The sequence below is a fragment of the Pseudorasbora parva genome, chromosome 7 (assembly GCF_024679245.1).
Source record: "Pseudorasbora parva isolate DD20220531a chromosome 7, ASM2467924v1, whole genome shotgun sequence".
Taxonomy (NCBI): domain Eukaryota; kingdom Metazoa; phylum Chordata; class Actinopteri; order Cypriniformes; family Gobionidae; genus Pseudorasbora; species Pseudorasbora parva.
This window is the reverse complement of record NC_090178.1, coordinates 6,022,961-6,136,093: the sequence shown is the minus strand read 5'-3', so window position 1 is coordinate 6,136,093 and position 113,133 is coordinate 6,022,961. Positions and strand designations below refer to the sequence as shown.

General features: G+C 38.1%; 3 protein-coding genes across 8 annotated transcripts; 1 reads left to right on the top strand and 2 right to left on the bottom strand.

The window, feature by feature from the left end:
* The first annotated feature begins 417 nt into the window (after positions 1 to 417).
* On the top strand, positions 418 to 80,407 carry ubr5 (ubiquitin protein ligase E3 component n-recognin 5). Of its 5 annotated transcripts, none has more exons than XM_067447857.1 (58): positions 418 to 645; positions 12,241 to 12,285; positions 12,400 to 12,481; positions 12,838 to 12,914; positions 14,026 to 14,145; positions 14,927 to 15,197; positions 16,205 to 16,364; positions 16,466 to 16,615; positions 17,603 to 17,796; positions 20,668 to 20,787; positions 21,025 to 21,135; positions 21,817 to 21,971; positions 22,998 to 23,115; positions 26,350 to 26,534; positions 26,628 to 26,737; positions 27,615 to 27,727; positions 27,984 to 28,127; positions 28,916 to 29,027; positions 29,114 to 29,268; positions 29,360 to 29,557; positions 34,765 to 34,975; positions 36,515 to 36,641; positions 39,208 to 39,359; positions 39,445 to 39,540; positions 41,622 to 41,745; positions 41,829 to 41,926; positions 42,011 to 42,165; positions 43,189 to 43,280; positions 43,619 to 43,765; positions 43,933 to 44,051; positions 48,636 to 48,762; positions 48,859 to 48,988; positions 49,824 to 49,984; positions 50,847 to 51,086; positions 51,671 to 51,794; positions 52,008 to 52,119; positions 52,510 to 52,641; positions 54,727 to 54,984; positions 56,024 to 56,292; positions 56,372 to 56,583; positions 57,245 to 57,478; positions 58,303 to 58,376; positions 58,509 to 58,681; positions 59,558 to 59,671; positions 60,537 to 60,754; positions 60,831 to 60,951; positions 61,093 to 61,438; positions 61,577 to 61,664; positions 63,383 to 63,527; positions 63,617 to 63,747; positions 66,914 to 66,974; positions 67,158 to 67,336; positions 67,425 to 67,509; positions 68,717 to 68,872; positions 68,954 to 69,067; positions 71,089 to 71,233; positions 79,521 to 79,606; positions 79,696 to 80,407. In XM_067447857.1, the coding sequence occupies exons 1-58, from the start codon at positions 584 to 586 to the stop codon at positions 79,906 to 79,908; spliced, it is 8,451 nt and encodes a 2,816-aa protein (XP_067303958.1). In that variant the 5' UTR covers positions 418 to 583; the 3' UTR covers positions 79,909 to 80,407. The 5 variants fall into 5 exon arrangements, with proteins under 5 accessions (XP_067303958.1, XP_067303956.1, XP_067303957.1 ...); XM_067447855.1 differs by having other exon boundaries at positions 17,585 to 17,796; positions 36,518 to 36,641; XM_067447856.1 differs by having other exon boundaries at positions 17,585 to 17,796; positions 60,552 to 60,754.
* A 1,838-nt stretch (positions 80,408 to 82,245) lies between these two features.
* On the bottom strand, positions 82,246 to 91,900 carry srsf10a (serine and arginine rich splicing factor 10a). Of its 2 annotated transcripts, none has more exons than XM_067447852.1 (6): positions 91,726 to 91,900; positions 89,703 to 89,807; positions 87,325 to 87,428; positions 86,228 to 86,399; positions 84,249 to 84,299; positions 82,246 to 82,978 (listed from the first exon to the last, which is right to left on the bottom strand). In XM_067447852.1, the coding sequence occupies exons 1-6, from the start codon at positions 91,788 to 91,790 to the stop codon at positions 82,732 to 82,734; spliced, it is 744 nt and encodes a 247-aa protein (XP_067303953.1). In that variant the 5' UTR covers positions 91,791 to 91,900; the 3' UTR covers positions 82,246 to 82,731. The 2 variants fall into 2 exon arrangements, with proteins under 2 accessions (XP_067303953.1, XP_067303954.1); XM_067447853.1 differs by lacking the exon at positions 89,703 to 89,807 and adding an exon at positions 88,004 to 88,270 and having other exon boundaries at positions 87,325 to 87,469; positions 91,726 to 91,883.
* A 1,220-nt stretch (positions 91,901 to 93,120) lies between these two features.
* On the bottom strand, positions 93,121 to 98,518 carry fabp10a (fatty acid binding protein 10a, liver basic). The gene is made up of 4 exons (XM_067447851.1): positions 98,361 to 98,518; positions 96,169 to 96,341; positions 93,346 to 93,435; positions 93,121 to 93,224 (listed from the first exon to the last, which is right to left on the bottom strand). Exons 1-4 carry the CDS (start codon positions 98,425 to 98,427, stop codon positions 93,174 to 93,176), a joined length of 381 nt encoding a protein of 126 aa, XP_067303952.1. The 5' UTR covers positions 98,428 to 98,518; the 3' UTR covers positions 93,121 to 93,173.
* Positions 98,519 to 113,133: the final 14,615 nt, after the last annotated feature.

Sequence of the window (113,133 nt, the reverse complement as noted above, 5' to 3'; positions counted from 1 at the left end):
CACACACACACACACACACACACACACACACACAAACACTTTTAAGTAATAATTTCTACATTTATGTAATAAGTATGTCTTTTGTGTCATAATTTCAACTTTTAAACTCATAACTGTGACTTAGTATAGCATAATATGGATTTTATTTATGATTTACTTAATTATGATTTACAAAAGAATGATGTTGTTGCCTATGTGACTGAAACCTCGATAGATAACGGCAATAACCGTGAATTTACTACAGTGACTCAGATCCTATATGCTCCACTCGACGCCAACACAATGACAACACATGGGAAATAAACCCTTCACACCGCCCCTCTTCCCTGTCTTTATCCCTCCCAGCCAATCCGCTTCCCCAACACATGCTTTCTCTCAACCAATCAGCGTCGCCGTTACACGCGCATCCTTTCCTACAGACCCAAAGAAGCTTAAACAGAGTTAAGATGGCGGCATGTGGATGAGGAGGTTGTATATTTCAGCTCTTCGGTTGCTTTTGGCGAAGAAAACACATTCTCAAACCTAACCCGTAAAGGAAAGAAAAAAATCCCCCCCATAAAATAATTTACCCGGGACCGAGCCCATGACGTCCATTCACTTCGTGGTTCACCCGTTACCCGGGACCGAAGACCAGCTTAATGACAGGTATTTATAAGAAAGAAGCGGTTTACATTCAGTACTTACCCCTGAATGAGGTGAAAGTTCTTTCAAAAAGTGTTAATAAAATATATAGAGCATTTTAGGGCTGTTGTAAACGCTCAAGGTTGGGCATTTGGGTCTAAAAATAACGAGGCCCGGCTGACTGAAGACACAATGCGGGTTGGGGGATGGGGAGGTGAAAAGAGAGGGAACTGCGATAAATTCACACTTTTACACACCAAATAGAGAGTTTTATTTCAAACGTACGCTTTATTTAGGAAGTTTAACTTGAGTTTTTTTTGCTACGCCGAATGAATGTGAGCAGAATTGGCAAATAAAATCCTCTCGTGTTAGCCGGTTAGCCGTTAGCACTGCGCGAGCTCATCCGTTTAATTAATTTATCCTCATAAATTTGGTGCAAATTATATCACAATCGCAGTTTTGACGGTCTCCCTCCTGGTTTGTGTCATATCAACGGTTGGATCGCTGATCAGTGCGTTATGACAGTTGTGTACAAACGCGTATCTTTTTGGCTAAAGATGGTCTAGATAAAGAATTGCAATGTTTTGTGTTCTGTTTTCATAGATCTTGAGCAGTGTTTATTTCTTTGTTATGACACGTGCCATGTAAAAGCCCTATTCCAAAAGCTTTATTTGTAACGTCACTGATATACAATGGTAATTTTACATTTGAAATGATATAAACGAACTAAATTTAGGCAACTTGACTAGTCAGAATTATTCCATGCAGTTGGTCATGGAGGTGATTGGTATGGCTGATGACAGCTGCATTGGGAATCCATGTGTTCAGCTCATGGCCAGTAACACTGAAAGCATCTTTGGACAAAATGGGTGTTGGGATTCTCTTTGGCCTTTTTTTCCTGGTGTTTAATGATGTTTCTTGGGGTTTTCCCAATGCAGGTCTCCAATCATTCCACTTTAGTTTGATACTAGACCACCAAAGATCCCTTTAAAATGTCCATTTTGTTCTCAGTTTTGGAAATGTATAGCCTAATGAGAGCCATCTCTAATCAGGCCGTACCATCAAAGAAAGGGTGCTACAGATAATTTTACCTTTTGACACTATATTAAAACACAAGACAACATACACATGTGCATTATGAATATTTGATTTAATATTATAATAATTTTTGTTGTAATTACTTTAAAGAGCTTATTGTTTCTTAAATGAATACAGATGCTAGCTAACTGCATGATTTGTATTATCTTAGAACTGTACATTACGGTCATCTCTGATAACAGATCACTCTAAATTGTAATGTAGACACATGTATTCTGTAAATGTGTCTTGTGAAAAGTGCTATATAAATACATTTGAATTGCAATATTATCCTTATAAGCACAATATGTAAGATTTTTGGATTTTAAATATCCAAAAACCACTAGACTAATGTTATGTATTTTGTTGACTTGTGTACTTAAATTATCCAAGAATGTTTAAATTCTGAAAAATAAGCCATTTTAACCAGGACACGGACTGTGTCTGTGCGTCCCCTATCAATGACATACCTACGTTGCTCTCAATTTCCGGTTTTATTTTGTTGAATCCATGGAAACACCAAAGATATTTTAATATATAATTTGTTTTATTAGACAGGTGAGCAACTGTTTGGAGGCCTTTATGGACAGAAAACTAATCATTGTTCTAAAGCTCAAAACAGTTAGTCTTATTTTTTAAATCTGGTTTTCTTGATTTACCGCGAGTACCATTTTTTACCATGCCTAATATTGATCTAGCTCGCTGCAGTGTGAAGAAGTGTCTCGTAGCGGCTCAGCAAACGCACAGAGTAGCATTATAACTTTCAACACGCTCAAATATTGTGTGAAATATGATTAAAAGCGCTGAGTTTCCCCATGTACACATGAGTTGAAAAAGCAGACGCGGTCATCTGCGACATAATAAAAGCTCTGCAAAATCCAGGCATCATCAAGCTACATCTTTGTTTTGAATAAGCAACCTCTAGCGGTGACAAATTACATATTGTAGCTTTAAGACAGGAATATATTACTACGGTAAATAATACAGCAGGGCTGCAAAATAAATGTAAGTGAATACATATTTCGTAAGTATAAATAGTAAAATAGCAATACAAAAAAAAAGAGTTAATTTCTTATAGATAGCATACACAATAATTTGCATCTTTGTATTGGGCTGTGTATAAAGTTTATAAAATCCTATGCGTTAGCTACTCATGCAAGGGTGATTGGCTTTTGAGTAATTGAGTAGGCCTATACTAATTATATTTTGGCGTGTTGTCTTTTTTTAATACGGTCAATGGTGTTATTTAGGCAATTGTAAGCCATTTTGTTTTGTTGTGCATGGAAATATGCCACATTTCAAATGTTGTGAACACCGTTTCATGCTGACTTTGTGCAGCAACAAATGATAATCATTTCCAACAAAGGGAAAACATGTACTGCATCAAGACTAAATGCAATTTTGATCCTTTTTGTTAGTAAACTTAGCACTCTGCTACATATTGCCATCTTGCATTTCTCATCACTGTGTAGATTGATGTGCTCTTTACTATCTGTGATCCCCAGACCGGATGTATACTTGCACTAGTCATTAACGTTTCAGCTTGTATGCGGAGACTTTCATTCTTCACTGATATGTCCTGCAATAATGAACCGTGACTTGAAGGCTTTTCTGCCGCTCAGCACTGACAGGAAACGAGGGACCTTTCTGCACACGTGTCCCCTTCAAGCTAGATTCAGCATGATCTCTGTGGCTGCTGCGCAAGAATATTTTGTGTGCACATTGTGGTATGTGTATTGGTCTATGTTGGTCTATGCTGATGTTGGCCTTTTTAGTCTGTCTAAGAAAGTACATGCATTGAAAAGCTTGCAAGCGGTGGCGGCTGAGTATGCATGTTTTGTTGCTTTGGCAATCGTGCCAATAAATTGCTTTTAGCCCCACTTTCTTCAGAGTATTTCCCTTACAGCATAATAGGGTGTACCATACATTATGATATTGTGGAAAAAGAGTTTTTGGCTTCTTTCCGTTTTTTTTCTTCTTCTCAGCAAAGCTGTTAAGTGCATTTAAGGACTACTCTTGTTTTCATATTGAATTGATCTGCAGAGGTCATTTGAAAAGAGGATCTGATCAGTGGTTCATACTGTTTTAAAATGAGATGATCTGGAGACATTACCAATTAGTTTATTTAGATGATTAGTATAAGGGATGGCCATTTTCCCAAAATATTGTAGTCGAATATTTGGGCTCAATGTTTTTTTATTTATTATTATTATTATTATTTTTAAATAAATATTTGTTTATTTAAATTATTATTTTGAGAAAATGAGTAGTAATTTTTTTTCCTTCAAGATTTTGTCACCATTTCTGAATCTGAACAAACTTATGATTAGGCAATATACACAAGAATTTTACAATGTATCTTGAGTTTTCTTTCAGTTCAAAACATAAAACAAAAAATACAGGCCTAAGGAAAACATAAGCTCGAGCAGCGTGAGCGAAAAAAGCGATAATAAAGCAGACCGCGCCAGTTATGCAGAATGTACATATGCTTGAGTCAGAATATGGTTATCGTGTTTATATTTCCAGGATTTTCATGTTGACAAAAATGATAATATTGTGTGGATGATATTATTCTCTGGTGAGAGAACGCACTCCGCTGACAGACATTGCAGAGACAAAAAGATAACGGTGTTATGTGTAAACCCTCGACAAAAATTAAAGGAAGCATTTGTCTCGAGATCATTTTACTATCATATAAGTTATTTCACGCTCGCTCTGGGTAAAGCTATGCTAACGTGCACTCGTGATTGCAGTGATGGACAGCTGTCTTCTCATTCGCCTGGTGTTTGGATGATATTGTGATAACTGCATGATATTATGATAACTCAGTTTCATTAATTAGTTTAATCAAACGTAACTATATTTTGTAAGATCATTTTCAATTTTCATTTAAGTAGTTTCAATCATTGCGAGGCAGACAGCGACATTGTGATCAAATACAATCAACTTATTAACGTGCTCCATAGCGCTAGGCCTGTCACGATAACAAATTTTGCTGGACGATAAATTGGCCAAGCAATTATTGCGATAAACGGTACTATTGTCGTTCTGATACCATTTTCATCTAAAATAATGATAATGGCATAAAAATGCAGGTACACCTTTTCAAAGATCAATAAACTTTAACTTCTAAAGACTATTTAACACTAAAAATGGAAAACATTTGAAATAACCACAATAAATGAACAAAAACAATAAAGCATGGACTCTCAGTCTGTTTAAAAAAATGCATTTAAATAAGTACATAAACAATTAATAAAATGGATGAAAGCTGCAACGGAGGATTGTGTTTTAGGAGCATATTAGTGGCGGCACGGTTCACAAAACCCACGGCAACCGGAGATACATGAGGTCCAGACCAATCTGCTGGCCGAGAATGACGTCCCATCACGCCGCACCCGGTCTGCGTTTCAAGTATAAACACCTCCCCAAATGGACGAGACGCACGCAGTCAACGAGAGAGACGAGGAAAACAAAAAAGCATGCAAAAGGCAATTATTGCGGCCGGAAAAATTATCCAGCAATTTTTATCGTGCGATTAATTGATTTATCGACTATCGCGACAGGCCTACATAGCGCCACCCAGTGGATTCAGTTATACTTTGAGTTTAGTGGGATTTATCATGGATTCACTGTATTTACGGCCAGCAAAGCAAAATGTTTTGTATTTTTATTTTATTCGACTATTCGTGCATACCCCAAATTAGTATGTAATAATTTTACTGCAAACTAAGCTTTTTATTTTTTCATTATTTAAAAACACCATGTCTTTAAGTTCAATGGATATGTTATAAATATGTTCAGAGGTATCTAGTACTGTCACGATTCCTCAAATAAATTTAAGTATTCAATAAAAAAAAAAAATCATCAATTGCAATTTGCCTGTGTCCACAGACGAGAATCCTTGAACCGCATTATTAGAATGTTTTCTAAGCCTGCACAATGTATTAACTAGGGATGCACCGAATATTCGGCAACCGAAATTATTCGGCCGAAAATAGCCAAAAAAAGCACTTTCGGCATTCGGCCGAATAAGTAAAAAGGCCGAATAATTTTGGCCGAACAATGACGTTTTTAATGACGCGATCAAAAAGTAACCCACGTAGAGTGAGAGCTGCGTGCTTTATGCAGCAAACATGTCAGCAGTGTGGAAGCACTGTTTAGTGCTGAAATTTAGTGCTCATGTCATCGATGAGAAGAGGAACCGACTTTCATGTGAGAAAGCAGAGAAGCTACTTTTCATAAAGAAGAACCTGCCACTTTTCCTGAAGAAGTAGGCTAAGTAGGCTTATGTCTAAGACAGTTATTTATTTGTTGTGGGTTCATCCACATTTTTTGCACTATTCAATGCACATTAGTTGTTGTAGACATACAGAGTTACATTCTTTCAGCAGTCAGTTATAGGCCTAACATAAGCTATTCAAGAAGGGGGGCTTCTAAGATGGCCAAATAAAAATATATTTTTTTATTTTACTAATTATTTATTTTAAGTTATGTTGTGCTTAGTTTGTATAATATCTGCTGGAATGTTAAAAAAAATTCAGTGTTAAATAAATATTTTGAAATTGTATTTTTGTTATTTGATTTATTTCTCTGAAAAGCAACACAAAATAGTAAAAAGCAAATTTTTACTATTTAATTATTGTAATGGTAAAAAAAAAAAGCCAAATAAATGGAAAAAATGCGAAACACCGCGTTCGGTATTCGGCCTTCGGTCTTCGGCCAAGCATTTCATTATTATTCGGTTTCGGCTTCGGCCAAGAATTTCATTTCGGTGCATCCCTAGTATTAACCATTTAAAAAAAATCAACATAGCACAATAACATAGCACAGTGCTATTGTGATTCACAAAGACTGAAATTAAATTAAACGTGTGCTGGGTTTAATAGCCTATATATGCATTTGAATACAGCAAGTCTGTCTCAGTGGCTTCATTCACACAGTAAATGCTTCTCCGCACGAAATCAGTGTCTATAGTACTGGGATTTTTCGGCTTTCCAAAAATGTGCGTGTGGTAAAACATATAAAGTCTGACAACGAGCTTTTCGTTTCATAACATCTCGTGTTGCACTGTCTGCTGTCATGTACATGCATGGAGTGCATATTATCATCTCTGCATTTGCTGTAAATTCGGATTGCTTTTAACGTTTGGCAATACACAATGCAATCTGCGTCATTTCATCAGATTTGTAAGGTAAATAATTTATAAACCTACACCAAATCTAGAGAATACATCAATATGTTTCTAAATATCTTATAATATGTACAGAAATTTTTAAATAAAAGTTTTAACATGATTTTATGTCCACATGTTCAAGAAATTAAAGTGGCTGTAGCATTTCTGTCGCAAAGTAGTGGCTAAATGTTAGAGATTAAATGGAAATTTGAATGAAATGTTGTTTAAGCGATATTAAACAACGATTTGATCATAAAGTGACTACAACAGTCAGCAGGCTGTTGGTGCTCTCTTCAGGCATTTGTTGTAATACATGATGGACATGGGTTGAGTTGACGTATTTTAGCCTCATTGTTATTATATGCATGTCAGGCTATCGTATGCCTTAGGTCTGTTTTTATTACCACAAAAATGATCAGATTACAAGGATTTATTGGCAAAAATAATAATCAGATTTCTCGGTTACCAATATAGTTGTTAGTGACAGCCCTAGAAGTGTCTCCATCATGTATTGTTTATTGGTTTGTTGCTGTACCAATGTGCTGAGTATGCCAAGCAAGACATTGGATCTGGTCCAAATCCTAGTGAGCTGCCTTGCTGTCTACTGCCTACTAAGGCAGTGTCCCATCTGAAATGAAACCTCATTAGGGATTTATTTGGAATGTACTTCATAGGCAGCATCCCTCCACCATATATATATTTGGTGCTCCCCACACAGTGTATGTTATCCTATGTTGCCTTAAAATGCTGCCTATTTAGTCAGTTCACAAGGCTTTGGTATGCAGTTTTACAGCTGGCTTATGACACACTTTTTGTCTAAGAAGTGCTTGAAGGGCTAAAATTGGCCAATATCTGAGATAAATCTTTTTTCCTCTGCCAATTTGGACCGGGCTGCAAATCTCTTCTTTCTTCATATGTCACTGTCTGCTGTGCATCTGCATTTACTCATTATGTGAAAGCTGCAACATGCGGCGGTTCAAGTGTGCACTTGTACCAAAGGTTTTCTTGCTGAAATGATGTCTGATTGTTTGGAGTGGGCCTAAACATATCATCATTGGTTTTATCTTGTGGCCTGAATTAATGAAATCGGTTTTTGATTGAGAGGTGATTTCTTTTGGAGCCTTTGATCATTTCTTTGGACCCTTTCACTGTTGCGGCTTAATCCACTTATTGTCTTTTATATTTTATTATTACCTGAGTTTTATGTTTGTTGTATCCTCATAAACTTGAGTTTTGGTTTGCTTTCCCTTTTAGGCATGATTATTTATAACGGATGTACTAGTTGCTTGTTTTTGCACAAATATCCTCCGTTTTAAAAGCTTTAAGGGAGCATTTTAAGACTTGATGATGGATTTTGCAAATAATTATGCTGATTAATTCTAAAATCATATAGAGTGTTGTTTATTACAAATTATGAGACAAGTTCTAACTAGGGGTGTCAAAATTGCTAAAAAATGACGTTCGAATATTCGAACATCTGGGTGCACATTTTGTCAATGACGCACACGCTTTACTTCAATAACAGGACAAATTAATACAAAAAGACATAACTACTTGTACCTATACAACTTGTATAGGTAGTCTATTTAAGTTTTTACATATTTGACAACGTACTACTTACACAAAAACAAGTAAATTAACTAATGGCCAAGAGCACAGAGCTCTCTCTCTCTCGCCGCACATAATGGTTTAAATGAACAAACTTTGAGTGCTAAACGAGTTTTGGGCAAGCAATTTAAGGTCGCGAGACTTGCGACTCTTGTCCCAAATATAGCAGGCTTCATTCAGTGATTGAAACAAATGTTATGAATATTAAATGAAGTTTTACAGCATATTGAACGCTCCGAGCGAGCTCGGCTGTGGTAAACATGGGTAAACATTCATTCTTGACATGAAACGGTAAATAATCAAACCAGTGAAAGTAGTGCGTTTACCCATTATTCATGCAATATCTCTTCAGTCAGTACAGTAGCCTACACTTTAGTGTCTCTGTTTAATGTTAAATAAAATTAGGCATGCTATGCTAACTGTATCTTACATAGCTTGCATATAACTTTATCTCTTGGTTCAACACTTTTACCTCCTACTGACCAAAATCCAAAGACTTCCAGACATGGCTTTTTAGATTATGGAGTTAAAATCGCTTTCTCTGCCGCGGTTGAGTTGGGCTCTGCACTTTTTGCCATCTTCTCTGCAAGACGTGTCAACTTTCAGCAGTGACAGTGCGCCTCCTGTCCTGTGACCTGTCCCTGAACCCCCATGCGTGCGCTCACTGCCAAAGCAGACAGCCACGCCTCTACTACCGTGGCAGGGTTTTTCCCCCACTTTTTTTTATTTTTAAATTTGAATATTAATTTTCACCTTCGAAATTCGTTTAAAAAAAAAAAAAACTATTTGAATATTTATTCGAATTTAAAATATTAATTGACAGCCCTAGTTATAACTAAGTAGTAACTTGTTTTTTAACTTTCTGATGGGTCAGAGGTCTACATGGCAAATGAGATTAATTTTTTGATAATGTGCGAGTTTAAATATCACACATTGGGGCGAGTGCATAATGTTCAGGTTGTTTTGGAACCTGGCTGTTGCATGTACTCTGTTAACCCTTTAATGTGTATGATCTAGGGCTGTTTCGAATGCCATTTTTTGAGCTTCGAAGCTTAGGTGGCAATCAATATCGAATATTCGAAGCTTCGGTGGGTGGGGCTAAATATATAATAATAGTGTCGGTTTGCATTTGTATCATCTTTCACGACTTCACGTTTCACTCTTTGGCATCGTAAATGTGTTGCGGCAGACCCAGTGGAGTGCAGTGTTGCATTTTGTGCAATATGATCAGGTGGCACACATTCTTTAAATATTAATAAACATTTAATAATCTTTTAAATAGAACAGTTTCCGGTACGCATTACACGGGCAGGTTTATGCTCCGAAAACAGACAGTGCACAAGTGATACAAAACACAAAGTCTGTTGAGAGCAAGAACTTTAATAAGATATTAATAACGAACCTTTCTTTAAAACAAATGAATCCCAAAACAGAAATTAAATTAGTAACACACAGTGATTTCAACAAACTGTAATAAATAAAGAACACGGTAGCATGCTTATAAACAGTTGAATAAGAATAAATTAATTGTTTTTAAAATGACACAAAAGTTAGTTTTATTCTATATAAGGGATTTATTTTGTCTTATTCTGACTTTTTGTTAATTTAAATCTTTAAAATGCGCAATGCTTTTATTGAAAACATGTTGCGGTGTTATTTTTTATTTATTATTATTATTTCAAGCATGAGTGAGAATGAGTCCGCTACGGAAGTCACGTGTTGGGAAAAAAAAACGAATATTCGAATCTCAAAACTGAAAATCGAATGCCACCTCACCGAACGAATATTCGATTATTCGATTATTCTAGTACAGCCCTAGTATGATCGCGCCGGTGTGATTAAAACATGAACAACTGCTATATTCAAAAGGGAGTTTGCACTTTGACTGGTGCTGAGCCAGAGACGTACATGCTCAAAAGTGCTTTATGAAAACTGTTCAGTGTTTAAACCACATAATGTTTATTTTTGGTTTTAGACATTTAAATACACATAAGTACTTGGAAAACAATACATTTATAGTTTATAAAGTACACACTGATGTCTATGGAAGCGGCAACAATCCATTCAAATATAAGTTGACAGGGTGATATATTCATATCATTCATTGTGTAAGTAACTATAATGTTTACTCTGTTCTTCTCCCAGTTCACCGGCAACTTCTTTTTATGTATTTCGGGAGAAGTGGATGCATTTACTTGTTGTAAATTCTCTGAACTGCGGCACATTATAGATCAACTAACATGATCATCATAATGGTACATTTTTAACAACAAAATATACACTTAAATATATTTAAGAATCGAAATATCAGGTAGGCTACTTGATGACAGTCAACAAGTTTGTGAATGTTTTGAATAAAAAAAATATGATTTCTGCCATACAGCGCTATTGTGGCGGTGGTGTCACATGACAAGCATGTAACCAATACTTCAATAAAATAAAACCCATTGCAATAATACTTCTGAGTAATAATAATATTTTTTAGCAATGAATTCTTTCAGTTTAAGGCTTGTTGGAAACTTAAATGTTTAGAGTTAAAATACTTGCAAAACCAGCATATACAAAGATTGCAACCAAATTGTAAGTCAATGCAACCAACTGAGAAAGTTCATCGCACCAGTGTGACCAGTGGGAAGAATGAGTCTAGAGCCCTGTAGATTCAGTGAAGTATCATTTTTTGAAATTGCTTTTTACAAATGGGTTCTAGGGCTGTCATTTTTGAGAAAAATCTAATTCGAATGGATATCAAATATCAAGCAATGTATTCGAATATCTACGAGTATCTAAACCGCAGCAGGAGTACGGCCTATAGCCTACCCGTATTAATTTCTCTATATTGTCTGCTAAAAAAACGAATCTATCAACTTGATATGGATTAGTTGTGGCTCTCTTTTTATTGAAGATGTTTAGTGGAGAACACTCGTTCGGAGTGCACAGATTTGTTTGATTTGGTCATGGGCCTATGCTACAATAGGTTTAGAGCGCCCTCTATTGGATAAGATGGCAAACAATAAAATAAAAACAAACGGTCTAATCATAAGCTACGATAAGAGGGTCTTTAGTGGAGAAGGCGCACGCTGAATATCACCTCATATAGGGACGCACACTCAAAAGTAATCAGGTCAGGTTGAAATTTTTAGTTTTATCAGTTCATGAAAAGGTTTATCCCACTCCTCTCAAACCGATTACAATTTCATTCGGTTTGGGCATTTTTATTCCGATAGAGGTGTTTATATGGGGCCTTTTCATTCGTATTGGATTCTTGAACCGATTACAGTGCTCCATGTAAATGCATCTGTAGACTGTAAAAAAATGTGCTACATGACACTAAAAACCAAATAATTTATTTATGGTTCAATTGCAGATATTTCATGTCATGTTCGAACGCATAATCGAATATCGACTAAAATTTGACATTCATATGTATATTAAAAAAGGGTTTAAATGTGATGTGCAGAATTCTGGTTTCCCCCTTTTAAAAAAATAATAATTTGCATTGTAAAGTGAAGGATAAAATGACCTACAAAGCCATTTAATTCCTATGACCATGAGCCATAAACTGTTCCTTCTTCTGTCCTACGGTTTTCTATTCAACCGTAACAGTCGTCCTCCAAAGGTTTTGGCCAATTTCAGTTCAGACGTTTTGGCTGTTGTGCATTTGGGTTGAAACATTATTATTTTGGGCATTTACTGTGGATATTGAGTCTGTTTATAATTCCAACAGACTGTCTTTAATCGCATGCATTTGGTTCTTACAGGCTCCGTGAAGTGTCAGAAAAGCTCAACAAATACAACTGTAACAGGTATGTTTTATCAAGTATTTACATTTTAAGGCCAGTGGTCTTAGAATTCTTTCCACATTAAAGTATTGAGTTTTGTAAAAACACTTGGCTAATGTTTCTCTGTCCACACGGCAGTCATCCACACCTAATTCCGTTGGAGCAGGCCAAACTTAAGCAGTGTGTGGTTGGACCAAATCATGCGGGATTTCTCCTTGAGGTAACCTTTTCTATTCAGCTTTGTTATTTTATATCATTCATCGCTTTAGGCTTTTTCCTTATTTTAAAGGAGCAATTTACTCCAAATATGGATGATATACCATTTGCTTGTACTCATGTTGCACCAAATCAGTCTGCTTGGTTGTGCTCTTTTCTTTTCTATAAAATGTATGGTCACAGTGACCATATTTGTCATGCATTTACTGTTTTTTTATTGATTTTTTACTTCTATTGTTCTGCTTTGTTTCATTGAAGAAAAATGTGAATGTTGGAATGATAGGAGGATGAATAAATAATAAATGTTTGTGTCTGATCAACACAGAGTATTGTGGAAAATAATATACTCTCTTGTTTTAGGATGGACGTATCTGCAGGATAAGCTTTGCCGTCCAGCCCGACCGACTGGAGCTCGGCAAGCCCGATGGCAATGATGGGTGAGAGAAGAATACCCGCTAGACACATGAAAAATGCATGTTTGAGCTGGCATGCAAAATAACTCTAGATTAGATCTGTCCCTTTGGTCATGATTGCTCTGGATTTATTTTGACCTACTATATTGTCTTAATTTTTCTTTTAATAAAAGTATGCCTAATTTTCAACCCACCTCATTTGTTTAGATTAAAGGTTGTGTTGTGGGCTTTGGTGTGAAGACAGGAATTTTTATTATTGTGTTAGTCTAACCTGAATGCACTTAAATATAACCACACTATACACAATGCAGTTATTATCCCAGACACAGCCTTTTATAGTTGCATGGAGGAAATGCTTTTGAATTATATTCTTATTGAAAAAAAGTGTGAAATTTGGGGTTTAGATGGAAGCAACTCAGTAAATCTGAATCTACAGGCTTCAGGTGCTTTTGAACATTTTTATTGAGGTTTGGCCACCTTTTGTTGTCTAGTTTTATCAGCGATGTTGTTCTGTTACTGAAACATAGGAAACCAAGAATACATGCTTGTGCTAGCTTATAAATTATTTATTATTTGCTGGTACAGACTTTAAAGAGCTAATATGTGATTTTTTTAAATTTAAAATATTAATTTATTGTTACTCTTAGAATTCAACTCTGAGAAGAGCATTTAAACATTAAATTAAATGGCAAAACAACTTGTTACGAACATTATAGCCGCTTTTCTGTCTGCTGCCCATTGCATTGGTTGGTTTGTGATGTTTTGCTTGAACACAGCAGGTGGGCTAGTGTTCCTCTTTGACTTGTTTCTGTGATTTGAAGCTTTGTCGCACCAGTGCAGACCCCCATTTGTGAACCGCAAGCAATCCAGAGTGTTTGTATGACCAAAATTTTTAGCGGGCTTGATGGCACATGATTTAGGGGAAATTTTTTAGCAGTTCCCTGCCAGCCTTTCCTACAGCTCTTGCCTGAGGAATGAGCTGCAGTCAGTTCTGATTCCCAAGGGTGTTGCCATGTTAGTCGCCCCACAGTACAAAAGGGCAGATTGGCTCGTAGGCCTGGGGTCTCCAGGCTGTGTGATGGTCCCACATGTGGGACTATAAGTTTGTAACTGATCTCCCATCTTTTGTTTCCAGTTCAAAGTTGAGCAGTGTCTCAGGGGCAGGAAGGAGCTCCAGGCCAGGCAGGACTAGTGATCCGCCCTGGTTCCTGTCTGGTTCTGACACACTGGGCAGACTGGCAGGCAACACCCTTGGGTAAGTTGTGGCAGGGCTATCAGAAATGCAGCCATCAGGTAACGTTGGCAGCCACACGAGATGGTGCCTTTGGTAATAAGAAATCTGTTTAAAGATGATTTTGCTGTGTTTTCTTTGCATGCAGTAAAAGTTTCCCCTAAAAAGATTCACACTATGCCCATTTCCAGAAATATTTGTTTTATGTGTGAGACTCTAAATTACTGAGGAAAAAATGAAACTGTGTGTGTTAGTAGAGTTGGACAATATAGCTCAATTATAACACAGTTCAACCTGATATTTTTTAGCTTTTGTTTACTATACATTTCATAATTTACAAATTGATGTGTGTTTGTAATGAAACATTTTTATTTAGTAGTCATTGTTACAAATTAGATTTAAAATATTTAATGCAGTAAAATGTGCAAGTGAACAAATTTGAGCTAATATCAAATACTTAGTTATTAAATTTATATTATATAACTTTATTATATCCATTGTTATATATACTAACATAGATTATTGAAATGTTACATGTTGTTTTACTGAAACTTTAAATCTGAATGAAAAATTTAAATTTGAGGCCTCATGCAAATTAATTTTAAACTGGTAACTTTTTTTTTTACATTGAAGTTTTATTCAGAGACTTAAAGAGACTATATAAAAAAAAAAAAAAACATTAGTCCTGATTCTTTCATATTCATGTAAAACTGGTCCCTAAACATGGTGTGTTGGAGTTCAGTATCACACACAGAGATAATCTTGTTGGCCGTGCACTGATCCTGATTGTTGGTGTGTTTGACAGGAGCCGCTGGAGTTCAGGAGTAAATGGTGGAGGCAGCGGAGGAGGGGGCAGTAGTGGTGGAGCCACAGGAGGAGGCAGCGGGAGTGGAGGGGGCAGTGGAGGCGGTGCTGGAGGAGGAGGATCTTCAGGTCGGTCCTCCACAGCAGCCCGAGATTCACGCAGACAGACCCGCGTGATCCGCACTGGCAGAGATAGAGGCTCCGGCCTTCTGGGCAGCCAGCCACAGCCTGTAATTCCAGCCTCCGTTATCCCAGAGGAGCTCATCTCTCAGGTAAAGTTTTGCTTCAAGGGGCCGGTTCATTATTTCTGACTTATACTGTATAAGCTGGATGTGCTTACAATGGGTCTGTTTAATAACTTAAATGTAATGTTTACATAATGATTTTTTTTTAAAAACTCAACAGCCATTAATTTTGAATTAAGGAAGTTTAGACATGGTTTAAAAAAAGTTTCAAAAATGCTACGTCTATTTAGCAAAACAACCAGGACTGCAACTAAATAATATTATTCTACTTAATTGGATAATAAAGCCCTTTTATTGAAAATATGCTTTTCTTTGCATACAGTAAAAGTTTCCCCTGAAAATATTCACACTATAAGCCCATTTCCAGAAATATTTGTTTTATGTGCAAGACTCTAAATTACTCAGGAAAATAATAAACTGTGTGTGCTATTAGAGCTGGACAATTTAGCTGAATTATAACAGTTCAACTTTATATATATATATATATATATATTTTTTTTTTACTATATATTTTATAATTTACATATAAATGTGTGTGTTTGTAATGAAATGCTAAACATTTTTATAATTTTTTTCAGAATAAATATTTTCAGAATATTTATTTCATAAGTCATTGTTACAAATTATATTTAAAATATTTAATGTAGTAAAATGGGCAAGTGAACAAATGAAAATATGTAATCATTTTTATTTATGAGCTAATATAAAATACATGGTTATAAACTTTTTATATATTTTTGATTCGATAATAAAGCCATTTTATTGAAAATAATTGTAACACAAATGTTTGCTAAACATTCTGTGTAAGGATTTAAAAATATAAATTCTGCAATATAAGTTTCATATAGATTTTCACATTAATAGCATCTTAGAGTAGCATAAATAAAAATAAAAGTATAGTATTTGTTTCAAACGTTTACACAGTTTAGCATACATTGACACACACACACACACACACACACACACACACACACACACACACACACGACCTGCTGTGAAATTTCATAACCGATTGGCTTTGCTTCTCCAACCAGGCCCAGGTGGTTCTTCAGGGAAAATCCAGAAGTGTCATCATTCGAGAGCTGCAGCGCACAAACCTTGATGTCAACTTGGCTGTAAACAACCTACTGAGCAGAGATGATGAGGATGGAGATGATGGAGATGACACTGCCAGCGAGTCCTACTTACCTGGGGGTAAACAGACACAGTATATGAGTCACAGTTTAAACTGACATGTTCACCTCTAACAAACAACAATACCTTTGACATTGACAATATCTTTCATACTTCTACAGAAGACTTGATGTCCCTTCTAGATGCGGATATTCACTCCGCTCACCCCAGCGTGATCATTGATGCAGACGCCATGTTCTCAGAGGACATCAGCTACTTTGGCTACCCCTCTTTCCGACGCTCTTCATTGTCTCGTCTTGGCTCCTCACGAGGTAAAGGCCAAAACGCAGTCATGCTTGCATACACTCAGTGTTATGACTCCATTCAGCAAGATTTGTGGTGCTGCTTGTGCCACAACCACTTTGTTGTTCATTAACAGTGTAGTTTAATATATAAATTCACTACTTGCAACACATTCATTCAGATTTGAAACATAAGAGGAGGGTGAGAATTTTCGTGTTTTAAAATTTTACTTTTGAGTTGAACAAATTATCCATGCAAAATCAGCTTCATATAATGAGACACTTGAATTAAAAACAAAGCACTTAAAACGATAGAAATCATTATAAAACTGATATTTCATTGCGTCAAGTTATTCTTTAATAACTTAATAACACTGCTTAATAAGTTTAGGGCATGTCCCACTTTATTTTTACTTGAATCATGTGCAAATAACACAAGCCGGCTATAATTTAACCAAATTATGTTTAAAAAATGTTTTCATAAACCAGCATTCATGGCTATCAAATACTTCAAGATGCCTTGCTGCATGTTTGTGTTGTGTGTGAGAGTGTCTGTGCTTTGAGAGTGTCCAATTGTCCTGCATGGTTATAGTCGTCGTTTCCCCTAATGAGCCCTCTGCGAAAGGCCCTGCAGTGCAGACAGTTACCAATAAGACCTTGCAGTTTATCTCAGCAAAGTCAGCAAGATCTTTCCGCTGCTAATGCGACCCAGCAGCTGACAAAGCCAATTATTAGCCTGCATAGCGTCTATATGTAGCCCAGTCATTTTTAAGATAGGGGCCATCACCAAAATGGTCATGGATCCTTTTCACCAGCAGTGTCATTTACGGCACAATGGGGAATTGTTTCTGGTGGTTGGTGTCACAGAAGTACAGCAGAATAAATTTTTCTTACATATAATAGTCACTATCTAATTTGTATGAAATCTCACTATTCCAAGGGTCTTTCCCAGAGAGTGGCTTACTGTTATCCCACTGGTGTGACCCTATTGCATACCAGTTCTCCTTCTCCCCTTAGAGCGAGACTCGGAACTGCTCCGCGAGCGGGAGTCGGTCCTGAGGCTGCGTGAGAGGAGGTGGTTGGATGGAGCCTCGTTCGATGCGGAGCGTGGCTCCACCAGCCGCGAGGGAGAACCAAGCCTTGACAAGAAGAGTGTGCCGCTGCAGAGCCCTGTCACTCTGGGGGAAGAGCTCCAGTGGTGGCCTGATAAGGTGGGCCTTTAAGCCTTCACTATTCTAGAATGCCAGACGTCTAATTACTGTGGTGCATTTTAAGGGGTCGTGTTGTTTCAGACCTGTTTGACTTTATTCTGTAGAACATAAAAGCTATTTTGAAGGATGTTGGTAACCGAACAGTTTCGGGTTCCATTGACTTCCATTATTTGGACAAAAGTACAATGAAAGTCAATGCAAACCGAAACTGTTACAAACAGTCTTTTGTCTTCAGCAGAAGAAAGCGCTGCATAAAGGTTTGTAACAACATGAGGCTTGTGTAGACATGTGTAATGCGATATATCACGGTAATGAATATGGACGATATTGTTATTGTGGGCACCTCAAAATACCGTAAATAAAAATGTATGATCAATTATTACTTTTTTTATAATGCACTAAAGAATACTTTGCCCATCAACCGTATAAAATGCACAACAATGCTGTATTCTGCGTCAAAGGGAGATGCGCTGAGATGTAAACAAGTCCAACTTGCATTTGCACATGACTGAACGAGTAAAGGAGAGGAGCTGAATTAATTGCACGTTCACTTTCTGACAGCAGAGGGCGCTGATGCAACTGCAGAATGCAGCGCTTACCTCGGGAACCCCGCAAACAAACCAAACTGCGCCAGTGAAGTTTTTAATTTAAATGCTCAAAACAGCCATTAATTTTTTTTTGTAATCTCAATGTTGCTAATCACAGCACCAAATACTTAATACTTAAAGGCTTATTAGGCTATTTATTTTCAAACTTAAACTTTTTTATTACATGCCCTAATGAATAGAATTTTTTGATTATTTGTTAATGTTCAGTAAAACTGAGACATAGGGCCTAGTTAACAAGTTAATTCATTACCAAACTGACAAAGAAAAATACTTATAAAGAATTCATTATTTTAAGTAATGTTAACTTCTTAGTTACTGTTTAATTACATTACTAAAATCAAAAGTACTTATTTAATGGACCTAAGAAAAAACTAACAATGATCCGTTTTTTTTTTTTAAACAAAACATTAACAAAAACATAATACTTTCTGTAACATATGTAGCTATTGCTCAATCTTAGTTAATGGGTTAGTTCACCCAAAAATGAAATATGTCATTAATGACTCACCCTAATGTTGTTCCACACCCGTAAGACCTCCGTTCATCTTCAGAACACAGTTTAAGATATTTTATATTTTTGTCCCAGAGCATATGCAGTATATGCACACTTTACTGTCCATGTCCAGAAAGCTAATAAAACATCATCAAAGTAGTCCATATGTGACATCAGTTGGTTGATTCGAATCTCTTGAAGCATCGAAAATACATTTTGGTCCAAAAATAACAAAAACTATGACTTTATTCAGCATCAGTCTTCTCTTCCGCATTTGTTTTCAAACCTAAAATAAAGATTAAAGCGGCCATGAATCAGTGAATCGATCAATGATTAGGATGGCCAGTGTCACGTGATTTCAGCAGTTTGGCAAATTTTTTGTTGTTGTTTTTTTGTGGAGTCTATGCTTTTATTATAAGGCTGAAATTCTTGAGGGAGAAATAGTTTGGCATAATATTTTGTTCTATTTTTCAATTTATATTTATTTCTTTAGCAAAACTTCTTGACAGCTTCTTTTAAGGTATTATTATTTTCAAAACTGGTCAGCCTGTGTGTCAGCCACTGTAGTGTTAGCAGGATCCATGAAGTTGTAATGTAGTGGCTATTATTTCAGTTTTACATTTCAAATGGCATATCTTGTTATTTTTTTTATTAAATAATTGAAAAGTGATTAGTCATTTAATTTGAAATTGATTAGTCTATTAATATTTAAAATTTGTTTTATGTTCATAATGTTCATTCATGTATTTTTTGTCAGTTTTAGTTATTTTAGTACTTTAGAAATGTTGTCATGTCAACTAGCTAAGATAAAATGGTTTACGTTTTTTTTTAATTTTAAGTTGTTACACACATGGTTTTCAGTTTTATTTTTAGTTAGCATTCATGACTAATGAATCCATAGTCATGTCCATAACCCTGAATGTTGGAGTCACAACTTTTTAGTGTTTTTCAGAAACTGATAAGATTGCATTTTTAAGAACTTGGCATGAGCCTTTAAAACTAGATTTACTGATAAATTCTTATTTTAATATCTTGCAAATCGTTATTTGACCTTTAAGGGTGTACTCACACTAGGCACGGTTGCCATGAACCGGGCCCGAGTACGATTGCCCCCCTCCCCACTCCCCCTCTGGCCTGCACTCACATAGGGTTTCAGCATTCGTGCCGGATCACGCCTACGTCATTATGGTGCGACGGTTTCGGGATAAACAGTAAGAGCGGTGCTCTCTGAATCTGAACACAATGTCCATTGCTTTGTTTTCTTTGTTGATAATTTTGTGTCGGTCCACGGTGGTCCACAGCCCTCTCACAGCCTGTTGTTAAACAGATGTGTCGCCTTAGTAGCGTGAAAATTTTCACGTAATCGTGCTGCTCGTATGAGGAGGTTTGCAAGGTACCAGCTGAAGTGCAGCAAGGACTTTGCAGCTTTGATTACGGACTCCAGCACGGTTAGCGCTCACACTGCATGCGAACCGCGCCCGAGTCCAACTGAACCGTGCTCTGGACCACCTCTTCCAAGCGGGCCAAGGCCGGCTAATCGAGCCGCGCCCGGGCACGGTTCGGAGCACTCACACTAGTCAAACGAACCGAGCTTTGGTGGTCAAACGCACTCGGGCACGGTTCAAACTGGCTAGTGTGAGTATACCCTAAATTTAATGGCCAGCCTCTTTGGATAACAATTTAGGTTATTAGTCTTCAATTTCCTGTGATTAGTTTAGTTTTATTTGTATAGATGCTGAATTGTATATCCTTGGTTGTGTGATCCTTTAGGACTATGTAACAAAGTTTGTCAGCATTGGGGCTTTGTACTCGGAATTGATTGCCGTCAGTACCAAAGGAGAACTCTACCAGTGGAAGTGGAATGAGCCTGAACCTTACAGAAATACACAAGTAAGATTTGCAATACATTTCAGACATGATTGAACTGACTTCAGCTGAACTATGATGCTATTGTCTTTAAGGCATAATTCTGTTTGCTTCATTGATTTAATACTTTTGTTGTTACTGTAAAGCTGCTTTGAAACAATCTGTTTTGTATTAAGTGCTATATAAATAAAGGTGACCATACACGGAATTTGTGTGTCTACTGAATTGGATCAATCTCATAAATCTTTTGTGCCTTCATAGAATCCTTCTATACATCACCCCCGTGTCCCTTTCCTTGGCTTGACCAATGAAAAAATCACCCACCTGTCTGCCAACAGTATCCGAGCCACTGTGGCTACCGAGAGTAACAAGGTAAGCAGACATTTGAATAACACTTTACCATAAGGTTTCATTTGCTAATATTAGTAAACTACATTAGTTAACATGAACTGAAAATTGCAATTATTGAAATGAAAATTTATTAAGATTAATAAATGTTAATGTCATCATTTAATACATTATTAAAATCAAAAGTATCTCGTAACATTTAGTGAACATGAACTAACAGTGAACAGTTGTATTTTTAGTAACTAATATAACAAAGATAAATACTCTAATGGATCGCTCATTGTTAATGTTAAGTAATGCATTAACATGAAAAAATGTGACCTTATGGTAAAGTGTTACCGACATTTCATGAGAGTGGATGAGAAGAAAATCATATGACATGCTGGTGGATACAATAAGATTGGGTAACAATTTATTTTACAGTGTCTTTGTTACACGTTACTTGTAGCTACTATAGTAATGAGTATGAATTATGCACAATTGCGTGCAACCAACTGTAAACCAAACTTGATCCCAACCCTATAGTAAGCACATGTAGTTAATTAATTACTTCATACTTAAATTAACAATTGTAACAAGGACACATTAAAATAAAGTGTAACCTAATATTGTGCAAGAGCCGGTTGCAAAAGTCACTGATGTACAGTCACGTTCCAGAAATGTCCTCAGACCTCAAATTTCCATTAACCAATCTGTATTGTGTAGGTGGCGACGTGGGTGGATGAAACTCTGAGCACTGTTGCTGCTAAACTAGAACATGGAGCACAAACGTTCCCAGAGCTGCAGGGAGAGCGCATTGTCTCTCTGCACTGCTGTGCCCTGTATACCTGCGCTCAGCTGGAGAGCAGCCTTTACTGGTGGTGAGTTTACAGCAGGGGTGTCCAAACTTTTTTTTAAAGCTACACTGTGTAACTTTTTTAGTTTATTCTAAGCTAAAAACACTTAGTTCTTTCAAAAATATATGTACTCATTAAAGTACATTTACTTCTTTCAAGTAATAAAGTATTCTCGTAAGTTTGTAATATGCCATTGAAAATGCATACGGGTGAGGGGTTCGAATACCGGTCGCCATGTTGCCCCTCTATCTTGAAAGTACATTAGCCAAAGAGGGACATACCCGTAAATTCAAGCTTCGCCTTTCGCGTTTTAACACTCGATGGCACTGTGTCGAATGTGAAGAGGGGGATTGCCATGTTAATCTTGGACTAAATCGGCCACTGTAGGAGTTAAATCGAAATCAGAAATAAAAGGAACAGAAATTAATATTCACCGGATGGTCATATACCTTTACACCGCTAGATGGGGGAAAATATCACACAGTGTAGCTTTTTTTAAAGGGGGCCAGATTCGTTGTTGTGGACACACCTGGGGGCTGGATAATTATTACTAAAAATAAATAAATAGAATAAAATAATATAATATAATTTTTATATTTCACTATATATATAAAAAAAATAGTATTTAAGAAAAATATTATAAATATTATTTAATGTTACAGTTTAATATATTTATATATTACATTACAACTGTAATATTTATTTATTTATGGATTTCTTAATTGCTTCTCATGACAAGTTTGGGTAGATGGATTACACATTAAAGTGACTCAAACTCAGAGCAGATGCAGAGATTAGGTTTGTGTGTAAATTACCATTTTGAGACGCAAACGACGCCGGAAGAGCTACTCGTGTGTGAATGAACAATGCCACACTGAACTCTAAAACACACAGCACGTGTATTTATTTCATTAAAATTTCAGCCTTCTAGATTTGATAATCACACAAACCATATCACGATTTTGTCTTTATTTCAATTTATCATGTAGTACTGGTTTGGAGATTGTGCTTGTGATCTGTGAATAAATTCTCATTTTATGTTTCCTCTAGGGGTGTTGTGCCTTTTAGTCAGAGGAAAAAGATGCTTGAAAAGGCCAGAGCCAAGAACAAGAAGCCAAAGTCCAGTGCTGGCATCTCTTCTATACCCAACATCACAGTAGGAACTCAGGTAAGGAACATGCTGTGTTGGAGGTCAGAAATGTACTTTTACATTAAGGGGCACTATTTGCCTCCTGGGATTGATTTCTAGTAGGGGTGTAACGGTACACAAAACTGACGGTTCGGTACATACGTCGTTTTTGATGTCACAGTTTGGTACAGCAGGGGAGACAATGAAGTATAAAATTGCTTATTTTTTTACTGAAATTTTTTTCCTTAAATTAATTCAATTATAACTAAAAGTTTCTTAAAAATAAAGTTGTCTCTGCTAATGTTGTAAACTATATAGGGAGCACATTGCTATTAAATTAAATGTTACCAACAGAGCCCAAACTATAAGCGTAAATTGCATAACTATGTTATTTTATTTTTAGAAATAATAATCAACACTCAAATAACACAATGTATGCAAACATGGATACTTCACATAAAGCAGTTTTTGCATTAACTTCTAAATCTAATTATAACATTTTTACTCCAATTCGTTGTTGAAATATAATCACTTATACACATTGGCGGTCATTTTCATGGCAGAATTATTTAAACATACATTACATAATCAAGACATCACTAACATGTTAAGTAGAATATGAATACAGGTCCTTCTCAAAAAATTAGCATATTGTGATAAAGTTCATTATTTTCCATAATTTAATGATAAAAATTAAACTTTCATATATTTTAGATTCATTGCACACCAACTGAAATATTTCAGGTCTTTTATTGTTTTAATACTGATGATTTTGGCATACAGCTCATGAAAACCCAAAATTCTGGTCTCAAAAAATTTGCATATTATGAAAAGGTTCTCTAAACGAGCTATTAACCTAATCATCTGAATCAACTAATTAACTCTTAACACCTGCAAAAGATTCCTGAGGCTTTTAAAAACTCCCAGCGTGGTTCATTACTCAAAACCGCAATCATGGGTAAGACTGCCGACCTGGCTGCTGTCCAGAAGGCCATCATTGACACCCTCAAGCGAGAGGGTAAGACACAGAAAGAAATTTCTAAACGAATAGGCTGTTCCCAGACTGCTGTATCAAGGCACCTCAGTGGGAAGTCTGTGGGAAGGAAAAAGTGTGGCAAAAAACGCTGCACAACGAGAAGAGGTGACCGGACCCTGAGGAAGATTGTGGAGAAGGACCGATTCCAGACCTTGGGGGACCTGCGGAAGCAGTGGACTGAGTCTGGAGTAGAAACATCCAGAGCCACAGTGCACAGACGTGTGCAGGAAATGGGCTACAGGTGCCGCATTCCCCAGGTCAAGCCACTTTTGGGCTACAGAGAAGCAGCACTGGACTGTTGCTCAGTGGTCCAAAGTACTTTTTTCGGATGAAAGCAAATTTTGCATGTCATTCTGAAATCAAGGTGCCAAAGTCTGGAGGAAGACTGGGGAGAAGGAAATGCCAAAATGCCTGAAGTCCAGTGTCAAGTACCCGCAGTCAGTGATGATCTGGGGTGCCATGTCAGCTACAGTGTTGGTCCACTGTGTTTTATCAAGGGCAGGGTCAATACAGCTCGCTATCAGGAGATTTTGGAGCACTTCATGCTTCCATCTGCTGAAAAGCTTTATGGAGATGAAGATTTTGTTTTTCAGCCCGACCTGGCACCTGCTCACAGTGTCAAAACCACTGGTAAATGGTTTACTGACCATGGTATTACTGTGCTCAATTGGCCTGCCAACTCTCCTGACCTGAACCCCATAGAGAATCTGTGGGATATTGTGAAGAGAAAGTTAAGAGACGCAAGACCCAACACTCTGGATGAGCTTAAGGCCGCTATCGAAGCATCCTGGGCCTCCAGAACACCTCAGCAGTGCCACAGGCTGATCGCCTCCATGCCACGCTGCATTGAAGCAGTCATTTCTGCAAAAGGATTCCCGACCAAGTATTGAGTGCATAACTGAACATAATTATTTGAATGTTGACTTTTTTTGTATTAAAAACACTTTTCCTTTTATTAATCGGATGAAATATGCTAATTTTTTTAAGACAGGAATTTTGGGTTTTCATGAGCTGTATGCCAAAATCATCAGTATTAAAACAATAAAAGACCTGAAATATTTCAGTTGGTGTGCAATGAATCTAAAATATATGAAAGTTAAATTTTTATCATTACATTATGGAAAATAATGAACTTTATAACATTATGCAAATTTTTTTAGAAGGACCTGTATATAGGCTAATATACTATTATTGAAATCTTTCCACCGTTGAAACACTGAGCGATTACATGACACATGATACGTTTCAGTAAGTTGTAATGTACCCTCAACATACCATCAGATGTTAATTAATGATTCATTCATTTTGGCTAAAAGATGATTGCGTTCACTCGCTACCACTTGATCTGACGCAACACGTCACATTAAAGAGTGTCAAAACGGCATTCATCGTTTGAATTTCATGAAAAAATGGACAGAATACTTTATGTCCCTGTGTGAACTCCGATTTGAAGTATGTTCCATGGTTAAGACCAGCCTACTGTTAAAGATTGCATTCGGTGCACAAGTGCACCGTACCCGAAGTCCTGTACCGAAGCGGTTTGGTATGAATGCATGTACCGTTAAGGCTTGTTCACACCGGACGATTTTTCTGCACGTTTAAAATAACTAAACAAAGGGTGCTAATGTGAGTGTGCACAACGACATACAAAACCGCTGGTGTAAAAGCGTTGAGTTTGGTTTGACGCGTCACGTTAACTGGTTGACCAATTAGATTGGCGCTTTAGTTCACATGCCTGGAGCTGCTGAAGTTACAGTAAAAGACAAGAGTAAAAGACTTGGTGGCACTCAAACACAAAACTGTCTTGCCGAGCACACATTGATACCCAAGATGACAAAGAGGAAGTAGACAAAGATGCAACGAGCCAAGATGAATGTAGAACGGCTGGTTTCTTTGGTTTTTGAACATGCAAAAATCTCAATAAGCGGGAGTTTTAATGGAGAGGAATTGCAAATCAAATAGGATTCGATCCTGAGTTTCCTTTTGAATACGCTATACTGTCAGGGAATGAATTTGCATGTGCACTCTGCAAACTTTATTAAAAGTGTCCATGTCATCATTTATGTTAAATGCTTGTTTATTCAGTCAATCAATCAAGAGAATATAGGCTGTTACTAATAACATTTGATCAACATCAATGAAAGTCATCTTTATACTGCAAAGGTGTCACAGAACCTGCATCTGACATGACATGTTTGCTTTTTGGAAACTCATTTGTGATATCTGTCTTCCCTTAGGTGTGCCTGAGGAATAATCCTCTATATCATGCTGGTGCTGTGGCCTTCTCCGTAAACGCAGGGATCCCTAAAGTGGGTGTCCTGCTGGAGTCCGTGTGGAACATGAACGACAGCTGCCGATTCCAGCTCCGCTCACCTGAGAGCCTAAAAAACATGGAGAAGAACACCAAGACCCAGGAGACCAAGTAAGATGGCTGTTTTTCTATGGCTATACACATGCACAGAGGTATTTTTGCTAAAAATAAGATGCTGATGAGTGTGCTTGTTCTTGTCGTCAGGACTGAGAGCAAGCCAGAGCTGGTGAAGACGGAAATGGGCCCTCCGCCCTCACCAGCGTCCACATGCAGTGACACTTCCTCCATCGCTAGCAGTGCTTCTCTGCCTTATAGTACGTACATTAAAACGCTTAACCCATCTGCTGTTGTACAGGATTCATAATGGCCCAAAAACTACCCTGTGCATTTCTACTGTCATTTTTCTGTACTTTAAATGTTCTAGTCTCAACAATAAGGATGGCCCAGAATCCGTATGTAAATAATATGGTCACCTTACCAATTGGGCGTGTGCTGCATTTTAATTGTTTTGGTTTGTGTGCATGTAAAACATGCTTTACTCATGGCCTTCCTCAATTTTTTTTCTTTTTAAACAAATAGTTTAAGACAGTTTGGCTTTTCAAAATATTTTTTCAGACTAGTAAAAAGAAAACAAGCTTCTTAAATGTATCAAACATAAATAAAAACTCAATTTTGGGCACAGAAGACAACAGGAGCATTTAGAACAAATACACAAAACGAAATATTAAAAGAAAATTGAAGATTGAGTTGGGTCGCCTTACAGTCAAAATTAAAATCTGGTTGTTGAAACCACATATGTAAAAATAAAATAAAAGTATGAGAGCGTGTTATAGGCTAAATGATGTTATAGCAGATATGACACCTCTACTGCAGCAGCTTAACTGCACAGACGTCCTCAGGACACAGAGTATTTCTTCATTAAACTAATGCACAAACTACCGCAAATTAAACCAAAAGTAAAGTCGTAGGTGCTCAACATGCAATCATCTTTATTAAAAGTAAAGAAACTGAATGATCTTTCCAGTGCTGTGGCTGCACTCGCTAGACCTTGCCTAATCCAAGCTTTATTTCAAATTTCTGTTCAGTAAATGTATGCAAATTAGTACATATGTATACTGCATATAATGAACAAATTACACATTTAGTGGCTTTAGTGTTGTCTTTGCTAACCGATTACCTGCTGTGCTACAGAGCGAAGACGCTCAACACCGGCTCCAAAAGAAGAGGAGAAAGTGAATGAGGAGCAGTGGCCTCTACGAGAGGTCGTTTTCGTGGAGGACGTTAAAAACGTCCCAGTAGGAAAGGTGGGTGCAGGCGTGCACGTTGGCCAGCTTGATCCAGTGGAGACCAAGACTACAAGCATATTATTTTTCACCACATGATTTTCTATATGCTTAATTTATCCTCATTTTTGCCTTTTTTATGTAAGAAGAATTTCCAGTTATAATAGATTAAATTTATATAAGCATAGTTTTTTTTTCTTTGACGTGATGTTCTTGTCTGTGTTTTGTGCTTTGCTATTACACCTCATTTGCAACAGTTCTCTCTTTTGAACTCAAGGTGCTAAAAGTCGATGGTGCATATGTTGCTGTGAAATTTCCAGGGACGTCGAGCAGCGTGAGCAGCCAGAGCGCAGCTCCCACTGACTCTGACCCTTCCTCACTGCTGCAAGACTGTCGACTGCTTAGAATAGATGAGCTACAGGTAAACACACACATACAGCTGTAAAAGTGCTCTTTTCCATTTGCAGAAGCTCCGAAACATTGATAGGTAATTCAACATGCCATTTGGATAGATAAATGTAACACACTTGGTGACTAATTGTGAAACAACGTGGTTTCAACTATGAGACTGATTTAAGCCTAACTTGTTGTTAAGGGTAAAAAAAGGTTTTTATTTTAAATTGTTGCAAATGCTACATTTGGCTATATCAAGTGTACCAATTATACATAGCATGGGTTTTAAAAACTTTTTGATGCCTAGGAACCCTAAATTTTATTTTGTGATGGAACACCTTAAAATATAAAGACATCTATATATTTTATTTTATAATAAAAAATATACAGTTTGGGGAAATTTTATATTGTGAAGACAACAAAAGTTGTTTAATTCTATTATTGTACTGAATCAAATTGCTAAAATATTATCTGGAAAATATTTAGTTGACAGTGTGTGAGAGATTAGTACTTTTTTCTTTTCACAAAACTATATGCTAATTTAAGTTAATGTATTTTTTTTTCTTCTTACTTTTAAAAATGAGTTTTGTCAATAGTGTAAAATAATCATGATGTCTTACTTTAGAAATCAGAATGTAATGGTAATATTGGTGAATTAATTGTTAAGTGTGTGTATATTATATAAAATATTAAATCATATATTTTAAGTGCCTCCACCCCAGTTTGAAAATCTTTGGTCTGTAGATATTTGGGAGAAAAAAAATTAAAAAATGCTTGAATTTTTAACTGAGAGACATTATTTTTCCTTTTAAACAGGTTGTTAAAACTGGGGGAACACCAAAAGTTCCAGACTGTTTTCAACGCACACTTAAAAAACTCTGTATCCCAGAAAAGGCTGAAATTTTAGCTGTGAATGTTGACTCCAAAGGTGACTACTGTTATCAGAAAAAAACTACTTTTTGTTGAATCTTGTTGTCCTTCTGCTTTATGGCTCTAATGTGTAACGTCCTGCAGGAGTTCATGCAGTGTTGAAAACAGGCAGCTGGGTACGGTACTGTGTCTTTGACTTGGCCACCGGCAAAGCCGAGCAGGAGAATCACTTCCCTACCAGTAACCTCGCCTTTCTCGGCCAGAGTGAGCGTAATGTGGCCATCTTCACTGCTGGCCAGGTGAGACATCACACAGCCTTGTTTCATAAGCTTGGGGAAACTTTCCATTTCTCTTTTGCCTATTTTAACTGTCATATTTGCATGTCCTCAGGAGAGTCCCATAATCTTGAGGGATGGCAACGGCACCATTTATCCAATGGCTAAAGACTGTATGGGTGGAATACGTGACCCTGATTGGCTAGACTTGCCGCCTATTGCCAGTCTAGGCATGGGAGTTCACTCGCTTGCCAACCTTCCCACTAACTCCACAATCAAAAAGAAGGCAGCAATCATCATCATGGCTGTGGAGGTATACTACACCATTATGCTAAAGAATAGACATTAGTTATTAAGAAAAATGTAAACATTTAGGAGTGCATAAAGATCTTTAGGGGTGCATTGCAAATAATACAAATAATTAGATTTCTATTACAAAGAAGAAACTGAAAAAATATATATTGCTGGGCTTTTAATTGGGAGTAATCCCCAAATACATTTTTCATACATAAATTTACTAGTTCCAGCTGCTTTTACAACCATTTAAAACATATTACAATAATATATTTATTGCATTAAATCTAGGGATGTCCCGATCAGGTTTTTTTTGCCCTCGAGTCTGAATCCGAGTCATTTGATTTTGAGTATCTGCCGATACAGAGTCCCGATCCGATACTTCTATAATACATAAAAAAAGAATAAAGAAGAGCGAAAAAAACAGGATTTCCTTATTTTTTATTTTATTCACCTTATTTTAACATTCAACAACTCTAACAAACAGAGCACTTCTGTGAGGTAGCTTGAACAATCAAGTAATAAATAAACATAAATTCTTCACTTTTGGATTTTAGTGCAAGAGTAAATATAAAAAAGTCCGGGACCGGAGTTGCGCAGAGCAGGAAGTACAACGGCGATATCAAAAGCACACCAATAGGCCTACTCTCACAGATGCAGAGCAATTAATTATGTTGGTGTGAAATAAACAGTTATGGAAATTAAATTAAATAATCTGCTCCCAAAAATCCCGAAAAAAGTCTGTAAGTGCCTCAGTGACAACTTCACTCAGAGAAGACGTCGATCTCAGCTGTAAATCATGACATCACACAGCCGTTTTTATAGCATCAAATAACTAACTAAAACTAAACTTATTTAAAAAACGAACTCTTGAAATTAAATCATCGTGATAATTAACTGCCTACAGTGAAAAAATATTTGAGGTGTAATTTGATTGAAGTGTAATTAACAATGCTTTTCAGGTTTTTATAGGTCTAACATTAGTTTTTAGGTAGAGCAATTAAATAAAGTAGGCTTATCAAATGTAAAATAGCTGCATATTTAACTGTTTAAATTAAAGACTAATCCTTACAAAAGCTATTCAATCAATAGCAGTGAGTGATTCCTTATCTTTTGTTTGACATTAAACACAGCAGTAAAGGCTACTGCCCCTTTAAGACCTAATGGAAGGCTCTGCGTAGTCTTTCTCGACTGTATAAAGTCCTCTTAAGGCATATTCAGAATATGTCTGCTTGGATACTCATCAAGATGGACATGTTGACATACTTCTTGTGTGAGTTGGTCCGTTTAAGCGCAAGACTTGAAAGAGAACTTAATATTTGCGCGCTGTGAGACGAGTGCGTGCTTTCGGATCATTCGCGTCTTCTGGAGAATATACCCGGGGATGACTGTGAAAATGACTGCTCATACTGTAACATACGGCAGCACTCGCATGAATTGAACAAAGTTTACACAGATAGACTGTGCCAACGTTTTTCTTTTGTCAGCGCTGTTGTAATGCATCACTGAGGAGCCAGCACGTGTATCTATTAGGGATGAGTCACGATTTTCGAATATTCGATTAGTTGATTTAACTATAGAATATCGAATAGGCTGTGCGATTGTCGTCTAAAAAAAAATCCAGGTTTGCTGCGCTGATGCGGTGGTGACGTGTTAATGTAACCAGCGGGTGGCGCGCGCTGTCAAAACCGCACGTAAAAGCTGTCAATCAGTTTTCACACAACAAAAAAATAATACATCATCATGCACACTACGTAGAGTCACGATGTCGAATAAGAGTTCTGTGTGGAGTTCTTATAATAAAATTAATGAAAAAGAAGTGCAGTGCAAACTCTGCCATGCGATGCTTGCTTATCATAGGTCAACCACTACAATGCACAGTCATCTGAGAGCAAAATCCGGTCCATCCACAGGTCAGCAGGAATCAGTGGCTAGTTTTATGATCCGATCAACCAAGTCGGATGCTAGACGGGCAGAGCAAACAACGGCCCTCATCACGAAGATGATCGTTAAAGATATGCTTCCGATCAGCTTTGTAGAAGGAGAGGGTTTTAGAAGTCTGATGGAGTTTGTAGAACCCGAGTTTACTGTCCCGTCTAGAAAGACGATCACTGTCAGACTGGAGAAACTTTTTGATGACCGTAAGGGAGCTGCACAGTCAGTTAGGGATAGTTGAAAAAATGGCACTGACGACAGATTCATGGACAGCGCGTTTATCCACATTACAGTGAATTAATTGTTAACTATATAATGAATTAAACAGTCACCATTGGTCTCTCTCCCTCTCTTTCCTCATATATGTAGCCTTTAAACCGTTTTAAATTAATAGCGAATAAAAGCGATAACGTTCCAGTGGACAGATATCTATCATTGATTTTTTTTTTCTTTCTTTTTTTCGAAACATGCAAACATATCACCCAAGCTAGAAAGTCGACAAAGCAATTTCGGTCAGAATTACTGTAGCCTAATCGGTAACAAGCATTGAGAAAAATGTAAAATGCTTATTCCTCGCTTAATTTTTTATATAGGTTGCACGTGAGGTTATTTTAGCCGAACCAGACTCAGCTTTCTACAGCCTGGTTGCACTTGAGGGGAAAAAAGCCTTCTTCCACTTAAGAGTTGTATAGCCTATTTTTAAGCACTTTTTATTTTAATATAGGCCATCTCTTTACATAAATATTATTGTCTATAAAAAAACTGATCTCGTTATTTTTCCAACCCAACTAATGATGCATCTGCGCTTTCTATATTGCGCATGAGGGAAAAAGGTTCCTTCCACTTGAGAATAGTTGTGCACTTTTAAACACTTTTTATTTTACTATATCTCTTTACATAAATATTTTTTATCCTTAAACTGTAATTTCGTTATTTTACTAACCCAACTAATTAGCCTACTCAGTGCTTTAGGTTGCACGTGAGAGAAAAAGCTTCCTTCCATTAAGAGTAGTGTACTTTTAAGCACTTTTTAATTTAATATATTTCTTTACATAAATATTATTTTCTATTAAAAAATATATATAATTTCGTTATTTTTTTAACCCAATTAATGACTCCGCGCTTTCTAAAGGCTATCACGTGAGGGAAAAAAGCTTCCTTCCACGTAAGAAGAGTTTATGCACTTTATATGTCGCTTTACATAATTTTTTTAACTAAGTTTTTTTTAACTATAATTTAGTTATTTTTCTGACCAAACTAATTACTCACCCGTGCTTCCAATAGGTTGCACGCACTTTTCTCGGAGATAGGGCCTATTCATTTTTGATTTTGCCTATTTTTATTAACGGTCGTTCGTGTAGCCTATAGTTCATGACCAATTTACAATATTTCATCAACATAGTTTATTTTGAAGCCTATTCTATTTTGTTTGTTCTGTGTACAAAATAAAATATTTTTTAAGTTAAATGCAGAGGCTATAGCACTATTCGCACGGGATTAGTATTATCTAGGGACCTCTGAAATTAGGCTAATTCCCCACATCTGAGTTTTGCGTAATAAATAAAAAACGAAATTATGTTTATTTATTACTATAAAATAATCAAAACGAAATCGATGCCTGTTTAATGATTTCATACAGCTATATCTATAACGAAGTCTTGACATCATATCCGGGTAATAAGTCAGTAAAATCACAGGCTTATCCCGTGCGAATGCGCGCCACGCAAAACTCAGATGTGGGGGAGTAATTTCTAAATCACAGAGGTCCCTAGATAATACTAATCCCGTGCGAATAGTGTTTAAGACGTATAAAAAAGACGAGAAGATCAATATTTGTGTAGCCTGCCTGACACGGTATTTTCACAGATCTCATCTCTCATCGTTTAACCTATTTAAAATGGCATAAATGCATCAGTTATATTCTCAATTTAATTTACAGAGCCATCCCTACAAAGTTTTTAGGTTAACTATAGAAGAGACTATATAGAATTAGTATGTGTCGCACTCGCAAGAACGGGCGCGTGGCATCAGGATGATTGCGTGATGTTGGTCAGCCTTCACGGCACAACCATACTGTAGCCTACACGATGAACTTGAGTGCCCATTAAATGAAAGGCATTTAGGAGATTATACACACAGTTTCCCCCGGCCTTTATTTGTTTGTGCTGACCACGCCACTATCCGGCGTTTAATTGACCAAAGGCTTTTATTTAACGATATACCTATGCCAGTTTGCGTGCATGCGGGGGAGGGGTGCGATTTTCGAATAATATTCGAATAATTCCCAGCGATCATCGAATATTATTTTTGCTTGAAATGCACATCCCTAGTATCTATCTACAGAAACATACATAAAGCATTATTTTCAAGTTACAACTCATATTATTGATGCGTCATCAGATGTGAGATGAACCATGGTTTAAGTGCGCACCTTTTACATGGCACCCCTGCTCACCTCACCCCAGAATATACATATATACCCGAGTCCTGATCGGGATATAACGTCCGATTCCGATCGAGTCTGAAATCACGTGATCGGTCCTGATTTCCGATCACGTGATCGGATCGGGACATCCCTAATTAAATCATCACCTTTTAAAGTTGAATAATCATATTAAGCCCCACAATTAAGACCAGAGGAGATGAAAGACTTTTTATGACCCTAAAGGGGATATTGCAGATTAGAGACTCCAGTGAGTGAATGTATAGAAAAATAATGTAGGAACTAGATTTTCTTTAAAATATACTTATAAATACACTTATAAGGCTTTTGGGGTCTTTTTTGTGAGAATTTTACTTCCGCATCTAAAAATACCAAAACCGGACGTGACATAACGGGAGGGGGTGCAGTGAATTTCAACCATAGGCAAGTAAAGGATCGCAATGACAGTTTGAATGCTGAGGAAGTTATGAATGTTTATTAATACTCATATGGCAGACTACAGCTGTACAATTATGACACACAATTTGGGACAGGCCATGATTAGACAGAACAACTGTCCGAGGAAACAAATTGAGTTGCTGTGTTAGGAGAACCACTGGAGAAAAAGTTAGTGTTAGCCAATGATACGCTAGCAAATGATATGAACACTGTGCCCAGATTACAATACTGTATAGATTATTATTATGTATCAGGCAATAGCATTGCCTTTTTATTCACACAATTCTAAATGCATTTTACAGACCGCACACATCTATTTTTACTCGCAAATGTGAATGAAACATGAAAATGCGAATGCAAGCGAAGCACATTTTTCCGCTTGATATATTGTTTGCTCTTTTGCATTTTAGAAGCAGACGCTGATGCAGCATGTGCTGCGCTGTGATTACGAGGCGTGCAGACAATACCTGATCAGTCTGGAGCAAGCAATGCTGTTAGAGCAGAACCCTCACGCTCTGGACGTTCTGCTGGGCCACCGCTGTGATGGCAACCGCAACGTCCTCCACGCCTGTGTCTCCGTCTGCTTCCCTGTCAGCAACAAGGAAACTAAGGAGGAGGAAGGTAAGCTTGTTGTTTTTTTTACAGTTTTATTTTAGTGTCATAAATATACTATAGAGCTGCACAACTAATTGTTAAAAGATTGCAATCTCGATTGAATCAACCATGCTATCTTATTCCTAAAGGACAATGATTTGGCTATGTCTATTAAACCTTTGACAAGTACGATCATGGCAAACATTCAGATCTGCATTCATGCTGCCACTGACCCAGAGAGAGCAGCTCTCATATGTGTCATATATGGGTGAAAAATTAAAAATTCAAACAGCCACCCGGTATCATTATTTGTGTTGCAATAATTAAAGCGATCACAGAACTACTGGGATAAAACTTTATAGTTCGGATATAAACGGATATAATAAAAGAGTAAATCAACTTTTAAAAGTAACTTGACACTTCAAATAAAGATGGTATTACATCGTGGCGACAAGAGGCTAATACAAATTACTTACTGAATCATTCATTCAAGAGATTCATTCAAGAGGTCATTTATCCTGTAATAAAAGAACTTAAGTATCTATGAGTGAGTCATTGAATCATTCATTCAAGAGATTCATTCAAGAGGTAATTTACCTTGTAATAAAAGAACTGGAGTATCTATGAGTGAGTCATTGAATCAGTCATTCAAGAGATTTGTTCACAAATGTTGGTTCATCCAGTAATGAAAGGCACTGCCCCAAATGGCACACTTCATGTGCACTTTTGGTCTTGAGGACTTAAAAAAATGATCGCTGCGTGCACATGTCCGTTATGTCCACAAGACTGTAGGTTGTTTAATTCGTCATTTAAGTTTAAAGAAGGGGCTCGTGAGTGGCCACTTTGCGGCTGCTATGCCCCCTTGATGCGAACTTCTGCTGAGCCTACAGGACTGAGCTACACAGAGGTAGGGCCCTATAATTTCCACGATGACGGAATCACGGAATTAGCATATTAATGCGTAATCTGCATATTAACGCAGAATCTAATGTTAACACAGATTTTCCCGGAATTTTACATATTTGTAATGAAATTCTGTTTCGTGTGGAAGGAGAACGTATGTCTGAGTAAAATGCAGACCAGGGGAAGCAAATCTTAGCGACACAACCACTCCCGTCATTTCAGCTTGCCTTCAAAACAATGAAAGTATGGTGAAGTTGGTCTCTACGGTTCTGCTTTCGTCAGCGGAAAAGTTAAGGAACTCGACGCTAACGCCGGTTTCACAATGCACGCGCAGGCAGCGCAGAAGCAATGCGCATGGAGAGCGGGAGCCACGTGCCCGTTGTGCTTTTACGCAAGGCAGTATTGGTCGCGCGCAGCTGAACCGTGGCTCGTGTATTGCAAACACAAACATTGTCCATTCTGTCAGACTTTCTGGTGGTCAATAAAAGTCATAGTGTTTATTTGAATTAATGATGATCACTATAGCGTGCAGCTTTATAGACAATATGTAGTTGTTTTCTGTGATGACAAGCAAGGCAGCACATTAGCTTTTGGAACAAAGCTGATGTTAGATGTTTATCAACCCAGCCTGAGATTACTTCATTGCTGTACAATGTGTTTCAGAAGCAGAGCGGTCTGAAAGGAACACTTTCGCTGAGAGGCTGTCTGCAGTTGAGGCCATTGCCAATGCCATTTCAGTGGTATCCAGCAACAGCTCTGGGAACCGCACAGGGTCATCCAGCAGCCGGGGGTCAGTATTTAGATTCACTGGGATACAGAAAAGCATTTTACCAGTGGAGCATTTTAAAAAAATGTCACCTTTTATTTATATAGCGCTTAATACAATAATACAGATTGTTTCAAATCAGCTTTACAGTTATAACTGGAAAAGTATGCATTTTGACTGTTGTTCAGCTGAAGTTAATTCTGTGTTAATTCAGTTTCAAGTAAAGATTTATTCATTATTAAATTACTTGATTCATCTGTTAAGTAGTTCTGCAAAAAGTCATCATTGCCAGCTAAGTTTTCATACAACAGTGTCAGTACAGTCAGATCAATAATATTGTTGAATGTTAAGTATTAGTATTAATATTCAATTGAACACCGAATCAGAATCACATGGAAATGCAAAAATTACAGCATTGTTACATATTATCTATATTATTTCTATTACGTTTACACTCATGCATTTGGCAGACACTTATAATTATATAAGTCTTAATTATCATTTTAAGAGGTCTTACATTTGGGAATGGAAAAACAGGAATCACGATACAGCCAATTGTGATTATTAATCTTCAAAAGACTAGGATTGAATTAAAATGTGAACACAGCTTGTTCAAGTAAAAATGCTGTGCTATTGCACATTCTACGGAGAAGTTGCTGATAATGAATACTGTGCATTTAAGTTGAGCAAATGCTTATTGATACTAGGGTTGGGCGATGTCACTTAAATCGGCAGCTGACGATATGTACAGTAAAACATCGCGATGGACGATGATATCGTCCGGGGGGGGGGGGGGGGGTTCGTTTTTTCGAACTAGAGCTTAGATCAGTTCAAAAAAAATCAAGACCGACCCTACCCAAGCCAATGCACCCGAGAGACCGGCCCTGCCCAACACATTAACTGTAATTATGAGCCCCATTTAAACCCCACCATTTTTGAATACGTGGGAGTTCTGACGAGAACGAGCCTGTAATGAGCTGAGCGGAGCCGGTGTGATCAGCTCAATAATCCGCAGGCGCGCACTCATGAACCCGCCGGTAAAATGATGTTCGTTCAAATCCAGCTAAGACATGACATAAATCTGTAGCTTACTATACTTGTTGTAGCCATTAAACAATGTTTTTAATTTATGTTTAAATATTGTAGCCTAATATTTTTATTTATTTCATCTGATTATGATAGGCTATAAGTGCAAAGATGCGAGTGGGTCAGAAATGATTTTGGGGGTTATATTTAGTTTAATAGTTTTGTTTTGTAAAAAGCCTTTCTTTCGTTTTGTACAAATTGTATCTTAATTTTAATAAAGGTTTCTTCGGCCAATTGCATGTATTTAATTAATAAGAAGCAAATAAGTGCCTAGACTATGAGGTCGCGGAAGCGATCGCTTTCAATGATCATGAACTAGAGCAATAAAACTGAAACTCAGCAGGCTTGCCTCACAGAGATTGAGAAAAATTTAGCCTAATATGTGTAGAAACGAAAAGATTTAAATAAGCATATAGTGCAGTGTTCAGAACTCTCACGGTAAACAACCAGCCTGATACAGCTGATCACGGCGATGGGCATGAGCGGGATGTTAAAGTTTAAGGGATTTTTTTTTACCTCATACTGAATATGTTCGGGTGAAAGCACATTTTAAACAGGTAGCACTTATTCACACACGAACTAATCGTTCTCTCTAATGTATTCAAAAACATCTTGTAGTGCTTACCTGCATACAGTTATCAGTAGCCAGTAGCCTATACAGTTATTATATTCTATTATATGATTTTGAATAAGCAGACATCTGAATTGATCCGTAGATAAAATAACTGATGAAAACGTTCATCTTTCCAAACTTCCAAACATACAAACAAATTTGCACTGCAAAAAGCATCAATATATTTAACTTTTGATAAAGCCAGGTTGGCATAGTGAACTGCACACAATGTTCCAATAAACCACGTTGAAACTAGGCTCTTAATCTCCTATTATTAATTTTTTATATATTTTTTCAGTTAATGGAGGTTATAAACCGAACTTTATAGTGATATTTCAGAACTTACTAAAATACTTTAGCAGTTATTAGCCGCAAATTTCCTCGGAGCGAAGACGGAGCGGTGTTTCTGATATCAGTGAGCGAGGCGGGTAGAGGGAGATGGTGAACCCGGGGCGGAGCTGGAGCGGAGGGATTCTTGAATGCTTAGAAAGAGCGTGGAGGGTAAATTGCCGCCGTTCCACTCCGCTCACATACTCTGGTGTGTTGACTCGCAAGACTCGCAGCGGGGCGGGGGCGGGGCATCACGATGGTGTTTCTCCATCGTGATGTCGCACAGCCATCACGATGGACGATGATATCGTCCATCGGCACAACCCTAATTGATACTGGTAATGAATTAGGTTTTTTATATTGTAATATGCTGAAGATGGTTGTAAGAGTGCATCTTTTTTTATCTCTCTCATCTCTTTCTAGAAGTAGTAAAGCGTAGACTTTTTAAAATAAGAGTCTTTTTTCCTCCTCAATATTATAGTTTTTTTTGGTTACACAACTGTACAGAACCAAAAATCCATTTGTTATTTCACTTTTTTCTTCTTCTTCTTGTTTCTGTAGCTTGCGTTTGAGAGAGATGATGAGGCGCTCCCTCCGCGCTGCAGGTTTGGGCCGCCACGAATCTGGCCCTTCCTCCAGCGACCACCAAGACCCGGTTTCGCCCCCTATTGCGCCTCCCAGCTGGGTACCAGACCCTCCACCAATGGATCCTGGTGAGTTTGGCAGTTCTTGGGCCGTAACAGATATATTGCATGCATGCAATAGCCTGATGTCTTACAAAACCATCTTCTTTGCTAGATGGTGACATTGATTTCATCTTGGCCCCTGCAGTGGGCTCCCTTACCACTGCTTCCACAGGCACCAACCAGGGACCCAGCACTTCCACCATCCCAGGTACGTGAACCGGCCTCCCAAAGGACTCTACGGCAGTGGTTCTCAACTGGTTTTGCTCCAGGACCCAGATTTTGCATTGGACATCAAGTGGTGACCCAATCATTGTTATGGGCCGTTCACACCAAAAGCGATAACTATATAAGCATCCATAATAACGGACAATGTTGTTCTGCTGACAAGTGCATTTATTGTCTGCCGCTTTAAATGCGGAGTGGCTTTTAGTTATCTTTCATCAGCTGGAACAAATAATTTCGAAAGTGATTCTAACGATATTGTTCCGGTGTCATTTATAGTTATGGTGTATCCTCCCAATAAGAGCTTTTCTGTTAAAAGAACATGTATTATATCCTGTGTTTTAACACACCATTAAACACACCATAAACACAATATTTTCTGCTTATATTAAAGTGTTATTCAGCCGATCTGTATGGAAGTTTTTCCCTAACAAAATTCAAATTCAAATGCTTTAAAAAAATAAATCAGTCTCAAAACAGCTGCTCAATTGATAAATCAAATGCTGAAATTATTAAATAATAAATTAAACTCTCAAAATGGCTGCTCAAATTATAAATCAAATGCAATTTAATTTCCTCATTTGGATAAGCATGAGCTGTTAAATCAAATTCAAACTCATTTGTTTGATTTTTAATTTCCATTTCCTAACCAGTCTAAGCCTGTCTTATTAAATATATAATCCAATGCTCAAATCATAAAAATCAAATGCTCAAACCAACATCGAAAATGGCAAATCAAATGCTCAAATGTAAACCCATAACTGCAAACGGCAAATGATAAATCCAATGCAAATGAGGAGTGTCAATCAAACGTTCTCTTGATAGGTGAAAGTGCAGCAATTCTGATGAAATGTAAAAATGCATTTCTCAAATGACAGCAATCATTGTGATTTATGATTTTGAGCAAAATAATCAGGATTAACAATGCAGCATGATGAAAACTAGACTAAAATGCTCAGACTAAAGTTGACTAAAACTTGACTAAACAAAAGGCTGACTAAATATGATAACTCAAAAGCACATTTGACACAGGACTAAGACTGCGACTAAATAAGAAAATAGCTGACGAAATTAACACTACTGCATAGTATTTATTTACTTGAATTTATTAGTTTCAGTTTAAAAACAGGAAATTTCAGTTAATGTTCATTTTTCTTCAAGTAACAAATGTTTAGTTAAAGGGATAGTTTACACAAAAATTAAAATTAGCCCATGGTTTACTCACCCTAGGTGTATATGACATTCTTCTTTCAGACAAATAAATGTTGATATATATTTAAAAAAAAGTCCTGGCTAATCCAAGCTTTAAAATGGCAGGGATTGTTCATAGTCCATAAAAATGCATCTGTCCGTCAAATAACATGCTCCACACGGCTCTGGGGGGTTAATAAAGGCCTTCTGAAGCAAATTGTTGTGTTTTTGTAAGAAAAATATCCCTTTAAAAGGTTAGTTGACCCAAAAATGAAATAATGTATGTCATTAATGACTCACCCTAATGTCGTTCTACACCCGTAAGACCTCCGTTCATCTTCAGAACACAGTTTAAGATATTCATTGGAGATCCGAATCATGAATCTATCCGCTTATTCAGGGTTTGAAACTTTATTTGAGGTTTGAAAACAAACAAGGAAGAGAAGACAATGCTGTATAAAGTCGTACTTTTTGCTATTTTTGGACCAAAATGTATTTTCGATGCTTCAAGAGATTCTAATTAACCCACTGATGTCACATATGGACTACTTTGGTGATGTTTTTATTCCCTTTCTGGACATGGACAGTAACGTGTGCATTCACTTAGATACGTTCTCGGACTAAATATAAAATATCTTAAACTGTGTTCTGAAGATGAACGGAGGTCTTACGGGTGTGGAACGACATTAGGGTGAGTCATTAATGACATCAATTTCATTTTTGGGTAAAGTAACCCTTTAACAACATTAACCCTGAATCAGAATAGACCTGTAATATTTTTTTGGGACAAGATCCCTCCAGTCGAGAACCACTGCTCTGTGCCATCATTTAAAGCTTTCTTTAGCAAGTTTTCAATCTCTATCATGTCTTCTGAAGGACCTTCATCTGAACCATCAGTAGTAGAGTCTAAAGATCGTAAGGCCAATGCTCACCTGATACTGAAGCTGATGTGTGACAGCGTCGTCCTGCGACCTCACTTAAGAGAGCTGCTCTCTGCCAAGTACGTGGCCCTGCCGCAGCTCTAAAAGATAGCTGTTCTCCTTTTAGCTTTCTTTGAGTGTTTGCATTGCTGTTGTTTGATAGGGATGCTCGTGGAATGACTCCGTTCATGTTGGCAGTGAGTGGGAGAGCTTACCCAGCAGCCATTACCGTTTTAGAAGCAGCACAAAAAATAGCCAAAGGTAAGTACATTGAATGTTTTGAAACATGCATCTAATTTAGTTGAACTTCACCTGAGACCATTAGGATCTTGTGCTCTTGTGTAGGTGAACCGGGTCTTGGAGAGAAAGAGGATGCAGTGTCTGTGTTCATGGAGATGATCTGTCCTTCAGGCACCAATCCAGATGACTCTCCCCTGTACGTCCTGTGCTGTAACGACACCTGCAGCTTCACCTGGACCGGAGCAGAACACATCAACCAGGTACAAATGGACCCTTTACAGAGACTGATTTATGTGTTTTCAGAGTTCAACATCTACCGTATTTTCAGGACCATAAGTTGCACTTTTTTTCATAGTTTGGCTAGTCCTGCGACTTCCTGCGAGTCATGTGCGACTTATTTATCAAACTTAATTCATACTGACTGACAAGAATAAACATTTAGCTACCTCTGCTCCTGTAGCCTACCTCTGAATAAATTTACTGAAAAATCTGTCAACTGAAATATTAACTTAAAGACAACGACTGAGAAAGACTGAACACAAGTAGAATGCCCCCCATAAAGTAAATAATATTCTGCAAATTACAAACTTCAGGTAGTTAAATATGCAGGGAAACCGGTAATTGAGCAGCAGAAATAAAGTTTGGAGTTAGTGAGAAACTTGTGAGGGACTGGTGAAAAGCAGAGGATACTTTAACTTTAATGAAGAAAACGAAGAAAGCTATTCGCGGACTGAAAGCAAGATGGCCAGAGCTGGAGGAACAAGTCCACAGACTTGCTCAGCTGCGCGAGACAAACTCTGCCAGTGTGAATGCACAGCGAGTGGGCGCAGCTCCCGCTCTCCGCACCGCTTCTGCTCTGTCAACACTTGTAAGTGTGGTGTGAAGCTTGCATTATAGTGCAGTATAATGCAACTTATAGTGCATTATATATATTTTTTCCTTTTCATAACGTATTTTTTGACTGGTGCGACTTGGTCCGGAAAAATACGGTATATAATAATAGAGTTTAATAAAGATTTTCATTAAAAAAATGTATAATGCTATACCTTGTGTTATAGTACCTTGGCAGTAAATTACACCAAAATAATTGATACTTAATTGCAACCATTTGAAATTTAAGAAATGTTTAAAAATTATTGTCAGAATTTCTAAGTGTATGGTATAATTCATAAATGTATGTATGCATTTAATTTTTTAATTTTTTTTTAACAATTTGAGAAGCACGGATCTAAATGACTTAATAGAGTGGCACTGTGTGATTAACTCAACTTGTCTGTTTGTAGGATATCTTTGAGTGCAGAACCTGTGGCCTGCTGGAGTCACTGTGCTGCTGCACTGAATGCGCCAGGGTCTGCCACAAGGGTCATGACTGCAAGTGAGTGCAAAATTGACACTAATTTTCACCACATGTATCCTTCTGTATGCAAAAGTAGTAAATTCTTTAATACATTGCAACTAGTGTTGTTGTTATTTCCACTTGGATTTTTTAAAACTGTGGTGGATGTTCCTCTGTCCCTTTTAGAGGGGGTTCATTTGTCCAATTTTTAACCAATCAATATCTTCAGGATCATTAGAAAATCACAAGTGGGTGTGTTTGATCAGGGTCGGAGCTTAACTCTGCAGCTAAAGATTTGGGGAATCCTGCTCAAAAAGGCAGCAAGGTAGTCCACTAGGTTTTAAACAGTAATGCAATGCTCCTTGTTTCTTCCCCAGGCTGAAGAGAACATCTCCTACTGCATACTGTGACTGCTGGGAGAAGTGTAAATGCAAGACACTCATCGCAGGCCAGAAAGCAGCTCGTTTGGATCTGCTCTACAGGTTGCTGACCACCACTAATCTGGTTACCACTCCTAACAGCAGGTATGTTCACTAGCAACTATTGCACCATATGTTGAATAAAAAAGGAAAAAGACCTTTGATAAGATCTGCCCCAATTTTTTGTTGTCATACCATTTTACGGGGTCATTGGAGCAGCATCCAACCTACATTCTGCATCAACTCTTTCTTCCTCTCTGTTTGTCTGACAGGGGAGAGCACATCTTGCTGTTTCTGGTGCAGACTGTTGCGAGGCAGAGTGTTGAACACTGCCAGTATCGACCACCTCGCATTAGAGAGGACAGGAACCGGAAGGCTGCTAGCGCTGAAGGTGTGTCTTTGAGTAGGGAAGTGACCTGGGGCTGGATTCGCTAAAGTCTTGGAAGTCGTCAAGTCAGATTTATTTAGGGTCTTTTTAGACTTCATGTGTTTTTCCTGATCGGATAGCTATAAAATGGCACGAAACGGATATAAATCCGATCTTTAATTCCCACACTATATGCAAAATCACGTCAACAAAACCAATAGATATGATAGATATTAGGGCTGGGTAAAAAAATATTGATTTCTCTCTTTTAATCGGTTCTCATTTTTATTAACTATTATTGCTTCTTAAATCCCAAGAATCGATTAATTATCCTCTTTAAAAATGATGAATGAATGAAACCTCCCATGCGATTGTAGTGCCCCTCCCATCCGATAAATCTCAATAATCTTTGTGCTTTACTATTGATATGAAACAAAATCTCAGATTTCAAATTACGTCCATTTTATTACGAAATTTAAAAACATAAATACAGCTGTGGCGTCAGATTGCTTTGGCTCAGCTCAAGAGAAGCGGCACAACTGATCTTCTCTTTCACCTTAATACCAGTTACAGCGCAAAATAAATAGACATGAATGAACTTCTGAAAGTGTGCTAAAAGGTAGAGTACAGCTTACCGAAAAATTTATTATGTCACATGTAATCGTTCAATCAGTGTTTCAACCGGGTAAAGTCGTCAGAAAAGCAGCTTTTAACCTGTTAAGCTGATTTCTAAATTTTGAAAAAATCCTAAGAAATGTATACTCAGACTAAAACAAATACAGTTTGTGAATCCTTTGCACTAAAAGCATAATTATGGTCTCATTTGAAAGCAGACACCTGGCAGTTTACTGTAAAGTCAAAATGATAATATTTTTTATAATAAAAAAAAGCTATAATAAGCTTCAAAGTTTTGTAAAGTTATTAGAAATGTATTTGTATGACATATCTTTATGAAAATAAAATTGAAGTGGGCCTTGGAGAAATCTAGAAATGCACTACAGCTAAAGCCACAAGTCTGACCATGTTATATTTCAGATCTGAAGATGATCAGTCTAAAACTCTGAATTTTATTAAACGTTTTACAAGATCGTTTCATGTGATTTTATTTTGAGATATCTCTAAAATATCAACTGATGTTTATTGCCATGTCTTCTCAGCTTTCATTCTCTATTTTGCCTCTATTGTTTAGAGGTGCAAACTGCCCCATTCAGTTTGTCTCCCCGGCACAGATTCACACTTCTGCGGACTGGTTATGGCTCCAATTATTATTCTTTTGTCTGCATTATAATTACTAACGATTCTCTATTCAAACTGTTCTATTCAAACCTCATTTCTAAATCAAACCTCTCACTTTACCCTCACTGAGACTCTATTGAATGCATTTCGTCCAAATAAGCATTTCAGTAGTTTTACATTTAGAAAATGTTCATAAAAATAAAGTATTTACTCAGTGGCAGGTGCATCTAGGGCAAGCTAGCATGTTAGCTTAGCACACCAGCAAAACAACAATTTATACGATTAAAATCATGTTTTATTCAAAACTTGCTTCATATCACTTTATAATTTATAAGTCGAGTGTTTTATATAACAATATGTGATCTCATGTAGCTTCGGGTCAAAAAATCTGACAGAAAATATACAATGCTAAAAGCTATGTGGAATAGCATTGCATTATAAATATCATCTATTATGAAACCACCCAACATGGCATAAAGAACACAGACCAACCATATATTGCCGCGATTGTGTGTTTATTGTCTTAAAACGTGTCTATCTGCATAAAATAGCGATATAACGATCTCAGGAAGCTGTTTTGGAAATGTCAGATACTTCCTGAATGTCACATGGTGTGTCTGTTCTTCATGTGTTCCCCATGGGGTGAATTTTCAGTAGTACAGCTTTCCAGCGCCCTCCGGCTGCCAGAATGAATTGAAAACACAGCATATCACTGTCTACTGCTCTCATAATCACACATCCGCGGATTTTGGATAAAGATTGAATAAATAATACTTCTCTGTATAGAAATTTGACTCAAACATGTGAGAATCTATCAATATTTCTCCACATCTGCACACATTTGAAGTAAAAGCCCTGAGGGAAGTTGTTTTGTCGAGTGTCTTCATGACGACCAGAGAAGAGTTTTTTATGAATGGGAGCAAATGACGCGCATATTACAATCAAAAGGTAGCGACGCCCAAGATCATATTCATAACTCCTGGCACATATTAACACATTACGGTCATTATAAGACTTTGAGAATAAAACAGAGGTAACAAAATTAAACTTTAGTCTTAGATCTTTTTAATGATGTATAGTTTGTCAAGGTAATTACTTACATCTGATAGTAATTTTGAGCTAATTTAAGCAAAGAGAGTTTCAGCACGTCCTCGTCATCGTGACGGTTATCAGGTTAAACAAGGTGATGTAACGTCACATTGACCCTCAGAAAAACCATATCCAGTGGCCATAAACTCGGAAATCAATAATTAGTTTTTCTATATTTAATGCATGTTTAAATTAATCTGGCAAGTTTTTATGACAGCCAACATTTAAATGTTTATATTAAAAAAAACAACAAGTTGTAGTAGAAATATGAATATGTAATTGTAAAGTAAACTTTATTATAAAAAAACAAACATTGAGTGTAATTTAAGACTCCCATAGTTTACAGCATTAGTTAAGAGATTTGTTTTTCCTGAGAGAATTTTCTGTGTATTGTACCTGATATATATCCAATAAAATCAGTACTGAATCGAATCAAATTGTGAAATTTATGTCAATACCCAGCCCTAATAGATATGAGCTGCATTTTATTTATCATCAGCTAATTTCAAGATCAAAGACCGCAATAGGAGAAAGAGTGGCATCAGAACTGGTAAGATATCATTTAGTGTCACTACTTTTAATAAAGATGATTGTTTGTTGAGCATCTGCAACTTACTTTCAGGTTCATTGTGGTAGTTTGCTCGTTAGCTTGCTAAGGAGATACTCAGCTACTCAACTGCACGTTTCAATAGTGCTGTCATATCTGTCTATAACGTCGTATAGCCGATAACACGCTCACTCGTTTAATTTTTTGTTACATTTTGGGAGGAGTAAATTTACATATGTGGTTTCAACAACCTGATGCATTTACACTATACGCATTTACACGAATTTCACATTAAAGAACATTCTTGGAACTTATCTTAAGTGCATTTCTTTACAATCTTAATTTCAATATTTCAATATTTTCACTTGTATTTCGTTAAGAAATTGACATGGTTTGGTGTTATCTTAATTGTATGGAGGTCTCTGTCTTTGTGAATGGGTCTTTTGTCTCTCGGTGTGTTACTGGAGTGATTGTGTCCTATGTATCGCGCATCATATGTGCCGAATGCTGCCAAAAATGGTCATAACTATAAAATTATTGTTACTGTATTTTGAATTCAGCGCATAATTGTCATGACCAATAATTTTTATACTATTGATTACTGGTGTCAGTACTCTCTCATTCCTAGCAGTAATACATATGTTCAGGGGTTGGACAATGAAACTGAAACACTAGCAAATACAGTGTTGGAGGTTTCACGCCTAGCTGGCCAGTCTCCGCTGATTTTACGTTCCATCAGTAAGAGAGTGTGAAGTTTGGTTAACTTTGGTTACTTTCTCCCATGGCAAATGTCGATTTCATTGGTGCTAGCAGTGCAAATTTTGGCCTCTGGACGATGTGAAACGCGTATTGTTCTTTGAGTCCACCTTCGCAACTCCCACAGATTTGGGAAATTCCTACTGTGCTTGATGCACATGTCACTGCCCAGGACTATTGAACCATTCTGGAGGACCATGAGCACCTAATGGTTCAAAAATTGGACCCTGAAGGGGGTTCCGTGTATCATCATGATAATGCACCACTACACACAGCAAGACTAGACAGAATGATTTGATGAACATGAAAGTGAAGTTGAACATCTCTCATGGCCTGCACCGTCACCAAATCTAAATATTTTTGAGCCATTTTTGGAGGATCAATCAGAAAACATTTTCTTCCACCAGCATCACATAGTGACCTGGACACTGTTCAGAAGGAGGAATGGCTCAAATTCTTGTATGCATTTTCCCAAGAGGAATTGATGTTGTATTGGCTGCAAAACAAGGCCCTACTTACACATACTATTAAATTATTGTGGTCTAAAAACTTGTTTCAGTTTCATTGTCCAACTCCTGTATATGTAGTCTTATGTTACAATGCTACATTTCACAATTATTTAGAAACAACCAACTAAATTCATTAAACATCTTACCTTTGAGGATTCAAGATGAGGTTATCCTTACTGTAAGAAATTATTTACAATGATTTTTAGGAAGATTCTTTGCAAGAATTAGAATTTGTCCTCTTTTATTCTCAAGTAGTTTTGTCTTAAGAAAAAAACATTCTTAAGAAGTTTTTTTACTCTGGAAAAATAAGGAGGAAATAGCATTTAAAGAAGAATTTATTCAAAAATTTTGCATATAAAAAAAAAAATCTTCACCACTTTTCAAGTATTTCTTAACATGTCTTTTTTTGTGCATGAATCATTAGTGCATTTGAGAAGGTTTTTTTCAAAAAAACATGTCTCTGTCTTTCAGACTCAGATATGCCGGATCATGACCTGGAGCCTCCACGTTTTGCCCAGCTGGCTCTAGAGCGCGTATTGCAGGACTGGAACGCACTGAAGTCCATGATAATGTTTGGCTCTCAGGAAAACAAAGACCCGTAAGTAGAACATTTACCCATCACCACAGGCCAATTTAATTGATCCTATTCAGCTTTCATGACTTTTTTGCTGAGCACTGTGTTGTATCATTCTAGACTAAGCGCCAGCAGCAGAATTGCTCACCTTTTACCGGAGGAGCAGATGTACCTGAACCAGCAGAGCGGCACCATCAGACTGGACTGTTTCACACATTGCCTTATTGTCAAGTGTGCACCGGACATAACTGTGAGTCGATGAAATGGCAGTTGTTTGTAAATGCTTGTAGTTATCCACTGCTCTTGTCAAGTCAGATTTTTATATTTATATAGTGCGTTTTACAATTCAGATTGGTTTCAAAGCAGCCTCACAGAAAATAAACAGATTCTGTTGTAATTATTAAACTCAAGTCAGTTCAGTATTAGCAGGTGACAAAACTGCAGCAAATGCTTTGAAAGAACAGAACACTATTGTCTGCTGGTATGGATGCTAATATAGTTATTGTTGTAGTTATCTTTTTAGTTAATGGTATGAACAGGCCTTCAATCCTTTAATACAGGCCTTTGATATATATTTTAGTTTTTACAAACTGATCTGAAATATTTATTAGAGAAATTGAAAGGTCATTGAAAAATTGTGGGAATATTATGGGAACATTATAGCCTGACGTGGTCATACTTAATTCTAGTCAGAATATGAGTCTGATACTGCTCCATTGGGCTTTGATTATTTGGGCGTGTTTCGAACCAGGAAAGACATCAATTGGATAGAGCTACAACCAATCAGAGCAACGAAGCGACGCATAAAGGTAGTTGTCAAAGGTCAACAGAACTCAAATGTGCTGTGTTGCCAAATCTGCGTTTTTTTCCGCGGGTTGAAGCAACCTCAATTATGTGATATAGGCCCAGGAATGTGAATTTTAGGGGGCAACCTTTCCAAAATATTTTTTTTACTGAGTTTGGCTGACATCCAGGCTAGGAACATTATCTAATGCATACATTTTTGTTTGCTTGGCCTTTTCATTGTTGCATGCCATATGACTTTTTTGTAAAAATTTTGCTAACTGTCTTCTCTTGTTCCCCAGTTTATTGACACACTGTTAGGGACTCTGGTGAAGGAGCTACAGAATAAATACACCCCCGGCCGCAGGGAGGAGGCCATCAATGTCACAAGGAGGTTCTTGCGCTCTGTGGCCCGGGTGTTTGTCATCCTCAGTGTGGAGATGGCATCCTCCAAGAAAAAAAAGTATGACTTATTTACTGAACTTTGCTTTGTACTGTAGTGAGTCACGCTGATGATAATAGACGAGTTTATAAGATAGTGACTTTTAAAATGAATATATAAAATCGAATGCTTTATGCGATAAAAACCATTGTCTAATCTTGAAAGTCAATACCGTTCAAGTTTCATGTTGATTTTTATCCCTATAAAACCTACTGTATTTTATTTGTTACGCACATTTCTAAGGCCTGTAAATGATCAACTGATCACAACTTTGCTGATAAACTGCAGCGCAGCAGGAATATTAGGCTTCTGTCACTTTAAGAGCTGCACGGATCCAATATACTGGTACACAAGCCTTTTATTTCTCAGCTGTTTACGTTCACTTAAGGTATATTCGACTATGTTAACAAAGCATTCTCGCCAAGACGTCCACATGTTAATTAAAAGTGAAAGACAACTCCATTCAGTATTTGCACGCTGTCCGAGACATGGCTTTCCAGGCGCATGCTATGGATGTACAAACTTCTCACACAGCGAACAGAATTGAGTTTTCTTTTGCGTCGCCTTGTGATTTGAATATTAAACTCGCAAGGTATAAAACCACATGCAAAGGCTAAAGTTTTGCAAAGATGCAGCACTAGCCTGATCTGGACAGTGACTGTTGCATAGTTCATTTCTCCCGAGCACGCTGATTTATGCTGATCCTGAGCAGTCCTTATTGTCCTGTCCTGCTGTATTTTTATGCTATAGCTGATGGCTTACAGCCGATGGTTGTAAATTGATAAACAAATTGTCTGATGCGTCGCTGCATCTCTAGATTTTTCTTTGTAATGAAAAAAAAAAAAGCACATTGCTCACATTCTCTCTTGTGTATTTCCTTCAGCAACTTCATCCCTCAGCCTATTGGGAAGTGCAGGCGTGTTTTCCAGGCGCTGTTGCCGTATGCAGTGGAAGAGCTCTGTAATGTGGCGGAGTCTCTTATTGTGCCGGTGCGCATGGGTATTGCTCGCCCTACAGCGCCCTTTACTCTGGCCAGTACCAGCATTGATGCTGTACAGGGCAGTGAGGAGCTCTTCTCTGTGGAGCCTCTGCCACCACGACCCTCCCCGGATCAGTCCAGCAGGTGGGTGATGTTTTAGTCGGTTGCACACAGTTTTTTATTATTATTTACAGAAGCGAGTGTTCATGGATTAAAAGAGTAACTAAAATCATTAGAATTTGAATATATATATTTTTAAATTCTTGAGTTTATCCATACATCATTTTTATATCTGAATATCAAAAATGATACTACATGCTTTTCAGTAATGTTTATTTTATACATCTCTCAATCACCGTTACATTGAATTACATGTTTTGCCCCGCACATTTAACCCAGCAATTAAAATTCTGTCATCATTTACACTCTGTCATTCCAAATATTTATGACTTTCTTCTATGGAACACAAAAAATATATTTTAATTAATTGGTAACTATATACAGTTTAGGTTCCCACAGACTTCCATTGTATGTTTTGTTCATTCAATGCCAGTTAATGGAAACTGAAACTGTTAGGTGATTTAACATTCTTTAAAATATCATATTTTGTTTTCAGCAGAAGTAAGAAATGCATGCAGGTTGGAATGAGGACTTTTTTATACTGATGTTATTGCAAAGTATTCTTATTCATTTTGTCATTAATGCTGATGCTGTCTTGTGCTACTCAGCTCCAGTCAGTCAGCCTCTTCGTACATCATCAGGAACCCCCAACCCCGCCGCAGCAGCCAGTCCCAGGCGGCCCGCGGACGTGACGAGGAGCAGGACGATATTGTTTCTGCTGACGTAGAAGAGGTGCGATGCCCTACACTTGCATGTAGCACAACTAATCCAAATATTTGCCATTTTATTACCCTGGCCAATATATGTTTTGTTATTTTATGAGTTATTTTTATTTGCATTAAAGATTGAGGCACATTTACGGTCATAAAATAAGAATTGTCCTTTTTTATTAAATGGTGACTTTAAGCTCGTTCTGTAAATGTACATTGCTGTTCACCTGTTCAGGTAGAGGTGGTGGAGGGAGTTGCAGGTGAGGAGGATCACCATGATGACCAGGAAGAGCAGGGGGAGGAGAATGCAGAGGCCGAAGGACAACATGATGAGCATGATGAAGATGGTAAATTCAAATCAGAGATATTTTAAATCATACCATATACAAGTTCTGTTCATCATAAAATACTAAATCCAGAAAAAAATAACTTGTGATATTGTGATAAAGTTTATTTTGCAGTGACAACAATGTGGACTGATGGATGTTCATCATCCCGCTTATTACATGGCTACTTGCCACATAAGTAAATAGTTAGACACAAAAATATTGAGTTGAATTAGCCATCTACAAATTCCTAGATGAGCACCATTGTACAGTGTTGCTATCGCCAATGGATACCATCAGGGAAAAATTGACCAGTGTTAGAAACACTGGTGCTGGTTGTTGTCTTTGTCTAGACACCAACAATTTCTTATGTAAATGAGGCTGAATTCACAAACAACCTTTTTCTTGCAGGCAGTGACATGGAGCTGGATTTGTTGGCTGCTGCTGAGACTGAGAGCGACAGTGAGAGTAACCATAGCAACCAGGACAATGCAAGTGGCCGCAGAAGCGTTGTGACTGCTGCCACTGCTGGATCTGAAGCAGGTGCTTCAATTTGACTACAAATTGCTGCAATTATGCCACAAAATGGTCTCCTCTTGGTTCCCTTTCCTGTTTTTTAAGCTCTCAACTAACCTACATGAACTACTGAGCATGCAGTCGGCTGAAATGGCCTCGGATAAGAGCTATAAATGCATTTTGTTTTGAATTTGTCCATTTGGCACCTGTAGAATTACAATTAATGAGTTCGCCAGTCTATTTTTATTTTCCTATCACATCAGATGCTCTTGCTTATCTACTTTGGCAGAAACTACTGACCAACTTAGTAATATATATATATATATATATAAATATATATATTAGGGGTGTAACGGTTCACAAAATTCACGGTTCGGTTCGATATGATACACTGGTGTCACGGTTCGGTTCGGTATGTTTTAGATGCAGCAAAAAGAAAAAATTGGCAGATAAATGACCTTTTTTAATTATTTTTTTTTAATAAAACTAACAAAGTATGGATTTTTTTTTAACATTAAACAATCACGGAGTTATACTTTACCCATCTTCTATGTAGTTACAGGAATAAGACATTAGCTCTTTATATGAGCTCTCTCCACACTTTTTTCAGACACTACTGCTTCTGTCATCCCCCAAATCCTCACTTGTTTGACTCTCAAGGGGGCGTGTCTGAAGAACGTGGCTGTTCAGCTCCCATTCATAATGTAATGTTCGTTACAGTCAGGTAGCTTTGTGTAGCTCTTGACATCCAGCCTGTTTTCAGAGCAACCGCTGTTGCTTTGGCCAATGCGCTTCATGCACACTCTCTTCCGCATTCTCTGTTTGTGCTTTTGTTTTTTGGGACAAAGCAGGAATTACTGGCTGAAATGGGCTCGTGAAGGAACATTGTAACGGGGCTCAATTACTTTAAGCATGTTTTTAAAACTCCGGCTGCAGTGCATAACGTTATGCGGTGCAGGAGCCGCTCGCCCTGTTGTGCTTTCAAATATGCTGCGTTTGCAGTCCGCAACCGTTAACATGGGTACGGAAAAAATACGCACCGCATAGACTACGCACTGCAGACGGAGTTTGTGTGAAAATGGGCGTAAGGTCTCATATCCGCGGCTATAAATGGGCCACTCGCCGCGGTGATGTCTTTTGCCATTTGAATAAGTTGGAAATGTCTGTCTTAATGCTGCGGGGATAGTTTGTGGCTGTTTCTCCTTTTTATCGTCTTGTTGTCGGCGTAAATGAGTTGACATGGCATTAATTATTCCCGCAGCTGTACCATCATGTAGCAAATGCGACATACCGTTGTTTTTTTTTATCCATCACTCTTGCCAACACCATCATAGCTTACAAAGAATCCAAAGTTCACCCAAACACCAGACCCGTTGGTTATTGGAGGATCTTCTATTTCTGGTTTGTTAAACGCAATAGCCATTTTGCCACGAGCATTCAGCGCGTAGCCTACTGAGTAAGCGAGCACCTGACTGAGCAGCCTAAAACATATTTGGTGTTTTTTTTTTCTTCACTTCGGCGGTGTCAGGGGCATTGCCTGTTATGTCGTTTTGGTTATTGTTGAACGCATATTATATTTCACACACTTTTTTATTTTTCCAAATCTAATTAATTAGTCCGAGAACCGTTCGGTACATAATGCGTACCGAACCGAAAGCCTCGTACCGAACGGTTCAATACGAATACGCGTATCGTTACACCCCTAATATATATATATAAATAAATAAAAAAAAATTTAAGGGACAGTGTGCATTAATAATTTTTTTATTTTTATGTACAAGTGTAGCCAAAAGGATGATATTTCTTGGTAGATGCTTTTTCGGATGTTAGGCACAAAAAAACAAATGAAGAAAGGGGAAAAAGTTCTATGCATCTTGTCATTAAACGGAATTGCTAACTTTTTTAAAAACTGTTTTTAATTAATTAAACAAACATGTTGTTCTGCCCAAAACACATGCTATTGTTTTAGCGAATGTAATGTGGAAAATATAACCCTTCACCTTTAAAACATAATGTAAAAAATTAGGCTAGAATAAAGTGTCCATGCATTTCATAATATGTGTGTTGCTGACTTTAGAATAACCTGAAAAATGTTGTGTCTTTTTCCCGAAGGTGCTAGCAGCGTTCCTGCTTTCTTCTCTGAGGATGACTCTCAGTCGAATGACTCCAGTGATTCGGACAGCAGCAGCAGTCAGAGCGATGATGTGGATCAGGAGACTTTCCTTTTGGATGAGCCTCTGGAGAGGACAACGGGCTCAGCACACGCCAACAGTGCGGCCCAGGCACCGCGGTCCATGCAGTGGGCTGTTCGCACTACACCCAGCCAGCGCTCTGCCGGCGGTGCCCCATCCAGCTCATCCACACCTGCTGGTTAGAATCTCCCACCACCTGTCCAAAAAAAGTCATTACAGTTTTTTCCAGAAAATAAGTCTAAATAAGGGAAAAAATAGATTGCAAACAAATTTATTATTATAAAAATTATGTAAAACTTGGTAAATAAAACAATGTTTATATACATTTATCAATGTTTCATTTGTTAACATTAATTACCTATTAGTTAACACAAACTAACCATGAACAATAGTTCTACAGCATATATTTTTCTTAGTAATATCAATTTATTATTCTTAGTTATTAATCTTACTAATGTTAATTTCAACATGTACTAATAAATTGTCAAAAAATAGAGCTATTGATTTTAATAGATAATGCACTGTATTTTCACTTCTTTTTGTTTTTTTACTAAATGATTTTAAAAAAAAAAAACTGTTCATTGTTAGTTTATATTAGCTAATCATTTAACTGTTAACAAATAAGACCTTATCACAAACATTATAAACACCAAGCATGTGTTTGTTACATTTTAGGTTTTCAGAACAGAGCAGGAATAAAATATTTAATTATAGTGGCATACATTTTTTTTTTTTTTTTATAAACCAAGCATTAGCAAAAAATTTACATTTTATACACAAATACACGCTGGAATTTACTATTACACGCAACATGATATTCACCTGGTTTTGAGAAACCACAAGTGACAGAAACATCTTGCAAAGCAAAAAAAACTCATTTTGACCCATTACAGCATTATTCATTTACTGTATGCAATCTAATGAATAATTATATAATATATTATTATACACTGATTTATTGACCAGTTAAAACCTGGAAGTTGAAAATAACAAAAAAGCATCAACTAAACTGGATTTCTCCTACAATTAAATCTAATGGATGGAGACATTGTCTTCCATCATGTTCAACAATGTTAACATCTCAGGAAATGTAGTGTGGGGTTCATGACCATTAAATTGCATTATATAAATCGCTGTCACTTTCAGATGATAAAGCTACTTTTTGTTTTATTTTTTATTTATACTATTAGTGACAGTAATTTTAATGTATCTTCCAGCGAGTTCCACTGGCCTCATCTACATTGACCCTTCAAATCTGCGACGGAGCAGCGCCATCAGCACCAGCGCAGCAGCTGCCGCCGCAGCCCTGGAGGCCAGTAACTCCAGCAGCTACCTGACGTCCGCCAGCAGCCTGGCTCGAGCTTACAGCATCGTTATCCGGCAGATCTCTGACCTCATGAGCCTCATACCCAAATACAACCACCTGGTCTACTCGCAGTACCCCGCTGCTGTCAAACTCACCTATCAGGATGCTGTCAATCTGCAGGTGAGTTGTTCGATCTTTACTCAAAGCAAACTCGGACGGCAATAATGGAAAAGTATAACAGAATCATGTCGTTTTTCAGAACTTTGTGGAGGATAAGTTGATCCCCACCTGGAACTGGATGGTGTCCATCATGGATTCCACTGAAGCGCAGCTGCGGTATGGCTCAGCTCTGTCATCAGCCGGGGATCCTGGTCACCCCAGCCACCCGCTGCACGCTTCACAACACACAGGCCGCAGGGAGCGCATGACTGCACGAGAGGAGGCCAGTCTCCGCACACTTGAAGGTCGAAGGTAAGACCCATGGGCAGTTGAAATGTATTGATTTCTTTCAAGTCGGCATAAAGTGAAAATTCGCCCATCTATTTTCTATTCTTCTTTTGTCAAAAGCCCTGCAGGAAAATAAGCTCTGTGTCCAACATTTATTGTCCATACATGTTCATCATGACCGTCTTTACAAATGTGCACAGCTTTTATGAATTTTGAAGTCTAAATAAATAATCTGTAGAAGTTAAAAGCTAAATGTAGGCTATAAATTGAACTGCATTTGTCACATGACTTCAACATAACCATCAAAGCTTCTGACAACTCATTTAAAATCTGTAGTTTGCAAGAGCATGATTTAAAAGGCTGTAAAAGTGGCTAGTGAGTTTGCACGTTTGGCTTGATGAACGTTAAATGTCCCCAGAAATCGCTGTTGCCCCATTTAGCCACTCGTTTGCAACCACATTTTTCAAGACATTTAAAAGCTTTAAAAATCACAAGGGGGATATTTCTGATGTATTTTATGTTGTAGAATAAAACATGAAAATATATAGAGCTTGTTTATTTTAGGCATTTTATCAAAAAACACATTGACTTTAGTCTTGAAATCCTTAGTTGCTTCTAGGTCTGCAAAAAAAGTGTTATCCCTGCAGCACATTGTCATCGAATAATTTAATACTTTTTGCTTCAGGCGTGCTGCAACACTTTTGACTGCTCGTCAGGGGATGATGTCTGCACGAGGAGACTTCCTGAACTACGCCCTTTCTCTGATGCGTTCCCATAATGACGAGCATTCAGACGTTCTGCCTGTGCTGGATGTGTGTTCGCTCAAACACGTGGCTTACGTCTTCCAGGCTCTCATCTACTGGATTAAAGCCATGAATCTGCAGACGACACTCGACACCACTCAGATTGACAGGAAGAGGTAAACTACCCATATTATCATAGTGACAGTTATATTTAATATTGATGATTATAGCTTAAAGTAATAATATCTTTTTTATGGTATTTGACAGAATTATTTTACTGTTATTTATGTACTATTTGAGGATGCCCGATATTATACTTTTTTCCGATATCCGAAATGCTGATATTTTTCAGCTCATTTTGGGCTATATTCCGATTGTATTACACATCTATTCATGAGAATCGAGTGGGTCACTCCCACCGGTGCGCCTAAATATTTTTTCAGTCGCACGCAGTAATTTTCCCCAGAGTGACCTGCTCGAAATGGGCGCCTAGTAATACTAAAGTTTTCATTAATATTTTGAATTAGCTTGTATTTTCATATTTTATTATTTTAATTTCAGTAATTGGGTCATAGTTTCTGTCGAGGTTTAATTTATTTTTATTTTCGTTTTAGTCATTTTAGTACTTAAAATGTATCTTTTTGTTAAGTAAAATTTAGCTGAAATAAAATAAACTTACAATCAAGTTTGTTTTTCATCTTAAGTTAAGTTATCCATAACACAGATCTATTTCTATTTATAATTTTGCTTTAAACTGGGTTAAAAGTTTTAACTATGGGGTGCGATTGTCCAACAACTGACTAGTGAAATTTAATTTATCTGTAAAAAATCATTTTATGCAATTTTATGTATTTTAAAAAAACAAAAACCACATGTTGGCACACCACCCACTTGTTGATTTAATTTTGTGTTTCCAAGAAATCAGTATTGGAGATATATCCCATCCATAGTGTGAGCTGCTGTTGTTAGATTTCTAAACACTTTTTTCATCCTACTTCAGGAATCGTGAACTGCTTGAACTCGGCCTGGACAATGAGGACTCTGAGCATGAGAATGATGAAGACACCAATCAGAGTGAGTTCAGCATGTACATGCACAGCATTAACAGAAACATTTTCATCATAAACTGAAGCAAAACTTGCAGGTGTTTGCTGCGCTGGTTTCCTGCTGTCCAATCAAACTGCTTTGTTACTCTTGACTGCACAGGCTCCACCCTGCAGGATAAGGATGAGGAGCCGGTACCTGCTGAGACCGGACAGCACCATCCGTTTTTCCGTCGCTCTGACTCCATGACCTTCCTGGGATGCATCCCTCCTAATCCTTTTGAAGTACCTCTAGCTGAGGCCATTCCTTTGGCTGACCAGCCGCATCTCCTGCAGGTCTGTGATGCCCTATAACTGCATGGTCACTACTATTAGAGGTGGTTTGTAAGTCCCTCAAGTTTTTCCCGATTCCACGATTACTGAATACAACGCAAAATCAGCAGAATATCCAACATTTTTACGATCCTGCAAATTTGTCATTTCACCACAAAATGATCACAAAAATGTTTTTTGACTCACAAAAAATCAATATTATCTAATTTAACTCTCTCTAATTTATTTAAAGCTACACTGTGATATTTTCCCCCATCTAGCGGTGAAAAGGTATATGACCATCCAGTGAATATTAGTTTCTGTTCCTCTCAATTTCGTTTTAACTCCTACGGTGGCCGATTAGTCCAAGATTAACATGGCTTCCAGTTCAACCTCATCCATGAGTGCCATCGAGTGATAAAACGCGAAAGGCGAAGCTTGAATTTACGGGTATATCCCTTACGAGGATCGTCCGGTAATAAGAAAGTTATAATTGGAATGCGTGTTATTGATCATAATGTGCCTCTGAATTTTTGACTGTGCTCCTAAATATTTTTTATTAGGAGCACAAGTGCTCCTCAAGAAAAATGTTAGCATAGAGCCCTGTTAAAGCTAGGAAGATACCAAAATAAACAAGATTTGTGCATTTTGTTTGTTCTATTGTTTTGTATGACTATTGTGTATCTAAAATAATACATAATAAGGTAAATGTTGTATCCTAATTATGAAAATTAAAAAAAAAAAAAGTCAAAATTTTTCGCATAATTTTGGAAATTACCACCCCGACATTTTTCATTTTGATTGCAAAAATCACACAAAATCCTTGAAGGACTGCTTTTTTTTTTATGTCAGTGCAGATGGTTGAGTTTAACACTGCTGTTTTTCCTCTTCATCTCACAGCCCAATGCCAGAAAGGAGGACTTGTTTGGAAGACCAAGTCAGGGTCTCTATTCATCCTCGTACATGGCCAGTAAGGGTCTCACGGATCTGACTGTGGACATGAATTGCTTGCAGGTAATATGGTCACATACTTTTCATGATACTGAATTTAAAAAAAGATTTAAAAAAAATTTAAAAACTGATTTTAGATATTTCTGTAAGTTTACTGTCTGTGTTTTTAAACTTGAGAATGGTTTGTGCAATCTCAAGCTAAATTCACCCTGAAACTCCCATATTCATTTATATTTTAATTCTGTTTTAGTTTTGTCTTTTTGGTTTTATTCTGTTATTTACTTTATTCTAATTTTAAATAAATACAGATATTTTAAAAAAATGTTTTTAATTGAAATAAGTAAACACACACACACACACTTTAACTAATTAGTTATAGAAATATAATGTGTTAAAATTATTTAATGCACCCATCCCAGACCTACGTAAACACCTGCTGGCAGTTTTAGTTTTTTATTTAGAGTATAATTTCAGAAAAATGTAAATAAAATGTATATATATATATATTTGGGATAATTTGCCCAAGACGTTAAAATATTTTTATTTAATTTACGTTTGCTCACTTTCATGTCATTTCTTTTAATGGAACATAAAAAATAAAAAATAAATGCTTTTTGTATGTTATAGCCTAAAAGTTTGTGTAATAAATTATTTTAGTAATTTTTATTTGATGCTTTTCTCATTTAACACAATAATGACTATCTTTAGGGGTTAATTTCTCAGCCAAATTTGATATGCAGTTAATTTGCGTTTAATTGGCACCATGCAATTACTTTAAAAAAAGTAAACACTTGACAGCCCCAATTTAAACAAACTGATGTTAACTAATTTCCAAATGCGGTCAAAATGCTTCTCTGATCAGGTCTCAACAATGAGCAATAGAGCAATATTTTTACAATATTTGTATTATGGGTAATTCTCATCCCAGATTCTACCCACAAAGATGTCGTATTCGGCAAACATGAAGAACGTGATGAGTATGGAGTCTCGGCAGAGGGGTAGCGAGGAGCAGGCGACTGCTGAGCAGGATATGGATGCATCTAAACCAGGCCCTTCACCCCATGATCTTGCGGCCCAGTTAAAGAGCAGCCTCCTTGCAGAGATTGGTTTGACAGAGAGCGATGGCCCACCCCTTCCCACATTTATGTAAGTAATAACGTTTATAGATTAATTTAAGAGTTGTGAGTGATGTGACTAATGATGTATTGTTTGTTTCCTCCAGTCCACACTGTAGTTTTATGGGGATGGTGATCTCTCACGACATGCTGCTGGGCCGCTGGCGGCTTTCTTTGGAGCTGTTTGGTCGTGTCTTCATGGAGGATGTGGGTGCAGAACCGGGATCTGTAAGCACAGCTCATTTTTAGCAGATTATTTTGACAGAAAACAATAGATTAATCAGATTAATCGATTATCAAAATAGTTGTTCAATAAACTAGAGAATCAAAAAGTTTTTCTAAACATCTACTTTGCTCTGAACGTTAAAGATCCTGACTGAACTGGGTGGTTTTGAGGTGAAGGAGTCCAAGTTTCGGCGTGAGATGGAAAAGCTGAGGAACCTGCAGTCACGTGATCTGGCCCTGGAGGTGGACCGTGACCGAGAGCAGCTCATTCAGCAGACTATGCGACAACTTAATGCTCACTTTGGCCGTCGCTGCACCACTACGCCCATGGCTGTGCATCGTGTAAAAGTGACTTTCAAGGATGAACCAGGAGAGGGCAGCGGAGTGGCACGTAGCTTTTATACGGCTATTGCACAGGCTTTCCTGTCCAATGACAAGCTGCCCAATTTGGACTGTGTACAGAGTGTCAGCAAGGGAATGCAGGCTAGCAGTATGTATACATTTATTTCTGGTATTTATTTTCTTTGATCCCATTTTATGGAATGGTGAATGTTTTTCGTTAGTACTTTGTGTTTTTTTGGAATTTTTTTCAAGGATAAATACTCAGGTTTTCTGTGTGTGTTCGCAGATCTTATGCAACGGCTGAGGAACCGAGACCGTGAGCGCGAGAGGAGGAGCGGAGGACTGAGAGCTGCATCCAGACGAGACCGTGACAGGTGAATTTAGATATTAGCCATAAATATGAAATATTCTTGATGTATTTTCTTGAAAAATAAGTTAAAGCATTATAATTAATTTAATGGACATCTGTTGTTTGCTTTTGGTATGTTTTATGTAGCATAATTTCATAATTATTTCATAATAATGTAGCAAAATTTTAAATCTAAAACAACTGCCCGTGCTACATGTTTGTAGCATCTTTTTTGGGTCATTATTCTGAAAATGCAGTGGTCTCTTATTTAAGGCCAATTTGGGCTGTTATAGAGCAGATAAACAACAAATCAATTTGCGTAAAGGGGTGGTTCCGTGTTTTTTTTCTAGGCTGGGTTGTTTATAGGGCGCAGTATAACATGTCTTAAAGGTGCACTATGTAGTTTTTTTGCAGTAAAATATCCAAAAACCACTAGGCCGGTGTTATATATTTTGTTCAGTTGAGTACCTACAGTATCCCAGATGTTTCCAACTATTTGTAAATTGTGAGAAAATTGCTATTTTAACTAAGGACAGGGACGTTTCAGCATTGCATTTGAGGGAGTCGCCTGTCAATTGCGTCATATCTGCGCTACCCTCGGTTTCGGCTTTTACTTGGCAGAAGCGCTTTACTCTTAGCAGTGTGAACAAGTGAACGCACGGAGTGACGTCATAACATCGTTTTAAACATACTTAAATGTATCTAATATGATAAACAGAGCTGCATTACCTCTTAATCATAACCGGAAGAGCGGATCTGTGCAGGCGCCCGGCGACTGTGTCCTGTCCCGTCATAATAAAAGTCCCGGTATTCGCGAGGCGGGTATTTGTTTAACAATCGCTCCAGCAGCTGTGCTCAGCTCCCCAACACTCGGTCCTGCGCTGCTTAAGACTACAGTAACGTTAATAACCGCATGCATGAACGTGATTTCTGCCCGAGTCCTATTTTCCACCGGCTGTGATGAGAAGACCACATCTCCCAAGATGCTGCGTTCACACTTTGCGTCATCAAACTACGCATTTGTTTTGAATAGGCCCCCTCCAGTGGACGGAAAGTTGCATAGTGCACCTTTAATACTTCTTTTTTTTAAAGAAATGCCGTATTTTTCTTATATTATACCTTTATTCCACACCGCTGTCTCCTCTGTCCTTTAAACGGCTCGTTTGCTTCCTGCTTCTATGAAGCCCATCCCTCCGAAAAACGCAATGGTCTTAGATGGGTTAGATGGCCAAATGTAGTTTCCTGTATTTTTATTGGCTGAAGTGCCAAGCACATGTTGTCTGGAAACGGCACGCCCCTTCCCATTACAGGCAGAAGTCACATCTGCGGTGACTAGCGAGGGTTTATAATGTCACCAAACCAGGAAGAAGCTTGTTGTAGTCCAAACCGGCTGTTTTTGTAGGCAATAAACTGCTATAAATTTAAAGGACAATAACTCTGCTTGCATTGAACTTTCAGCGCTGTAACTTTGCAGATACTGTTTATGCTCAAGCAGCAACATTACACACTAACTAAAGTTAAAAAAATGAAATCGCATTCAACCACCCCTTTAAAGAAAAAAATCTACAACTAATAGCATAATTGGCCCACTTATTTGTAAAAAATCGACTGTCTGCCATAAAAAGTCATGATTGGCGAATTCCTAAAATAAAAAAAAACTGTTTAATAAGTTAAAATGACATATAAAACATGTTTTGTTTTTTGTTTATTTTTTACGTTAAATTTATATTTATTGGTTTGCAGGGACTCGAGGAGACAGCTGTCAATTGACACACGGCCATTCAGACCCGCATCAGAAGGGAACCCCAGTGATGAACCGGAGCCATTGCCGGCTCACAGACAGGCTCTTGGAGAAAGACTGTATCCGCGAGTGCACGCCATGCAGCCGGTACAAACTAGAACAACGATCAGCAAATGTGCCTTTTAAAAAGATGATTTAGTGTGATGTGCATTCATGTGGTGTGCTTTTCTCTACAGGCATTTGCCAGTAAAATCACTGGGATGCTGTTGGAACTCTCTCCTGCTCAGCTGCTGCTGCTTCTGGCCAGTGAAGACTCACTCAGAGCTCGTGTGGAAGAGGCCATGGAGCTCCTCATAACTCACGGAAGGTGAATAATCTAGCGACTCCTGTCAAGAATGTGTTTGTAGAGATTTAAGAGTATTGTCTCAGGCGTTCACATGACATTGCTATGCTGCATGGTCACAAAAGCTTATCGTTTACAAGAGTTGCAGTTTTGAAACAAGTGATTTTAAACCGCTAAAGCGCAATAAGCACCGAAAGAGAACTAAATTTTAGGGGTGGGAATCTTTTACCATCTCACGATTCAATTTGATTCCGATTATTGAGGCCAGGATTCGATTCAAAATGATTTTTGATTCAAAACGATTCGATTTTATCAATAATGATTTTAACCGGGTTTCTGATCATGATCTACTCTCATCTGCTTTGCTATACAGAATAACAAACGAAGACATTAAAGTGTCTTTTTCACATTTATTAAGTTCAATTCTCAGCAAAGTGCCTTTTATCAAAAACATTGTCTGGTTCTCAATTGCTTCTCATTAGTAGCTAGCTATAAAATAAGTTGGAACAAAAATAAAGGAAAGTTGTATTTCCCAGGAAAGTTGCAGTTTACCACAAATATCATAAGTTATGAAAATAGTGCTTCCTTCAAAATGAAAAATAGTTTTTTAAATAATTTGTTTTGCCCTCTCAGAGTTGGCAGGAAGTTTCGTGAAACTGCAGTGTGCGTTGGTCTGGAGCTGGCGGCTGACTCTGCTCTGTGTCGCTGAGCTCCGGGTGATGCCTAGTAATATGAGCCCGCGCATTTGTTGTGCTGCCGAAGTACTTGGTCTTCATTTTGCAAAGCTTGCACACTGTGTGTGTCATGTCCAGCGCAGTGCTTCCAGGCATTCAGTAAAAACCGAAATGATGCCAAACTTTAGCTTTAAGTGAAGACGGGGCTGGTTGGATCTCCCTCTCATCCATATTTGCTTCCTCTCTGTTTTAGTGATTTGCCGCTCATGTTCAAAAACTGGCTGCGTGGTGACATTCGGACGTCGCATATAAGCTAGTTACAAAATGCAGAACAGCCAGCTGATTTTATGAATTTCACATATAGGGTGCACCGGATTATAAGGTGCATAGAGTAGAAGATACTGTAGTCAAACATTTGACTGGGTTTGCGTTATGCATCCACTAGTATGGAGCTGTGCTAAAGGGAATGTCAACAAAACAGTCAGATAAAGTCAAACTTTATTAAGCGTTCTGACAGCTCAGTTCACTCGTTCAAATGTTGATGTGCATATTAACAATATCTCCCAGCCTTGCTCACTCTTCTCCCAAACGTGGAGGGGAACTTTTCCCCAATTCAGTAAACGCGTAGTAAAAGAAACGGTCTGATACTACAAATTCAAACAGTACATAACTCAACATTGTTCAGTTACGTATAACACATAAAGCTCACTTTTTCATTTCGCTCATTCTTCTCCCAAATGTGGAGGGAAACTTTTCCCTAATTCAATAAACACGTAAGAAACCGTCTGATACCACTAAATCAAACGTTTGTGAAAATTTTGTTCAGTTACGTATAACACGTAAAACTCACTTTTCAGTTCATTCCCCGTCCACGAATCCCTCGAATTCTTCTTCTTCAGTGTCCGAATTGAACAGTTGGATGACTACGGCATCCAAACCTGCCCGGCTCCCTCTCATCATTATCCGAGTCAGTGTCGCTGCTGTTGCCTGGCAGTTCAGAGATTATTCCTGCCTTTGTGAAAGCTCGGATCTCCATTGAGACTGATATATCAGCCTAGGCATCCCAATCCATTGGCAGATAGTGGCGTAAGTCGCCCGGCGCTGTCTCCCCGTCTTGGTGACCGTGTTCTCACCTTCTGTCATCCACTGCTTCCACGCAGCTCGCAGTCTAGCTTTGAACGCCCTGTTGACACCAATATCTAGCGGCTGGGGTTCTTTAGTTAATCCACCCGGAATGACGGCAAGCTCAGAATTAGTTTGCTTTACTTGTTTTTTGACAGCATCGGCGATATGGGCACGCATGGAGTCGTAGATCAATAGGGGTGGAGCTGTGTGGAAAAAGCCACCCTGTCTCTTGGCGTAAATTTCTCTCAGCCACTCACTCATCTTTTCCTCATCCATCCATCCCTTCGGATTAGCTTTGATGACGACGCCGGCTGGAAAGTTTTCTTTTGGCAAGGTCTTCCTCTTGAAAATAACCATGGGTGGAAGTTTCTGGCCATTAGCCTGGCAGGCGAGAACTACAGTGAAGGATGACTTCTCATTCCCTGTGGTGCGTACAGACACCGTACTGGTCCCCGTTTTCTCCACAGTGCGGTTCACGGGAATATCAAAGGTGAGTGGAACCATGTCCATGTTGGTGATGTGCTCTGGCCGGATCTTCTTTTCAGTGATCTTCTTTTTGCAGTATTCGCGGAAAGTGACCAGCTTTTCTTGGTAATCTTTTGGCAGTTGCTGCGAGACGGTGGTTCATGTGCGGATGGAGAGATTACGTCTTTTCATAAAAGAAAGTACCAAGAAGGACCGCCTCGAAATTCATATATGTTCATGTCCCGTGCTAGCGCTGTTGCCTTCATTTGAATAGTGACTGTAGAGACATTTATTCTTGCTGCTCTGTTCAACAACCCACTGTTCGAGTTTGTGGCCAACTGTGGCCATCTCGCTTTGTTCCCTTAGAAACTCAATTTAGTCTTTCTGTTTAGACTGACAGTATTGAACGATTTAGAAAGAAAGTCTGTGTGAACTTGAATGATTAGCTACACATCAGAACTCACTGATCCCAGATCAGGCATTAATGAACATTGTTACTCACTGTTTGTGGCGGTGCTGTTGAATCCATATAAGCCTGAGCTGACATCGTGACCAATAAACTGAATCCATTCTCTTCTAATTTTCTGGGCGGGCAAAGCAGAGGAAGGGGAGGAAACCTTTCCTGATGACATCATAACAGGAGAATTCATTATCAGCTCGTGTGGGCTCTCATTTTCCCAAAGGCAGAGAAAGACAGCCAGAACTCGGTTTACACCGATCAAAATTTCTAGCCACTTGGGGAAAACATTTAGGCTAGGGGAACTCATATTAATGTTGAAAAACCTTTCATGTTTTTCAATTTCATGCCATGGGACCTTTAATAATTGTTTGCCATTTGATTTTGTGGTGACTTGTGTTTTTGTGAAATACACCTAGCCTTTTTTACTGAAAGTGGAGTATTTTATGAGCTTCTTTCTCTTGCACAGGGAAAATGGTGCTGACAGCATACTGGACCTCGGCCTCCTCGACACTCCTGAAAAAGCACAAGTATGTTGTGTCCAAAACTCTCTTTGCATCAGATTAGGTTCATGCTACAACTCATATCCTTTTGTGCTATATCATTTTTGCATGCATATTCTGCATGATTTGAAATGTATAGGTCTTTGGAGATAACAAAAAAATGTTACACCTGTGATCTGTTTTTTAATTGTAATTTCCATATTCCACCAGCAGGAGAACCGAAAGAGGCACGGTTCCACCCGCAGTGTGGTTGACATGGAGCTTGACGACCCTGATGATGGGGATGATAATGCACCTCTCTTTTACCAACCCGGCAAGAGGGGCTTTTACTCACCCCGTCCAGGCAAGAACACTGAGGCCAGGCTCAACTGCTTCCGTAACATTGGCAGGTATGAGACACGTGTTCACTTGAACAACTGTGTGAGAATGAACCACCAGTTCCTACTAATAACCCTGATTCTTTTTTTCTGCTTCCAGGATACTTGGGTTATGTCTGTTACAGAATGAACTTTGCCCCATAACACTCAACAGACACGTCATAAAGGTGTTGCTCGGCAGGAAGGTGAATATCTACTGGTTAATAGCTGTTGTAATAGTGGCAGGTTAAACCTCAGGATATCAATCAATCAATCAACTTTATTTATATAGCGCTTTTACAATGATGATTGTTTCAAAGCAGCTTCAGTGTTAATGTAAACAGGACAATATTGCAACAAAATGTGATTTGGCTGTACAGTCGTTCTGGAGAAAACATTGATGTTATAAGTTATCATAGAGCGACAATGTTGGCAGATCAGTATTTTAGTTTATAGAATTAAATAAGACCTAATTAATGAATTTATTAATTTATATATTTAGTTGAATAACTTGGATCATAATTTTAGTGTCCCCAACTAAGAAAGCCAAGCCAAAGGCGACAGTGGCAAGGAACCAAACTCCACCAGGACATGATGGAGAGAAATAAACCTTGGGAGAAACCAGTCTCAGTCGGGGTGGCAGTTCTCCTCTGGCCTATTATTAAACATTGTATGATTATTATTCAGGCCACCTTACAGGTCAGAAATATTAGATTGGGATATTCAAAATTTCTGGGTATTGCGCCAGAGACAGGTTTATTGAGGATGATGTACTGTTGAGGCAAATTCAGAGGAGACACCAATGGACATGGTCGCTGCAGACACTCCAGAATGTGTTGGTTATGTCCAGACGCAAGTCCACCATCTGATCCGGACACGGCCTGGATCCGGCCGACTGCAGTAAACCTCGGGATAAACAGAGAGACTAACATTAGTGTGGAAGCCACTCTTTTTATGATGTAACGAGTACATCAGATGTTATGGGAAGTATTCCCGGTTAATATCACCCTGAGTTAGGGCCCTGTGAAGTCCCTGGGTATAGGAAAACTAATTTTTTCCTATATTCCTTGTTTATCGTTTTATCTTTTCAGTTTTATTATTTTAATTACATTTTAACAATCAAAGTGGCTAATTAATTAAATTCATAAATTTACAATTTCATATATTTTTTGTGTGCATAAATTCTGTTTTGAATTCTGTCATAAAACATTACCATTTTGCGTCATCTTTTAAATTAAATCGAATGTTTTTTGTTTTTGTTTTTTTGTTTTGTGCAAATTGCTGCATAAGTTTACTTAAAATATTAAAACATAGAAGAAAAGTTTTAATTTCTTTATCATTTTGAGAAGTGCATACAACTGCAACAGCAAAATCCAGCAGTCATACCGATGCTTATGTTCTCTTGTGCTGCAGGTAAACTGGCACGACTTCGCTTTCTTTGACCCGGTGATGTACGAGAGCTTGCGGCAACTGATTCGGCACTCTCTAACCGAGGAGGCGGAGGCTGTGTTTGCGGCGATGGACCTCGCCTTCGCTATTGACCTCTGCAAAGAGGAAGGAGCAGGACAGGTAATGGCTAGCTTTCCCCTTTGAGTTTGCATTAGGGTTCAGTGTTTGCACATACCTAAATGTTTTCCGCTGGATCTGCAGGTGGAGCTCCTGGCTGGTGGGGTCAACATGCCTGTGACTCCTCTGAACGTGTACGAGTATGTGAGGAGATACGCAGAGCACAGGATGCTGGTGGTGGCAGAACAGCCTCTGCATGTGAGTGCACATGATTTAAGTCTTCGACCCTACTTTTTGGCCTCGAAGAGTTTTGATAATCTGGCCTTTATTTTGGCTTCATTTTGGAAAATAAAACTTTATTTATTTTGACTTTATTTTGGAGCTTGCAGGTTTTGCATGCACATTTACATGTATGCATTTGGTGGACACTTTTATCCAAAGTGACTTGCATTGCATTCAAGCCAAACATGTTTTCAATTCATACATTCCTTAGTGTTGCATACAGAGACAATTTTAGGATTTCAATATTAGAGGGGCTCAGCCCCCTATGAATTTTTTTTTAATATATAAATTGTTCGTATACAATGCTTTAGGGAGCCGCTTTCAAACAGTGGTAATGTAGGCCTATTGAAATCACGTTTAAATGCGTGCTCACTTTCACTTTAAATGTCGTGATCACGCGGACTCTGTGAAAATGGAGCGGGGGTGCTGAACACGCATTTTAAAGTAGACATTTATCTGACAATTGTTGCGCAACGAATCCTCCGCAAGTCTTAGATTTGATTAGAACTACAAACACAGATAAAGTTATCCGTATTGTGAACTTTAACTTTAAAATGCACCATTATATTTAAACTGCAAACAAATGAGGAGAGACTTTGCATTAAAGAATACACACAATTATATATTTTCCCCAAATTGTGCAGCCCTAATATGTACTTCAGAAAAAGAGTACATACTTTTAGTATGTCGTAGTATAAGTAGGCGAATTGTAGCCTGACAAGCCAGACCCACATCAAGATGTTTGGTCTGGAAACTCACCATTGACAGCTCAATCCGAGGGGCGGATAAACGGTTGTCTTTCAAACTCCCTCTGCACGCGATAGGATAGCGCTACACCAACCAGAGCAACGAAGGTGAAGCAGAGCTCGCTGACAGATTAAACATTCACCGTATCCGGTCGGCTAAACTCCGAACACATCTTCCCTTTTTAAGAATGACTTCAGTGCCATTCTTTGTTCTTTTCTCAGAGAAAAGCTTAACTCCAAGTCTTCCAGAATCGCAGTCAAAGCTGATTCGAAAGACCGCCGCCGTTCGCCAGTTTCTGTGTTTACTAGAAGCACAAAAACGCAACTCGGCCGTCGTCATTATGGCCCCGCCCACCGACTCTATACATGATGTGATTGGCCCGTCCAGATTGTGAGGGATACAGCTCAGAAAGGGTATTGAGAGTTCCTAGACGACACTTGCGGGCAGATTAAATTTGCTGCCGCTAGGGTGCGTCTAGATTTCTAGGCTAGGCAAATTGGGTTCCAGTTAGTTATCTAACTTAACCCTCACACTACGTCATGACAATATGACGCAAGACAGCTTATCACCTCGACAAGAAATCTCATCACATTTTAGTCTCGTGAGATCTCGTAGCACGAGCTCTTGTCACAGCCCTACCAGCTAGTATTCATTAAGTATATAGACACTTTAAAAAACATATATAATTATTATTTTTTTTAACACGTAATGTTTTAAGCACTGCTATTTTTACTTACATTTGTACATTTTGTTTAAAATTAACTTTAAAGATCTACATTTCTTATTTTCATTCATGAAGATAACATGGAAAATGTGCCATGCTTTAGTGGAGTATTTCTGTCAACTGGTGGAAAACAAACACAAATTTACATGAAATGGCCATTATAACCAGTAGATGGCTGCAGAGGAGCACTCATTAGCTCATTTTCTAATTCCACTCCCTTTTATAGTTCTTTCCTGTGTTTTGCTTTAGGATTTATAACAGTTGTTTGCAATTGTATTGCAATGAAGAATGATATTGCAAGAGTAGGAAAAGTCTCATGCCATTTAGATTAAAGGAATTTTTTTTAAATAAATAAGTGCTGATTTTACAGTGGATGGGAAAACGGTCTTGAATTGCTCCTACATTGTTATGTAAACTGCATTTATGGCAAAGAACTACATAGAAACGCAAAAGATTTGTGCTCTTGCTGAGATTCTGCCCAAAATAAAGCCATTCGCAGATGTTAAGTGAAGGTGTTGTTTTGCAGGCCATGCGGAAGGGCCTTCTGGATGTACTTCCAAAGAATGCTCTGGAGGACCTGACGGCGGAGGACTTTAGACTGCTGGTCAACGGCTGTGGAGAAGTCAATGTCCAGATGCTCATTAGTTTCACCTCTTTCAATGATGAATCAGGTACATTTAAGCCTCATTCAGCATATCAGCCCAAATACAATTTATGTGCATGCATAATTGGAATCCGATCATAATTTAGCAAATGTGAATGGGGGAAAAAATCACATGAAATCACGTTTTTGAGCTATATTCATATGTGGTTTGAAATCAAATCACGTGTCTGAAAATCTCTTTCAGTCTGACCGCTCTAATCTCAGGGTTCTTACACAGTTTGGAAAAGTATGGAAAAAAGAAAGCAGAGTATGGAAAAATATTAGCATTTCCAGGCTATTGCCCTTGTTTAATTTTCTATAATAACAAACATGAATTTGATTAAATTAAATTTATCATACAAGAAGTGTTTTCATGGCAGCTGTTTAGTGATTCTTTAGTGATCGTTAAACACGACTGAATAAAAACAAAGTGCATTTTTTCATTATGCAAAAACTTTTATTTGGTTTCTTCTCAGGATATTCTTGGCACTGTATTACTGACCCTCTAAAAGGACCTTTTGCAAAAAACAAAAAAAAACAAAAAACAAATGCAGACTTTTGTGTGTGCATGAGAAACCATTAAAGCGTGCCGAGACCTATTTTGCGCCAACGTCACAATTACATCACGGCGTTGGCTGGATGCCGAACAAAGACAAAAAACTGGAGGCAGCCAATACAAACCAGCACAGAGTCAGAGCTCAAAATGTCATCATCTTTTGTTTGTAGGTGCCAGAATTGACGAGTACAGGCTCCAAATTGAAATTTTGACAGCATACCTGCTGCTAATGCCAGACAAAAAAACGACAACATCTGTGGTTAAACGCAATAAAATGAGCGGACTAGAGTGAGCGTGCCAGGTGCTAGCAAGGCAGGACTTCGGATCGTATGGCACAAAACTCAACTTTTAAATCTTTGCATTTTAGGACTTGTACGTGTCCGTTTACCACACAGTTATAGGCATCTAAGGAAATAAACTATGCACATTTATGTTTTCACCATGAAGTAAACTGAGATATTTAATGTGAATTTTACAAATATTTGTGCTATTTTAAATAGACCTATATATAAACATTACTCATTTCGGCAAATACGTTTAAAAAATGCCATATATCCCCTTAAAACGGCACAAGTGTCGAGTATAAACATGTGGCTATTAAAAGTGTTTTTTTTTTTTTTTTACAAAATCACACTATTTACAAAATCACACAGTACCCAGAACAGCTGCTTGCATAAAGTTAACTTTTTAAAATAACAGTCTTGGTCACGGACAGAGAGTGACCTTACATATTTAGATACAATTACTCCTGTTATTGTTTAAAAACAAGCTCACCTTAAAAAACTTGCTGGCTAGCGTTAGTGAAGCAAGGCAATCGTTCTGCCTCCAGCTAAGCTCCGCCCACAAAAAAAGTCAATGGCCGTTTCTCAATACCAAGTACGCGAACTTGTGACTTGCGTCCTTGGTAGTTCAAACTTGCCAAGTTGGACTCGGGAGAACAAACTCTAGAGGACGGGAGAAATCGTCATCAAACTCAATTGTGACTCGTCATCAGTCGCTGTTCAAGTCCTGTTCCAATTCAAAGTTCACATCTAGCCAAGTACAGTTCAAATCCCCGGATGTGTCCTTGATCCTCCCCTTTTATCAAGGATGCATCGAGAGGTGACTTGTGTAGACTTCAGACCTTTACTCAGCAGCCTTCATTCGGCTAGACCTTCTGATGTTTGCCACTGGCTCTTATGTCTCTGTGGTGGTTAAACATGAGATATAAATTTGTCTTGTGTAGATCTAACAGGTGATCTTTGGTCTCATTGATCTATAATTTGTTCCCTGACAGATCGTTTTGGCTTATGGCAGAGTGAAGTTTTTTTTTTTAATTTCAAGGCTATTTAACTTAACCGTTGTAGATAACACTAACTTTGTTTGACACTAATTTAATTTTGTTATACATGCAGTGATGATAATGCATTGTCTGCACTACATTTGTGTGGCTATAATGTCATTTTTTTAAATGAAAATGAAAGGAGGCAGAGTGATGTTTTATCATATATTTCGTTTTATTGTAGCCTAAAATACATAGCCTGTAGGCCTACACTTTCAATGACACTATGAAGAACGCTGCTGTTAGCAGATCAGGCTACTTGACTTGTATCCTGCCGTCCTCGGGAGTTTGTTCTCCAGTCACACTTGGCAAGTCTGAATTAGCCTACACGGACGCAAGTCAAAAGTTTGCATACTTGGTATTGAGAACCGGATGTTATTCTAGGCTACAATAAAACGAAATATGCCATAAAAAACTAGCTGCCTCTTTTTCTTTACATAAAAGAAAAACCAATATTTTAGACTACAATAAAACGAAATGTCATAAAACGCTCTGCCTCTTTTCTCCGTAACTTAAAAAACTTAAACATATATTATAGCCACACAAATGTGGTTCAGGCAACTCATACCTTGATTATGTATGTATATTTATAACAAAACGAAATATAAAACACAACCCTGCCTCTTTTCTCATGTTTCTGTTATCTGATGTTTAACCACATCAGAGTCAGCGGCAGACGTCAGAAGGCCTAGCCGAGAAAAGGCTGCTCTCGGCAGGTTAACGAGCACTGAGCACCCGCTGATCGAACTCACAAAACACCAGATAAAATTGCAAAATATGCTATCGCTGTATAAAAAACCCACATATTTAATCATTAAACAAGTACATTCTCGCCTGAAAAAGTCTTAAAGCTACATTTTTTGACACATTAACAGTATTTTTAATGTGTCCTCGATAAAAGGGGCAGATCAAGGACACATCCAGGGATTTTAACTGTAGCCTGCTTGGCTAGATGTGAACTTTGAATTGGAACAGTACTTGGGCAGCAACTGATGACGTTTCACAAATCCACGAGAACACAAGTACAGACAAGTACGCATATTGAGGAAAGGCCAATGTTTACTAACTGAAAAAGGGTCTATAGGACGGACTGAGCCACCTATTGTGCCAGCAGCCCATTTCACGGTGTGGTTTCTTGGCTGCCACAGAGTAAGCATTAAAGCAGACCTAAGGCCCTGAGATATGATCTACTATCCTTACAAAAGCCACATTTAGAACAATATGGTTTTTTGTACAGTACCGGCCTTTTTTATAGACCCTTAAACTTGGCTAATAGGACAATGCACACAGCTGTATTGTGCCATCAGCTCATTTAGTGTCATAATTTCTTTGCCACCACAGAGGACGTTTTAAACTGGTAAGTTAATCACCTCTCTGAACTAATGAGTGCTGCATTGTAATGCACTGCACACAATCGTTCAGTAGTGTAGAAATTTATTGTCAACACGTTTTTATTGATTTATCAATAAAATAGAAACTAAAAAGTTCTACCATACATTTCTTGATAACTAAAACTCACAGCTTCACTATTAGTAGAGACTGGTAGGTAGAAGTCTCTCTCTGCTCTCTTACTAATGCATTCATATTAGAGTGCGGATCGGGCCGCATTTTTCTGTCCGAGCCCGACCCGCGTCCAACAGAGCAGTAACCGAACCCGACCTGAGCCCGACAGGCATTAAAATATTTATGTCCGAGCCCGACAGTTAAAATCTATTTTTTCCCCTCATATACTAATGACACGCACGTTTGTTTGTGTGGAAACCCCGCTTTTGTTAAGCAACTGTAGGAAGGCATTCTGAAATGTTTACAGACGAGCGCATCAGCGCGCACACGGGGCATCAAACGTTACACAGAGCCCAATCAAATAGCCAACTGGCCCAAGCTAACAGAACAAAACATTAACGTAACACAATTGAAATGCTTATTGAAATGAAAGTCATCTTACCAATTTTCTCAAACTGTATTGTTTCTAAACTGCAACATGGGATCTATTTACATAATCTATCCATCAAAGTTTAGGCTAATCGAGGTTTTATGCAGAAAAAGGATTGCATCAACTGTGGATGGCTTCAAGGCTGTCCTGCTGCCAGCAGCGCTGAAGTTGCGCTCACTGGAATGACGAGGATGCCGCGGGCAATCTGCACGCACGTGTTGCGCGTTGTTGTCACGGCGACATAAACAAATTTCCGCGTGCAGGAAGACGGATGTTAGGGTAATATTTTACATTTATTTTAATCACAAAAACAAACCATTGCATCAAGTTAAACAGGCCCATTGGCTACTTGCATAATACGCAGTTTTAAATTTAAAAGGTTCAATGCCTTATCGCGCTGACGTGACCGAGCCCGACCCGAACCCGAACGTCATTTCTTTTTTTTCTTTTTTTTTTTTTTTAAATATTGTATTTACAGCTTTTCACATTTTTACAGAACAACCCCCCACCCCATGCCAGCAAATCAGTAACAAATAATTCAAGCAAATAAATGATGATTAAAAAAAAACAAAAAAACAAACAAAAAAAAACCATGATGATAAATGCGTAATAAGTACACATACCCACATTAACATACAATATCCATACATATGTACAGATACACATTCGAACGTCATTTCTAAATATCTGTCCGAACCCGGCCCGACCCGTCGGGTACCGTCGGAACCCGTCGGGCTCGGGTCGGGTATCCATCCTCTAATTCATATAGCCTATGCCATTGCTGTCCTGTGCATAATTAAACCTCAGCTCAAGGTTATTATTATTTGTTAAAGGTCCCGTTCTTTGCGTGTTTTCGAAGCTTTGATTGTGTTTACAGTGTGCAATATAACGAGTTCATGTTTCGCGTGTAAAAAAAAAAACAGTATTTTCACACAATTTTCTTATCTGTACAGCGCTGTTTCCTCTGTCCTAAAAACGGCCTGATGATTTCCTTGTTCCCTGAAGTCCCTCCTTCAGAAACACGTAACGAGTTCTGATTGGACAGCAGCTTAGCGCACTTTGCCCGGAAAGGTCCTGCCTCTTACCATAACGGGGAGATGCAAGCTAAATTCGCGCCCTACTCCACGTGGGAGAGCAACAAGACCACGCCCCCTATTTTGCGTGTTCTTGTGGGCGGAGGGTTAGTCAAAAGGAAGTGCAACGGTGTAGTACCAACCGGCCGTTCGCTGTAGGCTTTGAAAGGGAACTTCTGTTAAATAAAATATCTCGCTTGGCATTGAACTTTGAGCTTTATAATTTTACAGGTATTATTTATGCTCTAACAGCAACATTACACTCTAACTAAAGTTTGAAAGATGGAATCGCGAAGAACGGGACCTTTAATTAATGACGTCGTCAGCAACTAGTTGACTTCAACTCGACTTCACATAAATGTTGACTTTAAAAAAAGTCGCTCAACCCCTAGTATGCCTGTGAATAGTTCCTCGAGGGAACAAAAAGTTTCTTGTGTGCATACAGAAGACTATAAATTTAGTTTTACGGGCTCTGTATTTTGTCACTAACAAAATCAGTGAAAAAAACCCTGAGAAAATACAAAATATTTGACTGTGCTATATACCAAAAATAAAGTGGAAAATAATGCTTTATGATTCATTTATGATCCGTATATGGTCAAATCTACAGAGAGAAATTTGAGTCTGGAAAAGTATAGAATTTTGAAATGGAAAATGTGTTGGGACCCTCATCTAATTTCGTGTGATTTGTCACTTTCTAATGCCACATTAAATGTAAACATGTTAGATGTTGTTATAGCAAACATGCTGAAAGTTGCAGCAGAAACAAGGTTGTGTTGTTGCAAAGTGCCGGTCGAGTACAAAATTACAATACGATGGAGACTTTTAAATTTGCGACCTGTGGAGACGACAACACGGAGTAAAGCAGCGCGTGCCAGCCTTCTAAGTTTCTGCCGCTGCCTCAGAGGACGTAGTGGTCAGTGTGGTGGTTACACATTGTCATGTTGTAAATAAGATGACATCTACCTCTGCAAGCCTACCTCAAACATGGCTCATTTAAAACGTTAGTAGAACGGGTGGTCATGTAAAGTGGCTAACGTTAGCCTAATGTCAAACTAGATAAGTATGTGCTAAGTGTTCGTGTGGAAGCCAAGTAGCACACTTACTGCACGACATGTTTAACTTAACGTTCATTTCTCTCTATAGGCACATCCAGAGATGACGAGCCAGTGTCGTCAACTTCATCTTTGCATCCGACACTTACTCAGAAAACACTTGTTTATTAAATTATTAAAATGCTCACAGTCTCCTTTGTTTTTTCCGACAAATTCATAATCGTTACTTATGCCAGTGAGCAAGCTTTATGTGCGCGCTTGAGCGCTTAAATTATATTTTAAGTATCATTATTAAGGTTTAGTATTTCTCTAATGTAGAGCAATGTTAGCAATGTTACATATAATATTCTTTCACAAACCATTTTATTTGTTTTCCCAAACATCAGGAATCCGCCTCTGAATATAAGATAACTCGAGTGTTTATTGCATTTGATCTGTGCTCTGATGTGCAAGTCATTTTTTTTGTAGGTTAAAAAGTCACAGGCTTTCCCATTTGCAGCAACTTTTTATTATTTTATTACTATGTGCCAGTGTCCATGAAGTGTTTTCTGTTTATTTTGTTCTCGGACACATGGGATGGAAATTGTGCTTTCCCCCGCAAATGTTTTGAGAGAGTCACGCTTTTTGCAAGATTAATTAGCAACTTTGGATGGGAACAGCTGTATGACTATAAAACGTATTTTAGTGGATAATAATCTTTTTATTATGTTAGGCAACAATTTTATTCATTATATATATATATATATATATATATATATATATATATATATATATATATATATATATATATATATATATTTATTTATTTATTTATTTATTATTCTTCTTCTTATTATTTTTTTTGTAAGAACTTTTGGTTTAATTTTTTTTTTTTTATTTATAATTCTGTGTAATTTTGTATGTAGTTTTATTAGGGGCCAAGCACCAAAGGTGTGTAGACACTTATTGTAATCATTGGCATTCTTCTTCTTGCGGGAAAGTTAGGAAATTTGGTTATGAAAATCTCTAGCTCAATCCCTCTAGCTTCACCAACTGTCCAATTTTTTGAAGAAAGAAAAAAAAAGAAAGGCTAGAAACAAACTAATATTTTCCTCTTATTTTTGTCTCAAGATAAGTAATTTTTCCATCATAAAATTATTTTTTCCACCACAGTGAATTTTCCAAAGAGCTTAGACTGTTCAACTGATTTTTATGAAATTGAACCAGATCATCTTCAGATCATGACAACAAAAATGTATGGAATTCAAGTTAATTCGTCAAACCGTTCTCGAATGACACGCAAACGAATTTGATGAAGAGCATGCCAAAATGGACGCATGGCTATATCTCCCCAACGCTTTAGCATGACCTAAGGCTACCTGCACAGTTTGGGTGTAGTGCCACCTACTGGTCAGGAGATTTTTTTTGCTTACATCTTCTGAAGGGTTTGGACAAAACCGGTCGCTTTAGTTTCAGTGCAGCATGCAGTCAAACGTTACCCAATTTTCCAATATTAGCCATTTTGAATTTTGTCATTAAAATGCTATATTTTACAAATGCACTGGCAAATCGTTACAAAACTGTTTATCTTCGACACCCTGAAGGTACTCAAAAAGATTTGGTGCTGCACCACTTTGAAAAGTTGATACAATTTTTAAAAATGCTATTACCTTTTGATTAAACTAGCCTGTTGTAATGAAACTGTTCTTAATAGATTCCTTTGGTCATGCATACCAATTTTGCTATAGTCGGCTGAACTTCCTGTCTGGCATTTAGCTTTTTTTTTTATTTTTTTTTTTTAAACCTACTTTTCCAAACAACTCCTAGACAGTTAGTCCGATTTTCACCAAAATCGAATCTTATCTTCAGTCATTGCCGGCAAAAAGTAATGGATTTCATGTCAATGGATGAAATTGATGGCATAATGCCAAACCAACTCTGTGGAAAGCTTTGACATATTGACCCTTAATGTGGTGAGCTCAGAGTGAGGTGACACACACCAATTGGCTCACAGCTATTGGTCAAAAGTTATAAATCATATTACTAGTGTCTGTATTCATGATTTTTTAGCCATTTTGCCTTAAATTTTAATCATTTAGCAGACGCTTTTATCCAAAGCGACTTACAAAAAGGCTTAAATCATCTAAATATGTCTTTAATTGCTCATTGTTGCAGTAGGTCTGATACTCCCAGCCAAGCTGGCATGACTTGTCGTCTTTGTCCACTTAATGGCTGCTTGCACCAATAAATATGATTTATTATTCTCAGTTTGCCATGAAAACATTTTCTGCTTATATGACATGAAATAAATCAGATCAAATTATTCAAGTGCCTGTAACTAAGGGATCAGTCGTTTGTATGTTCTACCTCAGTTGTGTTGTTTTGTTTAAACCTCCAGGCGAGAATGCGGAGAAGCTGCTGCAGTTCAAACGCTGGTTTTGGTCCATCGTTGAGAAGATGAGTATGACTGAGAGGCAGGACCTGGTAGGACGTTTCTGCATTTCTTTACTCCCGAGTAGGAATTCATGTAAATGTATGGCAGATGGTAACGCATTCGTGTGTGACGCCCGCAGGTATATTTCTGGACGTCCAGCCCGTCTCTGCCGGCCAGTGAAGAAGGTTTCCAGCCCATGCCCTCCATCACCATCCGCCCGCCAGACGACCAGCACCTGCCCACCGCCAACACCTGCATCTCTCGCCTTTACGTGCCACTTTACTCTTCCAAACAGATTCTCAAACAGAAACTTTTACTAGCCATCAAGACCAAGAATTTCGGTTTTGTGTAGTTAAACGAAACTCGTTTAATTGTTGTGTAATATTCTAGTTCCATTTTTGTAGATTTATTTTTTGTCTATACAATTTTATGAAATTTAAGAAGTGCTGTCGCATCCCCGGCAGTTTTTTTTTTTTTCGGTCTGCGTTGCAAACGTGGGCGGCTTGTTCTTTTTTGTTTTGTTTGTTTGTTTTTTTATTTCCGTTATCCGAGTATAACGCAACATTCCTGCATTGGCTTTTGTAAAGTTGAAGCCTGCAGCTCCATTGGCTTGAACTGTAACTTCCCGTGACTTTGGCCTGACGGTAAACTGTCCGCCAAACCCCAGCCAAAGATGACAGCAGGAGTATTTAAAGAAAAAGGAAGATTACACTGTGATTTGATTTATTTTTTTCCTGCCCTAATCATAAATATTACTATCACTGAGAGTTCACTGCTGCCTTTGTGGAAAGTCATTTTTTCTTGTATAGAGGGAGTAGGGAATTTCAAAAATAAACTTGGATGCAAACTAGTGTTGTGGTTCTTTTCATCTAAAGAGTTTGGTTACAGAAACGCGCAAGCACTCATAAGCCCCTTTCACACTGCGACTCCGGCAAATACACGGATAATGCGACCCGGGAATGCGACCCCATTTGTTCCCGGGCCGCTAGATTTGGTCCATTCACACCGCCAGCGAAATACCGTAATATGTGCGCTTTCACACACAACACGTAAAGGTCCCGGGTCGAGTTGACATGTGACATCCGGATGTGACGTATAATGGCGAGCGATCTCTGCTTCAGCGCGGATAGTAAGGAGCTCCGTGGTCTCGACTTGTGTCCGGTTTGCACACATTTCTGCTTGTTTAATTTTAGTTTCTTTTGTATACGAACACTCTCTGCGTTTAAAACACCGACTAGCTCTTCTGGCACTGCAGGGTTGTATTATTGAAAAAACAAGCTCTAGGAGTCGCACGATAACTACGTACACGTTGCGGCATTAGTTTCGGCTTTTGTTCACACAGCGCTTGTCCCGGGTCAAATACCGCAAAGGCCCCTGACCCGGGTCGAATTCAGTAATCAATCCCGGGACATGGTTGCTTTCACACAGAAGGCGAACCGGCAATGTTCCGGGAATATTGCGGGTCCTACGTGCAGTGTGAAAGGGGCTTAAGTGGGACATTCAAAACAATGTCTCCGCAGACTTCAGTGTGACCCTGTCCTCTTCTCAGCAGTTTTAGGTTTTTACCACCATCTCTGAAAGGATGCCTTTTTTCAAACAACACCAACGTATATACTGAAAATAGTACGCCCTCATCACTCTGGTAGTGTCATTTGCCGATGTTAGAAATAAAATCTGTAAATTGCACAAAAAAAAACTGCAAAGTAGGTGTGCGTTTTTGAGATGATTTGACATGAATTTAACATGCAAATGTGGTCATATGACAATATTTATTACTTTTTCAAAAATGTGATGCATGTTTGAGGTTCAAAAGCTAGTATGCAGTATAAATGTAAAAAAAACTGTCAGCCAATAGGCCACTTAAGTGTTATTTCACCACAGGTGAGAAGCTTAAAATATTACTATATCGGTAACACTTCACAAAAAGGTCCCATTTGTTAATGTTAGTCAATGCATTAATGGACATGACCTAACAATGAGCAATACCCAATGTAGTCAGTAATTCTTGATTTGCTAACATTAGTTAATAAAAATACAACTCGACTAAAAAATACAATACAACTTAAATGTATTACATTTTAAGATTAATACATTCTTTAGAAGTATTTTGATGACACTTTACAATGTCTCATTTGTTAACAATGTATGAACTAACACTGAGCAATACATTTGGGTAACACTTTATTTTTAGTTTCCTTGTTACATGTACTTAGTAATGACAGTAATTTATGCATGATTACCTGTAACTAGCCCTTAAGCAAACCCTAACCCTATAGTAAGTATACGTATTTAATTATTACTCAGTACTTAAATATATAATTACGCTGTAACATTAAAATAACCTACAGAAGTTAACAAAAGGAATTTTGTAAAGTTTTACCAAAATATCTAAACGTGTATTTTTTTCATTTAAATATTTGTAATACTATACACGAAGGTCTTGTAACATTAGCAAATTAACTAATAATGAGCAGTATTTTTGTGTTAACCTTTCTTTTTTACACATACAATAGTTCATGTTTGTTCAGTGCATTAATGTTAACATGCAACTTTTGATTTAAAAAATGTGTAATGTTGAAAAGATTAGTAATTGCTGTTGAAATATTGTTGATTCATGCAGTTAAATAATACTTGTGTACTTTAGATATATTAATTAAATGAAAATTAGGTATAAGAATAAAAACACAGATGACGTTTCAATCACGTTTATTTAGCAATGACAAATATACTACGTCTTTAATATAAACAGATGCTACAGTCAAGACTTAACTAAAATACAAATTTAGTTTCAGATACATTATAACCTTAAGACAAAGTTCAAAACAAAGTAAACGCGACCTTTCAGAGCAAACACCAGCCTTTAAATTGTTTCTTTTTTCTGCTCAATTTCAATTTTTAACTGCATCTGTTGATGCTCAAATAAGGGGAAAAAAACAGCTGGTGTTCTGATCGTCTATGACTATAAAAATAAAGCCATCTTTATACTGGCATCAAAGCGATGGGCACATTTTATACAAAAGAACAATCTGAAACTGCCTTTGACAAACTTTCAAACAAGCATCATTTGTTTGGGGATCTGATAAGAACGAACTGTTTCGGCGTCATGATTGAACAAAGAGTCAAAGAAAAGCTGAACGATACTGTATTTATTTAAAACCAGAAGGATTTAGGATCACTAGCGGCCTCCAGACTTGCGGCCGGCCCAGGACCTGGAGCGCGAGCGAGAGCGCGACGGTGAGCGGGAAGCCGAGCGGCCGCGGGGTTCGTCCTCACGGGAGCCGGCCGGCGGGAGCAGGTCTTCCACGGCCGGGCTGGCCGATCTGGATTGAGACCTGCGGCTCTTCGACTTGTACTTGGAGTCCTGGGACGGAGATTGCGAGGCAGATCGGTGGTGTCTGCGTCCGTGTTCACGCGACCTGTGTCTGAGCAGAAAACTGATTTACAGTTTCCATAGTGGAAGTTAACTCTTTCCCCACCAGCGTTTTTAAAACAGTTTCCAGCCTCCGCCAGGGTTTTTGACCATTTTCACCTAAATTTAATAGGCCAAAGAATAGTTTGTGTTTTGACTATCTGAGCATGTAATATATCAAAAGAAAGAGCTGACCCTCTTCTTTTAAACAAACGCTTCTTGCATTCCTTTTTTTATCAACACTTGAATATGAGTAAGTATCATTAAAAAAAAGCTAGCCTAGAAATCTAGACGCACCCTAGCGGCAGCAAATCTAATCTGCCGCAAGTGTCGTCTAGCAACTCTCAATACCCTTCTGAGCTGTAAAACCCAAACTCTGGTCAGGCCAATCACATCGTGTATAGAGGCAGTGGCTTAAGATAATGACAGCAGAGTTGCGTTTGCGTGCTTCTAGTAAACACAGAAGCTGTCGAACGGCGGTTCCGAATCAGCTTTGACCGCGACTCTGGAAGACTTGGAGTTACAAAGAACGGCACTGAAGGCATTCTTAAAAAGGGAAGATGTGTTCAGAGTTTTGCCGACCAGAAATGGTGAAAGTTTAATCTCAGAGTAGACGCTCCGCTTCACCTTCGTTGCTCTGGTTGGTGTAGCGCTATCCTATCGCGTGCAGAGGGAGTTTGAAAGACAACCGTTTATCCGCCCCTCGGATTGAGCTGTCAATGGTGAGTTTCCAGACCAAACATCTTGATGTGGGTCTGGCTTGTCGGGCTAAAAAAAAAAGCTATATTTTGAACAAAGAGCTGAGAAAATCACATTTTTGTGAAAGATCAGTTTCCAGATCAGATTCAGAGCGATAATCAACCACAGATGGAGGAGATCGAGTCCATCAACAGCCCTAACGCTTCACCGTCCTGTAGCTCATCCTGGGTCTACATTTCATTCACTAACATTAGTTAAGATTTGATTTACATGATGGTTAATGTTGATGATCACGTTATTTTTCATATGCATGATTACATACGATCGCTTGTTTTACTCCGTCTTGCGTGTTTTGATCAGGAGATTCAGTACTCATTCAGAAGATGCACAATAGCGCCCCCTAGCGTCTAAAAGTGAAAACACATCGGGAAAATACAGTTTTTGGCCTGAATGCTTTTTCTCATAAATAACGGAAAAATCTGTTTTTGGCAGGGAAAGAGTTAATGCATTATTTTGTACATTTTTATATTCAGGTATAATAAACCTTTAAAAAGAGAAGCATGTGAAGGTGCACTGGACTCTACCTGTTATTCTCACGACTTCTGCTTCTCCGGTGTCTGCCGTGTGAACGAGAGCTGTTTAAAAAGATACATAAATATTCAATGTATCAATGCAGAACAACACATGGTTTTAGAGGAGAGCACTTTTTTATTCCGAAGATTTATTTTGTACAGGTAAAGCTTAAAGGCTTATTTTCCCTAAAAATGTAATTTATCCAATAATTTACTCACACTTAAAGAGTTAGTTATACCAGAAATGAACATTCTGTCATTAATTCCTCACCCTCATATCGTTCGACACCCGTCAGACCTCCGTTCATCTTCAGACACAGATGAAGATATTAGTGTTGATATCCGATGGCTCAGAAAGGCTTCACTGACACCAATGTCATTTCCTCTCTCAAGACCCATAAAGGCACTAAAGACGTCGTTACAAAGCCCATCTCACTACAGCGGCTCTACAATCATTACATGAAGACACGAGAATAGTTTGTGCGCAAAAAAAACCTAAATAACGACTTATATAGTGATGGGCCGAATTCAAAAGTTTCAAACCGTTATGAATCAGCGTATCGATTCATGATTCATCGCTTTGTACCGACGTCTTTAGTGCCTTTATGGGAGAGAGGAAATGACATTGGTGTCAGTGAAGCCTTTCTGAGCCATCGGATATCAACACTAATATCTTCATCTGTGTCTGAAGATGAACGGAGGTCTGACGGGTGTCGAACGACATGAGGGTGAGGAATTAATGAGAGAATTATCATTTTTGGGAGAACTAACCCTTTTAGCCATCGTAAGTGTATATTACTTTTTTGAGTTATATTAAAAATATATATATATATCCTAGCTCCTCCCAGCTTTATAATGGGAGTGGATTGTACTTTAGATTTTAAAGTTAAAAAAAAGTGCATCCATCCATCCATCATAAAAGTAATCCATACATCTCCAGGGGTTAATAAGGCCTTCTCTAAAGAGAAGCAATGTGTTTGTGTAAGAAAAAAAAAATCCATATTCAAAGCTTTATAAACCAAAACAAGTACGTTCCGACAGACGGCCTACACAAGTGCACTTGCGTCAAGTGTTTTGACGAACATTGAAGCGCAGAGGATCGAACAAAACACCGGCATTAGAACATGCATTAGAAATCTAAACCAGGAATTTTTAAAGAGAAATGTGGGAGCTTGACTTTGTTGTTTGAAGCGCAAGAGACGCTTGCACTTCCAATAATCTTTTGTATTTATATTTTGTATGATCTTGATTTTGAGCACAGATAAAACACTTTTAAGGGCAACAGTTTGATTTTGTCAGAAGAGGTTTTCTGAATGTAGTTTGAAGATTCAGTTTTGTTTTCAAGGTTTTGAGAAGCATGTTTTAGCATTTCAGAAAAACTGAAATACATAGCATTACTTTCTTAAATTTAATTAAAAGTCATAAATGCAATAGGTTTGTATGTCTGCATGTTCAAGGCTCTTTTCAAACATGGTTTGTATGAGTTTGTACCACAGACTGTAAAAAAATATCGATGTAGTGTCCGTGACGTCAGCCATAGGATTCTGAAGAGCCGTTCTGAAGCGTAGAGACGAGCTGACCGTTGCCATCTTGGCAGCACATCACGCCCAGATAACAGAAAATGGGCAAAGAGGCGGGACGTGGGCAGAGCTGAGGGGACGTAATGACTATAGACAGCAGATAAGTGGCTATCCACCTGTCACTCAAAGTAACCACGCCCTTAATAATGCAGAACTTCAAGGCTTTATATAATGTAAATGAATGAGTTATAAAAAAAATTCACCCCCTCACAGTTATCATGAAGGGGAAAATTAGCCATATAGACCAAAACCACAATTTGTACCAGGCTGTAAACACATTTTTTTCTGCTGTAAAGTAATTTTAACATGGGGCTCAAATGAGAAAGTGGCCAGTCGATGAACTATAGTTTAAGTCACTTCCATTTGGCTTCAAGAGAAACTGTGGGAGGTTGCTGCTTGGTTTGTACTCACTCTCTCGGGCTTCCTGATCGGCGAGCGCGGCGTTCGTAGGACGGACTGCGAGATCTGCTTCTGCCGTAACTGCGGCTGCGGGAGCGTCTGCGCCGCCCGTCCCGGTCGTAGTCGTCGTACCGCGAGTCGCTGCGAGGAGAGCTCTTCTCTTTGGACTTCATCTGACCGGGAGCTGCACACCACAAAACAAATGCATGCAACTAAATAACATTCAATTGTTGTGCTTTTAAAGGGATACTTCACCGCTTTTTCATATTAAACTGTGTTATTCCCTTAACTAAAACGAGTTGATACATACCTCTCTCGTCTCAGTGCGTGCACTTAATCTCTCTGACGCGCGGTGACGATCTGATAGCATTTAGCTTAGCCCACTAAGCCCAGTTCATTCACTATGGTACCAAACAGAGATCAAGTTAGAAGTACCAAACACCTCCACGTTTCCCCTATTTAAATACAGTTACACGAGTAGTTGAACGATCAAGTATGGTGAAAAAATAAAACGTGGCGCGTTTCTAATCGGATTAAAAAGGAGAACTATAATGTATGGCGTATTAGCACTTCTGAGAGTACTTCGGCTCGGCGCAGTAAAAAGTCCCGGCCGAAACATCTTTCCTCACACCTCCCCCTCACTCTCTCATTTCTGTCAATAGGGAGGAAAGATGTTTCGGCCGGGACTTTTTACTGCGCCGAGCCGAAGTACTCTCAGAAGTGCTAATCCGCCATACATTATAGTTCTCCTTTTTAATCCGATTAGAAACGCGCCACGTTTTATTTTTTCACCATACTTGATCGTTCAACTACTCGTGTAACTGTATTTAAATAGGGGAAACGTGGAGGTGTTTGGTACTTCTAACTTGATCTCTGTTTGGTTCCATAGTGAATGAACTGGGCTTAGTGGGCTAAGCTAAATGCTATCAGATCATCACCGCGCGTCAGAGAGATTAAGAGCACGCACTGAGACGAGAGAGGTATGTATCAACTCGTTTAAGTTAAGGGAATAACATAGGTTAATATGAAAAGGCAGTGAAGTATCCCTTTAAACTGGAGGATCAACAGAAATTGATGTTAATTTTCAACATGGAGAAAAACAGTCGTACTCTTCCTGTCTCCTTGAGCGAACTGGATCTCGATCTGCCGTCCACAGATCCACTTCCTGTCCAGGTTATGCAGCGCATCCTCTGCGTCGCGAACGTCCTCGAACATGCAGCTGCGGTTAAGGCTTTGCTTTTTTTTTTTAAGAGTCTGATGAACATTTATATGATAGACACTGAACTATCCAATTTGATCTTAATATTCACCATAAATATGAAAGATTATAAAGCAAATCAAATCATCTGAATTGACGGTGATAAACGGCAACGGGGAATGTGTGAATGAAAGAAATTCACAAAATTTCCAAGTGTGTTCTCCAACTTCAGGCACTTTTACAGTGTGTGACATGACGTGTTATGAATTCCAATCAAATTATGCACACACACAAAAAAAAAGAAGTGAAAATGTTATTTAATTGTATTTATTTAACATGTTTTATCTTGTCATTTCCAAATGACAAAATGAAGGATGAGATGAGGGAAAAAACATCATAAACAGACATTTAAGTTAAAACTAGTGCAAATGTGACAATTGAGTTAGTGCCCGTAGTTAAAGAGAAAACACAAATAAAAGCATCCGTAGGCGAATCAAAGGGAGAGAAATCATGGATTGGAAAACTGCCTTTGATTACGTACAGAAATCATGAGCTCTGTAATGGTAGGATACAACATTAAAACGGGTTACCTTTAACATGCTTGACCTTTGACCTTCAGCTTGACCTTTATTGTCTTTAACCACCTCCGAGAAGGACTTGGGGATGTCTGTGCCCAATAACCTTTAGTCTTTTCCTCTTTCTTTGGTCAGACCGAGGCCTTGACTTGATTTTGGTCCCCTTTGAATCTTCAAGCTTTAACTTTCTCTTTATTTTCTTTGTCTTGAATCTACTCTACATCGGCCCTTTTAAATATTCTTTGTAGGGAAGGTCTCCAGAACTGTATGTCTTTACATTTTCTGAGACAACAACAGAGGAAATATCAGTTAGGAAACAAACATCTGACATGTTCACGGCCATTCACAGTCAAGCTTTTAAGGGATGGTACACCCAAAAATGACAATTTTCTCATTATTCTCCACATACAATGAAAGCAAATGGGAACTGGAAATGCAGAGCTTAGAAAAATTACTAAAATACACCCTAAATGTAGCATAACGTGTTTTTAGTTCTTCAGAAGGAAGTAAATGTTCCAAGAATAAAAGATAAAATACATTATAATACAATATAACAACACTGGATGAGGAAATTGAGTGCAATTTGGGGGAAATAAATGGAAAAAATAGCTCAAGAAGCTCTTTGGCCCATTTTCTCTGCTGCTAAAAAAACTCTTAAGCCTTTTAAAAGTCCTCGTCCATACTCATAAGTTTGGGCCTTAAGACCTCTTTTAAGGGTTAAGATGCTTTCTGAATTACTTTCTCCTTTACTAGGATTTTTTTCTTAAATTTTCGTCGGTGTTGCGTTCATATTTCAGTCGAACTGCACCAGATTTTGCACCAGGGTTCGGATGGCAGCGTTCACACTAACGCCGCATTCACACCACGCCCTTTTGTAGGCGTTAACGCTTGACGGAGGGCGTGGCTGAAGCTGGGTGCTGACGCGATCGTCATAGTGACAACAGCCAATCACATTAACTTGCCGCTTGGACCAAAACACAACACAAAAAAGCGCCTTTTTTGGTTGTATGTGCGAGTGCGATTGCCCGTGTAGTTGTTGTCAGCGCACTGCACAGGTGCACGAAGCTGTTAAGTACATTAAATCCTGAAAAAGCGCCGACAGCGGGAAGAATATCACGTAGTGGTCCAGGAGCTGCGTCTAGATTTTTAACGGTCTATGGTCTGGATGGTTCACGGAGCAGTAATGAACGCAATTGGCTAGCGTCTGCTGTAGGATATTTGCATACGGCGATCTGATTGGATGACGCCTGCGCTGGCGCTTGAAAAGTTGAGAATTCTTCAACTTCTGCCGCTTGCAACGCGAGTGAAGCGCCGCGACGGAACCCACAATTCAGTTCGGCAACGGATGATGTCACCCATTCAAAGTAAATGGGAAGCGTTAACGCCTACGCCCCGTGTGAATGCGCAGAGCAACAGAGCAGAGCAATCGCACAAGGGTTTGTTTTAATCTAACCAAACATGCCAAGTGTGTGAACACACCACACCCTAAGACACATGGACTAACTTTCATGGTGTTCAGCAGCTCCCTATTCACTTTCATTGTAAAGAAAAGTGCAGTTTGGGCATTCAGCTTGATTAAATATCTCTTTTTGTGTTCCCCAGAAGGAAAGAAAAGAATGAGTAAATAATGACATCTTGTTTATTTTTGGATGAACCAACCCTTTAAAAACTCACAATATTTTCATTCTTTTACACATTTGCCTACAAAGGATATTGTACGTATGCAAATCCTCTTGGTCGCCGTGAATAGAAGTCAACAGGAATGTAGACATCTACTATAGGTCCGTAACGACCAAACTCACGACGCAAATCCTCTGGCCTAAAGTACCATGAGATGACAGGACATTCACTTCTCGGTCTGAGAGCCTCTCCCAGAGTGCTTTGAGGATAATAATGTGCCATTGAAGCACTACTCAAGCTCTGATATTTGCTTTTCAAGAAGCCACAAGTCATTAGCTATGTTTCCATCCAAAGTTAGGCATGCAAAATTGGAATATCGCATAAAACATTTGCAAAATAAAGCAGCGTTTCCATCCTGTGCTCAAGAGAACACAATCATAACTTCCTAGAAAGTTGACGACATATATCTGTAATAAAAACTGAAATTGCTGCAATCTGTGGCTCTTTTATTCTACATCATAAAAGACTTGCTTGAAACACTGTCATGTTATCGAATGCCTGGTGTTCGGAAACGCAATCACGTGAGACGCTTCTGGTTGAAATTAAACCAAATCATTGACGACAGACTTCGGCTCAGGCATTTCAGAATGAAAACCAACACTTGAGACGTGTTATGATGAAATTGCTCCTCTGGTTAGTCCAGTCCAATCACATCCTCTGTCGAGGCAAAGTCTCCCGAGTTTTTTTGTTGCGCATCAATAGATTTATTCGATAAATTATGTATATATATCCCAAAAGGCTATTTAACAATAGGTTATGAAAGCTTGTTTCCACCACAGAATAAATTTTTTTTAAAGATAATTGTGATTTTTTTACATCTTACAATTCTGAACTTATAACATGCAATTGCAAGTTTATATCTCACAATTTTGAGAAGAAAAAGTCAGAATAGTGAGATGAGAAGTCGCAGTACATTTTTAATTTATTCTGTGGCGGAAACAAGCTTCCATAATAGTTGGATGGAAACATCGCTAATTGTGAAGAAATTAGTGAAGAAGATTGCAGAATTCATGGTGAAAAACTAATCTTTCCCAATTTGCAAATGATGCAATTGAATCTCCCTCTCCAATCTCAGACTTAGTTTTATATTATTGTATAGAAAAATTTTAAATCGTAAAGGCTTTTATTTAATATTATAAAAGTAATATTTATAGTAAAATTGATTAATTAATTAATATAAACAGATAGTTTGTTAACAGAGAAAAAAAGTTCAAATAAAACAAATACAATATTAATATTAAAACATTAAAAAACAAAAACAGATAGGACTAAGTCTTTAAAAAAAGCCAAGAGCACAATATAATTTTCTAAGTAATATATAAAACCGTTAACTAAAGAGATTAATAAACATTATAATAATAATGCTGGGTGAGAAATCGATTAAGGGATAGTTCACTTTAAAATGAAAACTAAACTAAATAAAACTGGAGCAATTGACTTCCACAGTAGGGAAAAAAATACTATGGGAGTCAATGGCTCCAGTTAACTGTTTGGTTACTGACATTCTTCAAAATATCTTCCCTTGAGTTCAGCTGAAGAAAGAAATTCATAAAGGTTTGAAACAACTTGAGGGTGAGTAAAGGATGACAGAATTTTCATTTTAAAGTGAACTATCCCTTTAAAACATATGCAATCAGTGAAAATAATAGCATCTTATAACAGGCTTTAATATTTTGATTTGAAATGTGGAAGCTCTATTGGACTGTCCCTCATTATGTATGCATGTTCCTCATTAATATGCATGCGTCTAATGAAGAAAACAATCCTGTTTCAAATCAAAACATTCACCATATTTGAGACAAACGGATCAATAACGTTTTCATTTACGTTTCCCTTGAATCCACTGATTTGCAGAAGTAGGGCAAAATAGAGCAAACCCACTCACTAGTAGGTAAGTTTACGAATATAACTTTAGACGAGTGTCTAATTAATCATGATGTATATTCATGCCCGTGACATTTATTATAGTTATTGAGATTTTAACGACACAAACGCGCGCGGGGCCGTGAGCAGCTCTCGCGCAGTGTACAAACTGGCTACTGCTGATGCGCACTAACCTGCTGTCATCGGAGATGTTTCTGATGAACAGAGAGGTGTTTGGAGGTCGCATGTATCTCGCCATAATAAAAAACCTGCAACCTTTAGGTCAACAGACACACAGACAAACACTCTCAGGCCGCAGTCCAGCTCGACGTGCACACGTACACACATCTGCGCATGCGCACAACAGGTCGCCATGACGTCACCGACCGTCGCGTCAAGCTATTTAATATACAGTTTTATGAATATACAGTTATATACAGTTTTTCGGTTCATGGATCAATGGTCACTCTGACATGTTTTTTTGAGTATTATTATGCACATTTCTGTATACTATAAGTTTCTCTGGTTAATAATAATAATAATAAAAAAAGTTTTTTTTAATGGTAAAATTCCATGTTCACAAATGCAAGTTTTCCTGTAAAAAAAAGAAAAGAAAAGAAAAGAAAAAAGAACTGTTTTATAACATTTAAGAAATAAATTTACATTGACACAATTTGATATTCTATAAAGCAAAAACGAGTAAAAATGTTAGAAAATGTTGTTAAATGTTTGAGTATCTTACCCCTCCCACCCAATAGTGTACAACTGTGTGTTACATTTATGATGTATTTTCTTCTGTTCTCTAATATTTATAACACTCTTTTTTGATAAAAAAAGAGAGCTAAAAATGATTATTTCAAATGCAGTTATGTTTTTCTTTATTTCTCAATAATATTAATAATTGAATAATAATAAATGAGTCTTTGTTTTGAAGAAGCCTTAAAAATACCTAAAAACAATATTAGGTTTGAAAAATAAGATATATTACTATATATAATAATACGATATATATAACTTATATATTTATTTATTTATCCTGCTGACTGTTTTTTTGTACACATCTTTAATAGCCAATAAAATGTATGTATAGAAAGATCCATAAATATGTTTCTTATATTTAGCATGTTACATTTGAACTGTTTTTCAGGACAAAACTTTTTAATCAAATGTCAGATCAATTTCATATACACTTTATCTACATGCTGGTCAAATGGTTTGATATTTCTGTTACTGTTACTGATTTTCTGTTTACATTTAGCTGTTTCAGTAATTATTTTGAATTTAATAATTTTTGTATTTTTTTAAACTAGCATAAACCATATAATGTGAAACATGCCACAGTACACGATTGCTGATGTGTGTTCAATGAATTGTATCTTCTATTTCTGTACAATAACAGTGGAAATGTTCTATAATTTTATATTTGATCAAAACTTTAAGGTTTGTTTCTATACAAAAACTACATTTCGAAAATATAAACCCATTCAACAGAGTAAAAAAAAAAAAAAAACAATCCTGGAAGTGTCTGTTATTGAAAGCTGTATCATTAAACATGTTTTTATGTACCAAAACACAACAAACTCACACTATCATGATAAATCAGAGCTTTTTTTATTAAAATAGCCAGCGATTATTAAACTCCTCAGATCTTTTTGCTCTTCCTGACCATGGTGGTTCCTCCTACTGTCAGGGTCTGGAAATAAACAAATACCCAAAGAAAAGTTTTATTTTTATTTTTTATACATATGTTCATATTTAACAGATGTGGACAGTTCTGAGCTCAAAGCAATGCATATTAGATCACCAGTACAAACCTCAACCATCTCTCCTCCCTTTAGCTCCTGGATGTGAGAGAATCGATCCGTCTGACAGACCAGCTTCCCTCCCTCTAGTTTGACAATGCACTGGAAGAAACACACTAGTATAAGTTAAGTGGTCCAATTTTATTTTATTTTATTTTTTTACATTTGGAAGATGTGGAAACCCGAAATGTCATACCAAAGACTTTATATATAGGAAGGAAGACAGTGCGCACTCAGTTACTTATGAATGGGATAAAGTGCAACAGCCAATTTGGCGACTAAGCCCCGCCTTCTAAATGAAAGAGCCAATCAATGATTAGTAAAGTCATTGCGTCACTGCACCTGTTGTTAGAAGCTTCGGTTGCTATAGAAACAGACAGTGTTTTGAGACGCGTGTTTAGGACTAACACATTAGCCTCCTGGCTAAAAAAAATGTTTTTTTTTGTTTTTTGTTTTTTTGTCACGATTCGAGCGTTTAGAAACAAAATGTATGAGACAGTTGTCAGATTTCATTGGTGGTTTGAAACATGAAATTTAATCGGAGGAGTATGAGGAGCACCAGAGTATGAGTGTGACCAATAACGTTACATAAGGAATACCTGAGGGGTAACGTTGAATACAAGATAAACATTAACATTCATGCTGCCTTTCCATCACTGTCCAGAAAAAAAGGATACTGTAGACCTAAATGTTTTCGACGTAATAACTAATGCACACTATACTGGAATGTTTACCAAAATTTGCTGCAAATACATGTATAGTGAAGCTGTTGGCTATTCTGACTAAAAAACACAGACATACAAATCCATATTAAACCCTGTGGCTTGTGGCGAACCATTGATGTCTTAAGACACAAAACGAACGGTTTCGAATCTCAACCAGCCATTACTTTTGTTAAAAAAGTTCAAAATAAAAGCGCGAGTATAGAAATGTATACATAGATGCCTCAGTCGACCAATCTGTAGGAACTAATGAGGATTCTATACACACACACACACACACACACACACACACACACACACACACACACACACACACACACACACACACACACACACACACACACACACACACACACACACACACACACACTGCAGGCTGTATGTTTTTGAAAGAAGTTTCTTCTGCTCATCAAGCCTGCATTTATTTGATCAAAAATACAGAACAAAATGTAACATTGTGATATATTATTAGAATTTAAAATAATTGGTTTTCAATTTATTACACTTTAAATGATCATTTATTTCTGTGATGCAAAGCTGTATTTTCAGCATCATTCCTCCAGTCGTCAGTGATCATGATCCTTCAGAAATCATTCTGATATGAGGATTCATTTTCAAAGTTGGAAACAGTTCTGCTGCTTAAAATTTTTTTCATAACCTGTGATACTTTTTTTTTTTTTAAATAATAATACTTTGATGAATAAAAAGTAAAAAAAAAAGCAAAAAAAAAAAAAAAAAAGCACATGCTTTAAAAATAGAAATCTTTTGTAACAACACTATACACTACTGGTCAGTAATTTGGGGTCAACTTTTTTTTTTTTTAATAAATCAATAATTTTATTCAGCAAGGAAAGGATGTGTTAAATTGATTAAAAAATGATAGTAAATGAGATTTATATTATTTAAAAATATGTTTTTATTTTGAATAAATGCAGTTCTTTTGAACCTTTTAGTCATCAAATATATTAAGCAGCAGAACTGTTTCCAACACTCATAATAAATCATCATATCAGAATGATTTCTGAAGGATCATGTGACTGAAGACGGGAGTAACGATCCTGAAAATGCAGCTTTGCATCACAGAAATAAATTATCATTTAAAGTAATTTGAAAATGAAATTGAAAACCAAATATTTTAAATTGTAATAATATATCACAATATTTCCAAAAAAAAAAAATCTGTATTTTTGATCAAATAAATGCAGGCCTGATGAGCAGAAGAAACTTCTTTCAAAAACATTACGCCGGGATTTTGACCTTATTCTGTGGAGTAATGGCGTTGGGAATACTAGATGAGATTCATCTGATATGAAGTAAAAAAATTACATAAATACTCTTCGGTTTCTTGCAGAAACTGATTGCTTCGTGTCTTGAAACATCAATGTGTCGCCACGAGCCACAGGGTTTAATATGGATTCGCATGTCTGTGTTTTTTTTACTATATACATATAAAACACCACATTGACATGCATTATACGAGCAATGGTTGGAGTTAAAAATATTCATTTGTTTTCCACTCAAGAAACAAACACAACTACATCTTTGATACCCTGGGGGTAAGCAGAGAAACATCAAATTTTCATTTTTAGTTGAACTATCCCTTTAAATTTCATGGAGAGGGTGGAGTTTATGACCTGTACTGCATCCAGCCACCAGGGGGCGACTTTGGCTTCACTTTTCAGGACTCGTGTGGCACACGTGTGTTACACTCCGAGTCCGAGCGGCAGATCAACGCCGAAAAGAAACTGCAGCAGTCTGGTACAGGTAAGTGCTGCTCTTTAAGTTGTTTATGTTTACTTAATGTAATGTCATGTGCTTTGAGACATGATGTAGTTTAACACCGTCTCTCGTGACGCTTTGTAGACTCTCTGAAGGGAGGATGGGGATCTTACGCTTTCAAATCTAGCTCACTGTTGCTAGCCTCTCCGAGAATGGCCTACCCAGCCTTTAACTCGGTCTTATTAGCCTAAACGATTCACTGGTGCAGGTTCATCTTTGTACTTTTTTTTACTTGAGGATTAAAAAAATAGCTCTTGTGAAACTGAGTTCTTGCTCACGATATCAACAGACAATATACTTGATAAAAAGGTGTACATTATAGATATTCTTTTACCTTGAGCTTCTTGCCATCCATGGTGGTGATTTCAGCTTCCTTGCCGATGGTGAAGGAGTTGGTGACGGTTTTCCCGGGTGTCTTGGATGTGATGGTGAAGTCGTTGCCGTTTTGTTGTATTTCTGTCACTGGTTTTACATCCTTGGCCAGTTTAATAATATCTTCTGGCAGAGCTGAAGGAACAGAAGCACACAGATACTGAGTCACCTAATACAATCACGACACATATGAGGACGAAACCTGCAAAAACAATAAATAAATACGGTCAAATTCACTGTTATGTTCGTGGATGAAAACATCCACTAAATTAAGCTGCTGTAAAAAAGTATCATATAAATGTATTTCCCCCCTTTTTTTGCATACATCTTATAATAAACCCTAGTCAAAACTTCTAAATGTTTAAAACAAATCTAGGATTTTTACTCTTTAATTGCAAAGTTTGTAAATGATGTCACTGATTTGTGGGATAAAACACATAAATGACTTATTTTCTAAATAAAAAGTGATTGTGGACTGGGTTTTCTTTACCTTTTATCACAGTCTTGGACATGTCAAACATTGGCTTTGATGCATTGGTAGTTTTTGTGCAGCAATCAGATTTAAATGTTTTCCTCCCTCATTTGTATGCTGTTATACTCCATATAAAAGCCATAAACTAATTTCATTAAAAAATAAAAAAATAAAATAAAAAAAATCTAAAGGGTTAATAGTGCCACCTGGTGATCAACTGTAAAAATTACAAATGTAACCTCTTCTCAACAGGGAAAACCACCAACAATCAAAAATGCATGAGTATAGTGTCAATCAAACAACGTGGTTAAAATGATTAGTCAATGGGGCAAAAACAGCCATGAACAGTAAACGAGGGAGAAAAAAATATATCTAATGCTGCACAAAAACTATCACTGCATCAAAGCCAATGTTTGACATGTCCAATACTGTGATAAAAGGTAAAAAAATATCCAGTCCACAATCACTTTTTATATTGAAAATAGTCATTTTGTCTGTGTTTTGGTATGACAACGTCCCCAACAGCACATACAGGTTAAAGTGTGGAGATAAAAAAATAAAACAAATGTTTTGAGGAAATAAAAAATGTTAAAGAAAACGCTAAACTGAAAATGTAACCGTTTTTATTTTATTTTTGAGTGTTGCTCTGTATTTATTTATGCAGACCGCCTCCTGATGTTTGATTGACACCTCCTCATTAGCATGTTGCTCCAAAGAAAAAATAAATGCAGAGCTACATTCAAAAATAAATAAACTTTAAAATGAAAAAATTCAACCTTCAGTTTAGCATTTCATTCAACATTGTGTTTAATTTCCCTCAACATTTCATTATTTATATCCTCACACATTTAATTATTAATATTTTTATTTATACAGGAATATGTGGATTTATGTATTTATTTGTACATTTATTTATATATATAATATATTTATGTAGAAATTTGTGTATTTATTTATTTGTGTATTTATTGTTTTTGCAGGTTTTGTCCTCCATATACAAAGACTATTCAAATGAGATGATTATGAATTGATTAGCCCATTACATCCCATATGGTGTACATGGAAGCTTGTTTCTGCCACAGAATAAAAATAAAGGCATCTTTAAAACAAATACAGAATAAAAATAAAGGCAATCGCATCTTTTTATCTTGCAATTCTGACTTTATTTCTCTCAATTCTCAATTTATATCTTGCAATTCTGACTCTATAACTCGCATCTGCTAGTTTACATCACACAATTGCGAGGAATAAAGTCAGAATTATGAGATGATAACTCGCAATTACCTTTTTTATTCATGGTGGAAACGAGCATAGTATTTCCCAAAACCTTAGTATTTCCCATCTTTTTTAAAATGTATTATTATTGTTGAATTAGAATAAAACATATTGTACACAAGAGTACATATAGCCAAACCATAGTCAACATGTCAGGGATAAGTAAATAAATACATGAGGAGAAAAAATAATCTATTATAGTTTCATTGCTTTTAGGTTAGGTTTAGGTTAAGTATATTTTAACACCAATTTTAAATAGTTAATTTTGTAAACTATTTTTCATTCCATTTGACTTATTAAATATAGTAACGGGTAATTTCCCAACAGCGTCGTGTGGAATCCGCTGCTATCATGCAGTGCTTTTGGGATTATTCTTAGGCTCTGATAAATGGGGCGCAAATACTCACGAATAGCTCTAAGAAACTCCTCGTAGTTCTCCTGAGTGTACACCTGCCATGTTCCGCTGAAGGCCATGTCTGCTGCTGATCTGACCGGATGGGCAAGAGCTGTAGACCGCTTTGAGAAGCTCAACACAATGTGAGGAGGACGTTCATCCACTCCAGTATTTATACTCACAGAGGAGTTTAATCATTGACCTTCTGGCATTTCTCCCTTCTGTTTAAACAACCCAGAGTTCGCTTACACCGTTTGTGGGGTAATGCCCCCTAAATGTGGTGGCACATTTAACCTCCAATCTTTAAAAAGACAATTTTGTTTGATAGAATATTACAGAGTCTTGACTTGCATCCATTCATCTATAGATTTAGAAATGTGATGCTTTCTGTGGGGATCTGATGGTTATGCAAAGTGATCCTATTCATTAGAGTATCCTAGTTTCCACAAAAATATAAACTGGTTTCAGCACTGAGAATCAGAAATGTTTCTTGAGCAGCAAATCCTCATATTCGATTGATTTCTGAAGGATCATGTGAAAACATACGCATAAACGACGATGGAAATGCATTAACTGAATAAATTCCTTGATGCGCATACAAATAATAATGGGACTTTCGCGATGTAACAGCATAACTGTACTAACCAGCGGAAAAATCATGCTCGCAAAGCATCTGAAGCGCTGTTTTGGTCATTCCTAGGGGTGCACCGATCCGATATTAGGATCGGATATCAGCCGCGATACTGACGACAAAGCTGGATCGGGGATCGGAAAAATTAACCTGATTTCCTATGACAGCTCCATAAACAATCATTAACATTAGTTACTTACATTTAAGATGCAATATTGAGTCTTTTTGTTTTATTTCAGCTGCAAAAAAAGTTCCAAACAAAGATTCCAAGCAAAAAAGTTCCAAACAGCAGAACCATAACACGTCTCACGTGTTTTGACCGATTCAGTGGTTGAATCAAAGTTGAATTCAATAACCTGTTCGTAAACGACTGCCTCATTCTTAAAGGAATCAGTCGTTTTAATGAATCGTTTTAATTAATGACTCAATGACTCACTCATTAAGACTCACCTACTGCCACCTACTGGTGGTTTCCTATATTTTTCAACATTTATTTTGTTTATTCAAAAATACAAATCTCAACATTATTTAATGCAGTAATAATTTCTGGGTAAATAATTTAATTTGATTGGTAACATCCCTTTAGTGTCTTTTTAAGAATTTAAGAATATAATATGAAACCTGAAGCATAGCTTATATTTAATAAGATTAGGGGAAAATGCTAGCCTGACAAGCCAGACCCACATCAAGATGTTTGGTCTGGAAACTCACCATAGACAGCTCAATCTGAGGGGCGGATAAACGGTTGTCTTTCAAACTCCCTCTGCACACGATAGGATAGCACTACACCAACCAGAGCAACATGAAGGTGAAGCAGAGCTCGCTGACTGATTAAACATTCGTATCTGGAAAATACCCTTTATAAAGGTAAAATATCACTAATATGCAGATTTAAAATATGTCAAAGCTGATTGAACACTGAGAATATTGCTTCAGAATAAGTTATATTTACAACACACACACACACACACACACACACACACACACACACACACACACACACAAATCTAACTTTGTTCCGGACAAGCACATTTTTTACTCGGACAAGTGAATGACCATTTAACTTATCCGAAGGAGAGACATGAGCATGCTTAATGTCGAGCCCTAAATTATATTTTAGATTTGAATGCACAATTGTTTTTTTTAAATAAATAAGAATTCAACACTTTGCATACATCTGTTGGATGTGTTGGATGTGGGATGTGTTACTTTCTAGCTTCCCTGAGGATGGCACTCCACTGATTCTGCTTGGCGACTTCAACATCCATCTTGATAAACACCTAGCTGCAGACTTCAGCACTCTACTGACTTCATTTGACCTTAAGTTAGTATCTACTACGGCTACTCACAGATCAGGTAACCAATTAGACCTGGTCTACACACGCAACTGCTCCACGGACAACACTTTAGTTACTCCATTACACACCTCAGACCACTTTCTCATCACTCTTAAGCCTAGTTCAGACTGCACGATTTTCAAACTCGTCGGGTCACTGCTCTATTCACACTGCATGACTATCTGGGGTATCATTCAGTCACTGCTATGTTCACACTGCACGATGGTTTGACGACAGAGGAGTTCACACTGCATGACTGAACAAGAGGAAGAATCGCCGACAACTCTCTCTCTCCGGTGCGCAAACTACGTTTCCCAAACACACGTGCGATGTGACAAGTAAACAACGCGAGATCACACGTGCGTCAGACCGGAGTTCTCGCGCGAGACTTGGAATTGTTATTAAAAATGATAAACTGCACAAAGTTTGCTTCAAATTGTATGTGCGCTGATTTGTGGAGAAAAAGAAAAAAGATTATGGCGGAAGATATTGTTGGAGAGACAGAGGGAGCCAGGATTTTGTTCTGCAAAGACAGTTTGAGGTAAATAAATAATTATTTAATGTGCTGCTGCTATGGCTGGATGTGCAAATGTTTGGCCTTTGTTTCTGTTTGATAGAATTGTAAATATATCTATTAAAATACTGAAATTCTGCTCTATAATTCTGCCTGAACCTCCTGCTGCCCTGTATCTCACTCTCTCATTGGCTGTCGGTGTAATTTTCAGTCAGAACGCTGTTCACACAGCAGGAGTTTCAATCGCCGACAGGTCCAGATATTAAGCATGCCAAATATCTCACAGGCGTCGGCGACTCGTCGGCGATTCTCTCTGATCGCGTCTTTGATTATTCACACTGCGTGATTGTCACTCGCGTGCACGAGCACCGATTTGCCTGTGATCTCGGGCATTTGTCGGCGATTTCACAAAACCTGTCGGCGACTCAAAATCGGGGCAAAAATCGGGCAGTGTGAACTAGGCTTTAACCTCATACTGACTCCTGATACAACACGCACTCCTACACAGATTACCTTTCGGCGTAATCTACGCTCACTCTCTCCCTCTCGCCTATCCACTATGGTTTCATCTTCACTCCCTCCACCAGCTCAGTTCTCAGCACTGGACACTAACAGTGCTACTGACACTCTTTGCTCCACTCTAACATCCTCCTTAGACAGTTTTTGCCCCCTTTCATCCAGACCAGCCCGCCCCACCCCATCTGCCCCCTGGCTGTCTGAAGTTCTCCGTGAACATCGCTCTGGACTCAGGGCGGCAGAGAGGAAATGGCATAAATCTAAAAACAATACTGACCTTGCCTTTTATCAGTCTCTTCTCTCTTCTTTCTCTACAAATGTCTCCACTGCTAAAACAACATACTACCACAACAAAATCAACAATTGCTCTGACTCTCGCCAACTCTATAAAACATTCTCCTCTCTCCTTTGTCCACCTCCTCCCCCTCCTTCATCAACTCTTACAGCTGATGACTTTGCATCATTTTTCACCAACAAAACAGCTCTCATTAGCAAACAGTTCTCCTCATCACTAACTGACACGCACATCTCAACAACTAACACGAACACGCTTCCATCCTTCTCTCCACTCTCCGAGGCAGATATTTCTAAACTCATCCTTTCCAATCACCCTACTACCTGTCCACTTGATCCTATTCCCACTCACCTCCTTCAGGCTATTTCTTCTTCAATCACTCCTGCACTCACTCAAATTGTCAACACTTCTCTTCACACGGGAACCTTTCCCACAGCATTTAAGCAGGCTCGGGTAACCCCACTGCTTAAGAAACCCTCTCTGAATCCAGCACTTTTAGAAAACTACCGACCGGTATCCCTTCTGCCTTTCATTGCAAAGACCCTTGAGCGAGTTGTGTTCAATCAACTCTCTAGGTTTCTTGAACAGGACAACCTCCTAGACAACAACCAATCCGGCTTCAAAAGCGGCCATTCGACTGAGACGGCCTTGCTCTCGGTAACTGAGGCACTGAGACTGGCAAAAGCAGCTTCCAAATCCTCAGTGCTCATTCTGCTGGATCTGTCTGCTGCTTTTGACACAGTTAACCACCAGATCCTCCTGTCAACACTTAAGAGGACGGGGATCTCAGGATCTGCTCTCCAGTGGTTCAGGTCTTACCTCTCTGGTAGGTCCTACAGGGTGTCATGGAGAGGTGAAGTGTCTAAGTCTTATAATCTAGCTACTGGGGTTCCCCAGGGCTCAGTCCTTGGACCACTTCTCTTCTCCATCTACATGTCATCATTAGGTTCTGTCATTCAGAAACACGGCTTCTCCTATCACTGCTATGCGGATGACACTCAACTCTACTTCTCATTTCAACCAGATGATCCTACAGTCAGTGTTCGTATCGCTGCCTGTCTGACAGACATTTCTGACTGGATGAAAGAGCATCATCTTAAACTCAATCTTGCAAAGACAGAATTACTTGTTTTCTCAAACAACCCAGCACTTCATCAAAATTTCTCCATTCAGCTTGGTTCATCGACCATAACTCCATCAAGGACAGCAAGAAACCTTGGAGTTGTGATTGATGACCAGTTAAACTTCACTGACCACATTACTGCAACAGCCCGGTCCTGCAGATTTGCTTTATACAACATTAGAAAGATTAGACCCTTCCTATCAGAACAGGCTGCACAACTCCTGGTTCAAGCTCTTGTTCTCTCCAGACTGGATTATTGTAATGCTCTTCTGGCTGGGCTTCCAGCATGCACTATCAAACCCTTGCAGCTGATCCAGAATGCAGCGGCGAGAGTGGTCTTTAATGAGCCGAAGAGAGCGCATGTTACGCCTCTCTTCATCAAACTGCACTGGTTGCCAATGGCTGCTCGCATCAAATTCAAGGCACTAGTTATCGCCTACAAAACAACCTCTGGCTCGGCACCAATATACCTAAATTCACTTGCTCAGACTTACACACCCTCCAGAAGCTTGTGTTCTGCGAACGAGCGGCGCCTCGTGGTTCCATCCCAAAGAGGCATAAAATCGCTCTCACGGACATTTTCCTGGACCGTTCCTACCTGGTGGAATGACCTGCCGATCTCAATTCGTGCTGCCGAGTCTGTAGCCATTCTTAAAAAACATCTTAAGACACATCTTTTCCATTTGCACTTGACCAATACAGAATAGCACTTACTGATCACCACAGCAACGACCAAAAGCGTACACTCCGGGATCATATCTACGTCTCTCATCCGGATTTGCGCCTTCAGGCGGGTATGTTACATAGTAATCATAACTATCAGAATCCAGTGTTCTGTATATTGCGTACGTGAGTTTTTGTTGTAGATGGCTATTGCTGCGCGTTTAGCTAGAATACAAAACCAACCCATTGGGCCACTGAATCTGCATTAACGACAACAGCTGGGGCAACAGCCTTAGTCCTAATGGGTTGTAGCTATCTTAGCTATCAAAATCCAGTGTTCGGCACTGTGCGGACGTGAGTTTTTGTTGTAGATGTCTGTCTTTTAAAAAAAAAAAAAAAAAAAAAAAAAATTGTGTACTGTGCTAATTAATTGAGATTTCTTACAGCTCTTACAGGTTTTTGGCCTTGTCTGTTTCGTTGCTTCTATTACTCTCCCCTTTTTTGTAAGTCGCTTTGGATAAAAGCGTCTGCTAAATGATTAAATGTAAATGTAAATGTAAATCTGTTATTTTGTCTTATTATCTTTATTTAGTAAAGCCTGGTGCCTTAAGTCTCTTCAAGGAAGGTATACAGTTTATTATTTATTTAACAATAATATCGGATCGGTATCGGGTATTGACAGATACACAAAGCCCAGGCATCGGCATCAGTATCAGGACTGAAAAAGTCGGATCGGTGCACCCCTATTCAGAACAGAAGCCTGTTGTCAGATGCTCCTAGAACGGTCTTACATGACTGCGTTCCCAAACAGATCTGCCTCTGAAAGCAAGACAACAAGTTTGAGATGCACAAGTTTCTCTGAGATGCAAATAATTTATTATATATAAAAATGATTATATATGGTGGCTTCTGCTTTGTTTCTTAGTGATTTTTAGCGGCAGTTTATCAGGAAGTGATGATTATGTAGACTAGAGCTGCAACTAACGATTATTTTTTCTGTCGACTAATCTAACGATTATTTTTTCGATTAGTCGACTAATCTAACGATTAATTTTTTACCCTTTGAAATTTTTCCAAATTCTGTGGCACCCCCTCACATAAGTTACGCTAGAGGTGTAACAGTACAGACTGCTCACAGTTCACTTTGTATCACGGTTTTAGGTTCACGTTTCAGTACAGTTCGGTATTTGCTATGTTCAGGGGAAAAAGGACTACTGTCAAATGAAAATAAAGAAAATAAGAACAGATCACTTAAATAGAAGCAGCAGCACAAATAAATACTATTGAGCAAAGATGAGAACAAAATAAACAATGCTTTTCAGGATTTTCAGGTAGGTCTAACATTAGTTTTTAGGTAGAGAAATGGAATGAAGTAATCAAAAGTAAAATAACCACACATTTAACTGTTTAAAATTAAAAAATAATCCTTATTAAACGTACAAAAGCTATTCAGTCAGGAGCAGTGAGTGATGTCTTTATCTTTTGTTTGACATTAAACAGATAGCAGTGAAGGCTACTGCCCCTTTAAGACCCACGGATAGTCGTCGTATTTTCTGTATAAAGTTCACTTAAGGCATAGAGTAGGCTATGACATTTTGACATACTTTTTGTGAGTTTGTCCGTTTAAGCACAGGATTTGAAAGATAACTCAATATTTGCACGCTTTGGGACGAGTGCACAAAGACAGATCTTCTCATTCGCGTCTCCTGGCTACACGGGGGTGATGACGGTGAAAATGACTGCTAATATTCGGACGTACAGCAGCACTCGCATGCGTTTTATAAAGTTTACAAAGAGAGACCGTTTTGCCCACGTTTTTCTTTTATTATCGCTGTTGTTGTAGTCTACCTGAGGAGTCAGCACGTGTATCCATCGACAGAAACATACATACAGCATTATTTTCAAGTTACAACCCATATTAAAGATGCGTCATCAGATGCGAGATGAACCGAAGTGTAAGTGCGTCCCCGCAACTTTTGCTCGGGATCCCGGTTGGGAAACACTGGTCTGTATTGATTGACACCGCGCTGGTTTGTTTAGAATTATATGAGCGCCGTGACCGCGCGCTGCCGCGTGATGAAGGCTTGTCGCAACTGCTCTGGTTTTAAAAGCTATGTCATACTAAATGCGCCAAAATGCAATAAAACTTGTTTTACGGTCGAATGCAACGCGTGTGTGTGTGTGTGAGTAGACGCGCAAAAGGACGGCGAGAGAACTTAAGGAAATGCAGCTAAACGAATATGCGTGCGTCTTTTAAATAGCGTAAAAATGAATGAATGACGAATGTGGTGGCCGTTATTGATTATGTGGCAGTCCGCCACAAATTAGTCTATGTGTGGGAAACACTGTTTGGCCTCTGTTTAAAGTATTCCCATACTTTTGATATTCGCGGTCTAGGTTTTTGTGATAGAACCAGGAGCAGAAGCCAACATTACGCGAGATGAACGTCTGACACGACGCGTCGACGCATTTCACGAACGTCGACGTATTTCCGTAGTCGACGTCATCGATGACGTCGACGCGTCGTTGCAGCACTAATGTAGACTTTGACTCACTGGATGGAAACGGTGCTTTATTCACAAATGTTTTATGTGATATTGCAAATTTGAGCATTACATTCACAACTTTGGATGGAAACACTGCTAGTGTCCATGTATGAGGACATTATATTTTAGTGAATTTCTTTGACATGTAAGTTTTAAAGGGGTGATTAATGGAGAAATCAACTTTCCCTTGAGCTTTTGATATATAAAAGTGTACAATTAAAAATGTGAACATGCACGTTGCACTGTTGTGAATACTGAATAATGAATACAAGTCAGCGTATTTTTAATATCGAGGCTCTAGTTTGTTTCTTGTATGATTGTTAGGCCTGCTGGTATAGGCACTGACGTCTGCCTGAAAAAGACGTGCTCTCTTCCCATGCAGTCAACATTAAAGGGTTACTTCAGCGATTAGCATACGGCGTTATAACAGTAGAAACCCTGGAGTATATTCAAATGACTGTGCTTTCCCCCCTCATATCCCCCTGAGACAAGAGATTTACGCATTTTATTTCTGGAAAAATTCCTCCCGTGACGCAAATTGACGATATTTGCATCATCGGAGGAATGTTTGGCCAAAGGCTAAAGACTACAGCCAGCAGAGGGAGCCATTTCCGCATGTTTTGAACCCGCGCATGGGGATGGAGATCACACTCAGAGCTCAGCTCACAGCCACAGACACTCATTTAAACGGAGCTATGGTGAGCAATGTAAGTCTTTTAACTTCTCAAATTAATTTCTATGAAAGTTAAAGGGGTACTTCATTGCTGGAAAGGTGAATCTGTATTTAAACTGGGTCATCAATGTAGGAGAAATGTGAAATTATTTTTGAATTTGGTGCCTTCTAGACTGAGAAAAGACAGAAAATGTATTTTTGTCTCATGGGGATCAAAGACTACAATTCCCAGAATGCTTCGCTGCCCTGTGAGGCCATTCCCGCCTCAACGAAGCCACCACTACTGGATTACAGTGACTGAGTTCAGAAAGTACAATTAAATACTGAACGTGTCTGTTCAATATAACGATCGAGTTGCCTCGTGAGTCTCACAGCACTAACTCAGATTAGGAGTCAGATTACATTGAACGTCATAAATGAGCTGATGAGCTCTCGTGATGAGAGCTGAGGTAATCGCGACCACATTTTTGGCATACATTCACAGCGCGTGTTCAGTCTGGCGCGTTTCAGTTCATGCCTTTGGAAGCTTCACTTTCATAGAAATTAATTTGAGAAGTTAAAACACTTACATTGCTTAGCATCCGTTTAAATTAATGCCTGCAGCTGAGCTGTGCTGTGAGTGCGATCTCCATCCCTCATGTGTGAGTTGAAAACGTGGAAATGGCTCCCTCTGCTGGCTGTAGTCTTTAGCCTTTGGCCAAACATTCCTTCGATGATGCAAATATCGTCAATTTGGGTCACAGGAGGAATTTTTCCATAAATAAGATGCATAAATCTCTCCTCTCAGGGGGATATGAGGAGGGGGGGCCCCGCCCACAGACTCGTGGAGCAATAAACACGCGGAAGATAGCAAGATAATCGCTTGTAAACAAGTCTCAGGTCGAGCTGGATTTGAAGACATTGCGATTAAAACACGATGCTGTGCTTCTATATTGAATCCGACAGGAATGGTGCAGCACACTTATGTTTGTAAAACGTGCTTTTTTATATGCGATAGTATTGCATTGTTACACCGGGCTTGACATTAAGCATGTTCATGTGCTTCTCCTACGGACAAGTAAATCGTTCATTCACTTGTCCGAGTAACAAATTTGCTTGTCTGGAAAAATCTTGATCTTTTTTTTATTTTGTGTGTGTGTGTTGTAACTATAATTTATTCTAATGCAATATTCTCACCAGTGTTCAATCAGCTTTGACATATTTAAATCTGCATGTTTTATTTATTAATTTTTTATTGAATTATTTCAAATTTGTGATATTTTTACCTTTTATAAAGGGCATTTTCCCCCTAATCTAATTAAATATAGGCTATGCTTTAGGTTTCATTTTATATTGTTAAATTTGATCAATACAATAAATTAAATTAAGACACTATATAATGGCTGTTAACAATAAAATTAAAAAAAAATTTACACTAAAAAATTACAACTGCATTAAATAATGTTGTGAGATTTGTAGTTTTGAATAGAAACATAAGAAATGTTGGAAAGTATTTTAAACATGAATTTAAACCACCAGTAGGTGGCAGCAGGTTGCCGTCTTAATGAGTCAGCCATTGAGTCGTTCATTCAAATGATTCATTCAAACACTGAATCGTTCAGTAACACACTTGTTGCTGTGACGCATTATGGTGTGTGTGATATCGGCTGTGTGTGAACGATTTTCGCTGCTGAAATAGAACAAACACACTCAATATTGCATCTAAAATGTAAGTGACTTTAAGTGAATGTAAATGTAAGTGAATGTTAATTAATTGTTTATGAAACTGTCATATGAAAGCAGTGTCAATTTCAGTCGTGATGGTATTCAGGAAACAGCTTAAACGCTCTAGTATTGTAATTTCTCCTCGAGAGGCTGCACGAGCGTCAACAGCGCGACCTTATCATCGTCAGTTCCAGGGTTTTTCCTACATTAAATTTTTTTTGGCGGCCGCCAAAGCAAATTTTTGTCCCGCCAAAACCTTATTTGATGAGTTATTGTGATTTTATGAATTGATGTAGATTACTAATGCGCGTGACTCTCTGCTCGTTCTGACACTCAGTTAACGTGTGCCCTCGTTAAAGGGGTACTTCAGCGCTGGGAAGATGAATCTGTATTTAAACTGGGTCATCAATGCAGTAGAAATGTGACATTATTTTGGAATTTGGTGTCTTCTAGACTGAGAAAAGACAGAAAATGTATTTTTGTCCCATGGGGATGAAAGACTACAATTCCCAGAATGCTTCGCTGCCCTGTGAGGCCATTCCCAACGCCAACAACTTGATTACAGTGACTGAGTTAGAGGAGACACTACAATTAAAAACTGAACGTGTCTGTTCAATATAATGAGTGAGTCACCGCGCGAGTGTCACAGCACTGAGCACTAACTGCAGGAGTGAAGAGAGCTGAGGTACTACACTCGCGGCATACATTCACAACGCGAGTTCAGTCTGGCGCATTTCAGTTCATGCCTTTGCAAGCTTAACTTTCATAGAAATTAATTTGAGAAATTAAAAGACTTACATTGCTCACCATAGCGTTTAAATGAGTGCCTGCAGCTGAGCTGAGCTCTTCCTGCAAGCTGAGTGTTATCTCCCATCCCCCATGTGCGGATTCAAAACATGCGGAAATGGCTCCCTCTGCTGGCTGTAGTCTTTAGCCTTTGGGCAAACATTCCTCCTATGATGCAAAAATCGTCAATTTGCATCATAGGAGGAATTTTTCCAGAAATAAAATGCATAAATCTCTTGTCTCAGGGAGATATGAGGGGGGAAAGCACAATAATTTGAATATACTCCAGGGTTTCTACTGATACAAAGCCATATGCTAATCGCTGAAGTAACCCTTTAAGTGAGTGAAGGAGAACGAGCAGAGAGCCGCGCGCTCTCTGTCTTCAAAACCATCACCGTTCTCTCTCGTTCTCACTCGCACATATCAATCAAAATCAACAGAACTGACAAAATGGTAAAAGGTCTGAAGACTGAATCCGTGCGCCACGTGGCGCGCTCGCACAATATTTTCCCTGAATTACTGCTGGATGTGAATTGTGCTCAACAGACGTTTTGCACACGCAGCTGACATGAACCATACTTTCAAATAAACGGAAAAATATCCTTATTAAAGGGGGGGTGAAACACTCAGTTTCAGTCAGTGTCATGTCAATCTTGAGTACCTATAGAGTAGCATTGCATCCTGCATATCTCCGAAAAGTCTTTATTTTTTTTATAATTATATAAGAAAGATGCGCTGTTCCGAGTCTTTCCGAAAAAAGCCGTGCGGGTGGGGGCGTGTCGTGTGAGCGGAGCTAAATAATGACGTGTGCAGCAGCGCGCTGCTATTGTGTTGAGTCGAGTGCGTCGTAAAGCTGTGTCATCCCTAACAGCGGGAAAAAAACTTTATTCAAAATAAAAATATGGCTTTTAATCAGATACAGCCATACATCTATGATCCGGAATCAGACCCAGAGGCTGCAGTTGAACAGGAGCAGCAGCAAAAACGACTAGAGCAGGACGTCTCTATGTGGTACGATATACACTAACTATATAATATGCTTAGCGGCTTGTGTTATTTACATATTTATACTTGAATTATATCGTCGTATTTTTGTCTTTGAAGGTGTACATGTGGGAAGTGCAGTTGTGCACGTGTGTTTGTGTGTTTACGCGTGGTTTGTGTAGACAGGTTAAGTTAGTGTTTACATAGAAAGAAACGGAATAGTAGCGCATTTGAATGAAGAAGCGTGCTTATTTAGTTCAACATATTTCCCCCCTCTTTGTGTATTGTTGAGTGCTTTTACAATACACAAACATAAAGTTACACATATAGTGGCCAGCTAAACAAATGTACACGCACTACACATCGCATGCTCCATTGATCAATTTCTATATATAGTAATATATATAGTAACTATACGTGATCATGTTTGGGCTACTTGATGAGCATAGACACAGACATTTGAAGCAGTCTCACTCACCGCCCGCGGTTCTAACGTTGGGACTGCTCCATCCTTCAGCATTAGGCGATTGGAAAATCCGGCGTCGAGCTGGGCCTTGTTTATGAAACAGTCGGCACCGAAATGCAGCGAACAGATATAAACATTCGCGCAACTCAGTTGCTGATCCGGAAAAGCAAATTACATCCACTGTTGCCTTACCGCGGGGTTTTGGGGGAATCTGTGCAGGACTGTCTTGGTCTGGCAACCAAAAACACACTTTTTGATGTCATTGTTAATTGTGCACATTACCTGTGCAGCGCAGCCTACGAGCCAGCGCTTTGATGGGCATAGCCTGTTGCTTTCGCTCTCTCCCTCTCTCTCTCTCCCTCTCTCTCTCTCCCTCTCTCTCTCTCACACGCTTCCGGTAGAATTGTCCGTAAGGCCCATACAAGGAAATTCCGCCCCCATTAACGTCAAAGGGGACGCCGAAACTTATGACTAACCGGAAGTAGTATTTTTGACAAAGAAATACTCCCATCAAACGTCCACCTTAACTTTTGAAACTTTGTCCATGTTTAGGATGGGATTCCATGTCTTTAACAGTGTAAAAAGATCAGTATGCATGAAACAGCATTTCACCCCCCCTTTAAGTGTTTTCTGTGATCAATCTTTTGCGTTGTTTTAAGAGTCTGGGTTCACACATAACGTGTCCGCTTTTGTCCGATTCGCGAATTAATGACTCATTTGAACCGATTCATTTGAATGAACTGATCTGTCCAACACTGACCTCACGAATCGGTGTGTAATCATTTACTCCCAACACCTCTGAAATGAGAATGCAAGAGTGCTTAACCCATTAAACAAGAGAGGTTAGTAAGAATTAGTCTTAATAATCCACAGTATTTTCATGTATTTATTTTGAGTATTTATATTGACAATGTGTAGTAAATTACCACAAAAAAAATTTGTTTAGGCTGGAATAAGGAGAAAGCAGTACAACGTAATTAAATTGTTCATGGCAGAGAATTAGACTATTTGTTATTACATTTTTAATGCTGCTTTTTAATAATTGTTGCCAAAATAATGAATCAGTAAACCATGCAAACTGTGTAAAAATGAGGAACTAAAGAAAGAAACATCAAGACATCATACATAATGAGATATCAAAATTAGATGAGCAACAAAAAGCAAAAAAAAAAAAGTTAGCATTTATTTTACATTTATTGTCAGTATTGGGCTCACAGATCACGCGGGTAGGTACTTTTACTGTTGGGGTGTGTGTGCGCGCGTGTGCATGCGTGTGTGTGGATGACCATGACTGGTCAGCCGCCACCGAAGACCATTTCTGACCCAGGAAAAACCCTGAGTTCATCATATATTATTATCCACTATCGTTTGCCACTTACACTAAATTAATGCACAATTCAAAAATTTGAATTTAAAAAAAAAAAAATCTTGCATTTTGGTGATTCGCTAGTTATTTTATGTTTTCAGGCTCTTGTCCTTCGGGCAAGTAAAATTATTTTTCACTTGTCCCTTCAAAAAATCCACTTGTCCCGGACAAGTGTTAATGTCGAGCCCTGGTTACAGATTGTATTGATGTGTATGTGACGTGTCTAACAGCATACAGCACGCTGTCACAGTCGTTCCTTATTTAATCCCTTATTTGTTGGTTCATTGCGATTTGGGTTCAGACTCCCAGGGTTTGCAAAGCCCAACGTCCCGGGGCTGTTTTCCAGACGGGTTACCAAAACATAAACAGGCAGGCCGATGAATCTCAAATAGTGAAATAACATTCATTTCTTGATCTCCGTTTTTGTTTGAACTGAAGAGCTTGCCCGCCTTTATCCACCAATCGGATATAAGTTTCCATTGCATTTTGTTTCATAGCCTGGCTCTGCCCTCCTACGTACTTCCGCTCAATTTTCATTTTCCTTCAGTACTATGTCTGGGACTGCTGTGTTTTCTTAGGTTTTCTCCGAACAAATTTTTACCGGTCCAATCAGCGAACAGAGGGAGCGGCTGAGAATGATGACGTTGATGTCGAGCGCCAGTTTGAGATGTAGTTCAGTAATGGCGGCCGAAAAAGATGAAAACTAAACCATTCATTGCATTGTGGCACCGCTGCCGAATATCCAGAAGGTAAAACCGGAGCAATAACAGTCTCTGCTGGGGTTTGTTGGTGGCCATGATGTTGTGGCCCTCCAACAGGGTAAATTCGGGAAAAGTTTGATTTTCCAGAACGCTTCGTTAGTGATGAGTTGGCTGAAGCTATTCGGACGGTAACTGTTTCTCGTGGGGTCGGAAGGTATCGCCATCATTTAAGTTACAGGGACTGGTCAGTTATTTTATTGCCATCCGTCTCTCACCACCCGTGTAAAAATCACTGGCCGAGATACCTAACGTTACTGCTTTTGACAAACGCAAAGCCACATCTCTGAGTTTTCAACAATATATCACTTCGAAATTCACTGTTTGTAATCATTTTTGACCACTGCAGAACACCATATGGTTGCTCTTTGCTGTTATTAGGATGCATTTATAGACTTGTATTTCCTTAAAATGCTGGCAAGTA

What these genes read in the sequence shown, in the direction of transcription:
- ubr5 (XM_067447854.1), top strand. Translation starts at nt 584, where the DNA reads ATGACGTCCATTCACTTCGTGGTTCACCCGTTACCCGGGACCGAAGAC. An exon ending in CCATCTTCACTGCTGGCCAG is followed by an intron (nt 29,269 to 29,359) that starts GTGAGACATCAC and finishes GCATGTCCTCAG; the next exon opens with GAGAGTCCCATAATCTTGAG. An exon ending in GTTACCACTCCTAACAGCAG is followed by an intron (nt 43,766 to 43,932) that starts GTATGTTCACTA and finishes TTTGTCTGACAG; the next exon opens with GGGAGAGCACATCTTGCTGT.
- srsf10a (XM_067447852.1), bottom strand. Translation starts at nt 91,790, where the DNA reads ATGGCGAGATACATGCGACCTCCAAACACCTCTCTGTTCATCAGAAAC. An exon ending in AGAGGATTTGCATACGTACA is followed by an intron (nt 87,429 to 89,702) that starts ATATCCTTTGTA and finishes CCGCAGCTGCAT; the next exon opens with GTTCGAGGACGTTCGCGACG. An exon ending in AGAAGTCGTGAGAATAACAG is followed by an intron (nt 82,979 to 84,248) that starts GTAGAGTCCAGT and finishes TTTTCTGCTCAG; the next exon opens with ACACAGGTCGCGTGAACACG.
- fabp10a (XM_067447851.1), bottom strand. Translation starts at nt 98,427, where the DNA reads ATGGCCTTCAGCGGAACATGGCAGGTGTACACTCAGGAGAACTACGAG. An exon ending in GGAGTTTCTTAGAGCTATTC is followed by an intron (nt 96,342 to 98,360) that starts GTGAGTATTTGC and finishes CTGTTCCTTCAG; the next exon opens with CTCTGCCAGAAGATATTATT. An exon ending in TGGATGGCAAGAAGCTCAAG is followed by an intron (nt 93,436 to 96,168) that starts GTAAAAGAATAT and finishes TGTTTCTTCCAG; the next exon opens with TGCATTGTCAAACTAGAGGG.